At 37.3% G+C, this 144,179-nt stretch overlaps 9 protein-coding genes across 11 annotated transcripts; 3 read left to right on the top strand and 6 right to left on the bottom strand.

Annotated features, from left to right (window-relative positions):
• Positions 1–34,557: 34,557 nt before the first annotated feature.
• LOC146135574 (ankyrin repeat and SOCS box protein 11-like) lies at positions 34,558–41,658 on the bottom strand. 2 transcript variants are annotated; one of them, XM_083395215.1, is made up of 6 exons: positions 41,458–41,658; positions 40,905–41,015; positions 40,104–40,248; positions 38,814–38,957; positions 36,896–37,096; positions 34,558–35,447 (listed from the first exon to the last, which is right to left on the bottom strand). In XM_083395215.1, exons 1-6 carry the CDS (start codon positions 41,536–41,538, stop codon positions 35,311–35,313), a joined length of 819 nt encoding a protein of 272 aa, XP_083251341.1. In that variant the 5' UTR covers positions 41,539–41,658; the 3' UTR covers positions 34,558–35,310. The 2 variants fall into 2 exon arrangements, with proteins under 2 accessions (XP_083251341.1, XP_083251342.1); XM_083395216.1 differs by lacking the exon at positions 40,905–41,015.
• A 9-nt stretch (positions 41,659–41,667) lies between these two features.
• On the bottom strand, positions 41,668–44,460 carry LOC146135573 (uncharacterized). Its single transcript, XM_083395214.1, has one exon. The coding sequence runs from the start codon at positions 44,326–44,328 to the stop codon at positions 43,030–43,032; it is 1,299 nt and encodes a 432-aa protein (XP_083251340.1). The 5' UTR covers positions 44,329–44,460; the 3' UTR covers positions 41,668–43,029.
• Positions 44,461–47,564: 3,104 nt separating this feature from the next.
• LOC146135572 (putative ATP-dependent RNA helicase DDX5) lies at positions 47,565–50,810 on the bottom strand. Its single transcript, XM_083395288.1, has 2 exons — positions 50,418–50,810; positions 47,565–49,758 (listed from the first exon to the last, which is right to left on the bottom strand). Exon 2 carries the CDS (start codon positions 49,675–49,677, stop codon positions 47,938–47,940), a length of 1,740 nt encoding a protein of 579 aa, XP_083251414.1. The 5' UTR covers positions 49,678–49,758; positions 50,418–50,810; the 3' UTR covers positions 47,565–47,937.
• A 540-nt stretch (positions 50,811–51,350) lies between these two features.
• Positions 51,351–92,363, top strand: LOC146135571 (serine/threonine-protein kinase ATR-like). Its single transcript, XM_083396079.1, has 42 exons — positions 51,351–51,439; positions 51,510–51,642; positions 52,656–52,785; positions 54,087–54,257; positions 54,903–55,084; positions 55,207–55,362; positions 55,443–57,235; positions 57,703–57,939; positions 58,851–59,058; positions 59,212–59,363; positions 59,513–59,729; positions 60,465–60,577; positions 60,963–61,092; positions 61,944–62,117; positions 63,192–63,433; positions 64,560–64,783; positions 65,471–65,537; positions 66,157–66,277; positions 67,025–67,186; positions 68,307–68,426; positions 68,970–69,106; positions 69,998–70,114; positions 71,526–71,691; positions 72,447–72,599; positions 73,710–73,892; positions 75,498–75,565; positions 76,678–76,872; positions 77,742–77,904; positions 78,918–79,097; positions 80,010–80,119; positions 81,338–81,482; positions 81,963–82,081; positions 83,132–83,320; positions 83,900–84,017; positions 85,142–85,273; positions 85,572–85,769; positions 87,120–87,277; positions 88,217–88,361; positions 88,712–88,816; positions 89,578–89,729; positions 90,524–90,737; positions 92,228–92,363. The coding sequence occupies exons 1-42, from the start codon at positions 51,381–51,383 to the stop codon at positions 92,285–92,287; spliced, it is 7,998 nt and encodes a 2,665-aa protein (XP_083252205.1). The 5' UTR covers positions 51,351–51,380; the 3' UTR covers positions 92,288–92,363.
• A 1,481-nt stretch (positions 92,364–93,844) lies between these two features.
• Positions 93,845–101,644, top strand: LOC146135570 (protein disulfide-isomerase A6-like). Of its 2 annotated transcripts, none has more exons than XM_083395103.1 (10): positions 93,845–93,996; positions 94,539–94,735; positions 95,065–95,191; positions 95,392–95,474; positions 96,950–97,234; positions 97,636–97,773; positions 97,973–98,063; positions 99,194–99,339; positions 100,442–100,633; positions 101,342–101,644. In XM_083395103.1, exons 1-10 carry the CDS (start codon positions 93,978–93,980, stop codon positions 101,393–101,395), a joined length of 1,332 nt encoding a protein of 443 aa, XP_083251229.1. In that variant the 5' UTR covers positions 93,845–93,977; the 3' UTR covers positions 101,396–101,644. The 2 variants fall into 2 exon arrangements, with proteins under 2 accessions (XP_083251229.1, XP_083251230.1); XM_083395104.1 differs by having other exon boundaries at positions 95,392–95,480.
• A 2,109-nt stretch (positions 101,645–103,753) lies between these two features.
• On the bottom strand, positions 103,754–108,836 carry LOC146135568 (large ribosomal subunit protein eL30-like). Its single transcript, XM_083396010.1, has 5 exons — positions 108,806–108,836; positions 108,645–108,699; positions 107,356–107,501; positions 104,611–104,741; positions 103,754–103,845 (listed from the first exon to the last, which is right to left on the bottom strand). The coding sequence occupies exons 2-5, from the start codon at positions 108,660–108,662 to the stop codon at positions 103,781–103,783; spliced, it is 360 nt and encodes a 119-aa protein (XP_083252136.1). The 5' UTR covers positions 108,663–108,699; positions 108,806–108,836; the 3' UTR covers positions 103,754–103,780.
• On the bottom strand, positions 104,749–107,344 carry LOC146135569 (eukaryotic translation initiation factor 2 subunit 1-like). Its single transcript, XM_083396009.1, has one exon. The coding sequence runs from the start codon at positions 106,035–106,037 to the stop codon at positions 105,093–105,095; it is 945 nt and encodes a 314-aa protein (XP_083252135.1). The 5' UTR covers positions 106,038–107,344; the 3' UTR covers positions 104,749–105,092.
• A 1,657-nt stretch (positions 108,837–110,493) lies between the features above and the next one.
• Positions 110,494–136,789, top strand: LOC146135567 (chromatin-remodeling ATPase INO80-like). Its single transcript, XM_083395273.1, has 32 exons — positions 110,494–110,677; positions 111,064–111,154; positions 111,421–111,563; positions 111,627–111,691; positions 112,212–112,405; positions 112,614–112,667; positions 112,953–113,162; positions 113,630–113,723; positions 113,800–113,865; positions 113,971–114,060; positions 114,914–115,098; positions 115,903–116,058; positions 116,518–116,666; positions 117,053–117,137; positions 117,471–117,588; positions 118,473–118,650; positions 119,054–119,126; positions 120,244–120,425; positions 120,898–121,008; positions 122,069–122,477; positions 123,078–123,176; positions 123,932–124,052; positions 124,647–124,774; positions 125,954–126,121; positions 126,956–127,114; positions 127,923–128,025; positions 128,553–128,641; positions 130,046–130,228; positions 130,720–130,810; positions 131,714–131,830; positions 133,895–134,014; positions 136,365–136,789. Exons 1-32 carry the CDS (start codon positions 110,586–110,588, stop codon positions 136,382–136,384), a joined length of 4,143 nt encoding a protein of 1,380 aa, XP_083251399.1. The 5' UTR covers positions 110,494–110,585; the 3' UTR covers positions 136,385–136,789.
• Positions 136,790–138,863: 2,074 nt separating this feature from the next.
• LOC146135566 (glutathione-specific gamma-glutamylcyclotransferase 1-like) lies at positions 138,864–141,364 on the bottom strand. The gene is made up of 2 exons (XM_083395414.1): positions 140,747–141,364; positions 138,864–139,669 (listed from the first exon to the last, which is right to left on the bottom strand). Exons 1-2 carry the CDS (start codon positions 141,191–141,193, stop codon positions 139,070–139,072), a joined length of 1,047 nt encoding a protein of 348 aa, XP_083251540.1. The 5' UTR covers positions 141,194–141,364; the 3' UTR covers positions 138,864–139,069.
• Between the last annotated feature and the right edge of the window lie 2,815 nt (positions 141,365–144,179).

Here is a 144,179-nt window from a genome sequence, read left to right as displayed (position 1 = left end):
ACGACCGAACGCGTCTTTCAAGCGTTTGGAGTTGACGCCTCCAATCAGAGCATTCGGGAAAGCGGCCAATACGTCGCCACGGTTCTGCTGCTTCGAAAAGGCGTCCATCTGCGTCGCTGGTTTTCGATGGTCTGGAAAGTTCTGGAAGCAGACCCATGGATCATCACCGACAAATACAACGACGAGGCCCGTCGCCTCGATCCCGACTTTATAGACGCTCGCCACGATCAGAGCATTTCGAGCATTTCTCGCAAATTAGCCGGAAGTTTATTGCTCGGAGACGAAACCTATCCACCAGGACAGGAAAAATACCCCTTCTGGGCTTCAAGATTGCGCTAATTGTTGCAACTGCACGTAACTTATTATTAAGATTTTTAACCGTTGGGCATTGCATTTTTGACTAAGATATTTAAAATTATGGTATGATAAACTAGACAAGCTGTTAGAGCACAATACAGCAAAGCTAGTAATTCAGGTCAAACACTATAAAAAGGTATTAAAATATAGTGTCTGAATTGAATTCCTAGCTTTGCGAGAGTATTCTGCTGTTACTGATGAGGATTAATGTTGACATTTATCTTGCAAGGGTCTAAGTGACTTCCATTATCACATATTCACTGCAAAAAACCTGTTAGATTCTACAAATTGTACGATTATTATTTTTTGCAAATCAGAAGCATTATATTAAAACACTATTTATACTGAATTGTTGTTAGGATTATTTTAGGGGCAGAAAATTTATTATCGGGACTATCTTGTTTCTGCCGCTTTTTTGGTTTATTTGGTGTGTTTGGTAAGTTTTACCTGGTGTTTGTCCGAAGCTTTATGTAAAAAAAGTGTTCACCGTGGAACTTTTAAAATATAAGACATGACGTAGAGTGATATGTATGTGCATATAATAGGTTTGTGTGACTGCACCCCAAGTGGCCTTTAATAAGGGGACAAAAAAACAATCATGTGACGTCGTCGTTTTATTTGCTGTAGCTATTGACTTCAATCTAGCGGTTGAAAAACTTTAATACAGAATTCGTCCATATTCGCCTGCTTTGTTCAGCTCGCGAAGCAACGAAGCCACTTAGCACCATACTGCTTGTTTTGTTGTCGTTGGGTAATAGGCCAAGAGTGCGACCTGCTCAACATATTTTACCGCCTAAAATTTAAATGCTAAATCATGAGGCAGTGTACTGTACACCTCTCAGTTAACACCTGTTCTGCAAGTTGCTCCAACCAAGCATATCAACATCAGGCCTAAACAAATTAAAATTGTGCAAGGGCCGCAGCAAGCAAATTTAAAGTTGAATGTATTTTTATCTTAAGAACACTCCGTTTATTTGGTTTAAATTTGCAAAATTTTCGTTTTGAAACGTAGCGTATTAGGCACATAAAAGAGTTTTGTGTATTGCTCGAAACAATATATTTAAAGTCTGTTTTCACGGTGATTGCATGGGCCGAGGCAAGGTAAAAAAACTAACGAGTAAAAGTTTGCAAAAGTATAGCAAACCATAGGCGTTAGACCAATTTAAGAGAATGATCAAATTATATTATTTGCTTTTTAAATATGTTAGCTGGCCAAAATTCAATAGCATGGCCGTAAGCATTATGTAGGTTAATGCTATTTATCAAATATGTTTTTTTGATCATTCCCCAAATACCTCGCCTTATTTGAATTTATCTAAGCCATCAGCAAAGGCGGAACGTTTTCGGCCCATGTTTTTGCTTGCAGGAACAAGTTAAGGAAACTTATAGATCATGCAACGAATATATACCACGAACCAAAATGCCATTATTAATAATTTAAAATTACCCTGGTAAGTAACGCTATTTATATAACGGCCCACTACCAGAAAATATCCCCGACAAATATACAACAACCTTACGCCCCCTCTATTTTTTTGGTTTGCTTTGGTATGTTTCAGATCGTTTTTTTTCGGAACTTTTTAGAAAAAAGTATACATCGTAGAATTTTAACATTGTCAGACATGACGTAGAGTGGTATTTAAGTGCGATTCAGAGGTTTAAGAGTCAAAAACAAATGTAAAGAAAACCATGAGGCAAAAGTAAAGTAAACCATGAGCGTTAAACCATTTAAAAAAAAAAAATTTGCTTTTAAAACATGTTTGCTGAACAAAATTTATTACGATGGCCATAAGCATTATGCAAGTCTGTTAGTAAAATATATTTTTCGAATATTCCACAAATTCCTCGTCGAATTTTTATTTTTTGTTGCGGTAATATATCAAGAGACAAGGCCATGTAATAAAGTTTCACCCATTGTATGACGCAGGGAAGTATTGCGAGGAGCTTCATATATATGGCGTTCAAAAGGTGGAGGGTATTTATCTTTATGTGTGCACGTAAAACAATTAGATTGCTATATATATATATTTTTTTTTTTTGGTATAGATCATAATTGCACGATTTTATTAATTTTTTTTTACGATTTTACAAATTTTGGCAAAAATACATCCAACCTCAAACCTAATCCTAATAAGAAACAAGAAAAGTTGCCTTAACCCAATCGGCAAATCCGCTGGGCCAAATACTCCACCGCTGTCGAACCAATCGGTTTGATTTGATGTGGAACACTTTGACGTCTAAAAGCCAGGTACTTCTCATTGCCGTAAGTTCGTCAATGTATATCCGGATCGCGCTTTTAAAAAATGATAGAGAAGTTCGTGATGCTTGAGTTATCCCATTCCTGTATTGTTGTACTATGTTTGTTAGTTCTAAGATAAGCAAGTAGAACCACACTAAAAGAACAGTGCTAATACATGCGACAAACAATCGACATGCTAATAATAGTTCCACCCACCTGTTATAGTTTGCACTTAAACCGCAAGTATTCCAAATAGAAAAAAATTGTCACAACAAAACATGCAAGTATATCTCGACTTCGCAGCCCAGATGTATTGAAGAGAAGACGTAGCAAGCACCTTCGGAGTAATTTAAAAGTTGATTTTAAGTCTCAGGAGAGTTTAATGCAGTAGTGAAAGTATGCTGAACATGCCAGGAACGCGGTACCGCTAAATAACTTATGGTTCTTACAAAACAACATACATTTTTTTTGCCGCAAATTGAAATGCGAACTTTTGTGTCGGCGTAAACCTTTTTATATATTAGTAACTTTATGTGGACACTATAGAATCTTACACAGCCTGTTGGTAATGAAGCCTCAAAATTGCCATCAAAAACCATGGGTTCATAATTTCCAGCATAGTGGTCCGGTTCTAAATTTGAGTGACGTCATTTGTCAAATCACCATGACAAATTTATCCGTTCATTGACTTTGAGATTAGATGTGCGAAAGATATTTAATCTCTATCGCAATAGGTTTTGCGTAAAGTAACTAAAGACAAAGCTTAGGACGTATGCCGTGCAATTCAGTACAGTTTTTATGTTCATCGTCAAACAATTCATGCGTCATGTCTGAAAATTTTAAAATTCCACGACGTTTACTTTTTTTAAAAGCTCCGAACAAACATCGGTCTAAAACAGGGGTGGGCAACCTTTTTAACACAAGGGCCAGTTAGAAAATGTAATACTTACAGGAGGGTCGCACATCAAATAAACACTAATTCATATTTTCAGCTTTTACTAGAAAAAAACAATGAGCTACTAGGCTGCAGCTACGGCAGTTTTGCCAGTGCTGTCTACTTGGGCATTCGGAAATAAATTTTCCTACAATTCCAATGATGCCTTTCTCGTACGGATCGGCTCAGTACAATTTAATTAACAGCCTAAATTCAAAACCACCTGTTAAACATTACATCTTAGTCAATATGCGTGGCAAAAGTCTGTTACACCTTGACTGTACAAGACAAGTGTAATTGTTGCAAAACAATTCTTTATCGTAACAACGTGACACAAGTAAAACTTTATAAAAATAGTTTTTTGTCATAGATACTTCCCATTCGAGTTGAACTGCAGTAGTGTAGCGGTGTAGCCTATGGGTAACATTGCACTTCAAACAGGAAACTGATGGAGCAAAAGTCCCAGCAATGCACACTCATAGCCTTATTTTGGGAAAAATAGCTTGGAAGGAGGTTAAGGGCCATACAAAAAATGTAAAAGGGCCGCACGTTGCCCATCCTTGGTCTAAAACAAACCAAGCAAACCAAAAAGATGTCCCTAAAAAAATTTCAGCCTATGTAAATAATACGTGAGCAACAAAACAAGTGAAGTCATGCTTCATTCCATGACAGATAAGTTAGCAGCTCATTTGGCCGTTTCAAACGCTAAAGGTTTCCACTTTTTTTTTAGTAATAGGCTACCCGTGGGGTTTGAATTGGTTAGTTGATTTATATAGCACGTTGCGTGTCTAACTCGCGAGCCAACCACTATAGACGAGGTGGTTAAAAAAATAACGAACCGACTGTAAAACAAAAAATAACGAACCGACTGTAAACTAGCTTATGGAAGCATTCTAATTAACAAATTCCTTTAGACTTCGATAGCTTAGGTTGCGTGTCTAACTCGCGAGCCAACCACTATAGACGAGGTGGTTAAAACAGAACGATTCAAACTAGATAACAGCGGAGTAAATTAACATAAAAAAAAAACAGATGCTACTCACAAAACAACTCACCGCAGTTCAGCGGTAACATGTGAGTCGTTAAGGTTCTTTGTCCATTCAGATACGATAGTCTAGTGTAGTGGTTCTCAACTATTTATGCTTCCTGGCCCCCTTTGAAAGGCTCCTAACCCTCGTGGCCCCCTGCTTATAAACATACCAGCATTGTATTTAAATGTTTTTACTTGTTTTACTTCTCCACGTTAATAAAAAATACAGCAATTAATCAACGAATAAATGCACTTAGTTTCTCAAAAATTTAACATGTCAGTTATTTTAATTTAAATTAACTTATTTAGTCATTACAAAGCTTGATCTTGCCAAGGTGTTTTTTTATGTTTGGCCTCGTTAATTACCTTTACAGAGGCAGTAAAGTGTTGACGCAAAGCGTGAAAAAAAGCGTTTGTTAGGTTTAAAATTCGAGTTCACACGTCGTCATCCATACTACTAATAAAAGGTGTAATAAAACTACAAGGGAACGCAATAACATTAAAAGTTAATCCAGCTCAGAGTTTGTTAACCTTATGAAGTCAAGGCGCACCTGGCGAGCAAAGCGAGTGCGATTTTTTTTTTTGGTATACCGGTATTTCTTTTAAATTTCTTGCAAGGTTTTGTTACATTGCCGAAATATAAAAAATCCCAAATGTTAAAAAATATATGTCCAATATTTTTGAATACGTTTTCCGTTTTTGCGCGTCGCACTTGGAAGCCTTCCACGGCGCAACGGTAAAGAATCGCTGATCTACTTGAAAAGGCAGCATCAAAACGTAAACAAACTGGACGTAGAGAAATCGTTTGCGCGAAGCGCGAAATTTTTCGCAACTACGAAGTTGAAATAGGTAAAAAGTATGTGAAATGAACTCGTGTTTAATTTGTCACAGAGGCGGCGGGTCGGATGAATTACATCGGCGGGCCGGATCCGCCCGCGGGCCGTAGGTTGCCGATCCCTGCTCTAGACAACTTGATCGCTTTATCAGTATATTAACTGCCGTATCGAACACATATAAATATGCTAGCAAACCGTTTCGAGCAGCAACTGACTAAATTTTAACGCAGAACTTAAAACCATTCAAAATTGTTTTGAGTGAAAACAAAATGACTGAAAAGTAATAATACTACTTTAATAAGTACACCAAACATAAGATATCGTTATTGAAGTAATAGCGCATAACAATTGAAGGTGTTGCTTGCCTGTGATCGACAGTTGTGTACTGCTCATAAATGCTACAAACATATTATTAAGAGGACAATATTTATCAATTTGGGTGAAGATATGGCACCTGTGACCCCCTGGCTACGCCTAAAGCCCGATGACAATGTTGAATTAGGACGATGTAAACTGTGGGTTAGGTTAGAACACAAAAGTGAGAAAAGATACTAAATTTGCAATAGAATGAAACGTCGTAAAAATTACAAAAACACCATAGCACGTAAGAGTAAAAGCAATTTTGCTGGACCTTTTTTAAGCATGTCAATTATCGCTCAAAATAATACCGAAATACAGTAGGTAATTAGCAAACAATTGGGACCTGGTCACAAAATTGGCGTAAAATATCAGTTGAAGAGTAAACAACAAACGTCACATATATATGGTTTCTTTATCATACTTTCAGCACTGGGTGGTTTGCCAGAGTTAGAAAGAAGTTTTGTATATGTATAGAACTAGGCTGCACTCCTACATACACTGTGAAGTCGAGTTTTACTTACATCTTTTGTTATGAACATTTTTTTCTATTAAGAATACTCGCGGTTTCGGTAGCCTACCTACTATAACAGCTGGATGACACAACTAGTAGCATGTCGATTGTTGGGGTTTGTCGCATGTACCAGCACTGTTCTTTTAGTGTGGTTCTACATGCTGATCTTAGAACATGGCTACATTCATCCAAAGCGCGATGCGGAGATACACTTTCGCACTTACGCCGATGAGAAGTACGCTGGATCAAAACAACGCATTACGAAGGAAGCAAATCAAACCAACTGGTTCGCCAGCGTTCTAGCAACTGGCCCAGCGGATTTGCCGATTTGGTTTACGCAACGGTACGGCAAAATACTAAAACAACCCCGTGGCGCCGGATACTGGATCTGGAAATTTTGGTTAATCGAGTCGGCATTGGACGAAATGCAGACCGGAGACTTTCTACTTTATTCGGACGCCGGATGTAAAGTTAACGCGGCCGGCGAGCCACGATTTCGCGAGTACCTAGCCATGCTGTCCACATCACCGTTTGATATCCTGACATTCACTATGAACAATTTGGAACACACATACACGACCGAACGCGTCTTTCAAGCGTTTGGAGTTGACGCCTCCAATCAGAGCATTCGGGAAAGCGGCCAATACGTCGCAACGGTTCTGCTGCTTCGAAAAGGCGAACATCTGCGTCGCTGGTTGTCGATGGTCTGGAAAGTTCTGGAAGCAGACCCATGGATCATCACCGACAAATACAACGACGAGACCCGTCGCCTCGATCCCGACTTTATAGACGCTCGCCACGATCAGAGCATTTCGAGCGTTTCTCGCAAATTAGCCGGAAGTTTATTGCTCGGAGACGAAACCTATCCACCAGGACAGGAAAAATACCCCTTCTGGGCTTCAAGATTGTGCTAATTGTTGCAACTGCACGTAACTTATTATTAAGATTTTTAACCGTTGGGCATTGCATTTTTGACTAAGATATTGAAAATTATGGTATGATAAACTAGACAAGCTGTTAGAGCACAATACAGCAAAGCTAGTAATTCAGGTCAAACACTATAAAAATGTATTAAAATATAGTGTCTGAATTGAATTGCTAGCTTTGCGAGAGTATTCTGCTGTTACTGATGAGGATTAATGTTGACATTTATCTTGCAAGGGTCTAAGTGACTTCCATTATCACATATTCACTGCAAAAAACCTGTTAGATTCTACAAATTGTACGATTATCATTTTCTGCAAATCAGAAGCATTATATTAAAACACTATTTATACTGAATTGTTGTTAGGATTATTTTAGGGGCAGAAAATTTATTATCGGGACATATCTTGTTTTTGCCGCTTTTTTGGTTTATTTGGTGTGCTTGGTAAGTTTTACCTGGTGTTTGTCCGAAGCTTTATGTAAAAAAAGTGTTCACCGTGGAACTTTTAAAATATAAGACATGACGTAGAGTGATATGTATGTGCATATAATAGGTTTGTGTGACTGCACCCCAAGTGGCCTTTAATAAGGGGACAAAAAAACAATCATGTGACGTCGTCGTTTTAGTTTGCTGTAGCTATTGACTTCAATCTAGCGGTTGAAAAACTTTAATACAGAATTCGTCCATATTCGCCTGCTTTGTTCAGCTCGCGAAGCAACGAAGCGACTTAGCACCATACTGCGTGTTTTGTTGTCGTTGGGTAATAGGCCAAGAGTGCGACCTGCTCAACATATTTTACCGCCTAAAATTTAAATGCTAAATCATGAGGCTGTGTACTGTACACCTCTCTGTTAACACCTGTTCTGCATTTTGCTCCAACCAAACATACCAACACCAGACCTAAACAAATTAAAATTGTGCAAGGGCCGCAGCAAGCAAATTTAAAGTTGAATGTATTTCTATCTTAAGAACAGTCCGTTTATTTGGTTTAAATTTGCAAAATTTTTGTTTTAAAACGTAGCGTATTAGGCACATAAAAGAGTTTTGTGTATTGCTCGAAATAATATATTTAAAGTCTGTTTTAACGGTGATTACATGGACCGAGGCATGGCAAAAAAACTAACGAGTAAAAGGTTGCAAAAGTATAGCAAACCATAGGCGTTAGACCAATTTAAGAGAATGATCAAATTATATTATTTGCTTTTTAAATATGTTAGCTGGCCAAAATTCAATAGCATGGCCGTAAGCATTATGTAGGTTAATGCTATTTATCAAATATGTTTTTTTGATCATTCCCCAAATACCTCGCCTTATTTGAATTTATCTAAGCCATCAGCAAAGGCGGAACGTTTTCGGCCCATGTTTTTGCTTGCAGGAACAAGTTAAGGAAACTTATAGATCATGCAACGAATATATACCACGAACCAAAATGCCATTATTAATAATTTAAAATTACCCTGGTAAGTAACGCTATTTATATAACGGCCCACTACCAGAAAATATCCCCGACAAATATACAACAACCTTACGCCCCCTCTATTTTTTTGGTTTGCTTTGGTATGTTTCAGATCGTTTTTTTTCGGAACTTTTTAGAAAAAAGTATACATCGTAGAATTTTAACATTGTCAGACATGACGTAGAGTGGTATTTAAGCGCGATTCAGAGGTTTAAGAGTCAAAAACAAATGTAAAGAAAACCATGAGGCAAAAGTAAAGTAAACCATGAGCGTTGAACCATTTAAAAAAAAAATTTGCTTTTAAAACATGTTTGCTGAACAAAATTTATTACGATGGCCATAAGCATTATGTAAGTCTGTTAGTAAAATATATTTTTCGAATATTCCACAAATTCCTCGTCGAATTTTTATTTTTTGTTGCGGTAATACATCAAGAGACAAGGCCATGTAATAAAGTTTCACCCATTGTATGACGCAGGGAAGTATTGCGAGGAGCTTCATATATATGGCGTTCAAAAGGTGGAGGGTATTTATCTTTATGTGTGCACGTAAAACAATTAGATTGCTACATATATATATATATTTTTTTTTTGGTATAGATCATAATTGCACGATTTTATTAATTTTTTTTTACGATTTTACAAATTTTGGCAAAAATACATCCAACCTCAAACCTAATCCTAATAAGAAACAAGAAAAGTTGCCTTAACCCAATCGGCAAATCCGCTGGGCCAAATACTCCACCGCTGTCGAACCAATCGGTTTGATTTGATGTGGAACACTTTGACGTCTAAAAGCCAGGTACTTCTCATTGCCGTAAGTTCGTCAATGTATATCCGGATCGCGCTTTTAAAAAATAATAGAGAAGTTCGTGATGCTTGAGTTATCCCATTCCTGTATTGTTGTACTATGTTTGTTAGTTCTAAGATAAGCAAGTAGAACCACACTAAAAAGAACAGTGCTAATACATGCGACAAACAATCGACATGCTAATAATAGTTTCATCCACCTGTTATAGTTTGAACTTAAACCGCAAGCATTCCAAATAGAAAAAAATTGTCACAGGATCGAAATAAAACCTTAAGTTTTTTAAGGTTACTTATTTTCAGGAACCGAACCGGAACCCAACCGGAACTTTATGAACCGGTTTTGAGTCAATTTTTCCAAACCGTAACCGAACCTCAACCGTTTTTTTAACGATTTTAAGGAGCCGAACCGGAACTGAACCGACTAATTTGAAAGAACATGATCCTTAACCGAACCTTAATCTGTTAACAAAAGCGGTTCACTCCAGCATGACGTCACAACTTGTATTTTAAAGACTCAAGTTATGCCATGTTTAAAATTTAATAAACAAATTTGAATATTGATTAAAATATTCTATTCAAAGATTATTCTCTACATTTGTTGACCCACATTTTTGGATTTAATGCAACTTGTATTTTATCCGAATCGGAACTTTATGAACCTGTTTTGAAATAATGATGGTCGAACCGGAGCTGAACCGGAACTTTTAAAATGCTCGAAACCGAAACCGGAACTGAACCGGATTCCGAAAAAATCCTTGAACCCGAACCGAACCTGAACCGGTAAAGTCAAAAAAGTAGTGTGACAACATCGTTTGAGTTTTGTGCAACTATCTACTCCTATCAAGCAGTACTGATATCTCCAATACAAGATTCATTCATATTCCCTTGTTTCAAGCAACGAAGCGACTAGTGCTGTGCTGTGCCGTTTATTCTCACTGCGGGATATAAGCCGTGCGAGCGACTTGCCCTTTAGAAAGTGGCTTCTATGAATAAAATAACTTATGGTTCTTACAAAACCACATAGATTTTTTTTTGCCGCAAATTGAAATGCGAACTTTTGTGTCGGCGTAAACCTTTTTTCATATTAGTAACTTTATGTGGACACGATAGAAGGTATCTTACACAGCCAGTTGGTAATGAAGCCTCAAAATTGCCATCAAAAACCATGGGTTCATAATTTCCAGCATAGTGGTCCGGTTCTAAATTTGTGTGACGTCATTTGTTAAATCACCATGACAAATTTATCCGTTCATTGACTTTGAGATTAGATGTGCGAAAGATATTTAATCTCTATCGCAATAGGTTTTGCGTAAAGTAACCAAAGACAAAGCTTAGGACGTATGCCGTGCAATTCAGTACAGTTTTTATGTTCATCGTCAAACAATTCATGCGTCATGTCTGAAAATTTTAAAATTCCACGATGTTTACTTTTTTTAAAAGCTCCGGACAAACATCGGTCTAAAACTGGGGTGGGCAACCTTTTTAACACAAGGGCCAGTTAGAAAATGTAATACTTACAGGAGGGTCGCACATCAAATAAACACTACTTCATATTTTCAGCTTTTACTAGAAAAAACAATGAACTACTAGGCTGCAACTACGGCAGTTTTGTCAGTGCTGTCTACTTGTGCATTCGGAAATAAATTTTCCTACAATTCCAATGATGCCTTTCTCGTACGCATCAGCTCATTACAATTTAATTAACAGCCTAAATTCAAAACCACCTGTTAAACATTACATCTCAGTCAATATGCGTGACAAAAGTCTGTTACACCTTGACTGTACAAGACAAGTGTAATTGTTGCAAAACAATTCTTTATCGTAACAACGTGACCCAGGTAAAACTTTATGAAAAAAGATTGTTTTGTCATAGATACTTCCCATTCGAGATCAACTGCATTAGTGTAGCGGTGTAGCCTATGGGTTACATCGCACTTCAAACAGAAAACTGATACAGCAAAAGTCCCAGCAATGCACACTCAAAGCCTTATTTTGGGAAAAATAGCTTGGAAGGAGGTTAAGGGCCATACAAAAAAAGTAAAAGGGCCGCACGTTGCCCATCCTTGGTCTAAAACATACCAAGCAGACCAAAAAGATGTCCCTAAAAAAAATTTCAGCCTATATAAATAATACGTGAGCAACAAAACAAGTGAAGTCATGCTTCATTCCATGACAGATAAGGTAGCAGCTCATTTGGCCGTTTCAAACGCTAAAGGTTTCCACTTTTTGCCATACAAGTTGTTTTGAAATGCTAAAGTAATAGGCTACCCGTGGGGTTTGAATTGGTTAGTTGATTTATATAGCACGTTGCGTGTCTAACTCGCGAGCCAACCACTATAGACGAGGTGGTTAAAAAAATAACGAACCGACTGTAAACAGCGTATAAGGTAAACTTAAACCGGATACTACTCACAAAACACTTAGTTAGTTGATTTATATAGCTTATGAAAGCATCCTAATTAAAAAACTACTTTCGATAGCTTAGGTTGCGTGTCTAACTCGCGAGCCAACCACTATAGACGAGGTGGTTAAAAAAATAACGAACCGACTGTAAACAGCGTATTAGGTAAACTTAAACCGGATACTACTCACAAAACACTTAGTTAGTTGATTTATATAGCTTATGGAAGCATTCTAATTAACAAATTCCTTTAGACTTCGATAGCTTAGGTTGCGTGTCTAACTCGCGAGCCAACCACTATAGACGAGGTGGTTAAAACAGAACGATTCAAACTAGATAACAGCGGAGTTAATTAACATAAAAAAAAACAGATGCTACTCACAAAACATCTCAGCGCAGTTCAGCGGTAACATGTGAGTCGTTAAGGTTCTTTGTCCATTCAGATACGATAGTCTAGTGTAGTGGTTCTCAACTATTTATGCTTCCTGGCCCCCTTTGAAAGGCTTTTAACCCTCGTGGCCCCCTGCTTATAAAAATACCAGCATTGTATTTAAATGTTTTTACTTGTTTTACTTCTCCACGTTAATAAAAAAAATAAAGGCAATTAATCAACGAATAAATGCACTTGGTTTCTAGAAAATTTAACATGTCAGTTATTTTAATTTAAATTAACTTATTTAGTCATTACAAAGCTTGATCTTGCCAAGGTGTTTTTTTATGTTTGGCCTCGTTAATTACCTTTACAGAGGCAGTAAAGTGTTGACGCAAAGCGTGAAAAAAAGCGTCTGTTAGGTTTAAAATTCGAGTTCACACGTCGTCATCCATACTACTAATAAAAGGTGTAATAAAACTACAAGGGAACGCAATAACATTAAAAGTTAATCCAGCTCAGTGTTTGTTAACCTTATGAAGTCAAGGCGGACCTGGCGAGTAAAGCGAGTGCGATTTTTTTTTTTGGTATAGCGGTATTTCTTTTAAATTTCTTGCAAGTTTTTGTTACATTGCCGAAATATAAAAAATCCAAAATGTTAAAAAATATATGTCCAATATTTTTGAATACGTTTTCCGTTTTTGCGCGTCGCACTTGGAAGCCTTCCACGGCGCAACGGTAAAGAATCGCTGATCTACTTAAAAAGGCAGCATCCAAACGTAAAAAAAATGGACGTAGAAAAATCGTTTGCGCGAAGCGCGAAATTTTTCGCAACTACGAAGTTGAAATAGGTAAAAAGTATGTGAAATGAACTCGTGTTTAATTTGTCACAGAGGCGGCGGGTCGGATGAATTACATCGGCGGGCCGTAGGTTGCCGACCCCTGCTCTAGACAACTTGATCGCTTTATCAGTATATTAACTGCCGTATCCAACACATATAAATATGCTAGCAAACCGTTTCGAGCAGCAACTGACTAAATTTTAACGCAGAACTTAAAACCATTCAAAATTGTTTTGAGTGAAAACACAATGACTGAAAAGTAATAATACTACTTTAATAAGTACACCAAACATAAGATATCGTTATTGAAGTAATAGCGCATAACAATTGAAGGTGTTGCTTGCCTGTGATCGACAGTTGTGTACTGCTCATAAATGCTACAAACCTATTATTAAGAGGACAATATTTATCAATTTGGGTGAAGATATGACACCTGTGACCCCTGGCTACGCCTAAAGCCCGATGACAATGTGGAATTAGGACGATGTAAACTGTGGGTGAGGTTAGAACACAAAAGTGAGAAAAGATAATAAATTTGCAATAGAATGAAACGTCGTAAAAAATACAAAGATACCATAGCACGTAAGAGTAAAAGCAATTTTGCTGGACCTTTTTTAAGGAAGTCAATTATCGCTCAAAATAATACCGAAATACAGTAGGTAATTAGCAAACAATTGGGACCTGGTCACAAAATTGGCGTAAAATATCAGTTGAAGAGTAAACACAACAAACGTCACATATATATGGTTTCTTTATCACACTTTCAGCACTGGGTGGTTTGCCAGAGTTAGAAAGAAGTTTTGTATATGTATAGAACTAGCCTGCACTCCCTACATACACTGTGAAGTCGAGTTTTACTTACATCTTTTGTTATGAACATTTTTTTCTATTAAGAATACTCGCGGTTTCGGTAGCCTACCTACTATAACAGCTGGATGACACAACTAGTAGCATGTCGATTGTTGGGGTTTGTCGCATGTACCAGCACTGTTCTTTTAGTGTGGTTCTACATGCTGATCTTAGAACATGGCTACATTCATCCAAAGCGCGATGCGGAGATACACTTTCGCACTTACGGCGATGAGAAGTACGCTGGATCAAAACAACGCATTACGAAGGAAGCAAATCAAACCAACTGGTTCGCCAGCGTTCTAGCAACTGGCCCAGTGGATTTTCCGATTTGGTTTACGCAACGGTACGGCAAAATACTAAAACAACCCCGTGGCGCCGGATACTGGATCTGGAAGTTTTGGCTAATCGAGTCGGCATTGGACGAAATGCAGACCGGAGACTTTCTGCTTTATTCGGACGCCAGATGTACAATAAACGCGGCCGGCGAGCCACGATTTCGCGAGTACCTCGCCATGCTGTCCACGTCACCGTTTGATATCCTGACATTCACTATGAACAATTTGGAACACACATACACGACCGAACGCGTCTTTCAAGCGTTTGGAGTTGACGCCGCCAATCAGAGCATTCGGGAGAGCGGCCAATACGTCGGCGGTATCCTGCTGCTCCGAAAAGGCGACCATCTGCGTCGCTGGTTGTCGATGGTCTGGAAAGTTCTGGAAGCAGACCCATGGATCATCACCGACAAATACAACGACGAGGCCCGTCGCCTCGATCCCGCCTTTATAGACGCTCGCCACGATCAGAGCATTTCGAGCGTTTCTCGCAAATTAGCCGGAAGTTGGGTGCTCGGAGACGAAACCTATCCATCAGGACAGGAAAAATACCCCTTCTGGGCTTCAAGATTACGCTAATTGTTGTAACTGCACGTAACCTTTTTATTAAGATTTTTAACCGTTGGGCATTGCATTTTGGACTAAGGTGTTTAAAATTGTGGTATGATAAACTAGACAAGCTGTTAGAGCACAATACTCTAGCAAAGCTAGTAATTCAGGTCAGACACTATAAAAATGTATTAAAATATAATGTCTGAATTGAATTGCTAGCTTTGCGAGAGTATTCTGCTGTTACTGATAAGGATTAATGTTGACATTTATCTTGCAAGGGTCTAAGTGACTTCCATTATCACATATTTACTGCAACAAACCTGTTAGATTCTACAAATTGTACGATTATCATTTTCTGCAAATCAGAAGCATTATATTAAAACACTATTTATACTGAATTGTTGTTAGGATTATTTTAGGGGCAGAACATTTATTATCGGGACGTATCTTGTTTCTGTCGATTTTTTGGTTTATTTGGTGTGCTTGGTAAGTTTTACCTGGTGTTTGTCCGAAGCTTTATATAAAAAAAGTGTTCACCGTGGAACTTTTAAAATATAAGACATGACGTAGAGTGATATGTATGTGCATATAATAGGTTTGTGTGACTGCACCCCAAGTGGCCTTTAATAAGGGGACAAAAAAACAATCATGTGACGTCGTCGTTTTAGTTTGCTGTAGCTATTGACTTCAATCTAGCGGTTGAAAAACTTTAATACAGAATTCGTCCATATTCGCCTGCTTTGTTCAGCTCGCGAAGCAACGAAGCGACTTAGCACCATACTGCGTGTTGTGTTGTCGTTGGGTAATAGGCCAAGAGTGCGGCCTGCTCAACATATTTTACCGCCTAAAATTTAAATGCTAAATCATGAGGCAGTGTACTGTACACCTCTCAGTTAACACCTGTTCTGCAAGTTGCTCCAACCAAACATATCAACATCAGGCCTAAACAAATTAAAATTGTGCAAGGGCCGCAGCAAGCAAATTTAAAGTTGAATGTATTTCTATCTTAAGAACACTCCGTTTATTTGGTTTAAATTTGCAAAATTTTCGTTTTAAAACGTAGCGTATTAGGCACATAAAAGAGTTTTGTGTATTGCTCGAAACAATATATTTAAAGTCTGTTTTAACGGTGATTACATGGACCGAGGCAAGGTAAAAAAACTAACGAGTAAAAGTTTGCAAAAGTATAGCAAACCATAGGCGTTAGACCAATTTAAGAGAATGATCAAATTATATTATTTGCTTTTTAAATATGCTAGCCGGCCAAAAATTACTAACATGACCGTAACCATTATGTAGGTTAATGCTATTTATCAAATATGTTTTTTTGATCATTCCCCAAATACCTCGCCTTATTTGAATTTATCTAAGCCATCAGCAAAGGCGGAACGTTTTCGGCCCATGTTTTTGCTTGCAGGAACAAGTTAAGGAAACTTATAGATCATGCAACGAATATACTAAACCACGAACCAAAATGCCATTATTAATAATTTAAAATTACCATGGTAAGTAACGCTATTTATATAACGGCCCACTAACACAAAATAAAATAACCCCCGACAAATATACAACAACCTTACGCCCCCTCTAGTTTTTTGGTTTGCTTTGGTATGTTTCAGATCGATTTTATCGGAGCTTTACAGAAAAAAGTATACATCGTAGAATTTTAACATTGTCAGACATGACGTAGAGTGGTATTTAAGTGCGATTCAGAGGTTTAAGAGTCAAAAACAAATGTAAAGAAAACCATGAGGCAAAAGTAAAGTAAACCATGAGCGTTGAACCATTTTAAAAAAAAAATTTGCTTTTAAAACATGTTTGCTGAACAAAATTTATTACGATGGCCATAAGCATTATGTAAGTCTATTAATAAAATATATTTTTCCAATATTCCACGAATTCCTCGTCGAATTTTGATTTATTGTCGCGGTAATACATAAAGAGACAAGGCCAGCATGTAATAAATTTTCCATTATTGTAGATCGCAGGGAAGAATTGCGAGGAACTTCATTTGTTTGGCGTTCAAGAAGTGTGGTGCATTTATCTTTATGTGTGACGTAAAATGATTAGAATGCTACATATATTTTTTTTTTGGTATAGCTCATACTTGCACGATTTTACTAATTTTTTTTTCACGATTTTACAAATTTTGGCAATAATACATCCAACCTCAAACCTAATCCTAAAAAGAAATAAGAAAAGTTGCCTTAACCCAATCAGCAAATCCGCTGGGCCAAATACTCCACCGCTGTCGAACCAATCGGTTTGATTAGATGTGGAGCACTTTGACGTCCAAAAGCCAGGTACTTCTCATTGCCGTAAGTTCGTCAATGTATATCCGGATTTCGCTTTTCAAAAATGATAGAGAAGTTCGTGATGCTTGAGTTATCCCATTCCTGTATTGTTGTACTATGTTTGTTAGTTCTAAGATAAGCAAGTAGAACCACACTAAAAAGAACAGTGCTAATACATGCGACAAACAATCGACATGCTAATAATAGTTTCATCCACCTGTTATAGTTTGAACTTAAACCGCAAGCATTCCAAATAGAAAAAAATTGTCACAGGATCGAAATAAAACCTTAAGTTTTTTAAGGTTACTTATTTTCAGGAACCGAACCGGAACCCAACCGGAACCGAACGGGAACTTTATGAACCGGTTTTGAGTCAATTTTTTCCAAACCGTAACCGAACCTCAACCGTTTTTTTAACGATTTTAAGGAGCCGAACCGGAACTGAACCGACTAATTTGAAAGAACATGATCCTTAACCGAACCTGAATCTGTTAACAAAAGCGGTTCACTCCAGCATGACGTCACAACTTGTATTTTAAAGACTCAAGTTATGCCATGTTTAAAATTTAATAAACAAATTTGAATATTGATTAAAATATTCTATTCAAAGATTATTCTCTACATTTGTTGACCCACATTTTTGGATTTAATGCAACTTACATTTTATCCGAATCGGAACTTTATGAACCTGTTTTGAAATAATGATGGTCGAGCCGGAGCTGAACCGGAACTTTTAAAATGCTCGAAACCGAAACCGGAACTGAACCGGATTCCGAAAAAATCCTTGAACCCGAACCGAACCTGAACCGGTAAAGTCAAAAAAGTAGTGTGACAACATCGTTTAAGTTTTGTGCAGCTATCTACTCCTATCAAGCAGTACTGATATCTCCAATACAAGATTCATTCATATTCGCTTGTTTCAAGCAACGAAGCGACTAGAAGTGTGCTGTGCGCTTTATTCTCACTGCGGGATATAAGCCGTGCGTGCGACTTGCCCTTTAGAAAGTGGCTTCTATGAATAAAATAACTTATGGTTCTTCCAAAACAACATATATATTTTTTTGCCGCAAATTGAAATGCGAACTTTTGTGTCGGCGTAAACATTTCTTCATATTAGTAACTTTATGTGGACACTATAGAAGGTATCTTACACAGCCTGTTGGTAATGAAGCCTCAAAATTGCCATCAAAAACCATGGGTTCATAATTTCCAGCATAGTGGTCCGGTTCTAAATTTGTGTGACGCCATTTGTTAAATCACCATGACAAATTTATCCGTTCATTGACTTTGAGATTAGATGTGCGAAAGATATTTAATCTCTATCGCAATAGGTTTTGCATAAAGCAACTAAAGACAAAGCTTAGGACGTATGCCGTGCAATTCAGTACAGTTTTTATGTTCATCGTTAAACAATTCATGCGCCATGTCTGAAAATTTTAAAATTCCACGATGTTTACTTTTTTAAAAGCTCCGGACAAACATCGGTCTAAAACTGGGGTGGGCAACCTTTTTAACACAAGGGCCAGTTAGAAAATGTAATACTTACAGGAGGGTCGCACATCAAATAAACACTAATTCATATTTTCAGCTTTTACTAGAAAAAACAATGAGCTACTAGGCTGCAACTACGGCAGTTTTGTCAGTGCTGTCTACTTGTGCATTCGGAAATAAATTTTCCTACAATTCCAATGATGCCTTTCTCGTACGCATCAGCTCAGTACAATTTAATTAACAGCCTAAATTCAAAACCACCTGTTAAACATTACATCTCAGTCAATATGCGTGACAAAAGTCTGTTACACCTTGACTGTACAAGACAAGTGTAATTGTTGCAAAACAATTCTTTATCGTAACAACGTGACACAAGTAAAACTTTATGAAAAAAGATTTTTTGTCATAGATACTTCCCATTCGAGTTGAACTGCATTAGTGTAGCGGTGTAGCCTATGGGTTACATTGTACTTCAAACAGGAAACTGATAGAGCAAAAGTCCCAGCAATGCACACTCATAGCCTTATTTTGGGAAAAATAGCTTGGAAGGAGGTTAAGGGCCATACAAAAAATGTAAAAGGGCCGCACGTTGCCCATCCTTGGTCTAAAACAAACCAAGCAAACCAAAAAGATGTCCCTAAAAAAATTTCAGCCTATATAAATAATACGTGAGCAACAAAACAAGTGAAGTCATGACAGATAAGTTAGCAGCTCATTTGGCCGTTTCAAACGCTAAAGGTTTCCACTTTTTTTTTAGTAATAGGCTACCCGTGGGGTTTGAATTGGTTAGTTGATTTATATAGCACGTTGCGTGTCTAACTCGCGAGCCAACCACTATAGACGAGGTGGTTAAAAAAATAACGAACCGACTGTAAACAGCGTATTAGGTAAACTTAAACCGGATACTACTCACAAAACACTTATAGTTAGTTGATTTATATAGCTTATGGAAGCATTCTAATTAACAAATTCCTTTAGACTTCGATAGCTTAGGTTGCGTATCTAACTCGCGAGCCAACCACTATAGACGAGGTGGTTAAAAAAAGAACGACCCAACTGTAAACAGCGTATTAGGTAAACTTAAACCGGATACTACTCACAAAACACTTATAGTTAGTTGATTTATATAGCTTATGGAAGCATTCTAATTAACAAATTCCTTTAGACTTCGATAGCTTAGGTTGCGTGTCTAACTCGCGAGCCAACCACTATAGACGAGGTGGTTAAAACAGAACGATTCAAACTAGATAACAGCGGAGTAAATTAACATAAAAAAAAACAGATGCTACTCACAAAACAACTCAGCGCAGTTCAGCGGTAACATGTGAGTCGTTAAGGTTCTTTGTCCATTCAGATACGATAGTCTAGTGTAGTGGTTCTCAACTATTTATGCTTCCTGGCCCCCTTTGAAAGGCTCCTAACCCTCGTGGCCCCCTGCTAATAAACATACCAGCATTGTATTTAAATGTTTTTACTTGTTTTACTTCTCCACGTTAATAAAAAATACAGCAATTAATCAACGAATAAATGCACTTAGTTTCTCAAAAATATAACATGTCAGTTATTTTAATTTAAATTAACTTATTTAGTCATTACATAGCTTGATCTTGCCAAGGTGTTTTTTTATGTTTGGCCTTGTTAATTACCTTTACAGAGGCAGTAAAGTGTTGACGCAAAGCGTGAAAAAAAGCGTTTGTTAGGTTTAAAATTCGAGTTCACACGTCGTCATCCACACTACTAATAAAAGGTGTAATAAAACTACAAGGGAACGCAATAACATTAAAAGTTAATCCAGCTCAGAGTTTGTTAACCTTATGAAGTCAAGGTAGACCTGGCGAGCAAAGCGAGTGCGATTTTTTTTTTGGTATACCGGTATTTCTTTTAAATTTCTTGCAAGTTTTTGTTACATTGCCGAAATATAAAAAATCCAAAATGTTAAAAAATATATGTCCAATATTTTTGAATACGTTTTCCGTTTTTGCGCGTCGCACTTGGGAGCCTTCCACGGCGCAACGGTAAAGAATCGCTGATCTACTTGAAAAGGCATCATCAAAACGTAAACAAACTGGACGTAGAAAAATTGCGCGAAGCGCGTAATTTTTCGCAACTACGAAGTTGAAATAGGTAAAAAGTATGTGAAATGAACTCGTGTTTAATTTGTCACAGAGGCGGCGGGTCGGATGAATTACATCGGCGGGCCGGATCCGCCGGCGGGCCGTAGGTTGCCGATCCCTGCCCTAGACAACTTGATCGCTTTATCAGTATGTTGACTGCCGCATCCAACACATATAAATATGCTAGCAAACCGTTTCGAGCAGCAACTGACTAAATTTTAACGCAGAACTTAAAACCATTCAAAATTGTTTTGAGTGAAAACAAAATGACTGAAAAGTAGTAATACTACTTTAATAAGTACACCAAACATAAGATATCGTTATTGAAGTAATAGCGCATAACAATTGAAGGTGTTGTTGGCCTGTTATCGACAGTTGTGTACTGCTCATAAATGCTACAAACAAATTATTAAGAGGACAATATTTATCAATTTGGGTGAAGATATGGCACCTGTGACCCCCTGGCTACGCCTAAAGCCCGATGACAATGTGGAATTAGGACGATGTAAACTGTGGGTTAGGTTAGAACACAAAAGTGAGAAAAGATAATAAATTTGCAATAGAATGAAACGTCGTAAAAAATACAAAGACACCATGGCACGTAAGAGTAAAAGCAATTTTGCTGGAACTTTTTTAAGGAAGTCAAATATCGCTCAAAATAATACCGAAATACAGTAGGTAATTAGCAAACAACTGGGACCTGGTCACAAAATTGGCGTAAAATATCAGTTGAAGAGTAAACACAACAAACGTCACATATATATGGTTTCTTTATCACACTTTCAGCACTGGGTGGTTTGCCAGAGTTAGAAAGAAGTTTTGTATATGTATAGAACTAGCCTGCACTCCCTACATACACTGTGAAGTCGAGTTTTTCTTACATCTTTTGTTATGAACATTTTTTTCTATTTAGAATACTCGCGGTTTCGGTAGCCTACCAAGTATAACAGCTGGATGACACAACTAGTAGCATGTCGATTGTTGGGGTTTGTCGCATGTACCTGTACTGTTCTTTCAGTGTGGTTCTACATGCTGATCTTAGAACATGGCTACATTCATCCAAAGCGCGATGCGGAGATACACTTTCGCACTTACGGCGATGAGAAGTACGCTGGATCAAAACAACGCATTACGAAGGAAGCAAATCAAACCAACTGGTTCGCCAGCGTTCTAGCAACTGGCCCAGCGGATTTGCCGATTTGGTTTACGCAACGGTATGGCAAAATACTAAAGCAACCCCGTGGCGCCGGATACTGGATCTGGAAGTTTTGGTTAATCGAGTCGCCATTGGACGAAATGCAGACCGGAGACTTTCTACTTTATTCGGACGCCGGATGTAAAATAAACGCGGCCGGCGAGCCACGATTTCGCGAGTACCTCGCCATGCTGTCCACGTCACCGTTTGATATCCTGACATTCACTATGAACAATTTGGAACACACATACACGACCGAACGTGTCTTTCAAGCGTTTGGAGTTGACGCCTCCAATCAGAGCATTCGGGAGAGCGGCCAATACGTCGGCGGTATCCTGCTGCTCCGAAAAGGCGACCATCTGCGTCGCTGGTTGTCGATGGTCTGGAAAGTTCTGGAAGCAGACCCATGGATCATCACCGACAAATACAACGACGAGGCCCGTCGCCTCGATCCCGCCTTTATAGACGCTCGCCACGATCAGAGCATTTCGAGCGTTTCTCGCAAATTAGCCGGAAGTTGGGTGCTCGGAGACGAAACCTATCCATCAGGACAGGAAAAATACCCCTTCTGGGCTTCAAGATTACGCTAATTGTTGTAACTGCACGTAACCTTTTTATTAAGATTTTTAACCGTTGGGCATTGCATTTTGGACTAAGGTGTTTAAAATTGTGGTATGATAAACTAGACAAGCTGTTAGAGCACAATACTCTAGCAAAGCTAGTAATTCAGGTCAGACACTATAAAAATGTATTAAAATATAATGTCTGAATTGAATTGCTAGCTTTGCGAGAGTATTCTGCTGTTACTGATAAGGATTAATGTTGACATTTATCTTGCAAGGGTCTAAGTGACTTCCATTATCACATATTTACTGCAACAAACTTGTTAGATTCTACAAATTGTACGATTATCATTTTCTGCAAATCAGAAGCATTATATTAAAACACTATTTATACTGAATTGTTGTTAGGAATATTTTAGGGGCAGAAAATTTAATATCGGGACGTATCTTGTTTCTGTCGATTTTTTGGTTTATTTGGTGTGTTTGGTAAGTTTTAGCTGGTGTTTGTCCGAAGCTTTATGTAAAAAAAGTGTTCACTGTGGAACTTTTAAAATATAAGACATGACGTAGAGTGATATGTATGTGCATATAATAGGTTTGTGTGACTGCACCCCAAGTGGCCTTTAATAAGGGGACAAAAAAACAATCATGTGACGTCGTCGTTTTAGTTTGCTGTAGCTATTGACTTTCATCTAGCGGTTGAAAAACTTTAATACAGAATTCGTCCATATTCGCCTGCTTTGTTCAGCTCGCGAAGCAACAAAGCGACTTAGCACCATACTGCGTGTTTTATTGTTATTGGGTAGTAGGCCAAGAGTGCGACCTGCTCAACATATTTTACCGCCTAAAATTTAAATGCTAAATCATGAGGCTGTGTACTGTACACCTCTCTGTTAACACCTGTTCTGCATGTTGCTCCAACCAAACATATCAACACCAGGCCTAAACAAATTAAAATTGTGCAAGGGCCGCAGCAAGCAAATTTAAAGTTGAATGCATTTTTATCTTAAGAACACTGCGTTTATTTGGTTTAAATTTGCATAATTTTCGTTTTAAAACGTAGCGTATTAGGCACATAAAAGAGTTCTGTGTATTGCTCGAAATAATATATTTAAAGTCTGTTTTAACGGTGATTACATGGACCAAGGCATGGTAAAAAATTACCGAGTAAAAGTTTGCAAAAGTCTAGCAAACCATAGGCGTTAGACCATTTTAAGAGAATGATCAAATTATATTATTTGCTTTTTCAATATGTTGTTTACATTTATCTTTATGTGTGCACGTAAAACGATTAGATTGCTACATATATTTGTTTTTTTGGTATAGCTCATAATTGCACGATTTTACTAATTTTTTTTCACGATTTTACAAATTTTGGCAATAATACATCCAACCTCAAACCTAATCCTAATAAGAAACAAGAAAAGTTGCCTTAACCCAATCGGCTAATCCGCTGGGTCAAATACTCCACCGCTGTCGAACCAATCGGTTTGATTAGATGTGGAACACTTTGACGTCTAAAAGCCAGGTACTTCTCATTGCCGTAAGTTCGTCAATGTATATCCGGATCGCGCTTTTAAAAAATGATAGAGAAGTTCGTGATGCTTGAGTTATCCCATTCCTGTTTTGTTGTACTATGTTTGTAAGTTCTAACATAAGCAGGTAGAAGCACACTAAATGGATGATGCTATTACATGCGACAAACAATCGACATGCTAATAATAGTTTCATCCACCTGTTATAGTTTGCACTTAAACCGCAAGTATTCCAAATAGAAAAAAATTGTCACAACAAAACATGCGAGTATATCTCGACTTCGCAGCCCAGATGTATTGAAGAGAAGACGTAGCAAGCACCTTCGGAGTAATTTAAAAGTTGATATTAGGTCTCAGGAGAGTTGAATGCAGTAGTGAAAGTATGCCGAACAGGCCAGGAACGCGGTACCGCTAAACATTGTGTAAATTTTTGAAGAACTGTTCTTTTTACCGGGTCATTGCGGCAACTCCTTGTATGCATTTAAACAACGATTTTCGTCGCATATTTGTGCACAGCATCGAAATAAAACCTTAAATTTTTTAAGGTTACTTATTTTCAGGAACCGAACCGGAACTTTATGAACCGGTTTTGAGTCAATTTTTTCCAAACCGTAACCGACCTGAACCGTTTTTTCAACGATTTTAAGGAGCCGAACCGGAACTGAACCAACTAATTTGAAAGAACATGATCCTTAACCGAACCTGAACCTGTTAACAAAAGCGGTTCACTCCAGCATGACGTCACAACTTGTATTTTAAAGACTCAAGTTATGCCATGTTTAAAATTTAATAAACAAATTTGAATATTGATTAAAATATTCTGTTCAAAGATTATTCTCTACATTTGTTGACCCACATTTTTGGATTTAATGCAACTTACATTTTATCCGAATCGGAACTTTATGAACCGGTTTTGAAATAATGATGGTCGAACCGGAGCTGAACCGGAACTTTTAAAATGCTCGAAACCGAAACCGGAACTGAACCGGATTCCGAAAAAATCCTTTGATTGATGTCAAATCACCAATGTGTATGCAGCCTATTCGTATCCATTTACAAACCTTTTTTCTAACTCTGGCAAATCAACCAATGTGTGCTGAAAATAAGATAAATCTTGTGAATTCTGAATTTTGATAATTGAGTTTATTTTCAAGTTTTATTTTAATTTTTTTGTGTTACCTTTTTTAACAAAGTACTATTATAAATCTTTTAAGACTGGTTAAACTATTATTTGTACAAACTCGACTATACCAAAATAATAATAATTTATTAAACACGTATAGCCTATAACACGTATGACATCAAAGATACAGCAGCAAATTGTTCATTGAACGGAAGTTTTCATTCTTTGCTTTTAAGTTGCATACTTTTGTCATATTTGCATTTTGGGTTGATTTTGATTTTGAAGGTCCACCATTCCACTAAATTTGTTTTCAAATTTTACCGGTCCGTAAGCTAAAAAGGCTGAGAACAACTGGTTGAGAACCACTAGGTACAGTACACACTACAACAAAAGTTGTATATTATTTTTCACAGTTGACCGCATGAGAACCAAAAATGTCTATTTAAGGGACGGGTCAAATTAAGGATCTAAAAACATTATCATAAAGTACGATTGTTTCTAAACGAAAGCTGTAATTAGCAATGCTGTGGCAAATTAGAAACAGCAGCAAAATTAAGTTTATCTTATAAATATAGTTCTATCTGTAAATGTTCTAAAATTAAGGTAAAAGCCTGAGGCCTATTTTTTTTATTATAGGTAAATTAAAAGGCAGGCCGATTAGGTTGCTTGCTCTTTTACAGTGATTTGAATATTATAAAAAAATTGCCACGAACTTAATACGTTACTAAATTACTCTGTTACGTCACACTTGTCAGAAACAATGGGGTTTTTGGTAAGTGATATATTTTTTGACATTTTTCTACATTGCTTATTGATGATCTATTCTGGTATACACGTTATATTCGGAGGAGAATTATATCGCAACACGAAAATGAGATTTTATTGCACGCTTGGTACGGAAACGTACTCTCCGCTTGAAATTTTCGGTGTACAAGGTCCACCTGTACCGGAAATTGAAAACAAGTTCGTCCAATTGAAAAATTTTCTCGTCGGAACATCTCCGTCTTCATTGGAAGAATTCCGAAACGATTTAGCATTCAACGTTTTTATGATGTTGGTTGCCGTACTAATGCTGCTTGGCATTTTTACTACTGGACGCAGGTTGGCAAAGAAGTAAGCACAATTTATGTCTTTCTTTGCGTTTAAATTTAAAACTGTTTTCATGGATACTTTTAATTTAAAATTATTTGACGGCAACTGTTTGATTGTAGTGTTTATTGGCTGATTCGGATGACAGTTGGACTATTTAGATTTGGAAGCAACTTAAAGAAAAACATTGCGGTGAGTAAAAGACTTTCGCTTGAAAAAAAAATTACAATAAAATATATCACATAAGTATTAATACCAAATTAGATTAAATAGTTATATTAACGCACTTTCCAATGAATTTTTTAATGTCACTCAATAATGTTTGCTTATGTTTTTTTAACAGTTTAATGCGAACTACTTGGGGTGCGAGTTTCAAAAAGAAAGACTTGTTCGTTCAAAAGAAGTGGAAAACATAGTTCAAGATATGAATACCGCATATGAAGGTAACTTTTGTAACTTTGCCATGGGCAACTGCGTATTATGTTCTGCTTTTTACAAATGTTGACTTTTAGGTATTTCAACACAACTGTCAAGACTGGAACTGGTTGCAAGAAATATTTTAAAAAGGCGTAAGAGCAAAGTGTTGGTGAAATCATCAGTGATAGTAACCAGCTACCCTGGGTCAGATGAACTGGAGGACAACTTTCAACACAAGGATTGCCTGGAGTCGGAGTCTAAACTACAGCTGCCATTCGGAAAGTGTGGCGGGGTAAACTCCAACGAAGCAACTGCCTCTACAAATAAGGAAAGGAGCAATATTCCGACCGAGGAAGACTGTCTTCGTTATTATGAAGAGGAACTGGCAGAGCAGGAAAAATTACAAGCTGCTTTGCAAGAAACTTTCGCAGAAAACGATTCAGATTCAAACAACCTCAATGCGAAAAGTGCACAAGTATCTGATGTAGAAAGCGCTTTGCCAGGATTCGAAACGGCATCTCCTCGTAGTTTGCTCGAATCGGATCAGGAAATGCTGGAGATTCGCGGAGCGTTTAATAAGCTGGTGGCCGATATGGAACTAAGCATATTTGGTGAAAACCTTCAGCCTATTCTAGATGGTGTTGAAAAAAGCTGCTCCTCGTCCACAGTCTTCGGAACAATAAGAAAGAGGAAGACAAAAATGAGAAGAAGAATTGAGCGCAAAGTACACTTCATGGAGGCAATTAAAGAGGAGATTTCTGAGAAAACTAATATGACCCGGTTTGCTTCCGGTGATTTTTTGGACAATCGCAAAGAAAATGTAGGAAATTGCTTTTAAAATCTTTCCCGATAAGTAGTTTTTTTTCAAAAATCTAAACATGTCTCGTTTTTCAGACTGCTACGGAATTCGACAATTTCAAACTTCAGCTCAAGGTTTTGAATTTCACTGACGATTTTCAAGACGGTCTTTCTATTATAACGGGCCAAGATGTAGAAGATTTGTGTGGCCGAACTCAACTCCTGACTCCATTGACGCCAAACGAGTCGACTGAAGTCGAATTATGGCTGCGCAACTAAGATTCAACACATCACTTTTTGCGAGACAAGTCCTCAAACTTGTCGAAATGAGACAATAGGAGTGCGCCGAAAGACAATGCGAGTTTAAAGGGTCGTCTCCAATGCGCCGCTACAAGAACGCTAATAAAATATTTTATTACTTCTGTGTAATTTTAATAAATATATATTTTTTGACATTATATGCTGGTGGTGTTTGAAGAGCGAAGTGTTGAAATGAAACTGCAAAAAATGGTTAGTTCTATAGAAATGTAGACTTTTAAAATGTTTAACCATCATAAATGTGCAATATATAAACATTGCCATTAAAATCTCAAATAGTTCTTGAACGTCAGCAAAAAATTCTCCAGACTACAAAGGAACCAACAAATAATAAGAATATCGCATTCCTAAGCATTCCAAACATATACTTTGAATTTGAAACTAAAGGCATAATATTATTGACATAAAGGGTTAACTCCATTTCTATCTCTAAAAAAAAAAATTGTTGTATTTAGCAATAAGCTACAAAATCCAAAAAAAGAATTATTTAGGTTTGGATCAAATACCAAAATATTTTGAAATAAGGGCAATTCCATGTGTTACTCAGGAAAGAATCAATCTCGTGACCCCCAAACCGATTATTTTTGTCCTTTTAATTTAAAAAAAAATTTAGAAGATTATTTTTTTATATGGTCAAGCCGTGTTTTATCTATAAGAAATATTAGCAATTTGTGCTTAAACAAATTCTAAATAGAAAATGCCCCGAAATTAGTAAAACATCTTTTGGCGCAATTTTAACAGATTGGCAGGAAAATTTCACCCTGACAGCCGATTCCTGTGCCAGATATACTGAACAAAATCCATCCAACCTAATAGCTTTCAAACTAGTGTTGTGAAAAAAATATATATATAATCAAACGCAATCCTAAAAGGAAGCAAGGTAATCATTTTTCCATATTTTTCTCCTGGTTTGCAGAAAATGTCAGTCATACAAATCGCATAAAATAGAAATAACTTATAATTTCTCTTCAAGCTTGTCTATTTTATACCAAAATTTATAATATTTGAGTCGAAAGTGCTCGGCCCAACGGTTTTAAATTCGCTAAGAAAAGTGACGTGAAGCCCAGAAGGGTTATTGTTTTTGTCCTGGTGGTCAGTAAGAGATCAAGAGCCTAAGTTTCGCTTTAAACGAAGACTTATCTCCCCAGTGCGAATGAAGCGCATAGCATGATTCTAGACGCTTTGCTGCTTCAAACAAGTGAATTTGAACGAATCTTGTATTGGAGACATGGCTGCCGCTAGATCGGAAACAAGATCGGTCTGAAACTTATCAAAGCAGGCAAACAAGAATAGCGGTAAAAACGAAATATTCCCCGAAAATAAGCAAGCCGGTAAATACTGTTTCGCTATATTGCTTCCGCTTTGCACAGAATGCCAATAGTACTAAATCGCAGAAAATAATTTAATTTGTATGCTAACAGCTTATCTAGCAATATATTTTTGACTTGTTGTCTGCGTCAAAAATCAGTCATTTATAAGCTCTAGTTTTTAATAGAGAAATATATTTCGCCAATCCGGCATCATCAGTCTCTGAAAAAATAAATACAAAATAATGCAAACACGTAAACTAGGTGGTAGAAATGAGCTTATCTAGTTTAGAATATCGTAATTTTAAATACCCCGGTCAAAAGTGAACGGCCTAACGATTAAAATTCTTTAAAATAAGTTACGTGAAGTTGCAACAACTAGTCACGCAATCTTGAAGCCCAGAAGGGGTATTTTTCCTGTCCTGGTGGATAGGTTTCGTCTCCGAGCACTAAACTTCCGGCTAATTTGCGAGAAACGCTCGAAATGCTCTGATCGTGGCGAGCGTCTATAAAGTCGGGATCGAGGCGACGGGCCTCGTCGTTGTATTTGTCGGTGATGATCCATGGGTCTGCTTCCAGAACTTTCCAGACCATCGACAACCAGCGACGCAGATGGTCGCCTTTTCGGAGCAGCAGGATAGTGCCGACGTATTGGCCGCTCTCCCGAATTCTCTGATTTGCAGCGTCAACTCCAAACGCTTGAAAGACGCGCTCGGTCGTGTATTTGTGTTCGGAATGTTCAAGAGCGAATGCCAGGATGTCAAACGGTGACGTGGACAGCATGGCAAGGTACTCGCGAAATCGTGGCTCGCCGGCCGCGTTTAATTCACACCCAGCGTCCAAATAAAGTAGAAAGTCTCCGGTCTGCATTTCTTCCAATGCAGACTCGATTAGCGAAAACTTCCAGATCCAGTATCCGGCGCCACGGGGTTGCTTCAATATTTTGCCGTACCGTTGCGTGAACCCAATCGGCAAGTCCGCTGGGCCAAATACTCGACCGCTGGCGAACCAGCCGGTTTGGTTTGCTTCCTTCATGATGCGTCGCTCCGACCCGGCAAACCGGTACATGCCGTAAGTTCGAAAATGAATCTTCAGATCGGGCCTAGCAAGGATGTTAGAGAAGTCCTTTGAACTGGTGTTGTTCCATCCTTGAATGTTTGTGCGATCTTTGTATAGCTGATGGAAGTTAGGCAGGTGTAGCCACGCAAGAAGCACGGTTGTGGCGCATGCGGCAATCCCAGCAAAGTGGCACTTTGATAACTTTCTTTACGATGGACGGAAGGCCATTGTGTTTTCCATGCTCAATCTGCGATTGTCCTGAATTGTCATAAAATGTTTATGAAAACTAGTTATATAGTGAAACATGGTTGTATGGGCAAAATTTCCACTGTGGAAAGCAGGCATCCGTTTTTAAAAATTTAAAATGTTTAATTTTTTGTGTAGTTTAGCATTGTCAATATTTTGGCCTGTTGTTGCCAGCCCTAATGCAACAGCTATAAAAAACGAAAAATTGTCGTACATTTTCAACTAAATGCTACGCGGCTGGGGAAATGAAAGGTGTGTAATATCTATGAATAGCAAATTTATATTTATCAAATAAGGGGCCAAGCATATTCGTCGTATTATTTAGTGATGAATGGGTTAAACTTAGGTTACTTAACAAAAGTTTAATCACAAATTGTTTTCAACAAATAAAATTCAACGGCTAGTCAAACATTAAGCATAGGCGTAGCTAGGGGGGCACAGCCCCCTCCCCCCCCCCCCAAAAAAAAAAAAACTATAAATATTTTACTCTTAATAATTTGTTTTGTTGCATTAATGAGGAGTAACACAACAGTCGATCACAAGCATGCCACACCTTCAATTGTTATGCACTGTTACGTCACAAACGATGTAGTTAATATTACGTTTGCTACACGTTAATGTAGTTTTACTACTTTTGGACAGTTTTTGCTCTTTGAATGGTTTTTGAGTATTGTGTTAACACGCAGTCAGTCTGCTCGAAACGGTTTGCTAGCATTGTTATTTGTGTTCGTGACGGTAGTTAATACAATAGTAAATGCTAAATAAAAAAGTTTAAACTTTTTAGTCCCCCAAAAAATTTTCGTCTGCTCTGGCCACGCCACTGAGACTACGTGCATTTTTTGTTAGTGGGCCTTTATAAATGGCGTAACTTACCAGGGTTAATTTTAAATATTATTAATTTCTTTTTGGTTCGTGGTTTAGTATATTTTCGTCTAGAACAGTGGTTCTCAACCTTTTTTCGTTCGTGGCCCATTTTCGGTGCACAAAAATTCTGTGGTCCAATAAATTTTTATGAAAGAGCAAACTATAAAAAAGGTTTAGGACAAAAAATCAGAGCAGAGCATATGTTAATACAGATTATTTATTCAACCGTGCATTAGTGAGGTACTTGCTTCTGAACAATAAATTTACGTCCATTTACATTCCTTCTTAATTCCTTCCCAAGCCATTATTCCTGTAAAATTAGATAAAGTGACACAAATGAAACCAAATCTAGCTTTTTTTAAATTGATCTGTGGCCCACCTCAAATGTTCTTGTGGCCCACCAGTGAGCCATGGCCCGCTGGTTGAGAACCGCTGGTCTAGAATCTGATAGCTTAGGTTGCGTGTCAACTCAGTGCTTTTTAACCGGTTGTATCGTATACCCCAGGGTGTACCATACACCCCAGGGTGTACCATATATTTTAAAGGGTGTACCACTTTAATGGGGTGTCCATGGGTGTACCAGACATCAACGCATGACAACAGGCAGATGACTAGCTATCTGGTAGCAGTTGCGTTACTTTGTCGCCCCATTGTGAGGTAACTTTCCTATTATATTAAATAATCGTGGGACCAGTTTGACCTGTAGTAACCTGTTGATTTGACTTGACTTTTTGGATATTCGACATAAACCAGGGGTCGGCAACCTTTTTGTAGTCGCGGGCTAAAACCAACCTCAGAAAGGTCTCTGCGGGCCGCACAAAATGTTAACTAAGAATTATGTTATTAAAATGTTAAAACTACCGTGAATCAGGCGGACCTCGGATCTTTTTTGCGCCTCAAAACGTGTTTAATTACATTTAAGGAGGCCGTAATAAAGTATTGGCGCCAAGCGCGAATAAAATGCGTTTGTTTGGTTTAAAATCCGAGTCACTTCGTCATCCATACTACTAATGAACAGTGTAATAAAACTACTTTGAGGAAACCCAATAACATTAGTTAATCTAGTTGAGTGGCGGTCAACCTTTTAAAGTCAGGGCACATTTTATTTTGGTATAACGCCATTCCTTGCAAGTTTTCATTAGCCTACATTGCCGACAATAAAAAATAAAAAAAGCTAAAAAATGTATGTCCAATATATGTGAATACGTTTTCCGTTTGTCCGCGACGCACTTGGCAGCCTTCCACGGCACAACGGTAAAGAAGCGCTGATCTATATTTCAAAAGACAGCGTCAAAACGTAAACAAACCGAATGGAGAAGGATCAATCGCGCGAAGCGCGAAAATATTTCGCACTTACGTATAGTTAAAATAGTTAAACAGTATTTGAAATGGAATCGTGCCCAGTTTGTCAAAGAGGCGGCGGGCCGGATGAATTTAATCGGCGGGCCGTAGGTTGCCGACCCCTGACATAAACGATGTTGAAGTAAGCATCTGCAGTGTTTGCTGTATACGCTTAAGGTTTGCCAGCTCAAAATGTTAACTTAAGGATATATGAATTAAAAGTTTGTGACACACTAGTTAAAAAAAAATATATATATGGTTGCAACGATGCCCTGAAGCAATTTCCAAAGCTTGCAACGGAAAGTTTGTAGTGCGCGTCAAAAACCAAAGCAAACTGCAGAACACATGCTTCGGTTCCGCGGGTCGCATTTGGAAGAGTAACTTGGGCTACTTAACCAGTGAATTTATTGAACTACGATTATGTTTGGTTCAAATAGCAGAGTTATACGTTTAAAAACTATACTGAATTTTCACCCGATCCGTTCGAAATTAGTGTTTATACGCTTATGATAGGAGCACTCCAAACAAGGCTACTGCCTCGGTTCGCACAACTGACTGTAAACATTTAACAGCAACGCTCGCATTAACCGACTGATGAAAATTTGTATTTGTACAAATATATGCTACGGATTTCCTGTACTTGCAGCCCTGCTTATCCTTATTTCGATTAGGATTACTACAGATTCGGTGTAATGCGTGGACCGGGGTGATAAGTTTTGAGTAAACGTAAAAAGGTGTACCATTTCGAAAAAGGTTGACAGGCACTGCCACTGGTCCGACTCACATGCCAACCACAATAGACGAGGTGGTTAAAAAAAGAACGACATGATTTCAAAACAGCCGAGTAAGTTATCATAAACCAGACGCTACTCACAAAACATCGCAGAGCAGTTCAGCAGTAATATGTGATTCGATAAGCTTCTATTGTGAACCGATTTAAGATGTCTAGTCTAGTCACTGGTGAGTCCTATACGAGGAACTCTTGAGAGCCAAATGTAATAACTCCAATATAACTGCTTACTGTAATTGTGACTTGTTTTACCGATTTTAGAACCGTTGGACTGTGCAAGTTTAAATTATTTCTATTTTATGCGATTTTGTATGAGTGACATTTTCTGCAAATCATGAGAAATATATGGAAAAAAGATTTACTTGTTTCTTTTTTTTGTTATGATAACTTTGTACCTCAGTGCAGTCCTTCTCAAACTCTGCGTCGTGACGCCCTGCTGCGTCGCTATAATGTTTCAGGGAAGTCGCATAATGATTCAACTTTCTATCTAAATTCAATTGTGACAAAAAAGTGCTTACCGGTTATCTAATCCACTACAAATACCATCCTAAACATTAATATAAGAAAGCTGTGCCAATTGATCATAATGTTCAGAAACAACATATAAATATGGGTACACTATGCACGGATCTGTAATGTAACTTGAAAATAAATTGCAAAGTTAAAAAGGTCGAGTAGATCGACATCATCTTGATTAGGACGTTTCGATACGAGTTTGTATCATCTGTAGTTAATGGACTGAGAAGCAATTGAAGCATTACTTATAAGAGATGGGATGCAATTGTTTTGCAGGCATTTTCTGCAACATTCCGAACATAAGGTTGATTTTTACAAACCCGAAGTTCTCGGATGGGGGCTTCAGACGTTTTTAAATTGCGGCTATTCAAGTCGCTATCTATCCAAGACTGCAGCCCCGAACTAAACGTTGACACATCAACACCGCTGTACCTGTTCAACACCTGAAGATGCTAAATTATGCTCCTACTTTTAAAACTCAGACTGATAACAATTGCGTCCCATCTCTTGTAAAGTTTGAATTGCTTCTCAGTCAATTAACTGAAGATGATACAAGCTCGTATCGAAACGTCTTAATAAAGAAGATGTCGATCTCTTCGACCTTTTTGGCTTTGCCATTTATTATGAAGCAACATATAAATAAATCAAAAATAAATGTAGAAATCCTATGGCTGGATAAGCCGCAAGCTGAACAAGCTTTACCAAAAGCGTCGCGAGAAAAAAAGTTTAGAGAACCACTGCCTTAGTGTGCCCCTAGGAGAAGTTCCAGTAAAGATTCCGCCAGGTAAAAGTTGAATAGAAGGTAAATAAATGTTGAGAAGCCCTTGTTCCGTTTATTTAAACCCATACATTACCAAACCAATGATTACTTGTTAAGAGTAGACAGGCCAAGAATGTCACCTTTATTGTATTTTATCGTATTTTGGACAAAATATTGAAATTTTTTTTTACAGGTGCTACCTGCGAAGAAAATTGAGCAACAGGAATCCGCTATTTTTAGTTTTTTTTTTATTATGCCTAGATTCTTGGACAATAAAAAACGACCAGTCGACTACTAATAATAAAGTATAGGCTACATTGTATTGCAATTAATTAAGACTACGATTGTTTGGTTAAATATTCCACTAAAAGGATTTGCAATGCAAAAATCGTTTTACAGCTATATGCAACAAAATGTACTTAAATGAACAAATAGCTTAAAATCTATTAAAGGAAATTGCTAAAAAACGAGGTAGAGTAACAAAAACCGAAGTAAAAAGGAAATAAAGTGCAGTTAAGTGGAACAGCTTTTGCTTGTGGGACGCCAAGCTCCATTGAAATGCGTGCCCAAAACGAAATTTGCAACTGTAGCACCAAAATTTGCTGTTCGACAACAGTTTGCTTACGTCAACAGAAATACGAATAATACGTTCACAAGCAACTAAACAGGTGAGGTCATGCTTCAGACACAGTCATTCCACGACAGATAAGTTATCAGCTCATTTGGCAGTTTTAAGCGGCGAACGTTGTTCACCTTTTTGTCACACAAGTTGTTAAAAATGCTTATTCTACAGGCTTGCTTCAATGTAAGCGGTTCACCTGCAAAAGAAAATATCAAGTAGACGATTGTAAAATAACTAGAACTTATTTCAGCTGTTTTGAATTAGATTAGAATTAGAAATCAGTTACCTCAAATTTAATTGGAATTTAAACTCGAAAAATTTTTTTTTAATCAATTGTTTTAATAAAAATCACATTTTTTTAAGTATTTGGATGTCAATTTTAGAACACCAAGTATGGTATTTTCAGGCTGTTCAATTCACCACTACTTGGTTAAATAAAATTGGCGACTGAGAAACTGAAAAACACCGTTGAAAAATTAGATTAGAACTAAAATGCGAACAGAAAAGTAATTCACAGATTAGATTAATATTAGCATATCGATTTAATTCGTCGAACTAAAATAAAACACTAAAATGTTCTAGTTGTCCAATTCTGGCATAGACAGTTGGGATGATCATATTTTAAACGTTAGTAAATTTTTACCATGCTTTGAACCTTAAAAACAGTAATGGCAAACAAAGTATCGAAAACATTAAAAAAAACACTATTTTTTTTTAACTATTTCGCTGTTGTTCACTATTTGTAAAAATATATTAGTTCAAAATACAATTCATTGCATTGGATCAAAAAAACAAGGCTAAACGGCGAAATTTAAAACATGTAATTTTACTGCAAAACTTTTCGCTCGACTAGCATTACGAAATAGTGCTATATTTTACACTACTATTTTGCTGTTGTTCGCTATGTGTAAAAATATATTAGTTCAAAATAATACATTGCATTGAACCACAAAACAAAGCTGAAACGGGCGAAATTATTTCAGTATTGGCACACAAAACCATCCGAGAATCGGACAAGTGATAAAACTAAACCATTGGTTTCCATCCGATATTACCAAGCATGGACAGGGAGACGGGGATGCGAACATTTTTTGCGCAACGTGCGCAAAGATGTACAATATGCCAAAATGTGCGCACATTTTAAAATGCCTACAAAAATGTGCGCACTTTTTTGTGGATGTGCGCACATTTTTTAATGTCTTCAAAAATGTGCACACTTTTTTCAGAATGCGCGCACATTTTAAGAAAGGTATAGGTAATGCCACTCTTAATTCTTAACTCTAACCCCAACCCTAACCCCAACCCTAACTCTAACCCTAACCCTAACTCTAACTCTAACCCTAACTCTAACCCTAACTCTAACCCTAACTCTAACCCTAACTCTAACCCTAACTCTAACCCTAACTCTAACCCTAACCCTAACCCTAACTCTAACCCTAACTCTAACCCTAACTCTAACCCTAACTCTAACCCTAACTCTAACCCTAACTCTAACCCTAACTCTAACCCTAACTCTAACCCTATCTCTAACCCTAACTCTAACCCTAACCCTAACCCCTAACTCTAACTCTAACATTTTGGCGTGCACATTTTTGCGCACATTGTATAAAACAACGCCACGTTAATGTTGTGGGCAGGGCTTACGTTCAGCACGCTCCAGTGCGCGGTAGGTAGCCGAGTCGAACTGGGCGACGGACTTTGGAGTGAGCTTCTTGGCGTCTCTGCAGCATGGCGGACACCCGGCCAAGACCAGGGCCTTAACGAATCGAGCCCGGTCGTTCCTGGCGGCGGCGTGCAGGGCGCTGGTGCCGGCCCCGAACTCGTCCGTGTACCGACAGTGGGCTCCTTTTAAGGGTAAGTGGCAATGTTATGCGAAATGCTCAAACAGTTGTGGAAATAACGAAGATATTTTAGATTTGATTGGAGTACGATGCACGAGCGCAAAGGGCAAATTTTACTGCGCAAATTGTCTGGTGTAGCTGCACAACCTTAGAGGGAACAAGTTAAATTAGGTGCAGCAGTGTTTCAGTTTGCTCCACTTGTAGTTTGAAGGCTGGCATTTCGGTGCCTGCAAAAAGTATTCTTAATAAAATAAAAGCATCACATTAAGCGGGAAGTGCCTGCGTTTAGAGAAATAATTAATTCGTATTAGACTTTCGGAATATGTAGCAAATGATTTCCAAACATTTACAAAAAACAGTTTCAAATTGTACAATTTGTTTAAAGTCAAGCATGTTTTAAATTTTTAAAAGTTAAAATATAAGTATTTTAAATATGAAAATAAAACACACTAATGCAGTGGCCCCCAACCTGTGGGTCGCGACCCCAAGTGGGGTCGCCTCAATTTCTTCTGGGGTCGCCATAACTCACCACATTTCTGCTGTTTTAGGACGATTTATGTATTTTGTTTTCTTTACAATTAAGTCATACTAATTAACGTGACTATGTTCATAGAAAAGATAATCTTATAAAATAGGTGTTTTTAGCTCTTAAGAGCTGCTATAGGTTACAAAGATTTCAGCAAATAAATATTTACTTTTGGACCGATGCAATTAATTTATCCGACTTTGTCCAATTTTGTGAGTCAGCTACTCTTTCTGTTTTCAACTACCTGGCTTTGTTTAATAAAATCCAGCATATCAAAACTGAAACATCGTAAATCGCTTGTAGAGCATTACACGGAAGTAGAGCATTACACGGAAGTAGAGCATTACACGGAAGTAGAGCATTACAATACGCAAAGTGAAGCCGCATTTTCCAAAACTGGTGGACACTATATGTAGGCGCAACCATCACACTCATAGGCGCCGAACGTGGGTGTGCAGAGCGTTTTGAGACGCCCTGGATTTCTGGCAGGGCGTCAAAACGCCCTGGAATTTGGCCAAGTCGCACTTCTAAATAGAGTTAAACTGCTTTTTCTTATTTTAATTAGACCCATTTTAAATTGACAGTTAAAATTTAATACGGCCCGCCGAGACATTTTAGGCTTGACACGAGTCTAAAGAAAGGTTGCCGAATTTTACACACTGCATCGTGTGACGTAACGATTCCATTTTACACACTGCATCGTGTGACGAAACAATTCCTAAGTCTTAAACACGCTGCGACGCTCGGTCGATCAATGCCAAAGCATAAGCTTCAAATGCCAAAGCATATAAGCACCAACATAAAACAAATTTGTCGTTCAGTACTTTAAAGATACCGCTACGATGAAGCCTATGTAAAAAATCTTGAAGGCAATTAAAATAAACACGGGACAAAAATTTCGCGCTTTACGCCTATTCGCTCGTGTTACTGCGTTCCAGCAGTATAAAAACAAAAATGGGGTCGCAATTTTAATTCTGATTTCAATTTATTTAAATTGGGGTCGCTTATTTAAAAGGTTGGAGACCACTGCACTGATGGATACATTTTAGCGACAAACTGTAAATTATCCGCATTATTTTTGGTTTTAAAATTTAATCTATTGAAATTACCGCGGGTTGTTTTTCAGCGCAACATTCGTTACAGAAAAACAGCGACCGCATAAACTTAGGTTTGATGACGTCAGTGGGGCAATTACCGTGCTGAAGAAGAAGCAGGACAATTTCTTGACTGTCCCCAGCACAGGCCAGATGCAGGGGTGGAGGTTCAGCGGTGTGCGCATGGGGAAGAGAGTTAGGATTGAATCCGTGTTGCAACAGTTCGCGCACGCAGTCAACGTGCCCTGTCGAAATAAAAGTCTGGTGACCGATTTGGAGTTAAACGACTATGTACACCGCACGCACAAGCTGGGGATCCTATACTTGACATTCTAATCCAATGCCTTATCATATTAGTTCATTACCCTGCTAAATAGTTTCCAAAATGTCCCACCAAATAAAACTTTTTATAGGGGTGTTTCTAGGCGAAAAGAAAGCAGCGTTCTATTTATTACATCGCGGAGCAAAATGGTTGGTGTTTGTAGTAAGAATGTCGAGGATTGAATCCAAGTTGCAAAAGTTCGCGCACACAGTCAACGTGTCCTGCCGAAATGAAACCTTTCTGATAACTTAATGACTGATTTGGAGTTAAACAACTGCGTACACTGTACCCACAAACTAGCTAGGGATCTGATATTTGACTTTTTAATCCGTTACCCAATACCCAATAGTTTGGACAGAAAGTATCGCGATTCAATCTGATAGCAAATGACGTCATTAATATACTCAAACGAGCTAAAAAGATAAAATTAAACCGTTTAAATATCATGTTTTCCATGCTAATATGTCCAAATTTTCTTTAGTGTTAAAAAGGTTAGTTACTTCTAGTTGTTATCCTAATATTATTTGATAAATTTGAATTCAAGATAAAAATCGCTGGTTTAATCGCATATCAAGGTTGATATTTGTATGTTAATTTGGTATCGGATCTGCACCTACCTATACCACCCTAGTAACGGACGAGTACCGATACTACCACTTGGTATCGGCTGCGATCTGATATTTTCGGACATCCCTATTCACAGCCGCTAAACCGTCTGAAGAATCGGAAGAAAGTAGAACACTATTTCTACTAAATGCTGCATTGCTTGACAAAACATTTATTAATATAGTTACCTGGTTTGGGTAGCATCACACATTTGTAACGTACGTTAAATTTGGTGTTTATGTTGGTTGAAAGTTAACCAAGTAAAATGTTTTATGTGCAGGGTTCTTTAACCAAGAATACTTAAAAGTCGCAACTTTTCATTACCCTGCTAAATAGTTTCTAAATAATGTTTCCATCTAAACCTAACTGCAACACTATCACTAAAAAACAAAGAATAAAAATTTACAACTTAAAATATATTTCTATTATTTTTTATTTTTTCGTTTTCTTGTATGCCACATACCTTTTTCAATAGATACAACCAAGCATGATAGATTGGAAGCGTACATGTCGGCACCATTAATAAGTAGTTCTCTACAAATTGGCCCACTACCAGACCAACACGAGTTGTACAGTGGAGTTCTGCCCCAGATGTTCACAGTGTTAACCTTTAAAAAAGTTAAAAAAAGTATTATAACCACACACTTCACATTTACAGAATAAACTTTTGTATACATGCATTTTAATTGTTTTTATTTATACGTTGACCTGACGAAGCACAGTTGTGCAAAGGCTTGTCAAGATTTCCATAGAATTTGTTTTTATATATTGTGGTGCCACCTGATTCACCTTTTGTATAAACATACATGCATTTACTGATAAACAGCCTGGTACTTCCTGTGTTGTATCATTTTTTAGAAAAGCATTTTTCTAAGGAAGTCGAATATCATCTTAAATAATACCGAAATACAGTAAGTAAGTGATTAGCAAACAATTGACATCTGGTCGCAAAAATGGCTGAAATTAGTAACAAAGAAGTAAACACAATAAATGTCACAGGATGGTTTAACTTGGAACCACCAACACATGTTGAACTAAAAAAGGAAAAATAGTTAATTAAGTTACGATTTTAATCAGAATAAAATAATATTACGGCAAAAAAATGTTATTTTAAAACAAATCAAGGAATAATTAAAATGATTTATCTCATTTTGAGCAGTGTGGGTAGATTTTCCAGAGTTGGAAAACGTTTGAAAAGAATGTAAGCAGCATTAACCTGGGTCTAGCATACACAATGCAAAATTAATTGATAACACTTTTTTACCTTAGCACCACGATTGATGAGTAATTTTACACAAGCGAGACTTCCTGACAGACAGGCATCATGCAATGGAATGTCATCGTCCTCCGACAAGAGATTGATATTTCTTCCTCTCTGGCAGAAACAGCAGAACACATCATTGCAATGTGGATGTGAGTTTATGATTTATTGTGGACTAACAATAAAATCCTGATTAGAAAGCTAATGCACATGCACACTCAACGATAACAACCAGCCATGAGATGCACAAAGGATTAAACTACTCTATGAAAGGGGTAAATCAATGCCCTTTCAAACAATTAGAAAGTTATTTTTAATGCAATTATAGATTTTTTTTATGTTTTGAAATTTCACTCAATTAGTATGTTTCACCAAACCCTGGGATTAGCTGTATTTTTGCAATAGTACTATTAGAAATAAAGATACCTATTTTTTTCAGTAAAAAATATAAGTTTTCAGTTGAAGTCGATTTTGGACTCCTAAGAAAATGCACATCCTGTTTCATAATTTTTTTTATTTGATTTCAGGTAATATATGTTGTATATAAATTATATACTTGTATAAGCTTTTCAAGTTGTAGTCTTTTTCCTTGCAATGCTGTCTCATGCAAGTCACTTCTGCTTGTGCTTGACAGCATTGTACAACTTTTTTGACAGAAGTCGCCTTCGAATGTTGCATTATACTGCAAACAGTTTTTCTACAACAATTTAACCTTTGTGTGATCAGCAATTAGAAATATTATAACAGGGAAAATTTCCAATCTGTAATAAACAAGATAAAATTGCATTGTGTAAACAATATTTACATAACAAAATATAAAAGTATAAAGTAAGAATCTGGTGGTCGTTTTTTTGTTTTTCAAAATCAATTAAGTGAGTTAACATAAGGTGAAACAGATATATACAGTTCAAAGTTTAACTGTGCTTTTCCAATCTTGTTTATTTATTAAAGCAGTGCTTCCCAACCAGTGGTTTGCCACCGATTGGTGCGTCGCGAAGCTTTTCTAAATGTTAGTTTTCTATCAGATCCGGAAATTATTGCATTATCATTATGTAACATTCATGCAACACTGTAACAAGTAACAATCCAATATACAAGCTCAAGTTTTGCATTGTTAGTAAAGTTCAGGCATAGGCCTATACATTGTTTCTTTTCTCATTAATTTGGTTTTCATTCGTTTGGTCATATCTAATTGTGGGTCGCACAATAAAACTTGAAATACAAGTGGGTCGAGAACTGAAAAAGTTTGGGAAGCACTGATTTAAAGTACAACAGACAAATAAGTATATCTAGCACTTTTTCAAGGTAGACCAAACTAAATAACAAAAGTAAGAAATTTATCCATGCTAATTAAAACAAAACATGAAAAAGTGAAAAAAAAAATTCTTAAAGACTTTTTGCGTATTTATATATAAACAACAATGTTAATGGAATGTACTAACAACAATCGGTATATAAACTTGGATGTATTTAACATAATTGAGATAAATATTTATACAAAAAAATGAAGAAAAATACCCAAGGGTAAAGTGCAAGTTAATTTACCAGCAAAACAAAATATAACATTTAATTCCACAAAATGGCTTGAGTTAACTTAGTTGTGTTACAAGGTAAGCCTGGTAAGTTTATTTTCATACTTTATGTGACAAATATTTACATAAACTTTGGCTAGACTGCATGAAGAGTTTTTGTAACCATAGTCAGGCATGTGCTATAATATAACCTTTATTAACACATTGACATAATTGGTCAGTAGGGTATTGTATGATTTTTAGTTTAGATATAATTGGTCAAGGTTTAGGTACACACAAAAAAAATTAAATACAATAAAAATACATAAATTAACAATATTCTTACTGTATATCTATATAAATGTATATTATATATAAGTGTATATTTATATAAATATACATAATTACATATATATATTGTGTACCACCAAACACAATTTTTCTGAACAGAACTCTGAAGCAAGTTACAACACAAATGGCGTTTGCATAATTGACAAACGGTTCATTAGAACTAAACACCTAGGATGTTGTATTGTCATCATGATAGGCAAAATATTGTTGATGAATTGTGTTTTTTAAACAAAATAGGTGTATTTTATGGAAACTTGTGATGAATACTAAAAATCACCTAAAAGAGGCTGGGAATCATCACTTAAAATGGCATCATGGCCATTGACAGCAGTTTTTGCCGATGTAGCATTGGGATAAGAAGAAGAAACTGATTGTCTTGCTGCTCTTGCTCTGATCACTTTAATTTGGGTTTGCATCTTAATCGGAACGTCAGTTTCGTCTATGATCTCCTCTTGGATTAATTCTTCGATCACGTCTTCAAGGGTTACGATTCCAACGATTGCATCAGTTGGGGAGAGCACCGTAGGAACAACCGGCACCGCACTATCGCCGTCGCGCTTTTTAACGACAACAAACATGTGGCTTTTGCCCATTTGGAACAGGTTCAATGCGTCAAAGAGTTGAGTTTGCTCTGGTACCTTGAGTAGCGGCCGCATGTTCCTTTCAAAGACTTCATGAATTGGCAAATTGTCATCCGGGTCGATTTTTATAAGACTTTTTACCAAAATGAGGCCGACAAACCTGTTTTCGTTGCTGTCGAATATGGGAACCCTGGATCTACCTTTGGCCAGAAGAAGATCCATTGTGGCACGATCCATAACGCCATTGATATCCAGCGAAAAGACTTCCTCAATTGGAGTGCATATCTGCCTGACAGTTTTATCTCTCATCGAGAGCGCGCCTTTGATGATCAGCACTTCGTCATCGGTCAAGGGCTCCTCATTGCTATGGTCGTGATCTTTATGTAAATCCACAAGGGCACTTAGTTCAGCGCGACGAAAGAATGTTGCATGGTCTGTGCCAAGCAGGCAGTCCAGAAGCTTGGAAAGGGGCCAAGAAATGGGAAAGGTGATAAACATAAGGCAGTAAACCAATGGCGACATTGTGGCTCCAATAGCCAGGCCATATCTTGTGCACAGGGCTTGCGGTGCAACTTCACCAAATATCAAAACAGCAGTAACTGAGACCACAATGGCGATTACTGGGCTGGATATTTTGTCTAAAAAGAGTGGCATGCTTTCAACTGCAGCTGCATTAGTCAATAGCAGTGTAACTAAGAGCAGGTGATGCCTTTTCACAATCGGCAAGATTCGTTTAGCATACTTCTGTTCCTGTGGCTTACCATCCGTTGACAGTATAGTTAAACTCATGACATCCAGCGAGAGAAGTCCCATTGTTAAGCCGCTCATTAGGCCAGCGACCATTACCAGGCCAACATAAATCGCAAGGTATATCCAAAACCATTTATTGGTGTAACTTATGATTTCCACAGGATCATATTCCTGGCCATTACAGATCACTGTAGTGCCATGAATGAGGCAAGTTATATTCTGTGCTCCTAGCATGTTGCCTAAGAAATTAAACAAAAGAGGTTAAGTTCTTATAGACATGAGGATGTAATAGTCATTAGTTAATAAACATATCTATTATATATTAATATTTATAAATCAAAATAGGTTTAGCGTACGTAGTGATAACATTTTCTATTTATTCTTACAAATATTCACTCTGAAAACCATGGAAGTCAAATATTATGTTTATAAGTTTAATTTGTAAATCATTGTGAAGCAATCTGCTCTGAGAATTTAAAGTATTTGTCTCAACAAAAGAGCGATTATTATAAATGTCAGGCGCTGGTCTAGAATCCTAAAATTTTTTACAGAACAAAATGAGTTGTCAAATTTGAAATTGCAAGGAAGAAACAAATATGACAGAATAATAATACTTGACCCAACCAAACCCAAACTCGAACCCCAACCCAAATAATATTAGCAATATAAACACCTGGAAAATTTTGTCTGGGATTCTAAAACAGCTCAAGCCCCAAATATATCCTCGCAACTAATTAGATAATCAGTTTACTGTTTAATATTGTCAGAAGATATCCGGTGAAAATTTTTACACATAGTAATATAGCCAATACAGAAATGAGTAATCACACTTTTATAAAAAAAATTATCGGTTTTATCAGGTTTAAGTTGTTTTACAGACATCCTGACACAACTTTCACAAGGTATGAAATTTCGTGATACAAAAATATGCAATTTCGTTTTACGAAATGTACCATTTGAAACACAAATTTTCTGTTTGCAACTCTTTAATCAAGCTGCCTTTGCTTAACAAAAAACTGATTCGTTGACAAAAAATTGGGCGCTTGTATAGAATCCTACCACAACGAAACACCATTTGGGTTTACTTGACCCACCCACACCCAAACGCTAACCCGCACCCTAACTCAAATTTTGTGCGTTGATTTTAGAACTGTGGTAGGATTCTAGACCAGCGCCAAAAATTGTGTATTGACGGATTACTAAACCGCACGCAAAAACCTGCACCGGCAATCTGCAATGCCGCCAGGGCCGAAAGCTTCATCAATCAGCCCTTGTTTTTAGCGAGGTGAGTATATAGAGATTTTGTCTCCTCTCCTTAGTCGTGAGTTGCTGTTGATATTATTATCGCTAGTCGCTACGAGCAGCTAAGAAAAGTGAGAAGGTAATACCACAGAGTTCCCAGTTCCCATCCATGGCCATAAGACCGAAATTTGAACAACATCAACGTCGGAATAAAACCCCGTTCGCATTAAAACCATAATGTGACTAATACATAATTGTCCTAATAACGCCTAAATCGGAATAATAACTCCAACCCAACTAACTCCCCTACAAATTTTAACCATAGCCCAATTTCTAACCCCACCCATTACCCACCACTAACCCCAAAGACGGGCAAACAAACCGGTGCCGAAACAGCGGCACCCACCGGCGCCATTCAAACTAGGGCACCCAACGTCGACATTGAAACGGCCGATGCCAGGCCGACGGCCCCTGATCGTCACAACCCCCCTCCCTACAGTTTCAGGCGTTATTTTGACCGTTTAGGCCTCATTATGAAAAATTTAGGACTTCCGACAGTTTTGTGTCTTAGCGGACTTCACGACAAATTTGTAACTTATTAAGAAGACTTTTGGAATAATTTAATATATAATACCATAGGCATTTGGACCACCGATAAAACAAAATGCGAGTAAGACATAACTCTGTCTTAAAAGGACCTATACCGGCCGAAATCCGTTCTAATCCCTACAGAACAAGAGCTAAATCGCCTAAAATTGATCTAAAACGGGATAGCGACAGGCTTGAGACAATCTTACAGCAATAAGGGCGTCGTTTTGGTAGCGACGGGTATTGTCGTTAGGGGGTCGCTTTTCGGCAGCGAGTTATTTGATCTTGATTAGGGTTATATAGATTGAGTCAGAAGTAGGGTTAAGGATGGCGGTATGATTGGTGGAGTTGGTAATAAAGTTCGAGTTGAATAAGAAGTAGGCTATATAGTTTGTTCTTCTATTGGCTGTTTACGTCGAATTCCGATGCAGGCGTTATTTCAATTTCGGTTTATGGGTGAACAACCAAATTTCAAATTGGAATTATTCGCACATTTTCTATGTGACCATAAGCTAGCACCTCGTGAAAAAAACTTTTGCGTGTTTGTTAAAGTCACCTTATGACAGGCGTCGGCAACCTACGGCCCGCGGGCCCGCCGATGTAATTCATCCGACCCGCCGCCTCTTTGACAAATTAGACACGAGTCCATTTCATATAGGCTACTTTTCGACTATTTTAACAACGTAACTGCAAAAAATTTTCGCGCTTCGCACGAATCATCGTTCTACCTCCAGTTTGTTTAGTTTTGATGCGGTGTTTTTAGCCAAGTGCGTCACGGAAAACGTTTTTAAATTATTGGACATATATTTTTTAACATTTTTTTTTCGGCAATGTAATAAAAACTTGCAAGAAATTTATAAGAAATACCGGTATACCCAAAAATATCGCGCTCGCTTCGATCGCCAGGCGTGTCTTCACTTTAAAGGTTAACAAACACTGAGCTAGATCAACTTTAAATGCTATCGCGTTCCCTCAAAGTACTTTAATTACACTTTTCATTAGTAGTATGGATGACGACGTGTGAACTCGAATTTTAAACCAAAAAACGCCTGTTTTCGCGCTTTGCGCCAACACTTTACTGCCTTCTTGAAGGTATTTAAATACGTTTTTAAGTGCAAAAACGATCCGAGGCCTGGCTGATTTACAGTTGTTCTAACATGAAAATAACACAATTCTTAGTTATCATTTTGTGCAACCCGTAGAGATCTTTCCGAGTTTGGTTTTGGCCCGCTACTAGAAAAAGGTTGCCGACCTCTGCCTTATGACGTTATACCGTAATGCCACAAAAATGCTTATTTGCTGACTATTTAGAAGCGTACCGATTTTAAGCCCATTCCACTTTATGCTATTCACAGCGCGTCTCTTTGCTGCTGCGTATGACGGATTCTGGTTGTCCTACTAAAAGAGTCCACTACATCTCAAGTAAGGCCGCGAAGCCACTCTAAAAAGTTTGAATCCAGCGACAGGTCGGTAATGAAGTTTTTCCTGTTGCCATATGAATTTTATTACGTTGTGCCACTCTAGATTCAGTTTTATGCAAGTTAAGTAACTATTTTTTGAAGGTCTTGATGTAAATGTAAACTAAATAACTCTTATGTGGTTGTTTAAAGAGACTACAACACACTGCATTGATAGAAATCTAAATATTTATGTATAACCAAGTTCTTAACAGAAGAATGAATTTATTAAATGGAGAAATTTACAATTTCACGTGTCAGTAAATCAGGCAATTGAAAAAAAATAGATCGTTCATAAATAAAATCGCAAAACTTACACTTTTACAATTACCTATCTAGAGATGGTAGTTGTAAATGTAAAAGCACTTCATACAAAGAGCAAGAAAAGCAAACAGTGTGCTCCCTACAATTGAACTTGCCTAAAAAAGTTTTTTTATTTAGCGCAGTGGAATAAACGAAGTGGACTAAAGAATTCCATAAAATGCGTATTTACATAAGACTAAGCAAGTCTGTTATAATACGTATATGATTGCCATTGAAAATGCGACTGTAGCATTTACATTCTCACAGGGCCACCAGGCATCATCATGTATTGCCCTCCACCCATTGAATTCCCATTACTGCTGTTATATTGTCCACCGTTGTTGTAACCACCATTTGACTGTCCACCACCATAGCTGCTGGAGCCATTGCGATTGTATGCATTGGCACCAGTACGAGGTGGTCCACCACGACCGCCGCCATAGCCACCACTTCGGTAACCACCATAGCCACCCTTCTTGCCGAAACCTCGGCTTTGTGAAAGCTCTAGAAGTCTAGGGTTGATGTGCTGCTTTGCTTCGCGGAGGATCTCTACCAGGTCTTTCGCTTGTTTGGAGTTACCCTCAGTGAAAAAGGTGTAAGCAGTGCCAGTCTGTTCAGCACGAGCTGTACGGCCGATCCTGTGAACATAGTCTTCCACCTGATTGGGAAAATCGTAGTTGATGACAAATTTGACATCGCTAACATCCAATCCACGAGAAGCAACATCTGTGGCAACTAGGATGGGTGATTTGCCAGTGCGGAATTCATTGAGAACCCAATCACGCTCTGGTTGTGACTTGTCACCGTGTATGCACATTGCTGGCCAGCCATCACGGCGCATGTTCCTGGTGAGCTGATCACATTTCCTCTTGGTTTCTGTGAAGATGATGGTCTTGTTAGAGTCTTCCCCCATAATCTCCTCCATCAAACGCATGAGCTTGTTTCCCTTTTCATCCTCCGTACAAACATCAATAATTTGTAAGATGTTGTGGTTTGCAGAGATAGTGAGGGATCCCACCTGGACATGAACGTGGTTGCTGATAAAGTCCTCTGCAAGTTTGCGCACTTCTTTTGGCCAAGTTGCACTCCACATAAGGGTCTGTCTGTCTGGTCGAATTTGGTCGATGATCTTTCGAATTTGTGGTTCGAAGCCCATGTCTAACATCCTGTCAGCTTCATCCAAGACCAGGTAGGTACATCTTTTCAGATTCATCTTTCTTGCCTCGAGAAAGTCAATCAAGCGACCTGGAGTGGCAATAACAATTTCACAGCCTCGCTCAATGTCTCGTAACTGTGGACCCTTTGATGCTCCACCATACACACAGGTGTTACGAATGTGACAAAGCTGTCCGTACTCATTGGCAACAACTTGAACCTGCTGCGCAAGCTCCCGAGTTGGGCACAAGACAAGAGCAATTGGGCCTTCTCCTCTTTCCAGGTAGGGCTGTGCATTGATGTGGACAAGGGCAGGCAAAACAAAGGCTAGGGTCTTTCCAGAACCGGTTTGTGCGATACCAACAACATCTTGTCCGCTTAAAGCGTGCGGCCATCCAATGGATTGAATTACAGTAGGGTCCTTGAAACCACTAGCAATAAGTTGATTTGTGATGTAATCTGGAAAGCCAGGTTCACAGAAGCTAAGAACCGGTTTCTTGCAGTTGTTTCCATGAACGGTGACTCCTTTGGCGCCATAGTACTCTTGAACGATGTGTTGTGGTCGGTTTTTGACGTCTGGGTGTTCCGTGTAGAATTCCTTTTGGAAGGGCGAGAGCTTTTCATTTTCCCATCTGGGCTTGCGAAGGCTGCCACCTGGTGAGTCGTATTTTCCACCACGGTCATTGCCAAATCTGCCACCACCGCGACCACCTCCACCACGATCACCACCAAATCTTCCACCACCGCCGCCACTTCCCCAGCGATCGTTGCTGCGTCCTCCACCGCCACCTCGACTTCCACGGAACCCATCATTTCGGTCTCGTCCATAACCAGGCATAATTAATGGTTTAGTATTAAAAGGTTTAAAATTAAAAAGTTGCCGATCAAATCTGATTTGAATGCTTCGAGTTTTGGTGGCCTGTAAATAGAAAGTAGTTTTAATATAAAGAATTTGATCAACATACACTTTTTAAGACTTTGTGAAAATAAATGCAGTGTTAAGGCTATAGAAGTGATTCCATTGCTATTTTGTTAAGCATTTTAGCACAAAATGAGGGTTTGGTCTAAAATTTTCCTGCGAGTTTAAATAGTTATTAAATCAGCACAGTTGGGAAGTGTTTTTGGTGGGTAAATATTGTTATATCCATTTTCCAGTTTTAATTTAAATTTTGACTGGTTTCGTTATTGTACCTAAAAAGAGGCATGATTCTAGATCAGCAACAAAATATATTAGTCACTGTTTAAATTTAAAAAATGTAAAAAATAAACCACTTTTCACGATAAAAGAAATTACAGAAAACGATGACGGCCACAGCAAGGAAAAATCTCGGCGCTGGTCTAGAATCCTACCACAACGAAACACCATTTGGGTTAGGGTGCGGGTTAGCGTTTGGGTTAAGGTGGGTCAAGTATTATTATTAAACAAAGAATATAATAATACTTGACCCACCCACACCCAAACGCTAACCCGCACCCTAACTAAAATTTTGTGCGTTGATTTTAGAACTGTGGTAGGATTCTAGACCAGCGCCAAAATCGCTTTAACCAGTTAACCATAATCAAGGAAAAATGACTTACGGTTGTCTGGTTTTAATGGCATAACTCCTCCATCTGTCGACCCGGTGGCGTCCCAGGTACTCCAGATGAAAGATGTCTATTCTAACGTAATGCAGATCTGTCCCTTGACGCAGCAGCCCACCAGCCAACGCCCCTCCGTAAGCGTCAGTTTGTTGGGTGGGTAAGCATGGCCGTCAAAAAACCTGGAACGGCGTTGAACATTGAGCGGCACAGATCGTCCACGCGAACGCGACCTGTGGCTGCTTGAATAACACCGACATGTGCTCGAAATTTCGAACGAGACACGCCGGACGCTCCAGGTTATCGCCAGATCATAGCATATTAGGTAAAATAGCCTTAAAAATACCAAAAACCAACCGTCATTCAGCACTACCAAACACAGCTTCTTGTCTGACAAAGCTAGCAGTAATGGCGGACAAAGTGCTGCTTTGTCCAATAACGCGTGATTCTAACGTCACGTGATCCAACGTCAATGGGCAAACGGAGGTGACGTCAAATGACTAATATCACAAGTGTGACATACTTTTTTAAACTGGGGTGTAACGCTACTGAGTAAATTTGCCATACGGGTATAAATGAGTTGTTACTTTTATTCATATAGACTATTTAAAATTCTAAAACCTAATTAAGGAAGTACAGAACTAAAAAAATAGCTTGAATATGGACAATCAATATTAATACATATAAATTTGAATTTCTCGTTATAAATAGACCTCAAAGGAAAAAACATTCGCGCAAAAGCAATTATGTGTAATGCATTCTATTATTTGTCCGACTACGTATTCGCTTAAGTTTTTATGAAGTTTTCATTGTATGTTCCATCCTAATTTGAAATTATGCTAAAACGTTTCCTAAATTGGGGAATTTCCCTTTTCCGCGGGAACGTGAAAACAAAAAATTGTAAACAACAATAATTCCACCAAAAATTGTGTCGTGCATTAGTGCAAAACTTGTTTTTTAGAGATGGACAACACCGGCGATATCCTTAACTCCATCGTGAACGATTACGAAAACATTTTGAGGTATTTTTTGAAGTTTACTTGTACAAATTTGTTTAAAACTGTTTAACCAGTGTTTTAATATTATATGCAGTCTTGCCCCTGAACAATTTCAAGAAAAGATTGTAAAGATTCGTGAAAGTTTATTGGTTATCGTGAAACAACATTTGACAGATACAGATAAAATATTAGTAGAGCTCAACAAGGTTACTCTGCAGTCTTCCCAGGTTGGTAATTGTTTTCCCGTTTTTGCATTTCTACAACTTTTTTATAAGATTTTTGAGATTTTATGTTGAACTAAAACCAAAATGATTTGCTGGAGAGGCGCTGGTCTAGAATCCTACCACATTTTTCTGGAGGCTTGTACTGCCCAGATTAGAAACTTAGAATTTTGGATGGGGAAGACGATTTTGCAGCTTGAAATTGCGTGGCTGTAATAGCATTTTCGTCCAAATTTGCGCGGCTGTAATCACTTTATTTGTAAAATTTTCACGGCTGAAAATGGAGTACTATAGTGAAAACCGTTAGCACGACGAAAGTTTTGTGCGTTTGAGAGATTTTTCGCGGCTGACCGCATTTTACGTTGATTTTACACGAAATGCGCGGCTATGACCGCGGCTGAGCGCTAAAATGGCCTTACTTTCCAACCTGGTGTACTGCTAACAATATTTGGGCTAGGGTGAGAGTTATTGTTTGGGTTTAAGTGAGTCATGTAATATTATTATTTTTATTCTTACATATTTATGCCTTCCTTGCAATTTCAACTTTAACAACTCGTTTCGTCAGTGTTAAAAAATTTACTAGGATTCTAGATTAGCGCCCATGGAGTTAAACATGTTTATAGTATAAAATCGTGGGAGAATGATACACTTATTGACATTTATTCCTAACAAATCTGTCAACTGATTAGTTTGGGATGGCATAACCCATATTTGAGACTTTATATATTGCTCTGGAAAAATGTTTATGCAATTTTAAAGTTGCTTGTAAAATTTACACAGATAACACATTTAACTAGATAAAATGTGTGTGGCAGTAAATGAGTTACCTCAGATAATCAATCTCAACTGAATTTTTGCGTTTCATTGTTTTTCGCTCTTAAACATTTTGCAGCAATGTTTTATGAAATGTGTGGCAATGGCCTTGGCTGATACAGCAACTGCACGCCAAGCTTTTAAACTTGGGGCCCGACAAGGCAGGATGCTATGTTGCATAGTTTTAGTGTACTATTTTTCTTTAGACCCACATGGTGATAAGCTTCCTGAACCACTTGATTAGCCATTTTCCCCATCCAGTTTTTGTTTCATCAGCATCGCAACATAATGCTTCAGCTCCAGACAAGAAAGAAACACAGTTGAACAGCTGTATTGGTAACTTTGTGACGTTTTTTGTTTTTATAAATTTGTACTAAAACCCTGTTTTGCATATGTAAGTCCAAAGGATTTTTCTAAAGCGAGCTTTGTCAATTTATATCAGAGTTTTTCCTAAAATCATAGTTGACATTTAACTTTTCTGTCCTAAAGCAGAAAATATGAGTAGATTGCGGTACCCTTCATGGCATTTTTGCCAAGTTGTTAACTGGAATGTCACAACTCATGAAATTGAACAATGTTCATGATCAGTGCAAAATCTGGGAAAATATATTTTGATGTTTTGCCCTTTGTTGTACATGTACAATTGTTTGAATAGGTCTAGCACAGTTACTAGTATAGAAAATATTACAATTTTTAAGAATATATACATTTTTTTATTAAATAACACCCTGTTGTGCCATAACCTTTTTAGCCAAGGGAGCCATAAAAGCCAAATATTCTTGATTGTATTTCCATGAGAACCATATTATACTTTTTTTAACATTTAGTTATAGGTTGTCACAAAATAGCAAATTAAGAAGGGTTGTTTGTTTTGTTCTTGCTTAAAGTACAGAATATGCTATGCACCAAAAATGAATTAGCTAAGTTTGCACACCTTTGATTACAGAGTTCCGTTGAAAGAATAGAACCTTTTGGATACCAAGAGATTCCTTTAAGTGGGATAGCAGTCTCGAAAAACAAATAGGATTCTTGTGTAACGCTAAAATTTGCTACTGTGTGTAACAAAAAAGGAGATAAGTTAGGAAAGCAGCCGTGGCCGAGTGCAGTTTTATTTGAGATCATGCTGAGAAATAATCGCTTGGATTTTTCTGCAAGCAATTTAAATTCTTTCATCAAAAGGGCCATATGGTGTCACAAAAATGGCCATATATAGCTCACAGGCCACAGGTTCCCGACCCCTGCCATATAGCCTACCATAGACAAGAGAATCAAATTTGATGTGAACACTCTAAGTTAATTTTGTGTTAAAATTATTTAAATGTTTACTCCTAGACTAGTTAAAAAACACTGTAATAGGCCATTTTGTTAACCAAAGTTTTACTGTGCAACAAAAATTAAAGCAATTCTAATTTCAAATGATTATGGAATTGAAATGTGTGAGCCAATAAGTATATTTAATATTTTATTTTAACTGGCACAATACAAATGTAATATTACAATTCAAATGTAATATAAATAAATGATACCTATATGTCAGGCTAAAGCTGAACTTTCTCATTTAATTAAATAGTTTTCAACCATTTTGATTTACATGCTTTATTATAGCACACATTTTAAACCACTTTCTTATTTTTCAGACTTTTTGTACCATCTTGCCACCACCCTACTCCGCCTACTTTCTAGCGAAAACATTTCCATGATTCATGAAGATGTTGAGAGGCTTTACATTGTGTTACATGAACTAATTAAAACCAAGAACATCACCATCTACAGTCGCATGATAACCCAACTTGTAAACCTCAATATGGGTAAAATTTGTTTTATTACATTTTTTTTCCATTGCAATCTTAAGACTAAACCTCTTTGTGCATCGTACCGATACTTTCTACTTTGTATAACATATGTATTTTTTGCATCACATAGATATAGGTCGTTACATTCTAAGATGGCAATACATTTTACATATATATGTATAATGCATATAGATATTACAACAGTTTAGACATCTTGGCATATCTTACCCCTGTTTTGTCTAGGCACTATTTAAAAAAAATGTGTTTATTTTTTGTTTTTACAAACTATTGACTAACCACTACCAGTCTGAAACTGTTGTGCTATGTAGCCCAGTGGTTTCCAGCTGCCATAACTGTTTGTGTCACTTGTTCCAATTGCGTTTATTGTAGCAATACAGTAAACCACTTAACGAAAATTATAGACAATAAATGTTTCACAATCTGTTAACTATTTTTTGAAGGGTGCCGTAAGCCGTAAGATGTTTAAAACACTGATGTAGTATGTTTTTCCCTTTAGCTTAAGATATTAATTCACTGTTGGCTGTTGCCCTTTTCTACTATTTATTGTTGTTTCCAATATGTAAGTTAAAGAAGTGTTGTTTTGTACAAAGAACGTGTCAGTTATAAAAATTTCATCCTAAAAATATTATTTTTTTCAAGAACTTTGCACCTTCAGTGAGAACTATTTTGATGTCAACGAAAATGTAAATTCTGTTGAAACCATCTTGCTGAATAGTTTTAATTCGGATCAACACCGAACAACCGACAAAAGTCGAAACTTGGTGCTGACAACATTTGAACAAATAGAGGCAATGCAAGCAGCATCTACAAGACTTTTGAATGTAGGAAATACAAAATTGTTTATCTATGTTTTAACAGAGCTAGTTGTACTATGTATTTGAACGTAACTCTGTGTAGTCTCTAACCCTTGCAAGTAGATTTTTTTAACTTATTTATTTTTTAGGTTTTATTATGCGATGTGTGCCAGTTTGTACATTTAAAAGTTTCAAAACTTATATCTAGTGTGCTAAAACAAATTGAACTTGGATTCCTGCCATTGAAATCAAAAAGTTTGGATTTCATGACCAAATTTATCGATTTTAATTCTATCGATTATGAGGTAAGTTTAATACTTGAAAATTTTAGTCAGTATATTGCTTATGCATTTGCTGGTGATAAACAATTTAAATTATTTTTTAGACTATTGACAATTTCATCCCAGTCCTCTTTTCTTTAATTGATATTGCTTTAAATGGATTGTCTAGCAATCAGTATACAGAAGCTGGATTTACTGCGGAAGAAATAAACAAATTCAGTTCTTCCGTTGAAAACTACTTTTCCAAACTCTTTGAAGTTAAGCATTGCCAAAGCGCATTTGGTGCCAAAACACAAAATGCATTATCACAGAATATTACAAAGATGCTTCTTGGACACTTTTCCAGTTCTTTAGTTTCCATTGTACCCAACAATTGCCTGATTGGATCTACGCTTAAAATATGCAAGCACTTGTTGGTGTTTGTGTTAGAAAGTATGGTAAGAGACGGTGGTGTATCGTCAGTCGTACTTGGTCAATGCAATCAAATTGCTTGTTGGGTCGCCAGACAGGACTTTTCTTCCTTGGTAGCTGCTGATGCACGTGAAATGCATTTGTGCCTGGTGTATTCTCTTGTTCTGTCTTTTTCTACGGAGAAGCAACAAGGCATGACCGACTTCACTGCTTTGTTTACGTCTGGGTGTGAAAACATGTTGAAGGAGTCGCAAACAATCACACTTCAGAAAAATAGCAAGTCAGGACTGCTTTCTGTTCTTCAACTCTCTTCCCAACTACTAGTGGCAGTTGAGGCATTTTTACATACCTTTACTATTGTTTCCAAAGTCAATAATGGCGAACAGGTCGCCAAGTGTTGCCAGGATTTTGGGCGTCATTTACAGTTTAGTAAAATTTTTATCAATTTATTTGGTGAATTTGTAGCTCTTGGCAGTCAACAGAAGGCATCGGAAAATAATTTAAACCCTCTTTTGAAAATTTATAACAGTTTGATCCATTGCGCCAATGTTGTGGTGTTGTGGTTGAGTGGAACTTCACTTCAAATACAGAAAGAACACACAGCATTGCTTGAATGCTCTTTAATGCTGTTTTCACTGCTTTGGATAGAAGAGCACAATTGGTTAGACCTTAAATCTCCTGGAAACTTAAAAAAGACGTCTGTTGTGTCACTAAGTCAGGCTTTAAACTCGAGTGGTGTTACAGTTAACAGTACAACGACCAAGCAACAAACTATTCTTTCCCTGTGCTTTACTGGGATATCTTTGCTACCTTCACGCATTTCACCATTTTGGCGGATTTTTGTTTTGACAAAATGGGGTCTGAATCAGACCGACACAAGCATAACTGTAGCGGCACTCCAAAGACTATCTTTTATTTGCACCAATGTTGATGCCGAAAAGAGTTCACCCTACATACTCCCAGTTACATCTGCTTTGAACACATTCCTAAACTCGGCCAAAAAAGTTCCCTTATCTGAAATGATAGCTGAAGGCCTTGCATCTCTCTTAACCCCATTTGCTCAAGCTTTATCTAGTAACAGTTTGATAAATTCAGTGTTTTATGCAAACTTGCAAGACCACTGTTTGCCATGTGGAATATACATGAAAGCCGTGATCTTTGCACAACCTGGCAATGGCATTCTAAATGAAAACCATTTGACACTTTTCAATTCGGTCACTAAACTTCTGACTATCTTTTCAAACAAAAACGATAAAAGTTCTAGTGAAACAGTTTGCAAAGCCACCATTTCTGGAATTTGTGCTGTTCTTGAACATAGCTGCAAATCGAATAAACCAAGTTCAAATGTTTTATCTTTGCTGGACCAGCTCTTTGCTTTTCTTAGATTGCAGGCCAAAGTGGCAGATTGTTCTTTGGCAAAAATAGCGGCCGCAGAAAACGAAAACTGGAATCTTGCTGTTGTTGAATGTCTGCAAGCTTTGTTTAAGTAAGAAAATTACGATACAAATTGTGCTATAGTATTATATATTTATACCTGTTAAATGATGTTGAATAATATTGGATTAGAGACCCTAACAAATTTTGTGTGACAGTATCGGTACTCATTTGACAATGTGCTTTTGGTGACGATTCAAAAATTAAATTAATATAATCCTAAAGCAATTTGTAGCTAAATTACTTTTGAAAACACATTTAAACGATTAAAGTTTATCAAATCGTTCCTTTGATCTGAGACTTATGAATTGGATCTTAATGCCATAAGTGATACTTAAAATAGTTATTAAAATACATTTTAAGAATCGAACATACCCTGAGCTGATTGTAATTTAAAAAAAATATTCAAAAAAATGAGATTTTGTGATAAAGGAACTTGCTCTAAATCATCATTGCTTTGTATGAAACTGTGTTCATATTAAATTATTATACTTGAATTTAAATATATTTTTGTTTCAGGTTTTCTATCGATAAAAAAGAGTTGGATCTCCAGAGCAACATCATTAAGTTGGCGGGGAGCTTTTTGTTGCATTTTAATCGAACAAAAAGTTGGGCTGATCCTCTTTTTTCCTCGTCCCTTGTGCAAATTTGCAAGTTAATGTGCGTTGAGTCATCGCAAGTTAGCTCAACTGCTTACCTTGAAATTGAAACGGCTTTGAAGGAGAGTGCTGAACAGAATTTCATGAAAGTGCAAAGGTATGTTTGTATGGCTGTCTGTCCATGTGAACCAGCAACAGATTGCTCTAATGTTTCTGTTATAACAAAATGTAAAAATATTTGTCCCACCAAGATGGTAATTGTGAAACGTTTTTCCTTTTACAATTATTGAAAAACTTGCGCCAAGCTTTTCACAAATCATAACTTGTCTATCACCCCTAATACAAGAAAAAGCATTCGTTATTTATTTCTATCAGTTTTAAAATGGATGTGTAAGTCTTGCATGCTTGTTCACATGTTTGTTTGTATTACAAATAGACTGCCTTACAAAATTACAAAAATATTCTGGACAAGGTTAGAATATCTCACACAGTTTGACAATCCCTGCTCAAAAGGTTTGTTTTGATATGCACATATTATCATCTATTAATGTAGCACTGGATATGTGATAATGGAAATCACCTTGACCCTTGCAAGATAAATGTCGAACTAATTCCTGATCGGTTATCGCAAAATACTCAAATAAAGCTAGCAATTTGGGTCAGACAGTATTAAAATATCTTAAAAGTGCCTGACCTGAATTGCTAGCTTTGCTAGTGCATTCTACTGTCATCAGTTAATGTGACTATAACGCTTGCATCACTACTGCTAGTTGGATTGCTTTGAGTAATGCTGTATCATAAAAATGAATGATTCAAACTTTTCTACCTGTTTTAGCAAATTAAACACTAATAACAGCACTACACTGTTGGTCAATTTTAGTTGTGGTTCTAAAGTCTAAATAAACACACAATTAATAAATTGCCTCCCCCAAATACCCTGACCTAAATTATATGGATATTACGGCAAAATCATTAGTATTTTTTATATGGTTTACGTACTGATGCTTGAGTAATTAGGGTAAAACTTAATAAAACTAAAAAACCTTAGAATACCATATTGTCTTGCAGAAGTCTGATTTGTGAATGTGCGATTCAAGCCATCTTAAACCCACTGCAAAATAGTCGCTCAACTCTTGCCATATTGGACGACTTGTCACAGTTAAGTGATTCAAGTATTGAGCAGTTTGTCAGCATTAACTTACCCTTTCTAATTCCTCCTATTTTTGTAACAATCAACTCTGTGGCTTCAACTACAAAAAATCAACTGCTATCAGTGGTAAGAAGACTATAGATCGGCATAATACAATTGTTTGTTGGTATTTTAATAATTACAGATAAACTTGAATACAGAATTTCATAAAAGCTGAAATTTATTGGAAAAATACATTTTAATATTTTTGAGTTACATAGGTATCAAATTATTTTTTAGCTATCTCAAACTATTGATAAGAAGACAACTGACATCATCATACAGAATTTCAAGCATATATTCTGCTATGCAGTTATGAAGCAATCTGATTTGAATGGCCTTTTTGAGAGCCTTGAAAAAGAAACAAGAATTAAAAAGGAGTCTATGATATTGTATGACCTTGTTCCACCCAAAACAATACTTGTCCAATTAATTTGTACTATATAAAATTAAAAAAATAATATTTGTTTTTTAAAATAGTAATAAAAACATACTCCTTTATTTCCTGATCGGCTTTTCGAAAAATACATACATCTTGCAGATTAAACTACGGAAGCTTGATTCAACACTTGCTGGCAGCAGTGAGTACAGACATTGATCGTGTCTGTTCGGCGCTACATTTTATCCATCAGATTAAGTCGCCAGACGAAAAGGATGTTTCAATATCACAGCTTCTCAATCCACACCTTTTGAGTGTGCTAACATTTTTTAATGGCCAGTTTCGACTTTCGAATATACCCCTGTCAGAAAAGAAGCAGGTATGCAAAGCATTTTTTTAAAATCTCATGGCGAGTAATGAGTTTAAATTTCTACAAAAAATCTAGGATATTCTATTCGATTTTCATTTTAAATTTTGATTTAATTTGCACTAATACTCCATTGCATTTTTTGTATTGATTAATTAACACAAGTTGCGGTTGTAAATAATTTTATCATGAAGCCTAAAAAGTAACTTGAATAAACTATACTTATTTAATTCATTAAACAATTAATCAGACACAGCTCTTAATTATTTAATAATAATTATTAAGGATAGATAATTTAAAATATTTAAAAAATATTGTCAGTTATACTAAAAATCACTGTATCTCAAGCCCTCACTGTATTTTATGCATAATCATTGGCCAATTTACATTAATTGATTCCAAGTAACCATTGATCGTAGTTTTATTGGAAAAGGCTTATAATAAATGTACACTAATGTTTTCAACTAAAGTTATATACAGCATAATAAAAAAAACACAAATGTTTATAACTAAAGTTGTACGAAAACATAAAAAAAATGTTTGTTGAACATTCACTAATGACCCTGTCCTTTTAAATAACTAATAACCCTGTTGTTATAAAACTTTACATTACATCATGTTTTCACTTTAACTAAGCCAGTCACAAGTTGTATAGATTTTCTTGTTTAAATATTAAGTTATTCGTAGAAAACTAATTAAAATCGCCACTGTGGCATTATATTGAAATGTTTTGCATTTGTGCTAAAGATTTGCAGCAGCATAATTTGCCTGCTCAAGATGATGGATCGAAATGACGTCACAAGTGCTTGTGTGAAAACAATCAACACCCTCTGTCTGGCTCAGCAAGTTCTGATTGACAGGTACCTCACCTATATTGGTCAAATGACAACATTATTCCTGAACAAATTGTACAGCAGTCTGCCGCACGTTAAGACAACTGGCAATTTAAAACACAAATATTATCGTAGGTAATTGACATGCGTTTAAATAGCTAAAAGCTTGCCAGATATATAGATATAAAAAAATAAATGAAAAACAAAAACAATTTCAGAATTGTCAAAATTCACACTAACAAATTTACACGACTACCTAAAACGTCGCCAGTTCTCTAACTCTATTTTCGGGTCATTTGAGAATAAAAACTGTGTTTTGAGGGCCAATGGGTGGACTACCATTGGCAAGCGGGCGAGTGCAAAATACCAACCCTGAACTAAATTTATCGTGTGTCGTTTCCTTTTGTTGCAGCCCTGAAGCACTGGTCTGTTGTCAGGCCTGGGATCAGCTCGTACGCTCGGTTGACCCCTCGACCTTGGGAAGTATTCTGAGCCAGGTGGTGGTCATGCTGCTGCCCTTTCTCGATAAACACGCTGACCAGGTGGGTAGATCTTCCTGGCTTGTCCCTGTTCAGTTGCTAAGAGACGATAACGAGGCTAGCACGCGTACCGTTTGCTTTATGTAACTTTAGTATTTTTTGTACTTATCTGATTACATTAAAAACAAATATACAGCATATAATAATTAGCTTTTGAAATTACAATTGCATTTTTGCGATATAAAATTTTGACGCTTCTCGTACTGGCTTTATCTGCACCCTTGGGCGAGAAAAACATGCATAATATGTACACGGACGTTAAAAAACAATGAACCGTCAGGAATGTTCGTTGACTTGTGCCTAGATATTTTGTGACAGCTCGACCCATTAATCCAGAGGTGTCCAACTCAAACATGCCGGCGTGCCAATTTTTATTCTGTAACTTCTTCCCGTGCCAAAGTTTAGTAATATAATTATTTCTAATCATAAAAGCGTTTTTCACAAATAATAAAAACGTGTAGTAGCAGTGCGCATTACTGCATCTAAATGTCCGTCGGTGAGCTGACTTTTGCTTTCTGTTTCTTCACACCAAACTTTATATTTATGTGAATGCTAGCCTCCACTACAATATAATGTTATAGAAGTAATTGTTAGTTGTAGTTGTCGTGATTGCAGCGATTGTTTTATATTGTGAATAAACAATGGCAATTATACTGTATAAAAAATATATAGGTGTTTTTTACAATTGGCTGAATAGCAAATTAAATAATTTAGGGGGGCTTGCGTGCCATTTTTTATTTGGTCGCGTGCCACATTTGGCACGCGTGCCACTTGTTGGACACCCCTGCATTAATCCGTTCACGAACGTTCAAAAGGGAGCCGCTCTCTCCTAATCGGCGAATATTTTGTACCAGGTCGCCGCCACGATGGAGTTCCTGGTGATTGGCAACAGCAAGCACACTCGGTCCAACCTTGGAGAGCTCTACTTCGTTCCAGAGCACGAAGCGCTGGCCAAGGTGCACGCCCACGTCAAGCGCCAGCTCAAGAGGCAGCAGAACGAGCAGAACTTTCTCGAAAAACTCGAGCAGGTCAATTTTTTTCTTATTTACCGCAAGCTAAAAAAAATTCAAGAACCACTGGTTTAGACGCACAAAATGACTTGGTAGTTGAGTTTGTTTCTAAATTGTTTCCAATTTACGACTTTTTGCGATTAAAAGTAACAAATTTAAAAAAAAGTTTTAAATATAAGGAAAGTAAATTTACCATTTTTATTGCTTACAATTAAATAGCCTGTCTACATTGTACGTTTTTGGTATACATACTAAATCTTTGGAAAAAGGCGCAGGAAAAAAATATTTTTAAAACGCGGCACACCTAGCATAATCTCGCGTTAATACTTTTTTTTTTTGGTGGGCCGAGAAACGGAGAAGAATGCGAAGCGGATTTTTGTTTCCATTTGTTGTTTTGTGATTTTTTGTTTCTAGGGAATTTAAAATTAGGTGTCACTCTTGTTGGCGGGGGATTTCACTATCTTTTGTATCAACGGAAAGGGCTTAAAAATAATAAAAATACAAATATTTTAGAGCAACATTCAACACTTCGACCGATTTTAGTCAGAAATAATTATTTCGGGATTGTTTAGAAAGTTTTTTGTTAATTTGCTTGTGTTACTTTCAAAAGGCAAATATATTTGGTTGGTTTCCTTTATCAAGAGTTATGGTTTGAGGCGAGCAATGTAGGGATTTTTCATCCTACTGACTCTGCACTCTGTAGCTATACGCCATACTGCAATCACCTCCGTGCAATGCCATACAAACAATTGCAAAACATGGAGGTATTAAAGTCACCTGTAGCTGACTTATATTTTTCGCCCCAAATTTAGACACATATTTGTTGGCCTAAACTTTTTACGCAAAAAATAAGCAAAAAAAGGCAAATTGAAACTAAAAAGGCAAATTAAATGAGGGGCGCTTTGAGAACCTATTCCTGTCAACGGCACTACACGAAATAGATTGCAAGTTTTTATGGTCAATTTGTAATTACTCCAAAGCAGCATCGAAAACTTGGAAAACATGAACATTTTAAAGTTTTATTCAAATTAAACCCTTACTAAAAAAAGTAAAATAAAAATATTGTGATTTTAAATACATAGCTATTTTTAGACGTCCAAGCAAATCACTCACGAGAACAGCGTGGTTCGCGAGCACGCCCTCCAGCGGCTTCGCGAGGTTCTGCAGCAAAACCAGTCCGCTCTCCAGCGCCACCACACGACCACGAGCGGCTCGGGCGACCTGATGCGACACCTGGTGTCCATGTTGTTCTCCAGCTGCAGGGATTCGAACCCGAGCGTGCGCCTCCTAGCGGTAAAATGCCTCGGCGAGATCGGAGCCGTTGCGCCTGACCGGTGAGTAGGATAAAAAAACAGTTTTAAATGAAAAAAAGAGTTTCAGTCGCCAAACGAGTTTTCGTTGCATAAAGGTCCAGTTGGATTTAAGTAGTAGGACTCGAGAGTTGCATCAATTACATTAATTCAGTTCAATTGCAGTTTCAGTTACTCCCTTAAATGTTACAATTGCATTAAAAACTGTAATTAATTGCATCAATAACAATTACAAAATTGCAATTTAGTAAGTTTTCTATTGCTTTGTGGAAAACAGTTTATGTCTCATTGCTTCCCAAATAAAATAAACAACGTGGAACACTAGAAACTATTGGAATTTTTTTTTATTATTAATGTATTGAGCCAAAATTTTAGCAAATTTCAATTACACTTAGAATAACACAAAATGAAAATGCCTTAAATTACATTACAATTTCAATTACATTAAAAACTATAATTAATTACATCAATTACAATACAAATTACAATTGATCCAACTCTGTTTTGACTCGTCATTAATCTAGTTTTACCATTTTTATTGTTCGGTTAGGTTGAAACGTTTGGAAAATTTGTCCCAGTGTCGGATACGAGTTGAACGGAGTATTTTGATTCGTCGTTAGTTTTGTTTTACCTTTTTTTTTCTTTAGCTAGATTGAAGAATTTGCGAAATTTTTTCCGGTGAGTGAGGCACGAGTTGAACTCGAGTGCTTGGACTCGCCATAGTGTAGTTTTACCGTACTTATACTTCGGCTAGGTTAAAGCATTTGTGAAATTTATCCCGTTGATTTGGATACGAGTTGAACTCGAGCGCTGGTATTCCGAGCTCCTTTTTGTGTGTGATTGAAAGCTTGGCCAGGAAAGCGGCGGTCGCGTATTCCAACGGGCTTGAGTTGGAATCTTACTAACACATCAATTGTTTTACGATTACTTCCTTTACCTTTAGACGTGCTTTTAAAGGTTAACAAAGTGTAAGAAAGATAGAAAGAAAGTATTTAAATATTTTTTAGTACATGAAACATTATTTAAGTACTAAAAACACTATACGTGCAGTCGTGCTCACATAGATTTAAACAGTCACCCCAACATTTTGACTAAAAAAAAGCCTTCACGACCCGGCCTGACATTTCACACTCGCCCCATTTTCGAGCAGCCTCTCCACGGCCCCCGAACCCAAGGGGGAATCCCCAAGCTCGTCGGGAGGGGGCACCGTCGCGCGTTTTTCCTTCGACGACCCGGAGTTCGCGTACGAGCTGATCAGAAGCGTGGCCCAGGCCTTCTTGGCCGCCAAACCAAAGCACCAGGATATCTCAGCCTTCGCGGTCCAGGAACTGCTTAAGGTCTACGACTGCTCCGAAGCCGGAAGGGACTCCCCCGGTATAAAAAATATTGAATTTGTGTAGCTCAGTTGGTAGAGCGACTTTTTGTAATAATGAGCATTTCGTTTTCTGATAATTTCTTGATTAGATCACTTAAGGATATAATCGGTTCGTGACACGTCAAACTGCGATGTGGGCATTTTGCTTCGTCGCAATGTTGTACTTTCGTTGTTTTTGTGCCGTGATGTAATCATATCGTGATGCAGTCGAGAAAGATATTCTACTAAGTTCAAAAAATCTTTTTTTCACTTTGTGAAATGTTTTTATCAACTTACGAAACCATCAGATGTTTGGTTTCTGTCTGTGTCGGACTGTTTTCAGATTTATAACAAAAATAAAATACAGTTAACACATTAAAATGACAAACCCTTCGATTATTGCTTTAAGCTTATTGTAATTACCAGACAAAAACGATAGAATTAAAATATCTCCTCCATATTCTCCATTTTTCTAGCTGCTTTTTTCTTTTGATACTAATTAGGTCTTAGCTATGTATCTATTTGCTCGGAGGTTTATCGAATTATTACCCGAATATCGAAACGTTTGACAGTGTCTCGAGAATGCTAAGTAACGGATCTCGACAAAAATACCCGAAATCCATTTTTTAATTTTTTTTTGATATCAAATCGACCATAAAAACTTTGCAATTTATTTGGTCCTTTTAACTTTTATTTCTTGTTGCAAGGTCGTCGTTTATGGAGACGCTTTTCCGAACAGCTTCAAGCAGTGTTGGAACCTCACCTTTCGTCACGGTGAGTGATCTAAACCGCACATTGCAATGAAATTCAACAAGCGAACAAAATAAACATACGGAATTGTACATCAGCCGTGTAGTGACGTTGACAGGAATAAGTTCTTAAAGCGCCCCGTATATTAATTTGCCTTTTTCACCTAAACGTTATCCCCCTAAATAATTATTTTGTGGCTTTTTGCAGGACTATAAACCCAATATGTGACTGTACTAAAAGTAATGCAATTTTTATCTCTGTTTTTATAAAAAAAACCTTGACAAAACGTTCCGGACGGAATTTCCATTTCTTGCCAGTCAAATAATAGCCATAACTAGACGCTTTCCGGCAATATTAATTACTCCATTGTAAAAGAAACTGTTTGAACAGCCCTGTCGATACTGTTTCTATCATTTCTCGTAGTTTCATCCAAGTTTCATGGCGACCATACGGCCTTCTATAGCCTGGTCTTTGGTATGTTTGCCCCACCCCTATCCGCTAAACACGCCTTAAAACTATAAGAGAAAATATTCTTAAAAGTGCTTTACGGAATTTGATCACACGATGCCCTTCGAAACGCATAACGATTATTCTTTTTTTTTTTATGGCACCTATTCTTAAACGCGAAACTTCTGTTTTTTAGCTACATGCTCAAGATATCCGACCTCAACCTGTCTGCGATGAAGAGGCCTATCTTGCATCGGAAGCAGAATATGGGCTTTCAGGAGTGGATTGGGACGATGTGCGCAGTTCTCATGCAAATGGTAAGTTATAGTACGGTATACGTGTATAGGGATGTCCGACAATTTTGAATTTAAGCTGACATCCGATGCCAACTGGTAGTATCGGTACTCGTCCGATACCGATCAGATACCAAGCCAATATAGGCATTTAAGGCCTGATTTTGCACGTAATGCAACAATTTTGACCTTAAATATTTTCTAATTTATAAAAAATAGTAGGTTAACAACTGAGGGTAATTAAACTTATCGGTCGATCCCTGCTACCTTATATATGTTTTGTTTCTATATTCCTGCTGGCCAACTTACACGATCGGCTGATAAACGTTGAAGTAAGCAATAGGGATTTAAACGTTCAAAATGCAACCTACTTCTGTATGGGCTTTGATATTCTTACTTCGTCTTACTACAACCTTCAAACGTCATGGTCTATAGTTGCATGGTTTTGTAAAAAAGTTAAAGTTGTTTTTTTAAGGTAGCGCATACCAAAACAGTTTTCAGTTCCACTAAAATATTGAGGTTTATAGAGAACGTGAATTATTACTAAGGTGTAACCAAGCTTAAGTTTTGGAGCATGTAAGCCATAATAAAAATCTTAAAGCTCATTCAGAAGTAGGCTCATTTTGAACGTTCAAATACATCTTTATTCGTTTTCAACTTATGTTAAAAATAAATAAAGGGTTATTCGAAACGTTCAAAATGCTGCCCATTCTTCTGCATGGGCTTTCATATCCATATTAAGCGTACGTTTATTTTTGTATTTCTCTCTAGGCCACTTCGGCCGCCGACGAAGCGTCAAAGGTACGTCGAGTGGCCCAGGCTTGCTCCGCAGTGGTGCGAAACGACATCAACGTGGCCTTGTTTCTCTTGCCCCACCTAGTGTTGGAAGTTCTGCGATGCGACGACCAACACACTGCTTTCATCATAGAAGAGGTAAACGGCTTGTTGCTTTTTTGTGGGTGAATGTGCAGTTTTATTTCTTACGTGCCACTCCATTAGAAGTGTGGTAAACGTGTTTTTCTAAAAATATATTTTATTCTTTGTTTTGGTGCACTTTGTTTTTAAAAAATTGTGTTTTCAAATCAGATTTTCTCGTCTTGTTTTTATCTTTAAATATATAAGGCATTTAAAAATCAAATTAGAATTGTAAAGTTTTAAAACCGTCGAACTTTAGGATCTAATTTGCACAGAAATGTTGTGCGTTTTACTACATTTTTCACATTGTGTTATCGTAAGTAAATCATTGAAATATTGTATTCCACTTTAATGATTAATTACACCTTTAAAAACAAAACCTTGCTGATGTATATGAAATAGTGAATCATTGAAGACAATAGTATATCACCGAAAACATCACTATCAAGCTAGGCAACTAACTTATAAAAATTATTCAGCAAATAAAAAAATCAGACCCTATTGGGTATGCGTGGACTAGTTTTAGGAGGTCCATGAAGGCCAAATTAAAACATTGGTGTATAACTTGGGAATAAATATTTCAAAAGAATACAGTTAAAAATGGAATAAATATTTCAAAAGAATACAGTTGAAAACGCTTTGAAGCATTCTCCTTGAATTTATTGAGACTTTTTCAGCTTAACACTTTTAGATGAAATACACCAGGTTTCTCAAGTCTGCCCGTTTTATAAAGTCAGCTCTAAAAATTTTATGTCGATACAAATCAATGAATTATTATTTTAGGACTCCTTTGCTAATGTCTTTGAAAATATTTTTTCTTGGCAAGTTTCCTCTTTTTGCATTAGGTGATCGCGTTTTTTGTTCATGTTAGCATAACAAAATTGTTTGCAGTATTCAATTCAACTTTCAGGATGTAGTAAACAAAAAACTTCATAAAAAGGATACATATATTATTAAGACAGGCTTAATGCTTATGTATATGTAATAGTAAATCGTTAGAGACAAGGATATATCACCGAAATTATCAGTATCAAGCTAGGCAACAAGCCTGGCCACATTAAATTAAGCTATACCATTAAGTTCTGGTAATGCTCACAAAATATTTTCTTCTGCAAAATTTCCCCTTCTTTACATCCAGGTGATGGCGGTCTTGGAGAGCACTGATCAGATGCAGGATCGCAAGGAGCACTCCAATCCTCCATCCGCATCTGCATCCGCAACTTCAACTTCCGGAACCAGCTCCCAAGAGGACTCCAAGGTGAGGATGCGGATCAAAACGAAAATAAGTTTCGTCTTTTGGTCAATCTTTTGTTGTCAACTTGTCATCCTCAGTTTACGTTTTTTGAAAAGGCTTTTAAAACCTCATGTTTTTTCAAAAATCTTTGAATAGTCTTGGAATTTATTTTACGCTCATTTTCTTTTTAAAGATAGGACTGATGTGCAAGTTTCTTCCAACAAACCAAGACAATTTTTTAACTAAAATAAATGATTTTTGTTTTATTTTTCCTGGAGACTTCTTAAAAGCGAAACTGGTTAGGCTTAAATGCGGTTTACAGCACCTTATTGTCCTCAAAAGGCCCCTGTTTGCAAAAAGAATACAGCCAATTACAAGTTTGATTTTTTAAAGTTGTTTTCTTAAAATCGTAATGAGATTTTAAACAAGAATTTGTCTTTTTTTTAAGTTTTTTTTTGTTTGAATATATACACTTTTATATAATAGGTCAACACCAGATGACGTAACAAATCGAACTTCTTGATAAAAATATACCTAATTTGTGAATATTTTTCTGATGCGATACAGGTGACGTCACTTCACGGTTCACCGCTCTCGCAGTTATGCGCTCAGGCCATTTTCACCGTACTTGATCACGTGACCCGTTGGCTGCGACAACCAGCGCCCACTAGTGGAGGAACGCTGGCAAAGACTCGACACAATAGGTGGAAACGAAAGCTAAGCCAGTGGTTCTTAAATATTTTAAGCCTGCGGCATACTAAACAAATATAAACAAAATTGCATCACAATTTGTAAAAACTAGGGCACTTACCTGACGGGGGTCTTTAACCGGATCACTGTGGAGTTTGTGTCCTACATGCCATTTTTTCCCATCCCCTGGGTAACACCGGGTTTTTTTGGGACAGTAAAATACTAAAATTATAACCTTATTGATACTTATATTATTACCTGCACCATAACCAAAGAGGCGAAAATGTTGACCTTCTGCCGATGCGCAGTTCAACTCGGGCCCTACCTCCAAGTGGCGGCACCATCTCCCTTTGGGAGAATAGTTGTCCTGAGGACTGGGTTTGAACCTATTACTGACACTTCAGGCATTCCCGGCCTCCTTTTGGCCAATGGGAAGAAGAAGAAAAAAACTATTAGGGCGTCCCAATGTCGACAAAACAAACGGTTGCCAGACCCATGCTCTCCGATCGTCTCATACCACATACCTACAGTTTTATTTTGGCTATTTAGGCCTTATTCCGATGAATTTAGAACGTATTTCGTCAGATTTAGGTCTTATTCAGGCGATTTCGATCTTATTCTGTGCTGGATGTAACTGCGTATTTGGATTTATTATGTCGTTGGTCTTAATACTATGGTTTTATAGATTTTTTTTTGCTTTATGTATTGTTGCTTTTTAGGCTTGTTGTGTGTTTCCAATTAAACAATTAGAAAGTGAAAATCTATCTGCAAATAATCGGTAATTACAATAATAGTATCAGTTGTTTTACCGATATCGATATGCCTAATAGCGTTTTAACTTCCATAATAAAAGACACCCCTACTGCCAATATTACTGATTACCCCCTTACTGCTTAACTTTACAGGGAGCGGCAGCTTGCCAAAGCCTTTCTCGCCAAAGTACCCCAGAAGAGTCTGGCTATGACGTCACTGCGTTGTCGGGCCCACTCCAGGGCGCTAATGCACTACGAGGCCTACCTGAGGTTAGCTAAAATGAAACTTGGTCCGCGATACCAATGTTTTTTATGTATGTTTTTCCTTTTTAAACGGATTATATGTTGGCCCTGCTATAAATGACATGTTTTAAAATGTTATGCAAAATTAAAATTTTGGCGTAGGCTACATGAAATGAATAACTCAAAAATTTCCAAACCTTATGCCCTTTCTGTAGATGCTTCAATATAAAAGTAACACCTATATCCAACCTAAAACTTTGAAAAATAAACGAACTGTGTAGTGTTCTAAAAATTACTTTTTTATGACGCCACGTTTAGTGTAACTCTGTGACGAAACGTTTTGACGTAAATTTGTGAGGCCATCTCTAAAAACATTCCATGCCCCCCCAAAACAAAATCCTAGATCCGCGCCTGGAAATCGAAGCGTGTACAGAATTGCAGCCAACGTGTAGCTCCCTTTTAATATAATTAATTGCAATTCCGGAGTAGTGCATGGCTACATAAAATAAATCATCTAAATTTTAAACTCCAAATTTCCAAATTATGCCCTTTTATGGCTTATCAAAATTAAACCGTTGAATACACAAATGCAGCCAACGTGTGACTCTCTTTAAATATAATTAATTGCCATTTCGGCGTAGTGCAGGTCCACATGAAATGAATCACCTAACATTTTTAACTCTAAATTTCCTAACCTTATGCCCTTTTATGGCTTATAAAAATTAAAGCGTCTACAGAAATACAGTTAACGTGTAGCTCTCTTTCAATATAGTTAATTGCAATTTTGGCGTAGTGCATGGCTACACAAAATATATCATCTAAAATCCTAAACTCCTAATTTTCAAACCTTATACCTTATACCAGGGGTTCCAACCTTTTTACAAACTCGTACCACTTGGACGCTATGTACGGTCACGAGTACCACATCTTACAGAACAACTAGTTTGGTCGAATCATATTTTTTATCTTTTTTTTTAGCTTGCAACTAGCATTATTCAACGCTATTTGTAGTTTTAGCTATAAAACAGTAGATTATATCTATCAAGATCAATCATTTGACATAATTTTAACGCCCACTGTCCCACAGCGTTTTACGTCGATTTTAAGCAACTTTGCTCCTTGTTGACAATAAACGACCTGCATTTTAAAGATCGCATTGTTTCGAAACAACGGGAATAGTTACGTAACAATAAGAATAGGCTTAGGAGAATTTTTTTATGTAAACGAAATCAGATAAACAAATTAACAAAATATGAAATTGTGAATCCAGGGTTTGTGAAAAAAAATGGAAGATACTCGCGTACCACTAGTGGTACCACAGGTTGGGAACCCCTGCCTTACACCCTTTGGCTTATCAAGTTCAAAGCGCCTACAGAAATACAGCCAACGTGCGACTCTCTATCGATGCACTTTATACATTTTCCAAACCACTTTCAAGGGAATCGTGCGATGGTAGGTGCGATTCAGAGGCGGCCAGCTTCCTTCAGCGCGTTTTCGTCGAAATGGACGAGACGGACGGTGTGGCCGGGGTGGTGGCGGTCCGGGGGGTCGAACCCACCCCCGAGACCCAACTCAAGCTACTGGAAAGCACCGGCGCCCTACAGGCAAGTTTGGACGACATTTTTGTTCTCGCTTTAGTGTTTTAAACGCTTACGCAGTGGTTCTTTTTAAGCAGGCGAGTTTGGACGCCATTTTTGTTCCCTCTTAAGTGTTTTGAACGCTTACGCAGTGGTTCTTTTTAAGCAGGCTAGTTTGGGCGCCATTTTTGTTCTCGCTTTAGTGTTTTGAACGCTTACGCAGTGGTTCTTTTGAAGCAGGCGAGTTCAGGCGCCATTTTTGTTCTAGCTTCAGTTTTTTAAAAGCTTGAGCAGTGGTTCTTTTTAGGCAGGGTAGTTCGGGCTCCATTTTTGTTCTATAGACACCGTTTATTTCGACTTCTTAAAAACGAACCGAATCGAGGCGAGAAGAACGTTGATATGAATCATCGAAATTTGGTGGTTTTGTTTTAAAATGTTTATCGGACATTCGTTTACTTTACATATTGACTGTTATTGTGTGTTGTTAGTTGCGTTTTGTATGGTACTCGCCACCTTTCAGTCTGAAGAACGCAATTTCCAATATATTTTATTGTTCACATTTTATTTTTGATTAGTTTCTAATAAGTAATTCGGCTGATATGTCGACAAACTAAGTTTTTTTTTTAAATCGTGTTTTACGTTGTTTTTGTCTGGTTAGGGTTCCAAGTATAATTCGCCACCATGGATAAAATCGTACTTGTTATTTTTGATTCATTACGATTCTACAAAAACTAAAGGGTTTTAAATCTTCTCACTCTCAACGTCGCGCATGTTTTTTAAAGGACGCTGCGGCCTGTTATGAGCAAATAATCAGCAGCGACCCGGACGACCTGTTACATCACAAAGGCTTCGTGAAATGCTTGATCGACCTCGGCCAATCAGCGACCGCCATCAGCGTGATCTCGGGCTTCCAAAGCGCACACAAGGAGTGGGAGGTTTGCTTTCTTCTACAACATGAACTCTTTAAGGCAGTGATTCTCAACCTTTTATGCCTTTATGGCACCCCTTAAAAATGATAAATAGATTTTGAACCCTCCGACTGGAATTTTCGAGTATTTTCCTGAAACGTCACTATAAATGTATCTGACAACACAATTAACTTAAAACGTGTAGGAAAATGTCTTTTGATGTAAAGGTATCTAATCGTAAGAAGCTTTCCAATTGAGCAAAAATCACTTTCTTAGAAATTGTCAATACTTTTTGGCACCCTTGAACATAAAAACGGCCGGTTGAGAACCACTGCTTTAAGGAGCCGAATCGAAACTGAACAGTATTTTAAAAGAACCTGAACCTGAACCTGAACCTGAACTCGAACATATCAAAAAGCGGTTCACTCCAGCATGACGTAACAACTAATGGCGCTGGTCTAGAATCCTACCACAACGCAAAATATTTAGTAAATGGAGTTAGGATGCGGGCTAGCGCTTGGGTTTGGATGGGTAAAGCATATTATTAGTAATGTCGATAGGCTGTACGCTGTGTAGCAAGCTCCAGTAATGGTAAACTCTACATCAGCGGTTACCAAACAAGGTTCCGTGCTGCAGTGGTAGAGGGCCGGTTATGAGAATTAGTCTTTAAGTTGTTAAACATTAGGCTTTAGACATCGAGCGAATGTTTTTAATTATTAGTTTATGTTTTAACAATATTAGTCTTTATATATGCTTTAATATTCAATAATATATCGTGTTTTACGATGTCTATTGTGTCATCATTAAGCATCTCTACTATACCTATCAACGAATTCTTTGCATGAGTTAGAAAGTTGTTATATTAGAAGAATTGTGACTTCAATTGTGTACTACAAGAAACATGAGTCAACCGACCCTTGAATTTGTATAGGGCCGCGAAATATCAAAATAATTGCAAAGCGTCCACCAGGCAAGTTTTTTGAAAAGTTAAAAGTTTAAGAACACAACACAGTTCGTTTATTGTGGTAAACTTTTAGGTTGGTGGGGTGTTAGTTTCAATGCAAAAGGAACATCACATAAAATGTTTTACGCCCTTAAATCTACTTTCCTAAACTACTTTCACGCTCTTCCTTCCAGAAAGACTTCCTCCCCCTGCACAGCGAGGCTTGTTGGAGACTAGGCCAGTGGGACCAGCTGGAGTCCCGACTTGGTCCTGACCCTGTTGCCAGGACAACTGCAGAGGACTGGGGCACCGCGGTGGGCCGGACTTTGCTGGCAGTCAAAAACCGGGACTGGGACAAGTGCCGTAACCTGGTTGACGTAAGTGGTCGTGACGTCATTCGTCTGGCTTCTGTTGTGCGTGACTTGCCTGTGAAAAATGTGTTTTTTCCATATGCATTGAACTTAAAAGTTACAAGAATCACATTAGTTTTGTTTTAAAAGCTAATTACAATTGATCGTTTCATCCGCGTTGCTTTATATGTAACGTTTTATTGACATCAATTGAAAAGCAGAAATTAAAAAATGTTAACCTGTTATAAATTACCAAGAATGACTAGTGGTTACATACAACTCACATGTAACAAGTCGTAATCGCATATATGAGATCAGGGTGACCAAAGCCCAACAAATTGGTTACAACCAACGTTACAAGGGGATTCTGAACAGTTTCACAACAATACCTACCCTACATGGTGGCCACGAAATTTTATGAAAAAAGTTTAAAGATAAACACCTAAAGTTAAATCGCTTGACGTTTTTTAATATAATCCGAAAAACGTTAAAAATGATACCTACTTCTGTATGGGCTTTGATATTCTTATTACGTCTTTGAATTAATTTGCGTTTTGAGTCAATCTGTTTTTTTTTTTTTAAAGTCAATCTGTTTTTTTTTTTCAAAAGTCCGTCGATAGTATTTGATTTTATTTTTTGTGCAGCCTATAAGTGAAATGTTAAAAAAAGTGCCAATGTAAAACCAATTATTTATTATTCGTTGTTGTGTTGAAAGTGGTAATTGTACGGATTATATTAAACATTTCACTTATAAGCTGCACAAAAAATAAAATCAAATACTATCGACGGACTTTTGAAAAATAAACAGTTTGACTTTTTCAGACTTTTCAAAACGCAAACTAATTCAAAGACGTAATAAGAATATCAAAGCCCATACAGAAGTAGGTATCATTTTTAACGTTTTTCGGATTATATTAAAAAACGTCAAGCGATTTAACTTTAGGTGTTTATCTTTAAACTTTTTTTTATAAAATTTCGTGGCCACCATGTAGGGTAGGTATTGTTGTGAAACTGTTCAGAATCCCCTTGTAACGTTGGTTTTAGGGACAACAGATACCAAGTAACCAATTGTTGGGCTTTGGTCACCCTGGTCTCATATATGCGATTACGACTTGTTACATGTGAGTTGTATGTAACCACTAGTGACTAGTCATTCTTGCTCATTTATAACAGGTTAACATTTTTAAATTTCTGATTTTCAATTGATGTCAATAAAACGTCACATATAAAGCAACGCGGATGAAACGATCGATTGTAATTAGCTTTTAAAGCAAAACTATTGTGATTCTTGTAACTTTTAAGTTCAATGCATATGGAAAAAACACATTTTTCACAGGTATATTATTCACTGTTTCTCACTAAATCAGGTGACAATTCCTATATCGATTTGCGTTTTAAACTATTTGTAAATGTCTCAATATTATTAATATGTAATGGATAGTGTATAATCAAGTCTAAAATGCTTGCGTGTATGGTATATAGAGGTAAGTATATAGTAGGTAATACAATTAACTTTTTTTCCAAAATAACAAAGTTTCGCGGTACACTTGATAATTTCTAAAGGCTTACTATAGTCAATCGCGGTACACAGTTTGTGAATCAACTTTTTTAATATCTGCCTGCTCTTTCCAGAACCTCTACCTCGGCCAAACCGAAGCCCTCTCAGCGGCCAGCATGGAAAGCGCGTCCTACCAGAGAGGGTGAGAACGACCTGCGCAGATTTGGCAAATTTCAAACTTTTTTTACACCTCCCGCAGACGCATATTACGATTCATATTCGTTTTATCGGCAACTTGTTATACAATTTTCCTTGGTTGTAAGTTCACGCCGTACGTGGATAGTGCTAAGTAGTTTGAAGTTTCAGTGTAAGAACAAGGTTGGGCAATTATTTTGACGTGGAACTGCGTGACAAAACCAAAAAAAATAAATTGGGGACTTCTTGGTGAATATAGATTAAAAAATAGACATGATGATATGGCAGGTGATTCAGAAAAGAAAATATAATGGTTGTCTTTTAAAATATGTTACTGACATTACATTGATATGTTGCCTCGTGTGTATTTATTCAATAACATATTTTAAAATCTGGGTAATTTTAAAATCTATATTTCAATAACTTATTTTTTAAATCCTAAAATTGCTAAGGGTTATTTTATGCAAAAAAGTTTATAAAAAATGGTCTGCGGGCCGCTTTAACTTGTTTGGCGGGCCAGGCCAGATCATTGGTCGTATTTTACCCAGGTCTAGCGTATACTGTTAATAGGGTTAAAATCGCCAATCCACAACGATTCAGTGTGCTATTCAAACCTCAAAATCGTTAAATTACTAATAGCCTAATCTGGTACTCTAACGTAAAAATATGAATATCTGCTAATTAGGAATGGTTTCAATTCAGTGCCAAATCGGCGCCAAGTACCAATACCACCAAAAATATTTTTTCGTATTATGCTCTAGTTTTAGCAATGCAGTTGATATTTTTAAAAGGTGCGGATTCTGTGTTAGACTGAAGTCGCAGTCCAATGTTTTCCGACAAGCAGTAAGTGATGGACCAGTCAAAAAGGCCGAAATGACTAAAGGCCTATGTTCCGGCAGTCAGAATTCAAAATTCAACAATAAACCCCATTTTAGTTACACTATATGTACGGATCTGTAATGCAGCTTGATAGTTATAAATTACAAAGCCAAAAAGGTCAAACAGATCGACTTAATCTTGATTAAACATTATCTCGTATCGAAACGTCTTAATCAAGATGTTGTCGACTCGACATTTTTGGTCTTGCAATTTATTATTTTTTTTTTAATTTATTCGCAGGTACGACTCTATTCTTCGTCTCCACGCCGTCTCCGACCTCGAGCGCGCCATTTTCGACCAATCACAGGGCCGCAATGTGGACGACGTCATGTCGCTGTGGCAACTACGCTTCCGATTGGTGCAGCCGTCGTTCCGCGCCAAGGAACCGCTCTTGTCGCTACAGCGAAGTCTCCTCGGGCTTCTAACAGATAAAGAGTAAAAGTTTTTAAAGGATATTTTCTTTAGTTATAAACTTTTTTAATTTTCGGTCCAGATTTACCAGTGTTTTACTCCAAAGCCTCTTCTACCTATATTTTTGCATAACGGTCTATTATTATGCAAAATAATAATCAGTGTTTTTTAACCTTTGGTAACCGGTCGAACCCCCATGTTATTCTGCCAGCTTTCGTCGAACCCCAAATTTTCGCTCAGTATTCATTTCTTCCTCCTAGCAGATAAAACTGGGCATAATCAAATTATAAACTGGCATTTATATAGGTTAAATTGGCCAAACTTTCAGTTTATAACGTTACATGACACCTTTCGGAGCATAAAATAAATTCGAATTTAGCTTGAAATAACAGCATTTATGTTTCAGAGGAAGTTCATGTCTAACCCTTGAAACAGCTGCGTCAAACTCCCAATAGTTCGATCGAACCCTGGTTAAGAACCAATAGTACATTTTACAAATAAATACACCTTTACAACAAACTATGTATGCAGAAATAGGCGTAAAATTGATACCGAGTCACTTAAAATAAACTTTTTGGGTGGAAATAATTGGAGCGTTTATTTGCCTAAACCTAAACTAAATTAACTTAGTAGCTACTTTATGGCCAACCTGTATAAATTTTACAGTTTGAAGAGTACATTTACCATGTTGATTGTGGAATCTAACTGTATATCGCCTATAAAGGAATTTTATGCAGCAATCCTTTACCTCAAAACTCATTTAAACATTTTGTATGAAAAACATTAATAAGCCTTTAACTAATAAGTCTCGATATAGTTAAAGATAAATTCTCATTTCAGTTTACGATTATCATTTCGTGCCCTGTATTGCGTAACTACCTATTGTTTAACAGCTCGCCGAACCTAAAGCGTCACCTAGGCAAGCTGTGGCTGCAGAGCTCGAAATTAGCGCGCAAGTCGTCGCACCTGCAGACGGCCTTCGGAGCCCTGCTTTCTGCTCAGAAGTTCGGCTTGCCCGAGCACTGCATCGAACACGCAAAGTGGCTTTGGCAGAAGGTAAACTATTCAGCCGGCTTGCGTATGTTGGGCTGTAGACCGTTGTATATAGGTATCAGTGTTGTAAACAAGTCATTTTGAAATGAATTTAAAAGTCCAAACAAGTATTTTCGAATAAAAAACAAGTCAAGTGGTTTTGGCGGAGGATAAAAACGATAAACTATTCGTCCGGCTTGCGAACATGTAAGCTTTAGTGCAGGCCATTGTGTATAGGTATCATCCGTGTTGTAAAGCAGTCATTTTGAAATGACTTAAGTCCCAGTCAAGTCATTCGTAAAATAACTTAAGTCCAAGTCAAGTCTTTTCGAATAAATACCAAGTCAATTCCCAGCCAAGTCAAATTCAAGTCAAGTCGTTGTCAAAATAACATAACTTTAAACTATTTAAATTGGCAAACTCGTCCTATATTATGAGAAATTACTCGCGTAAAAATAACATAAACGTAACATATAGCAAGAAAATTGTTTTACGTGAAAAAATTAGAATGGATAACCCAACTGTGGACTTAAGTCAAGTCAAGTCATTTGTTTAAAATAATTAAGTCGAAATCGCGATATAGTGTTCCCAAAATTGCTGGAGTATAGATCATTACCTATACTCTTTTGCTCGCAAGGTACTCCACGGTAGTAGCAAAAAGTACATCAACGAGCATTAATAAAAGCCAGGTTTACGCGCATTCGCCTGCAGATAAAAAAGTCCTCAAATTTCTAGTCGCCCAAAACCAGTGGTTCTTAACCCCCTTTCAAATCACCAACCAATTCTCACACCCTTTCTAGAATTGCTTAAATAACAAAACAATTTTAATTTTATTTTTATACAAGGAACAGATAACGCGGCAACATAATATCAAATGTGAGTTAGTTTTACATTTAACTCAGCAGAGAAATAAATTACAGTAATTAATTTTCTGTGTCTGCTTCGGCATTCCCGCACCCCTTGGAACCAGTTGTCGCATCCCCCAAGGGGTACGAGCACCTCAGGTTAAGAAACCTAAGGCCTTCTTTTTTACTCAGGGAGAAAGTCACCAGGCGCTGCTTTCGCTACAGCGAGGAGTAAGCGAGCACTTTGCCGCCGCAGCGCCCACTAGTGGAGAGCAGCGCAAGACGAGGGCAAAGGTCATGCTGCTTGTGGCAAAACTGATGGAGGGCTCGTCCAGCTTCGACAGCAACACGGTGCTAAAACAATACAAGGAGGTAAATGGAACAACGCTATTTTCAAATTTTATAGTAACCTGGGGGGTCTTTAACCGAGTCCCTTAAGGGTATTATCCTGCCTTTTTTTTTCCTGGGTAACACCGGTTTTTTGGGAGGTTTACACTAATATTCAACATTTATACTTACATTTACACTGATATCAACACTTACACCATTAACAAAAAGTAAAAATGTTAACCTTGTGCCGATGCGCAGTTAAACTCTCGCCCAACCTCCAATAGGCGGCACCATAATTATTGACATATAGCATTTCCGGCCTTCTTTTTGGCCAATGCGAAGAAAAAGCCACTTCAGTGACTACACATTCACTATTTATTTTACATTACTTTCTTTAATATCGTAAAAAAATAAAAAAATAAAATATATTTTCAAATTGATTTGCTGCAGGCCTTTACGCAACCTCTATTTTTTCCTAATGGGTAAACTATGTTGCCTATAAGCCGTTGTCTTATTATTTTTTTTTTCGTCCACCTCAAATAAAAATGGCAAATCACATAGAATAAACTTATTGGTCGAAAAGATTATAAGGTTTATTTCTCCCAACCTAAATTAAATTAACTTAGTAGCTACTGTATGGCCAACCTATATAAATTTTGTAGTTTGAAGAGTACATTTACCTTGTATGAGATTGTGTGAGATACAAGCTCATATCGAAACGTTTTAATCAAGATGATGTCGATCTACTCGACCTTTTTGGCTTTGCAGCTCTTTATCCAGCTACGTTACAGACTCGTGCATAGTGTACCCAAATTTGGAATTTGTTCAGGACTGTTCAACCCAGCTTTGAAATCTTCCCGCTGCTCACTAACACAAAATTTCGCCTGTATAAAAGTTTACTAGAGGGAACACTTATCTCAGCCAAACTTGTAACAAGCCTACCTTTACACACAGGTGGTGGCCTACATGGGCGATTGGGAAGATTCCCACTTCCACTGCGCCAAGTATTACGACAAGCTCATGACCGCCTTGCTCGGAGAGAATAGAGGAGTCGGCAAAGCACAGTGAGTTAAAAAAAAACCGTTTTTGCTTATAACCTTTTGATACAGGTCCATAAAATGGATCATAAAAAGTAATAGACTGTGGAATTTCAGTACTACGTATAACTAAAACTTCGAACCATTATGGTCCAAAATTATATTTCTGGTTTTCGATTCGTCACATTGGCGAAGTTATTACAATTCGGAAAAAAGCAAAATCAAAATATTTGTTTACAGTATTGCAACCAGCGAAAAACGCTCTTAAAATCGTCTTGCAATGAATCCATAATTAAGGCTTGTGGCTTCCCAATAAAGGCTTAATTTGAGAAAGTATGTTCGACTTTAGTAGATTACCTTGAATGATCCCCTTGGCAGCAAACCACTTGAACGTTCTGTGCTCCTGAACCAACTTCATAACAAAATTTATTTATCGCGGTGCATTGTTTCTTTTGCTGGCAAATAAGGCAATAACTAGTGTCTCTGACCGCGGTGACAAAATATAACTCCTTGACAAATTTATGACCAATTTGCTCGCTTCCAGTTGTCATTTTTCTATTTTTTTTTTCAATCAACTAATATGTTTTAAGCCAGGCGTTATAAAATTAAATTAACGTAATATCAAGAGTCTGACCCACTTTTGTCACTTGCTTACTTAAGATAAATAAAGGTGCAGGTTGTTATTGTAAACTGATTTTACCGTGATTTGCTGGCCACTAAAAGGGCTTGACTGGCTGCCTGAGGCTGCAGACTGGGCACTGTTTGTTTTTTTACATTAGAGTCTGTTTAATAAGAAGAATTGAACCAGTTGGGAAATTTATGATGTAAGTTTTATACGGCGAAAATCCGTTAAATAATAATCTGGTATGTCTGTTTTTAACACATGGTAGTAATTCTTAGTTTCCCATTTACTTACTCTAACGACTCGTCCAATTCCAACCAAGACATGTTATTGTCTGAGTGATACTCACAAAAACTAAAAGTGTAAGTTAATAGTTGGCGTTATTCGCGTCTACTATTGTAAATAGTATGGAGTCTAGGCCATAAACGCATTTACTCTAAAACAAGCATCCTTTGCCTGAGTACTATCATGTGCGTTTTGCTGTAATTCGTTCACATGTTCACCAGCACTACACCAAGTTTCCGTTTGCCAAAAACAGACCGTGCGTTTAGCTGTTTATCCACCTAATGACATAATCTATCAGTAACAAGTTAAAGTTTTAACCGTGTCTCCGGTTTACGCAGCCACCTGTACTACATCATGCACCACTACGGCTTGTCGCTGTGCTACGGTAACTCGCACATTTACGAGTCGCTCACCAAGCTGCTCACTGTGTGGTTCGACTACGGTGCAAATGCCGCCAAACTGGAAAAGGCTGGAAAACCCCAGGTAAAACATTTACTGATATATTTTTCTAGCGCAAAACAAAACCTGGTGAAAAAACGTAATTGTATGTTTCGTTTAGGGAAGTTCTGACTTTTTTGTAGAGTAATGTGCGCAAATTTTGCCATAACAAACTTTATGATAAACTGTGCACATTTTATAAAACAATTTGAGGCGCTTGTATGGTAGAGATTTTCACGCTCATTGGAGGGTTGTCTATGAGTCCTTAGAAGTCCTAATGTCTTTTAATTGGTTTGTAAATTGAAAAATGTGTTTGAAAACAATCCATGTTTTTCCGAAAAGTCTTTAAATAATCTTTGAATTTATTTGATATGCAGCTTTAAGTTATGTGCTAATCATTTTTACAATTACTACCTTCATCATTTACAATTACTACCTTCTGTCCCTCTGTAATTTATACAAGAACCAGCGTACAAAGCGATAAAGTCGTACCTGTATATTTTAAATACACTTGTTTTTTGGCAGAGTCGCGAAGATATACAGCGGGTGTTAGATGTGATTGCCGATCTTCGCAAACGACTTCCGGCTTACGTTTTCTTTGTCGCCTTCTCACAGCTTACGTCACGGATATGTCATCAGCACGGGTAATGTGACGTCACACTCTCGTACCGTGCTCTTAGTTTTGTGTTTAAGACAGCGAGTTTTATTCTTAAAAGCCACATATATTTTAACTACGATTTTGGTAGGTAGTTGTAAATTGCATTTCAATTAAAGACACTCCTAGATTAAAACCTTTTAAATACACAAGGTATTTGGATCTTTTATATGTCGTTTTTCTGTGTTAAGAAAGTGCGTTGACAAAAAAACTGTCCAAATATTTTTTATTGTGTTGACCGTACCATTTATACTCTTTTGTTTTCAAATTATATTGGAAAAAAACGTTAAGCGATTCAAGGCTCTAAATTATTTTTAAAAAGTTTTTAAATGTCTTGATTTTTAATAGAACTGTGTGCCAACCCTGTGTGGATTGTTTAACGATTTAGGCCAGTGGTCGGCAAACTGTGGGCCGCGGCCCAAATGTGGGCCTCAGAGCCATTTTTAGTGGGCCGCGAGTTACTTTTGGATAGTTTAGTGTTTTTATGTAGTTGTGGGCCGCGTGAAAGCCGTAAATTTATTGCATTTTATTTAAAAGTTGGTGTGGCATAGAATTTTTAAATTCACTCAGCTTGGAAAGGCCCACGTGCCAAATATGGTCCTGAGGAGCTATCGGACTATATTTTTTGCCAACTATACGTAAACAAAAATTTTTTTTTTTCGTTTTATATTATGTTTCACATTATGACATGGCAGTGTGTTGGGCATCAGGGCGCCGTGTAATATTTTACCCCAAATTGAAATATCCTAAATCCGCCACTGTTTTCGTAGTGGTTTTACGTCGTGGGCCTCCAATATCTCTGAAAAAAGAGCAAATTTGGCCGCGACAAAAAAAGTTTGCCGACCACTGATTAGGCAAACGGTGCTCTTTAAACATAAAAATAAAATGTTGTGTAAAACATAAAAATCCTTTATGAAAAAAGTTGAAAATCGTGACAAGCATATCCGCTACAACCCGTTACTCAATGTACCTCGGCCGAGTCCAAATCCGTTAAAAATAACTCATCGACCACAAACGATAAAAGCTCTTTCAATTCCAGCCCGACCTACGTCGAACTGAAAGAGATCTTGGTTAAAGTGATCCAGGCATTCCCGCAACGATCTTTGTGGTCGATGTTGGCCATTAGTAAGTCGACTTTCAAGCAACGTGCCGCCCGCTGCCAAGAAATATTCCAACGAGTCTCCTTTAAGACGCTCCAGGTCTCCAAGCTCATTAACGACGCCACCAGGTACCAAGAAAAAGCTGTTTGAAAAGTGGACGCTTTACTTAGCAGTATTGTAATGACTTTATTTTCTTTTTACTTGAAAAAAAAATTGAACAAAAGTGAATTACTTGACCTGAGTGCACTTAAGTTACTGTTTTTAAATGACTTGACTTTAGTCGTTTCGGAAAAATAACTCGACTTGAGCGTTCTGCATAATGGCTTGATTTGAACCCAAGGCATTTGAGTCCAATTAGGTATTTTTATTTAAATATTTTTTTATAAAATTAGGCTATTTATCTCATTTTTCTAACATGGAACAATTAGCCTGCTACATGCCGGGCTTTCCCCTTTTTTTAGTTGAGTTATTATGATAATAAGACAATTAACCAATTTTAATATTTTAAGTTTGATTTAAAAACCATTGACGTGACTTAAAGTTGATTTGCTCTAATAATGACTTGACTTGGACCTGATTTGGACAACTGATTACTTTGACTAGGACTTGACTTGTTGTTTTTTCAATGACTGGCCGTGACTTAGCTATTTCAAAATGACTTAATTGCAACAATGTAACTTAGTTTTAACTGAGTGTTGCGTTGTTAGACTGACTAACCAGCTTTTGGAGTTATGCAACAAACCGGTAACCAGTGTTCAGCCACTCAGCATCAATCAGCACTTCAAGGGACTTAAGCGCACTGTAGAAGATCCTTCGTTTAGCCAGGTACCCAGGGTTTGAATCGACGTTGTAAAACAATACATTAGTGCTATTTTATTGTTTTTGTCCCTTCGACACTATATGTACTGTGTAGAGAATAACTATCAAACTATATAAGGAAAACTCATACGTGCATTAGGGTTGTTCAAAAAAACACTTTTTTGTCAAATTTCAGTGGGAACCCCCTGGAATTGTTAGGTTGCGTCTAAAAACCCTACAAACCAACTCTGAGCGCGTTTGGTTCAGTATTGACCGTGCCACCTCAATTTGAAAATTCAGATTTGGGCTAAATTTAAAAAAAAATTCGCCTCCCCCGTGAAAAAAAAATTTTTCGTCTTTTTTTGCATTGATTTGCAATTAAATAGCTATAAATAAACCTGTTTTGCAGTAAAAAAGTGAGTGGTCATGGTATAAATGTCACATTTCAACAACATTTGTTTCCCCACTGAAATTTGACAAAAAAGTGTTTTTTTTTGAACAACCCTAATGTGCATGTGTGTATTTCAACCTATATAAAACAACTTGATATTTATCGATTGAAACGTCGTATAATGCAAATTGAGTCCCATTCATGCGATATTGGATTACCTCAATAAACATTACAATTTTTTTTTTTTTTTTTTTGTTAAAATTAAACTTTTTTTACGCTCATGAAGTTAGATTTATTGGAGGTTATGTTGGACCATTGGTTTTTTTTTTTTTTTCATATTCCTCCCTTTCCTTCCCAGTAAAAAACACGAATTATTTTATTTATTATTTCGATGTACCCTACAAACCTGTAGGAAAAGAGTCGCCATTTAAAAATATATGTAAAACTGCAACAGACACACCTGTAAATGTTAAGAAACATATGTAACTGTAAAGAAATAATATAATTAGATTAGGGGCCTAATAGACTCGTTACAACATCAATCACCAGAGTTAAATAAGCTTTTTGCTTTTTACATATAACCGATAAAATAACTTCTTTTTTTTGTCCATTTTTCCTTTCCTATTCCTCCCGGGAAAAATCCTCCTAAAATTAAAAAAATCCTCTTTAAGGTAGCCAAGTGGCTCTCATTAATAACCACTGTGCTAAAATGCATTTATTCCCAAACTAGTAAGTTTGTCTGCGATACCTTTGTGTACAGATAATGTTGCCCCTGCAGCAGTTCATGGCCGTCACTTTGCCCCAGAAGAAGGGTAACAGCGACCCAGCGTCTCAATCCCAGCACGACCCATTTCCTGAACCGGTCGTGCACATTGTCGGCTTTAACGATGTTGTAAGTTTGCGTTTTTATCGTTTTTGTTTTCTTTAATTTCTTCATTTTGTAGTTTTTCTGCAAAGCCGTTTTTCTAACTGAGTGCATGTATAGTTGACCAGCGCTTTTAATTTAATTAATCCCCTCATCAGGTCGAGGTCTTAACAAAGTTTCTTCTTAAAACAGAAGGTTTAAGTAAAAACTGATGCTTATGGTGTCTGACTGGCCGGCGACCTCTATTGTCAAGACTCACTATTTCGCAAAACAGACAGATTCACCAAACAAATCGACCGCCATTTTTTGTCACTTCCTCCCCCAGGTCGAGGTCTTGCCCTCCCTCCAGCGGCCAAAGAAGGTTTCTATGCGAGCGAGCGACGGCAGTTCCCGCCTGTTCCTGTGCAAGCCCAAGGACGACTTGCGTAAGGACGCGAGGCTCGCTGAGTTCGCAGCCATCGTCAACAAATGCCTCAAGCGCGACCCCGAGTCGGGACGGCGGGAACTACGCATCCGTACCTACGTGAGTCGAGGAGTTGGTTTTTTCATTTGTTTTTCGTTTTTTTTGCGAACGCCCGACGCGTCTAAAATAAGGTTAGAAAGGCATTTAGAAATGTAAATTAAAATTGCAAAAAACAGCTTTTTTCGTTTTTTTTATATTGTTTTCTACAAAGTATGGCGCCCAAAAAGTTTTGGGAGTTTTTAAATAAGGTAAAAAGACGTTTGGAAAATGTAAATTAGAATTGTAAAAAAAGCAAGTCTAATATTAAGGATTTTTTTTCATTTGTTTCGCCAATTGTGGCGTAAACTAGTTTTACATGGTTTTAAGAGAAGATTAAAGAACGTATAAAAAGTAAATTGAAATTGTGAAAAACACAAGTATATATATAATATTGAAAAATTTTTTTGGACTCTTTTCTGTTTTTTTAATATTTTTTCGTAGACTGTGGCGTCAACTAGTTTTAGGTGGTTCTAAAATATGGTTAAAAATACATTTCAAAAACTTTTTTTTTCTGTACCAGAGTTAACGGTACTATAGAAGGTAGAACTATTCCTTAACAACAAAAAAAATCTCTGGAAAAGATCATTGCGGGTGTTTTTTATCGTAAAACAACAACCACAACAACCTACGGACAGGCGGTGATTCCCCTGAATGAGGAGTGCGGTCTAATCGAGTGGGTGAATGGGTGCCGGCCCCTTCGCGCCATCTTGCTTGCGCTCTTTCGACGTCATCAGACCCTCGTCACCAACCGAGAGCTGCTCGGATGGGCCACGCCCAAACACGCCCCCTTGCAGTTAGGTCGTCACGCGTTCCCCTGGCGCTGTGACGTCACATTGGCCTCTGACGTGGCACCGCGTGTTCGTCACATGATTTAAGCGTTTCACCTGTGTGCTGTTTTTGGAAGTTTTTCTTTTGTTTTGCGACGGGATAGATTTTATGACGTCGGCTACTTAATTACGTCACTCGTTTGACACCTGTGTTCTTGTGCTGTTATAAACACTTTTTTTATGTTTTTAGAATTTGATTACTTGGTGTGTCTACATAATGTCACAATTTTATGAGGCACCTTGAGACTCCTTTTCTCTTGTTTTACCTTCCGCGATTTTTAACCTTATTTTTTATCGTCCCATTGCGCTTCAAATAACAGACAATTAGTGAACCGTAATAAGAATATCAAAACCCATACAGAAGTAGGTATCATTTTGAACGTTTCGAATAACCCTTTATTCATTTTCAGCATCAGGATTCGCATCGTTCAAGACGATAGCTACTTCTGTATGGGCTTTGATATTCTTACTACGTCTTACTACAACCTCCAACCATTAGGCTCTAAAATAGTGAACCCCTATATAAAACCAAGTACGAACGCAGGCGGTTGTTCCTCTGAACGAGGAATGCGGTTTGATCGAGTGGGTGAACAACATGAAAGGCTTGCGACACATTCTGCTTCCCATCTACAAGGCCAGGGACCTCTACACAAGCGGGAAACAACTGAAGGCCTGTCAGCTACCCAACTCGGCGTCACTGCAGTATGTTTCGACTATAGTTCCAGTAGCTTTTCGGGAAAAAGCAATTTAATTTTTTTTGTCTAGCCTTTAGTCGGGCGAAATAAACCAATAGTGCTCTTAGAAGATTAAAAAGTTTAAATTTTATGCCTATCTTTACTTTAGGGTTTTAGTTACTGGTTTAATTTTCAGGTTTTGCGACGTTGTCTTATTCAGCAATATTGTTTTCAAAGTTTTCTGCTGTAACTCTCGACTGGAAGTACTAGTGATCGAAAATAATATAATGACATTAAACATAAGCTTTGCATTGTTTATCTGGCAGGAGTTTTTTTGCTGTGAAGCGTGCTATGTATTAATTTTATTTTGCTGTTTTTGTTTGTATCTCCACAGCACTGCACCATTGCACACTGTTTTGTGTTACAATCATTTTTCGACAGCAAAACGTCTGCGACCTTTGAAACTTTCCTCTTATCAGTTGATAAAATCATAATAATATTAATATTATTTTTATTGTTTATATTGGGATCTAAGCCTGTTCCAACACTGTGAGTTGTTGATCTTTCATCCATAACGTAAGATGCAAACAGAACCACAGTGGTTAAAAATGTCTAATAAACAACGTTATTCAATAAAGAGTGGAATACTATAGTTACGCAAAATGCATCGTCAGTTCTGCTTGAAATCTTAATTCGAATTAAGATCTTTTTTTTCCATGACGTCATCGACATTGCAAGATTTCCTTTAAGTGATTAAAAGAGGGTTGCTTGCGCTCGACGCAAAATGCGACAGGAACAACAGGTGTACTTCCGTGTTAAAAAAGGATCCTAAAGAACAGGGATCCTAAAGAATTTTGCGTAACTATAGTATTCCGCTCTTTATTAAATAAAAAAAAAGTTGTTTTAGATAGTTTTTATAACCTTTGTGGTTCTGTTTGTATCTTTCCTATTATGACTGTTCCTCCAGGAAAAAGCTGGACGTCTTCCGGAACAAGCTGCTCCCGCGACACCCGCCCGTCTTCCACGAGTGGTTCCTTTCCAGCTTCCCGGACGCGAGCGCTTGGTACAACGCGAGGCTGGCCTACGCTCGATCTGTGGCTGTCATGTCCATGGTAAGGCGAGCTGTGCTTTATGTGGACCAGCCCTTTGTTGTATTTTGAAAAGCGATTTTTTTTTATTTCTGTTACAAGCACATGCTAGGCTTTAACAAATAACTATTAAGTTTTTAATCTGTAATCGTTGCTTAATAGATCAAGTTCGTAACAAAACATGTTCCATTTTTCGTAAAGATTTAAATTGTTTTTAATAAAACTTTACTTTGTTTGTGAGTTAGTTAGTTGGCCTGCAGTTTTGTTACCTATGTCCAGTTAATCAATTGTAAAATTCGTCTTTTTGAGCTAGGCCAATAGCCCAACAGCAACTCCCTATTTATGCAGATCAATGCAATTTATTATTTCGGCAGGTGGGTTATATCCTTGGACTTGGCGATCGACACGGTGAGAACATTCTCTTTGACGCCAACAGCGGAGAGGCAATGCACGTCGATTTCAACTGTCTCTTCAACAAGGTAATTTGACTTTCCAATCCCTCATTAAACCCGCAATATTCTATAATATATGAAAGGCTTTGTAATACGAAAGTTTGCTTCTAGAAGCGTACTTGTTACTATGATGTTTTAATTATAGCTAAAATACCACACAAGATACCGAAATCAGTGAGACGGATCAGGATTGTAGTGAAAGCAAGGCCAGGCTAGAAAAAACAACTAGCCTGCGGTGAGGTTCGAACTCACGACCCCTGGTCATACCGGGACCGTCGGTATCAACAGCCCGTATTTCAGCAACTGAAACATACATATGTATACAGTTATACACATTGTGTATATTTATGTTTCAGAAGTTAGCTCAAAGTTTGAACAGAAATTTCACACCAATTGCCACATTTTACCTTTAGTGCTAATCTTGTCTCATTAAAAATAAATGTGGTGATTCACATGTAACCAAAACGTGATTTTACGGTTAGCGTCTCTCTCTCTCTCTTGCTGGAGTACGTATGCCGGGCTACAAACCAAGCCGAATGTATTTAGACATGATTGCCGGTTGCCGCCAAACAAAGCAGTTAGCCTAGGTCTCTTCAACGAAACTCAAGATATTTACCAGATATACTCAAGATAGAAAAGAGGGTGCCGAGTATTTGAAACACTAGTTCAATATCTCAAATACAGGAGTACATTCGGTTTGATTTTATCTAATAAACAAGGATACGTATTTTTGTTACCGCCTGTTGCTTATGGTCACCACAACATTATCGTCCCCGTTTTGTGTTCAGGGTCTCACCCTCGAGGTCCCCGAAATCGTCCCTTTCCGCCTCACCCACAACATGGTGGACGCGATGGGACCCACCAAGTACGAGGGTTTCTTCCGACGCGCCAGTGAGGTCACAATGAACGTGCTCCGCGAACAAAGGGAGCCGCTTATGAGGTAACAGACCCCACGCTGTTTGTGAAGATTAACATTGAGTTTGCTAAAGCGCATTTTGAATTAAGTGCTTTATGACCTATCTAATTGTGTAAGTATTCTATTACTTGCGGTCAAACGGTCAAAGAGCATATGGTGCCTTGACATTGTAGTTGTCTTCACGGTAATTGGTGTTACTACCTTGTCGCGATAAGAGCTCACCTTGTTAGTTATTTGTAAGTGTTTGGTTATGATGCTTTACATACGCTGATGCTGTTTCTGTTTTAATAACATTGTTTTGATTATTTTTAAATTAGATATGATGACCCCCATTCATTAGTTATCACGCCAATTTAAAAACAAAGTTTGGCGACTTCTTGCCTAATATGAGTGCGGTTAAAAATTGGACAAAATGTGCGACAACATATAAAAGAGTGTATTTTGAATGGAAATTGAAATCTGCGTTATTAAACTCCGAGAAAAAATTAAAGATAAAATTGGCGAACTTTTGAATGCTTAATTACATACCCCCCCCCCCCCCCCCCCCCCCAAAAAAAAAAATGTAAAAATTTAGTGGGGAGATGCAAATGATATTTTTTCATAATGACGATTAAAATCCGAATGGTAAAAAACGAATGATTTTGGTTGCTCATCAATTGATAAAAGACAAGTACAAAATTTGGCAAACCTGAATCAGCTTACGATAAATATATTTCGCTCATGCGAGCATCATCAGTATCTAAAAACACAACCAAATATAATGCAAAAATTACGCAGATAGATCGACGACGCAACCTTCATCAAGTTTTTTTTCGCAGCGTTCTCAAGACCTTCATTCACGACCCTCTAGTAGAATGGAGCAAAAAGTCGAGAAGCGGTGGTTCAAGTTCGCTGGACGAGAACTCGGGTGAGGTCGTCAACGAAAAGGCGCTGTCGCACATGAACGACATCGACAAACGATTGCGGGGAATTGTAGCCAAGAGTAAAGGCCTACCTCTCTCCATCGAGGGCCACGTGCATTTCCTTATACAGGTTCGCGTCCAGTTATTATGAGGGTAGAAAATTATTTTCGGGACATATCGTGTTTTTGCCGTAAAATGATTCAGACCGATTTTTGTCCGAAGCTTTATAGAAAAAGTTTACATTGTAGAACTTTCTAACTTTAAGACATGACGTAGAGTTGTATGTAGGTGTGCATAAGAGTTATGTAGGTGTGCATAAGGCTTATGCGTCTACACCTCTGGGGCCTTAAATTGGGGGTGTGGTAAAAAACTAAAATATTGTGACGTCATCGTTTTAGCTCGCCGTAGTTATCGACTCCTATGTAGTTTTTGTGCGTTTTTGTTTCTTGTTCGTCTCACCTACTTAACTGGTGGCAGTGCTGCAAGCATAGCTGGTTTAACCGTTTAGCCGTATAAGCACGTGCTTAGGGCATCCAGGCAAAGGTACACCATAAAACAATTATTGTTGGATTTACGTATAATTGTCCTACCTTTTTGCATAACGGATTGAAGGCAAAATAAGCGCAAATTTAAAATGTTTGTTTTTTTTTGAAAAATAATATTTATAGTTCTTATATAGTTCAGCTTTGTTTTTATTTTTAATACTTTAATAGATTTGAAATAACAGATTATTTATCGGATGTACTACTACAATCTTGTAAGTGACCTAATAGGGTTAATCCCCACCCTGGTGTCAAGCATGGACTTTGGAAATGTAATAACAAAATAATTGCAGGTTAAATGAAAATATAGGTTCAAGTTCAAACACTTTTTATCAAATGACGATTTAAGTCCAGGTCAAGTCATTGCCACAGCAGGGCAGAACCAAGTAATATCACAAAATTGATATTCGTTTTTAGTTAGATCTTCGAGTAAGAATAATTCGCAAAGCCAACAAAACGGTCAGTAAATCCAATGCGATTCATTTTCTTAAATAATTTAGTTCGCGTCCTTAAAAATCAGTTGCTTAACTGGAATCAGTGATTTAAGACAGCAATTGCCACCAGGGTTAGTGGTCAACAAATCTTTATGGTTCGTGGCCTTACACCTATAGGAATTTTCGTGATTCGTTTTTTGGTTTTATATTACGCTTGTGTAAGTTGCACCATGGTGTAAGTTCGTTAAGCTTTGTTACATTAAATCGATAATGCCTTTCTGTGTGTTTAAGAGTAAAGTGTGCATAACTAATCGTGGCGCATTTGTCTCGGCAATCTTAAATAACAAAGCAATCAACGGTAAAAAAAAATTTCTGTTGAACCAATCATTCCGCGCAAAATATTGGTTTGATACAAGGCTTTACACAAACAGTTTTGTTTTTTATTTACTTATGTTCAAATTGGTATAGATTTGCACAGCTCACATGACTTGATTTTGAATTATATAGAGTTTATAGACCCGCCCATGAAATTTACCGCGTTATCGTGATTTTTTTGGTTTAAGTATATGGGTTTCTAGTTGTTTCACAACGATGGCCAACCACAATCTAATGCCATGTTTTAATTGCAATTCTTTATCTTTCAGGAAGCTACTGATCAAGAGAAGCTTTGTCAGATGTACATCGGGTGGGCGCCATTTATGTAAAGCGCCACATCTGCAAGCAGACCATGCTTTTTCGTGTATTTTCGTAATTTAATTTAGGATTTGTGTATTTTTTTACAGGGTCTGATAACTGCTTTTTGTTTCATTTTCTTCTAATTTGCCACTCTTGTTGCAATTTTGTTTCCTAATAAAAACTACTTCACAAAAAATGTCATTCAAATAAAAAAATTTGAGTCTTGTTTTAGTTTTTACACAGGTATTTTATATGATCGAAAGCGTACGTTGAGAAAAATCTGTTACCTATGGGTAAAGGACATAAATGTTAAAATTCGATTGGAACGTACAACACGATTTGCCTCACCGAGTGTCAATGAAACAAACGAACGCCGCACAGTTAACACACATATTTAGGACACGTAATGTGCCTCTTGGCAAATTACCGTTATTACGACGTGTCCTTATAATATTTCAGATACTTTTGATTTAGTTGTTATTTGTCTACGTTTTGCATTCTTTTGACGATAAGCGTTTGTCCGAATCCAGAAACGTTTAAACAGACTGCGCTGCCAAAAAATACATGAAGTGTGCGACCCAAATGCAGTAAGTCAAACCGGTGCCCCCTAAAATTTATAAAGGTTTCGTCTCTTTGCGCCAGATAGCGGCCGAAATGAACCAATCAGAAAAAGCCACACATGGCTTACACGAAATACGATAAAGGTTTGTTGTTGTTGGTATTCGTTCAACCGGTTGCTTCCCTTATTGAGTGGCTTCGTTCTTCTACGTTACACGTTTTATTTTCGGCAAGAAGTACAGGGTTAATTTCAGGAGTGCTGTTTCATAAAGTTGTGTACACACTCGACAAAAAAAAATTATTGTCGTTGTATAGAGACAACAAATGCACCGAGTAGCTCAGTAAATTTTGCGATGTTATTGTTGTAACAGTTGTTTTTTAAATAGAGTCTTGTTTTCAATTTTTTTTTTATAATATAGTTATATTTAAAGGTAGGGCGCTGGTTTAGAATCCTATCACAACGCACATTTGGGTTAGGGTGCGGGTTAGTGTTTTGGGTTAGGGTGGGTCAAGTATTATTATTAAATAATGAGTATACTTGACCTACCCACGACCAACCGCTAACTCGCACCCTGGCCCAAATGTTGTGCGTTGATTTAATAATTGTGGTAGGATTCTATCATTGACAACCCACGGCATGTTTTGAAGCTGGTGTACATATTGTTACCATTATTTGGGTTAGGGTTTGGATGGGTGGTTCAATTATTATTATGTAATTCTCCCATTTGCAATTTTAATTTGACACCTTTTTTGTTGGTGTATTAAACAAAGTGGTAGGATTTTAGACCAGCGCCAAAATTGTAACTAAAATAAGCTGCATTCAGTTTTTAGACACTTGCCCCATGATTTTTCTCAGTCTTTGTATTCTGCAAAAAACATAATTAACTTATTATTCTAAAAAAAAATAATTAACTTATTATTCAAAATATCTCTAAACATTTTTTTCAATGAAATTTTTAAAATACTAAAGTATACTCCGTTTTGCATGTTTTTTAGAAAAGCAAGAACGTTAATATAAACATGGAAAAAACGTTTATATAGTTTATAACTGAAAAGGCATATTTATTGTAAAATTACTGAAGTAAAACCATCATTTTTAAGCGGGTTTTGTTTTGCAGGGATCATAAACTAATTACGTAAATTAAAAACAAGAAATTAAAGATGTTATTAAAAGTCGCAGGTAAGTCCTTGTTTTTAATATCTATACCTTATTGCTTAATAGCTGTAAAAAAGCGTGGCAGGATTATTAGGTCTATATCAGTTTTTACTAATTATATTGGCCAATATTTCTAAAGACATATCGATATTGTTTTTTTTTTGGGCTTATAATTTTACCATGCTATATGTGACTAAAAAAATATGTTGCATGTACTAGGAAACATATCACTGTGGAAATTATGCGATTTTTTTCAACAAGTAAAACCTGAAACCCTAAAAATGAAATATGCCTGCTGGTTTTCTATATTTACTCGAGTAGAGTGCAACCGCAATATCTTGTCAATAACTTAAACTTACAAATTTCTAAACTGTAAAAATAAAAGAGTTTAAATTTTACATAGGTAGATTAACTAATTATGTAATTTATTTCTAAATAATTGAAATTATTACCATATACCAAGAATAAAAAAATATCGGTTGGCAGAAACCCATGAAAAACAGTTTTCATTACTGGTTAATTAAAAGAAAAATAGGATAAAAATAATTTTTGCTAAATTTTTTCAGGGTTGTTTCTGTTTCAACTCACTTTAAGTTCCGGGTTCTATTCTTCAAGTGATGATGTTATCGAGTTGACCCCAGACAACTTTGATAGTTTGGTCACTAAGGGTGCTGAGCTTTGGCTTGTCGAATTTTATGCCCCATGGTGTGGACACTGTCAGAGTTTGACCCCAGAGTGGAAAAAATTAGCAGAAAGCTTGAAGGTAAAAAAAATAATAGAAAATAATGCAGTACCAGTAGTAACTCTCAAAAGCTTCTTACCCTCTACATTTAAAACAAGCTTTTATTTAAAAAAAATGAATGCATTTTTACTATTTGTGAATGCCCTTTATGTTGATGTTGAACATTTTTAAGCCAAAAGACTTTTTGCTTCTAAAAATAGATGAAATTTGGTCCTAGTATGAAGTACTTTTAAACTAAGTAAGAGTGGCAATATGTTTCAGATCCAAACTATTTGTTACAATTGTTATGTTATTTAATATATCTTTGATCATTGGATTGTTATCTAATTAAGTTGTAATTGGTTTGATAGGGTATTGCCAAAGTTGGCGCTGTTAATGCAGATGAGCACAAATCTCTTGGTGGGCGATTTCAAGTATCTGGATTTCCTACCATAAAGATTTTCGGTTATAATAAGAACAGTCCAAAAGATTACCAAGGTATGTATATTTATTTTCCAATGCATAAATTTCAAACTAGTTTACATAATAAAACTTGTGTTTATATAATATATATATATATATAGATATATATATATATATATATATAAAAATGGCATAACCACATGGACAAGCCTTACTTCATGTAAAATATGTTTTTTTTTACTAACTACAATAACAATATAATTGTTGCTGGCCAGGTGCGAGAAATGCTGACGCTATGATGGGACATGCAATGGAACAACTGCAACAAATGGTCAGGGACAAAGCTAGTGGTGGAAAGGTTGGTGTTTAACAGTATATATATTTTTTTCTGACTTACCTGCAGACATGGTGTTTCAGTTTACAGGTTTTATACAAATGGGTCCCACAATGTAGCCCGCATTACTATTTTTTGTTTTTGGGTTTTAAAAAGTGACCAGTGTCACAAGAATGTGTAGTGTGCAAAGACTTATCAAAACTTAACTATATAAAAAAAAAACTTTTCGGATGCATAAATAAGATTAGCGCAAAGCTTGAAAACTGCATTTACGTAGTTAAAATACCCAGAACATGTGGGGTACGGCCTCATGCCCAGTTTGTAAAAAGGCTGCATGCGCCGGATAATTAACATTGGTGGGCTGTATTTTGTACATTTAATCGTTGATATCTTAAAGGGCACTTTTTCCAGGCTGTAAGTTTTGTACATTACTTCAGTTTATCTAAACTCAGGTCTATATTCATTATATTTTTGTGTTGGATTTTGCACACCAATTGCGACACTCTGCGCACCCATGTTCAGCGCATATGAATATGTGCATTGTTATTTTTCAAAATATAACAGTAGGTATGTGTGATAACACATTTCACCAGCAAGTCAGACTTTTGTAAAATTAAAGTATTAAGTAAAAAAATGTGTCACTTTGGGCTGCTGCACTGTGCAGCATTAAAGGTTTTTACAGGCGGCTTGTTCTGCAGGCCTGCCATAGTGTTTTGTATTGTCTTCAACAAGTATGAAACTCTTGTGGCATGTTCTGATGTGGCAAAAATTCCACTCAATGCAACCCAATATTAAACTACCAGATTTGAAATATGAAATAAGTTTTTCAATCCCATAACACTGCAGATAGACCAATATATATTGCCTTTATCTGTTTACCGATAATGTTGGCCGATATTTGGTTCTACTGATATATCGGTATCAGTAAATGTAGGATTTAATAAATAAAGGCATATAAACTTAAACGTTATTTAGACTATATTTTCAATTAATTCCAGTTTTAAACATTTCTAAGTATATAAAAAAAATCGGCATCGGGTATCAGGTATCGGTTGACAAAATTGTATAAAATCCGGCTGGTATTGGTATTGGTACAAAAAATGATAATGCTCAAGGGTGCCGATAGCCGATAGGTCAGTGCTTTTCAATCTGTGGGATGGTATGCACTTGTGCAGATGAAAAAAATTGTAATGCGGATGAAAATTTTAAAGGATGAAAAACACTGCGATAGGTATTCAAGAACTTTTAAGGGTCAAGATGTTTGCTCTATTGATAGGCTTCTTAATACAACTATTTGTATACGATTAGATACCATTATATCAAATGACATTTTCCTATAGTTTATAGTTGATTGTGTTGTTCTAGCTTCTACTCACTAAAAAAATACTCAATGAAAATTCAAGTCTGGTTGCCAAAATTCTATTTATAACTTTTGAGGATTGCCATAAGCCATAAAAGGTTGAAAATCACTGCCTTAAACTTTCACTGTTTCTCAAAAGAGCGGAGGCGGCAGTTCTGGTGGACGAGGAGGCGGTGGTGGCAGCAGGGGTAGTGGAGGACAAAACGATGTTGTCACGCTCACAGACTCCAACTTCAAGGAGATGGTTATTGACAGCGGCGAGACCTGGTTGGTCGAGTTTTACGCCCCCTGGTGTGGACACTGCAAAAATCTTGAACCACACTGGAAAGCAGCCGCAACAGAGGTCAAGGAAAAATCTGAAGGCCAGGTTCGATTGGGAGCCTTAGACGCAACAGTTCACCAAGGCACAGCTTCAAAATATGGAGTAAGTAACTTGATTAGTGTTTTGAAATTTTCACATGGATAGTCCCTTTTAAATCTTGATAGAAATAATTTTTTTACCGACAAGATTAAAAACAACCCTATTGGCCTTTTGGATTACTATTTAAATTTTTTCACATCGATTTTTCCTTTTAAATCTTGCTAAATAATATAATAGTTTTACCTATGAGAGTTAAAAACAACCCTGTTTGGCTTTTTAAGCCATATATCCTTTGTTGAATTCCAATAAAAAACCTACTTAAGTAATTTCTCTAGGTAAACAGGTAAGTATGTATTGAAAAGTCCTACACATCATAAGGTTGCTTAACTTATTATTAGACTTTTTAGGTTGTTGTAAAATAATAAGCAATGCAATTTACAAATAATCGTCATTTAATGGTTAAGATTCGAGGCTACCCCACAATCAAAATTTTCAAGTCTGGCGCAAAGGAAACACCTTTGGATTATGATGGTGGAAGGGATACTTCGGGAATTGTCAACAAAGCAATGGAATTCTACGATGAAAAGATTGAACCTCCCTCTGTAGGACATTGATTAATTTTGTATAACTTTTGATTAAATGTTAAAAGTACTAAATTTTAGCAGTAAACCTAAAAAGTTTTATTATCATCTGGCAATACTTTAGGCTTAGATAAATTTAGTTTGTTTTGTCATTTTTAATTTCCTTTTTTTATTTTTTCTGTTCGTTTTGTTTCAAGTTTTGTTTGACTTGGTTTACCAGGTAGATGAGCTCGTTAGTCCAGAAGTTTTTGAGGAAAAATGCGCGACGCACCTTTGTATCATTGCCTTTCTCCCCGACATTCGTGATACAGGTAAAAACACCGTACAACTAACTATAATAATATAATTGACTTCGTTAAACTTTAAGATTATATACACTTTTTCTTAAAAACTGCCAAATATTTACTTAATCACACGAGTATTTTCTAGATCTTAAGACTGTTTATTTATTAAAACAGATAAAACATAAAATAATTTCTTAAAATCTTACAGAAATATATATATTAAGCCTATAAGAATACATATATTTCTGCGAGATTTTAAGAAATGATTTTATGTTTTATCTGTTTTAATAAATAAACAGTCTTAAGATCTTTGGATACGAATACAAGAATCTTTCTTGTACATTTTATTGTCCGCGGGAGATCCTTACTTTCTAAAGTGTTTCAGCTTAGCATTTTCTTGTCAACATTTTTGACCACTTTTAATCGAGGCTATTTGTGTTTAGTACATGGGTCAATTGAGCAAGCACAATTGCACATAGTTTTAAACAGAGTTGATTGCGAATGACAGTAGGTACCATTGTATTCGGTATGGTTGTCTAAACGTCGAGTCAAATTTAACTGTTAAAAAAATTATTATGCGCACACATAACGCCTTAAACTAGACGAGTGGTCGGCAAACTGTAAGCCGCGGCCAAATGTGAGCCTTTAACCAATTTTTGTGGGCCACGTGATACCCGCCAATTATTTAATATTTGGTATGGCTAACAATATTTTTTTGCTCTTTTGTAGCGGTTTTACATTGTGCAGCGTAAATGGCTCTTAAAAAGAGTATTCTTGTCCGCGAAAATCAGGTTACCGACCACTTCCCTAAACCAACCAAATTCATATCCTGTTTAAAAAATTGTAGTTTGCCAACATGGCAAAACAAGTTACTCGTACAAAACAACCAACCAACCAGGTGTTTAAACTTACAATATAAATTATAAAACATACATTTCCCCAATGAAAATGCCATCTTCAGTTGTTGAAAAACCTACTCAATTAAATAAAAATTAAAGGCACAGTTTAGGGTTTTTCGTTACAAGCGTTCAACAGTTTATAAACAGCAAGGTGTAGCACTTTCCTGTTCGACAGGGAATCTTATTCTCCAAATCTGTTGATTTCTGCTCTAAATATACCAAGTTTTCGTGACAAAAAAATTCTTTGTTTCCATTTAGGCAAGGACGGTCGCAACGAGTACATCGAGCTGATCACCAGGCTGGGCGAAAAGTACAAGAAGCAGAAGTGGGGATGGTCTTGGTTGGAAGCGCTCGCCCTGCCTGACCTGGAGCGTGTACTTAACGTCGGAGGGGCTGGTTACCCTGTAAGTGTGAACCTCTGTTTCCTGCATTTTTTTCCCCTTGTACTGATAGCAGTCGTTCAAGTTAGAGTAGCGGAAAGTGTTTCAACGTTATACAGCCCAGAGTAGTACACTTGGATTCGTTTTTGTGGCTTCTAGCTTTTTACCCTAATTTAGCTGTATGTATTTCTCAGCAGTTTTGTTTCTATTATCTAAAAATCTATCGCGAAGCGTACGGCAATTATCCCTTTTTTTACTCTTCTAACTCCTAAAATACACTATGGACTTTGATCTATGATTAACTTTAAACTGGCAGAATTCTGTATCCTCTTTAAAACATGAAAATTTATGTTCAATTTTTTTTATTCTCGCTACGTCAAAAAAGCAATAAAGAACATGAAAGCGGATTATATCACCTGGATAGCGAAATGACCGTGCGCCCAAAAATGTCTGATCGTTTCTTTGCTATCTAGCCGTTTGTGAAAAATACGGCTCCCAATTGACTTATTTTTGTTCGTTGAATTTTTCGTATTCGGTGATTACAAAAAGAAAATTTAACTAACAACCGACAGATTTTGAATTACGAACTTATTTTCGCGATCAAGTAAATGTTTTATTTCCTAACAATGTAGATCCCCTTACACCCGTTTAGCAAAGACTTTACATTTTTCTGCCATTTTGGGCGAAATATCATGAACCTCTTTTTCGTTGAAGCGAAGGGAAAACTAACTGGCAGAAAGACAAACGCTGAAGAACATATATCATGTATTCAATGAATGACTAATGGTATTTTCTTTAATGGTTATCGTGAGAAAGCTAGCCAAGATTTATACAGTGGCACCTGATTTCCAAAATAGGGAAAAAATAATATTTCAGGGAATTCCGCTTCATGGTCCAATTTCGTTTCAACAAATAACGGCCTTAGTGAAATATCTGCAAACGTTTGTGTTATTTAATATGCTAGGCAAGCATTTACTGAATTGCTAGTTATGGAAAATAGTGCTTTATAGTTATTGGACTAAATATCAGAATTTATGCAGAAGTCCCAGCGCGCATCAAACAAAATGCAGGGATTTTCTCACGCCCAAGTTCAGAACTAATCTCAAAAACGCTTGTTTTTCTGAAGGTTGTAGTGGCTATGAACAAGCGCAAGGAGCTGTACGCCCTACACACTGGATCCTTCAGCGAGGAGGGCCTTTCTTCGTTCCTGGGCGTCCTGACCTACGGCCGCGGCACCAAGAACACCTACACGCTTCCGGCCGATAAAATCCCCGAAGTCAAGACCAGGGACCCCTGGGATGGCGAGGACGCACCCCCGGTAAGTAAATGGCACAAAAAGCGCAATTTGTTTGGATTTTGGATTGTCGTTTTTTAAATATATATTTTGTAGGGAATGGAGTACTATTTACTTGTGAGTTTCGTGGAACTAGCAGCTATTTTTTGGTCGAAAGCCGTAAACATTGTTTGTTTTGCGAGTCCTTTTAGCCTGGGTTGCCAGATTGGCTTTTTTACGGCAAACTAAAACAATTTGGCCTGTTTATGCGAAAATTTGGCCGTTTTCAATATTTGCATCTGGTTTCTTGTTCAAGCCCGTTAATTGTTTGCATGTTTAAAACTTTAAAAGGGTTCAGTTAGCGAATTTTATATTCAAACGGGTTCTATCCCAACGTTTTTTTTAACAAAGTCACTGATTTAAGGCGATTCATTTACGATAACCGGAACACTTAAAAAGTCACGACCAGTTTCCTTAGGTTAATGCAACGCTTCTGTAGATCCTCTTCAATGTGAAGTTGCTGGTACTATTAATGTAGCAAGCATTGACGTATGGTTGTTACTCAATTTGCTCCTCTCTGAACCTGTGTGCCGTAGCTCAGTTGGCAGAGCGACGGTCCCGGCTTGACCGGAGGTCGTGAGTTCGAACCTCACTGCAGACTGCCTTGCTTGCACCATGATGGACAGATTCGGCAAGCCTGTGACGACTTTTCGGTGTACTGTAACTTTAAATGTCTTGTTTTCATTTATCCAGATCGAAGAAGAGGATATTGATCTTAGCGATTTTAAATGGGACGATGAATTGTGATGTCATAATATCAAAGCAATTAGCCAATGAAGCAACGACCGGCCAACGAAAAACATTGCAGTCTTTAATGTTCGGCTGGCCTATTTGGGCGTCTATATCCTTGTCTACATCTTTACTACTATTTAACGAGTGCGCGTGCTTTCAAAAAACCTCTTCTATGCGCGTTATGCAGTGCTTCGATGAATTTTGTCGTTCCACAATCCTATTCGTCACGACTTGCAGAAGTAATAAAGATGCATTTCAAGTGCCCGCCGATTTCTCTTTTAATGTAGTACAGGTCTTCATTGGCAACCAATAAAACGTCGAATAACAAATAAAAATGTTAAAACTGTTTTATTTTTTTTTTCGTAAAAAAACCTAAAAGCCTATTTTTCATAGGAAATACCTTGAACATGGCATGGAGATTTAATTTCGGTTGGTTTATTAGGGCTAAGTTGTTACATATTGCGTGGTATTGTTGGTCACAGGGCGGCGGAGTCGGTTAAAAATAATCCGGAGTCTGACTCCCGAGTCGGGTCAAGACTCTAACAGTACAGTTGGAAAATATCACGTCGGACTCGGAAATCTGGTATATTTTTACGTAGTCTTACTCGAGTCCGACTCCGACTTCGCAGCCGTTGTTGGCCATATATGCATGTAAACTGTCTGGTCCCAGTTACAAACCTAGATGTGTGATTTACAGGTCAAGGTTAATTAAATAGAGGTTCGCTATTTACCATATCAAGTCATAATTGAAAAGCTACGTCGTCTTGTATACCAGGCATGCCAAACATGCGGCCCATGAGGAATATTCGTTAGCAAGGGCTCAACTTTATTGCACGTTTTGTAGGTACCAATGTAGCCCCCTCGGTTTTAGTTTGGTTCAGCTAAAATTCGCAATTTCTTAACACATCAATGTTCGCATTTGCGTTTTTAACGTTATTGCCGATAAACAGCCGAGAAATTTAACCTCGACATCTATTATAAACGCGTAAGGACAGTTTACCTGCCAAAATTGAGAAACCCGTGTCTATCGAAAAATGCATGCGGTCTGTGGGATAAGATAAAAAAAGAAATAAAATAATGGTGAGTGTTTAAAGAAAAGTATAGAGATTTAAGTTGCTTGTCAAACTGCCTAAAATGACCGATTTTGTATTTTTGCCTCGGATATTTGCTGATGTTATCTATTGTCGATCGACGTAGCCTATAATTCGTGTAGGTGTGCCGCCAAATTGTTTTAGCTCTGTTGGTGTGCCGCAACTTACGGAGCACTGCGGGACTATTAATAGTGTATAGCGAAATTTGTTAGACGCCTTAATAACATTTGTTGTATTGACTATACGTAGACTAACTTATTTGGTCCAATTTTAAATTTTTCGGCGTTTTGAATTTTGTAGCCCATACCGAACATGACTTCTTAGACAAGATATTTTTCCAGTGACTTTTTGGGAGTTCCTAACAGGGCTGCGAATCGGACTCGAGTAAGACTACGTAAGACTATACCAGATTTCCGAGTCCGACGTGATATTTTCCAACCATGTATTGTGAATAGATGAATTTATACAACACCCTCATAAGTGGATTGTTGAATATTTACCGCCATGAGTTGCGTAGATTGGCGGAATATAGAATGTGGACTAGAGTCAGAGCCGGACTCGGGACTCGACAAATCGCACATTTTGGTCAGACCCTTCATGAAACAACAGTATTTTTTCGGTTATTTACAGGCCTATAAACACGCACCTAAATATTTCACTTACAAGGTTTAAGACACCTCCACATTTTTCAAGTAAGTTACTGACTAGAAAATAAATACAATTTATTTTCTATACGACCGGGCTTTTTAATCTGTTTAGCAATTACAACGTATGCGTTTTGTTAAATTTTCTGCAAATTTGCGTACCGACAGTCAGAAAACCTACAATAATATATGTAACTGTAACACATGCTTAGAAATTATCTAGGTTTTTGAAACAGAATTAGTCCTGCTCCCAATCTTCAAGTAACGTGACTTAATCGGACAATGTAAAATTCACACCAAAATATTTTTTATCTTTATCGAACTAAACGCCCTAAAGTGCACTTTTCAAAAGAACTGGTTGAACTACTGTAGAAGCTTACGCACATAACAAATTTTCCAAAACAACTGTTCAGACATTTTCCTCTACAGACGGACAACATGCATCTCTTTACGACTGGATTTTTTATAAAACATTGTTAGTCTGCAATTTCGTTTCATACAGGCTCTTATAGGCCTACTCAGATATTAGTAAGTTCTCCTCGGCAGTATAACGACATTAGCCAATTCTTGGGATTTTATTTTACAAGACAATCTGTCTGCCAAAACTCTGATCTGAGAAATAAAACCAAAGATCCGTGTGTGTTTTTAATAGTTTATTTGCAAGTTTAATCTCCGGCAGTTTGTCCACCTCCTGACGGGGCGGGCATGCTACGGATGATGTCACTGTCACCTGAACAAAAAATAACAATATTTAAACTATTTTATTCAAAAGAAAATTTTAACAGTAATTATATTACTAAACGCACTATTAAAAGCATATTGACGTTATTTTGGGGTAAGTGAAGTTATGCCTTACTTAGTTTTTTTTTGTCTAATAAACATTGTGACCACAAATTAAATCTGACCAACACAATAGTTAGTCGGTAGTTATATCATGGCTCGTTATAATTTTGCTCCGAAAAAGTAACTCGCTATGCAAGAGTGCATACAAGCGTTGCAAGGAGCACTCAGCGGTCAACACACATAAACAATAGAATTGAACTGCAGGGCTGAAAAGCTGCCACTAAAGACCACGAATTCTATAATCTATAGAAATTTAAGCTTATAACCGTAATCAAAAGTAATGTCGAACAACTTAAACTCATGGACGCAATCTCAGCAGTTAAAAAGTAAAATGGAAAATAACAGTAGGGTTTATATGGAGTTAAAATGGGCTACCAATCAGCACTCGTCGGGAGAAAATTACACTCGGCGAAATGTTGGCACGCCGTCTGAATTTTCGTGCCGCAAAATTGTTTTTTTCAATATAATTAATTCAACATGACTTTATATTGCGGTGCGTACAAATAGTTCTCGCCCGACTTTGGAATACTGGCGAGTGCGAATTTTAATTCAATATCAACCCTACAATCAGTAATCGCCCGGATTGAAATGGCGAGTGCAAACTTCCAATCCTCCATTGCAAAAATTTATGTCTCTCCAAAGTTGTACTTACCTGGGTCGGTAATCGTTAACGTGCAAACACGGAAGTACTTTCCGCAGGCTGTTCCGAGCTCTATGTTGTTTCCAGTGTAGTGGTGGACGCCCGTCTTTGCTAGCATGGCGTAGTACTCGATCTCCGATTTCCTTTACAAATAGAAAAATAGCGCATTGTTAGATATTTTTGATTTGTGCTAGTAAACGGCTTTGATGCTGGCAGTAACTGCAAGCCTTGCGTATGAAAGCTGTGGGCTAATGGAGATTTTGTTATATTTAAACATCCTGTTGTAATCAAAACTTGTTAAACAGCATTGAAACGTTTGGGAAATGAATTATAAAATGAAGATACACAAAAACCCTTCCAATTTCACACCACTCATTTTATAGCATCACAGAATGTTAACATACTACACATAAACTGAAAATAATTCTTAAAGTTTCTGAATTCCTGCCCAGATAAAAGAAAAAAACAAGATAAATATATTTATTTGAACATTTTTAATCATCATATTCATCAGCATCATCGTCTCCGTCAACTTCCTCATTTTGAAGTGCGAGTTTTTCCAACTCTTTTTGCAGTTCCATGTCCTCAAGATCTGTAACCACCTTCGGTGCCATTTTAACATTAAAGTTGCCATCGGCAGATTTTATTGTTTCTTCAATACAGGTCAATGCTTTTTGCAAGGCAGCCGTGCCCATGTTTCGATCAAGGGATTGAGTGGTTAGGACGTAAAGTGGTGGAGCGATAAGGTTGATCTTGATTTTGTGCTCCTCTGTCGAACATTCAACTCCTGTTTTGAGTGCCCTTTTAACAGCGTCCACTCCCTCGTAGGCATAACACGAAACTTCTACATCAGCTCTTACTTTCATGGCTTGTGGTGTCAGCCTTCTTTGGATGTTTTTCAACAGGACTTGCTTCTCTTTGTCGGTGATGTCAAGTTCGTCCAGCACCGAGTTATCATCAATGGTTTTCTTAAACATGTCATAGGATGCGTTGTACTTTTCGTTTGGCTGCTTGTATTTCTTATCAAAAGCCCAGGCTGTGCGATGGAAGAAGTTTTCAAAATCAACCTCATGACCATCAAGATTAAGCAACTCAACAGCATGGCGCAGGATGCTATGGACACACTTAGCCTTCGAGTAGCGATTTTCACATTTCTTAGCCTCTTCTGGGGACACTCGTCTCTTAGAGAGATCAATGTAGCCCTTTTCTTTGTCAACTCGTATCACGACGACGCACTCGTCCCGACCAACTCTGATCAGTTTGTTGATGGACCTGATTCTTCGCCTTGAAAGTTCACTGAGCAGGATCATTCCCTCTATGTTGTTGTATTCAAGGAGACGAACGTAAGCGCCCATCTCCGCAATTGACTGCACATTAACCATCACCACATCTTCAACTTCTGGAAAGTTCTCCTCGTAGAAACGACAGGAATTGGACATTTTTAACACTTTAACAAGACCTGAATATGACTGTACACCTCAAGTCAAAAAAAACCTGTACAAATAATATTAGTTTTATTTGCTAAACCAAACAATCACTTTCAGAATTTCGTTTTATTGGTATCTTTAACTTACCAGAACCAGATTGCACTGATATTTATAATAGTTGTGTACTAGTGACTACAAAGTAAAAATAGTTACAAAAATTGCTAATGTCTCACAAGATCAACGACAGAATTCATGAAAAGAATAATGTCTTGCAGATCACTGTGAATTGTTTTCCCTCCTACTTTTACCAAACTGGAACATGAATCCAGGCCAGCCTTATTCCCAGAGGTTCAACTACTTATACAATATTACTGATTGTAAGCCTTGCAACTGGTGCAGAATTAAAATGTATGGCCCTTTACAGAAACTTTATATATTAACCGATAGAAAATTTTTCTGTAAACCTGATTTCAAAATTTGCACACCTGCCAACTGTTATTGCCAAGATGTATATATGCTGTACAGCAGTGGTCAGCAAACTTTTTTGGTCGCGGCCCAAAAGCACGCTTTTCAGAGCTATGGAAGGCCCACTACAAAAACAGTGGCGAATTCAGGATATTTTATTTTAAGATGAATTATTAAGGCGTCGCGAAAAATTTTGCGTTTACAAATAATTAAAGTTGGCAAATATATAGCTCGACAGGCTCTCAGGACCATAATTGGCAGGTGGGTCTAAAGCAAGCTGAGACAATACAAAAATTCTTAGCCGCACAAACTTATAAAGTGCAATGACTGTACAGCCATCACGCGGCCCATAACTACATGCTATTTAAAAGTAAATCGCGGCCCACTAAAAATGGCTCTGCGGACCACAGTTTGCCGACCACTGCTGTACAGGCTGACTTTAGTTGTTTTACAAGTGTGCTCAAAATCATCCGTTAAATACCCATGACTTTATACTTGGAGTAACATTTATTTAACTTTCGGTATTTAAATCTTTCACTGCACAAATTGTGATTGCATTTCAGAGAATGCCTCTAGTAGTCCAAAAAGTTTTGCTTAAACGAACAACGGTCTTTATGATCTAACTATAAAAGTTTGTACTAATAACCAAACTTATTTTATTTGCTATGAAGGTATTTTGCTAAATTAATAATCTTTGACTTCCAAATGACATGCATCAAATGAAATATGCAGTATTTTACAGGAAAATTTATCATTATTTATGTGGGAATGAGCAACCCCAGTTTCTGGTAGGGGTGCACAGAGCACCCTAAAACCCCAAACATGACCTCCATGATACATGCTTAACCGAAAGTTGTCAGTTTACCTCAATGCTGGGCAGTTTGAGGCCAAAATGACGAGCTTGGCTTTGCCTTGTCTCAGATTCCTGAGCGTTTGACGATATCCAAGGTGGTACTTTCCACTTTTCATAACCAGCCTCAGCCTGGCATTGATATTTTCAATCGCCTTTTTCTGTGTGAAGCAAATAATCGTAGTTAAAATATTTTCTAAAACCTTCAATTAAACAAAAGCATTACTAAGGACCATTCAAACAAAAAATGTATAGGATTTTAAAGATCTAAAATTTAATCAGTCCTGCAGGCTTTAAACATTGACTGAATAGTTAAAGGCAAAAAGCCATAGTCAGCACAGTAACAAATTGTTTAAATTGAATTTACTAAGCTGGATATCAAAAACACTCAGAAGACTTTTGGAAAAGCACAAGGTTTTAAGCGTCTTGTAAGGTTTACAGGCAAATCAATTTTGGTCTGTTAAAAGTGAAGTTGCCCAATATGAAAAGCATGGCAGATATTGCAGGTGCACAACCCCCTAAAAAACTAGATTGAACTTAACGTCTAAAGTGCACTGGCTGGTGTTAATGTAGGGAAAAATCAGGATCCATATTCGATTTAAAGAGTGCAAGTTGGGTCTGTTTTAAAAAAATTGCAAGAACTTGCCATACTTTCCATATTGAAAGATCAGAATTTTATAATATTATTTGTAACCATAATTTAAATCTTACCAACAATAAGTTTGTTGAAAGTAGTTATATTATGGAATTTTACTTTTGCTCCGAAAAAGTAACTCGTCATGCAAGGGTGCATACAAGCGTTGCATGAAGCATAATTTACAAAAATATCTTGTTTATATGTACAAAAAAGCACAGATATTGTGTAAAATCACAAGACACATAAATGAAAAAAATGCTTTTATTAATAGCGTTTAAACTCTAAACTCAGGCAAAAGTGATTAACTCCATAAAAACATTACAAGGTAACATCCACTGACAAAGATACGAATCTTTTAGAGCCGGAATTGTAATTTTTTTAGTGTTCACACATAAAACTCGGCGCTGGTCTAGAATCCTGCCACATTTTCGTTAAGGGGATATATTGCTAATATTAATTCAATTAGGGTTCGAGTGTTGGTCAAGTATTATTGTTATATTTATTTCCTCCTTAAAATTTCAATTTGACAACTCGTTTCAACACAGTAAAAAAGTAGAAGACTTCTAGACCAGCGCCCAAAAAATGTGTTTAATCCAAACGCTTATATCATTTTGTGCAAATAAGTCTGGTTCGATTAACATTTTTGTTTGAATATACTGTGGCTTACCGTCTTTTTCACGGCCATTTTGTCCGTTGATTACAACCTTTGAGAAAATGCAGAGCTAGGAAACAAAAAAGATCGTTTAAATCACAAAGGTTTGGCAAAATAGGTCTCCCAAACAACAAAATATGAGATTAATTTACAATAATTTTTAACGGAAAATTTACCTCCTTCACCCACGATGGCTCCACGCAAAAAGAAGGGTCGAAGGTTACGTTAAGATTTCTATGAAATTTATTAGAATTTTAGGGGAACGATTCGTTTTACTTCTTAAATAAATTTATGACAAGGGACTGCAAAATTAATATTTTTACTAAATAGCTGCGTAAATCGCATACGTTTCTGTTTACTCGCCATATATAAATAAGAAACGGTCGACCTAATTTGTAAAAATACCTTAATTACAAAATATATTTTTACTACTGTATAGTGCAGTTTTGTGATCCGTAATTTTTATCTTAATTTTTTTCCGAGGTATAAGTGTATAAAAAAAATCTAAACAAATTTATAATGCCCTCAAAGCGCACGTTATGAAATCACAATGTTTTGAAGTTACCCAAGCACATCGAACACATGTTGTTCTAACAACTTGACGTTCTGTGTTCTGTCGTTTTGTTAATTGTATAAGCAGGAAAAAAACGTTATTTTGGATTATTTCAGTCAGAGTTTACCCTTTAACTACTCCTTTACTTTTCATATTAACGACGGTTTTGTTAACTATGTTTATTGTTGTTTTTAAATAGAATTATTTTGATCTCTGGTTTAAAATTGATTCGACGTAATGTGCACTCCTTGGAATTATTGAACCGGGTAATACTAATTTACGGAATGATGAATGGTCGGAACGCTCACTAATTTACGGAATGGTCGGAATGGAATGAATAGGGCCTAAACTAAAATTTATTTACGGAATTAACTGTCGGAATGAAGAACGAAGCTGTAGGAAAATAATGAACTGTCGGAATGAGATGAACGAAGCTGTTAGGGTTGGGGTTAGGTTAGGGTTAGGAATGAACTTTCAGAATGAAATGAACGAAGCTGTATGAACAGAATGAACTTTCGGAAAGCTTCGTTCATCTCATTCCGACAGTTCTTTCTATTCCAACAGTTCATTCTGTTCCTACAGCTTCGTTCATTCCATACCGTCAGTTCATTCTATTCCGACAGTTCATTCTGTTCCTACAGCTTCGTTCATTTCATTCCGACAGTTCATTCTGCTCCTACAGCGTCATTCATTCCATTCCGACAGTTCATTCTATTCCGACAGTTCATTCCGTTCCGACCATTCATCAAATTAGTTTCGGCCCTATTCAATCCATTCCGACAATTCCGTAAATTAGTGAGCGTTCTGACTATTCCGACCATTCATCATTCCGTAAATTAGTGTTACCCAATAAACCTTCATACTTAAACTTGTTAGGGACCACCTGAAACAGTAGCTGAATATAAAATTAAAAAAAACATCTGTATTAAGTTTAATATCACCAAAGTCCCCAACACAATGCAAACCCACTGTTTGCTGGTTTAGCAGCATTGCATTCCTGCAGTACCTTGGAATTTTAGCAAACAAATATATTTTTGCGAATCTTTGGTGGCTCCAAATTATGGAATGCAGTGGAGGCTGGTAGTACAACCAATAAGCGCCCTAACCCATAAAGGTTTAATGCCTTAAAGAATACCGTCGCTGGAGTTTACCAGTTGTAAAAAATATACAAAAGTTATGTTTCAAACAGTGTACGAACTCAAGGGAAGGACTATATCATATCAAATGACTATTATAATATTATAAATAGATGTTTTTGTTTAAATGATGTGTAACTTGTATTTTTGTCAAATTGTTTTCAGAAATGTAGGCCATGTAATAAAAAGTTAACAAATGTAGTATAAGGTCCTTGTTAATACTTCTATCTAAACATCATATACTGTCAGACAAAAACAAACAAAATTATGGAAATCCAAAATATAATGGAGGCTTTGGATCTTGGAGTTCTATTTAATGAGATGGACAAACTCGTCAATAATTTTGAAAGCAGTTCAAGGTAATTGTTTATTTTTTTTTCATTTGTCTTAAAAAATATACAAATGTTTAAAAATGCTTTATGTACTGGGCATTTGCAATACTTGAAGACACATACCTTTTGCTGCTGCTTGTAAATAATAAAAACTGTGCTAAATTCTTGTAAAATATAAAATTGTTGTCCTGTGCCAATAAATGTTTAGGCTGATCTTCGAGTATTAAAGCTATTAACACTAGCCTAAACTAGACCCTAGCCACAAAAGTATGAGCTACTTTAAGGATTCTGTTTTCCAAAAACTCTGGTATTTTCCAAAAACTCTGGCAAATTGTTTATAGCTTGACATGTTTTAGATTTTTAGTTTTCACTAAAAAAAATATAGTACAGTATAAGTCCTATTCTATTAACAGTGATGAAGATAACCTGGATGAATCACCAATGAGGCAAACATATTGTTCATTAGACCCTAATAAACCCAGCAAGTCACGCGACTGGATTAAGGTATGTTTATAGTTTACTGCAATTGGTATGATGTGTAGCAATAAATGTGTAATCTGTTGTTCACTTTTTTATTCGCTGAATACTTCAATAAAAATTATTTAGTCTCGAAATATTATATACTTCTTTCTATTTACAACATCATGTTATTTTTAATACTATGGCAAGCATAACCAACAGGAGAAAATTATGCCTAACAAATTTAGTTCAGATTCACTGTATTTATTGGTTTAATTTGATTTAAATTCATTATGGTTATTTTTATATAGGAAATAATAGCAAATGACCAAACTGATTCTGAGGATTCGGATTTTGAGGACATTCAATTTTACCTTCGTTTTCACCAAACATGCAATAAATATGCGGATGAAACAAAAATTGACCCAGATTTGTTTAAATACATGCATTACAGGTAGTTTTCATTGGTTTGTAGTCTTTTTAACAATTTATTGATTTGCTGCTTGATTTTGTTTAGCACTGATATTGTTACTGGAGAGAGCAAGTACAAAAATAATCAAACTGAGCTGCGAAAACCAAAAGGTGTGTAATAATCTTAAACCTGGTGATAACTTATGCACAAGTATTGAATAAAACTAAAATTTAACTGCAATATTAAGAAGTAATCCTTTAGCATTATTGTAACTTAAAATTATAAAGGCAAGTATAAAAAAGCTTGTATAGAAAACATACAAATTATTATTCTTGAAACATAACATTTATTTTTTAATTTAAGCTAATTCAAGGAAAAGTACTTCTGCTATCAAAAAACATGCAAATTTATTTTTTGAAACATGACATTTATTTTTTAATTTAACCTAAACAAGAAAAGATTCTTCTGCAATCAAAAAAACGTACAAATTTAGGTTTTAAACATACCATTTATTTTTTCAATGTATGCTAAATCAAGAAAAGGTCCTTTTGCTATCAAAAAACATACAATTTTATTTTTTAAAGCATACAATTTATTTTTCATTAAACCTAAACAAGAAAGGATTCTTTTACTATCAAAAACACACAAAAAAAGCGTTTTTGAAACATACTATTTATTTTTTAATTTAAGCTAAATCAAAAAAAGGTTTTTCTGCTATCAAAGAAGAGCCAGGAGTTGACGAGGATTTGTTGGACGGTGACAGAAGATCGTTTTACAAGTCTGGCATTTCCGACAAGAGAAAACTAGGATCATCGAAAAAGGCAAATGTGGATACCATTCGCAAAAGGTTATGGAAGTCCATTGCAAAGAAGGACATTCCAAAGGTGATGTCTAAAAATTGACAATTGAATACATGAGTCTTTTTTTTATCAACAATCCCAAACTGGATTGGTAGAAAAAAGCTTAATTGTATTGTACACAAACCTACATTGTTTTAATATTCACAAAAAGTTTATAATTTTATATTTGACAAACAATTAGTATTTTGCATTGGTTTCAATTTTTAACTTTTTTTGAATGTTTTCTATTAAGGCTTATCGACAGAAAAGTCAAAACCGAGCAATCAAAGGAATGCTTTTGAAAAAAGTAAGCAACCTGATTAAAGCATTAATTTTGAATAATTAACCTTATAGAATGGCATTCAATACATAGTAAAAAATAAAAAATATATACTGTACATAAAATTGGACCGCCATCCAAGTCTTTGTAGTAATTTTCCAGTGGATTCTTGTGAGTTTGGAAAATATAAGAAAGTTTGCAAACCCCATGTTGGTAACCATTGACCTAAAGAAAAAAAAAATTTTTTTTTACAAACCTACGTAATTCTAAATGAAACAAAGCAATAGGCATATATTATGTGTATCTTTTTAGCTGATAAAAGAGGCATGCAAACGGTTGAGGGTAAAAGCGATAGAATCTCGTCAGAAGTGTCGCAGCGAAGCAATTGTAAGCCGGGCACGGCGAATGACCAGAGAGGCACAAGTTTTCTGGAAAAAATACAGCAAAGTAGAGAAATCGCAGCGGAAACGCGCCGAAAAGCAAGCCCTTGTACAACGGAAATTAGACGAAGAAATAAGAGAGGTTAGTGTCAACAGATCAATGTAATTTTGCGTTTCAAATGAAACATGAAGTGTGAAAAATATGAAATTTGTAAACTGCCTTAAAAATGATTATATATATAATGTAATATTTTTTTCTTGCTATTATGATGAATAGTTTTGACAGAATTTTTAGCAATTACATACACCTATAATCTTTCATGCTATGTTACACTTTTATAAGAAAAATGTTTTATCTTATTTTGATCAATAATAATTCTTAATTATCAGTTCTACTTGCTAGTGCAAAAAAAATTGTGGCTTTTTTACATTTTTTTCTTTGCCATTCTGGCATTTAATTTAAGTGTTTCTGACCAACATACTGTGAGTGAAGTAGGTTGTGCAATAAGTAGTTATCAGGATTATTAAAGCTTTACTAATTTAAACCCTTTTTAATAACATTTCTTCAGTAAAAGAGTTGTCAAAATTGGTTTTGCATATTGTTTACAGGCTCAACGACAGCGACGTAAATTAAACTACCTAATCACACAAACAGAATTGTATGCTCATTTTATGTGTGGAAAATTGAAGAAAACTCTGACAGGTTTGTATTAATTCAGTATTGTATTCTTGAAAAAGTAAACATTAGTTCGTTTTAACTGGACTCACATTTTTTTCAGATGAAGCAACAAAAGATGAAAGCGATATATTAAATCAACTAGACGAGCCACAATTTGGAAGCAATGGTTTGTTGAACATGTTATGTTCTGATAAATCGCATTTTTTCCTTTTGCAATATTTATAACTGTTTTATTGGTTGTTGTATATCACAAATTTAGTATGTTTTTTAGACGAATATACCAAAGAAAGTGCGCTGGAAAATGCACAGGCAGCCTATGAAGTTCACCAGCAGAGCACAAATGAATTTATTGCTGACAAAGGTTTTTCCATAACTGTTATTTTTATATACAAATCAAGATTTCTTAAATGTTGACGACGCAGTGGACACTGGACAGAATATTTGATTTTTTTTAACAAGAAATTTTCTTTAGTAGGATAATAACTGATCTTATATGGGTCATTCTGCTCATTGTGTATCTGGAAACCCACAATAACACGTACAGCGCAACAATATCTAAAACAGAATAACCTATAATATTATCGTATTAAGACTAATCACAAAATAAAGCCTTGTGTAACCCCATATTTATGCAGTAATATCGACAAAATAAGATCTTAAATCGTCTAAACCTTAACCTGTCAAAAAATTCTGATCTTCATCAGGATAATAAGGCCTTATTGGACGAAAAAACGCCTGAAATTGTAGAGAGAGGGTATGGGACGATGAGGAGCATCGGTCTGGCATTGTCCGTTAGGGTGTCGACAGTTGAACACACTAGTTTTAACGACCCCGTCAGGGCGCCGCTGTTTTAAAACCGGATTGTTTGCCTCTGTTTGAGGTTAGTGATGGGCAATGGGTGGGGTTAGAAGTGGAGTTATGGTTAAAATTATTAGGGGAGTTCGGGAATGGGGGTGTAAGGGTAAGGTAAAGGCTTGTATAGTCCGTATTCTGACCTTTAGGTCTTATTCCAACTGGTTTATAACATTCCGATTTATACGTTATTACTACTAAAGATATCATTCCTATGTTGGTCTTATTTGGAACTTTGTTTTATTTCGACGTTAGTGTTGTTCTACTCTTTGTTCGCAATAAAACATCTGGTTTTGAAACTTCAAAATTAAAACGGCTTAACTTCAAGTTTAACTTCTCACGCCGATCCCTTTCTTTTCCAGACCTCACCGACTTCACAAACTTCCAGCAGCCGACCAAGCTGGTCGGCAAGCTGACAGGTTACCAACTCACTGGTGTAAACTGGTTGGCTGGTCTCTATGCGCACGGGCTGAACGGTATTCTGGCAGACGACATGGGCCTCGGTAAAACCATTCAGACCATAGCTTTTCTGGCTCATCTCAGTGAGGTATTTCGCACTTTATTGGTATCTTCCAATTATAGTTTGGGAAAATGTGATGCTAGTACACCGAGAGGTTTTGTCGAATTAACCGAACTTCTATAGTTGATCTATCAAGGATTTATTTTTAAACAATTTAAGACTAGAAAAGTTTAGCCTGTGGTGAGGATTCTATTTGTGACCACGCACCTACTGGCCCTGTCGCTCTTTATGACTGAGCTGCGCAGGCTCTGTGGGGAGTAGGTTGAGAAAATACACTACTATTTAAGCTAAATACACAACCAGTAATGATATTAAGTTTACTGAAACTTGTATATATACCCAATGTTTAGCCAGGCTAGAAAAACAACTAGCCTGCTATGAGGTTCTGACTCACGACCTCTGGCCATACCGGGACTGGCGCTCTACCAACTGAACTACACAGTCTCAGAGGGGAGCACGTCGCGAAACAACCATAGCACCATTGACTGATGCCTCTTGTTCGTAAATACAACATCAATTGAAGGATAAACAGCCCGTATTTTCAGCAACAGAAACGTACATATTGTGTGCTATGGAGGTTGTGCGATTTTTGCCCTCTTAGCCTGCCAAGCTTAGTGTAGGACGACGGCCCTAGGGTGGCTGAAAATTTTCTAGCCTTGCCTTACAAGCACGAAAATCCTTAATATATCGACTTATGTTGATTAGTCCACGGGATCTTGGTGTCGAAAAATATTCATACACTGTTTAGAAAAAAATTTGTGGCAGTGAAAAATAATAATAATTTGTCTTTTGTATAAATTGAATTATGCAAGTCGTATTGTATTATTTTAGCGCATTGGCATCTGGGGACCTTTCTTGGTTGTAGCCCCTGCTTCTACCCTTAACAACTGGCATCAAGAGTTTGCGAGATTTCTGCCCTCGTTTAAAGTTTTGCCCTATTGGGGAAACGTAAATGAGAGAAAGATTTTGCGTCTCTTCTGGAATCAGGTTGGTTTGATTTTGGCTTGCACTTTACAAGCAATATCTATTTAGTAAAACGTCTTCTTTCGACACCGATAATATAATTTGGTTGATTGCCTAAGGTTTTATTTCTTTATCAAAGTAATTCATAAAACTTTAGTCAAGTAATTTTGCCCCCAAGGTTTGATTTGTCAAGTCGTTTAAAAATTGACTTTGGTGTACTTGGCTTAAGTATATTAAGTTCACTGTTTTTCTCCTATTACAGCAAAGCACGAGCGTAAATTTTCGGTTTAAAACATTTTATAAACATAACACACAAGATTTTATAAACAAAACTTTTATAAACAAAAAAGGAAACAAATATATATATATATATAGTTGATTTGTCGAAAATCAATACAGTTTATGCATAGCGACCTCATCGAGTTTGTACAACAACAGCGTCTTAATCTATCAAACTTATTCGAACATTGTCTTAATTTGTAGAAAGAAAGCAGCAGTGGAACAACTTCGGCCCCTTTCCACGTTCTGGTCACCAGCTACCAGCTGGTAATCTCCGACGTTCGCTATTTTCAGCGCATCAAGTGGCAATATATGGTGCTGGACGAGGCACACGCTCTTAAAAGCACCAGCAGGTATTCTAACCTAAGGACTTGATAATAAAAACAACCGGAGATTTGATTTTACTGTTTTTTAAAACTTATAAAGTATCATGGGCATGGCATATATAAATCATAAATAAGTAGGTATGTAAGGTCACTGGGACGTTTTTTAGAGTCTTTGCTTAAAAGCGATGGTTTAAGTTAGCGGTTCCTTTATGGCGGCTATTTTGGTCAGCAAGAAGTTTTAAACCTGTTTTTATTGTACGAAAAAAAATTAAATTTGAATTTAATTTTTATTAGTCATGGCCTCAATAAATCTATCGACTGCATTCGGCGACCCAACAATGTCAAACAGCGAATCAATTTTGGGTGGAGGAACATTGTATTTTGTGTGTATTTTTTTTGCCTTGTTTTGTCAGCATACGATGGAAGACGCTGCTGGACTTTAACTGCAGAAATCGGCTTCTTCTGACGGGAACTCCAATACAAAACACAATGGCAGAGGTAAATGAGCTGATAAACTAATTTTTTTTCTAGTCACTTGTTTTTTAATTATTGCAGTTTCCCAAAATTATGTTTTTATTACGTTTTTGGACTGATATAAACTTTGTAAAGGGCCGTATTTGTCTAATCTAAATAGGGTAATTAGGCGGCACTATATAAATACAATTTGTCTTTATATAATACCACCTGATACACACTTGTTGCCCTTATGTTACCGTTGTTGGCGTATTTTAATTGAACGTTTTTTTTCGTTTGATTTAATTGTTATCCGCTTGACCTTTATGTAGTTATTGTCATACGACATATACACCACTTAAAGTCTGTGTTTTTCAGTTGTGGGCTCTCCTGCACTTTATTATGCCAACCTTATTCGACAACCACGGCGAGTTCAACGAGTGGTTTTCCAAGGACATTGAGTACCACGCCGAAAACAAATCAAACATCGACGAAAGTAAGATTGATAATATCTTATTAGTCATAAAATAGTACAATATTTTGCACATTAGTGTAAAATTGCTGAGTTTTTATTTCGAGGTGCCGTGACACATTGATTACATGGCAAACAAGTTGTAAGCAATTTACCCAGCAGATGTGAACGCAAAAGATCCTATAATGTCTATATATTCCCATAAACTTTCGGTTGTAGAGATGCTAATGACGATACAATACACAGAATCTCGCAAAAGCAAAAAAATGCATTTACTTAGTTAAAACAGACAAACAATATAGTTTGGGGGAATGGCCTTTTACCTTCTTGGATTCGCCTGTAGCGAAATCTGTATACCCTTTGTATATGATTTGTTATACACTTGGGCATACAGCACGGTTGTCGGTTGGGCATACAGCACGGCTGCGAAGTCGGATTTGAAAGTCGACGAAGTTGTTTTTTTGTTGTTGCTGGAGTCGGACTCGGAACTCTGGACTCGACTATAAGCCACGTAAAACCACCCAAGTCCGAAGTTATAGGCCGCAAACTGTAAATTGTAAAAGTGTAATAACAAATGGTGGAAACTACTTGAACAGATTTATAAAATAAGTTAACAAGGGTCTTGTTAAGTAAGCGACATTACCGTAGTAGATCCTTGACAAAATGTCCCTTGTATTGTTAAAGTAGATCTTGTTCAGTGTGTTCCGATAATCTGGCAAAAAAAACTTTGTTTTAAAAGTATTTGAATGTACTGAGTTGCTTTACCAACTGAGCTACGGAGGCTGGCGTGGATGAATCAAATGATACCTCTATGTGTGGATTACTTAACATCAGCTTTACTTTATTTACGTAAATGGGTAAAATACAGGCGCGGCAACGTCTTTTCCTATCCCTGTTTACACGCTCAGAGCACCTCTCGAGACTTCACATGATCCTCAAGCCCTTCATGTTGCGGCGTCTCAAGTCCGAAGTCGAGCACGAGCTCACAGATAAGATCGAGGTACGCGTTATGTGCCAGCTTGCGCCGAGACAGCGACGCCTCTACGACTCGCTGCAAAAGAACATTACCCTGCAAGAACTGCTTAAGTAAGAGCCTGGACCACTAATATGTTTTTTTGCGTTTTTTCGGTCGGCTTTTGGCAAGCTTCTTTTGTATACGAATTAGTCGCCTTCAGCTTTTTATTTAAAGACCCTTTTATACCAATCTTATACCCGAAAACACTCTTTTTAAACTAATCTATTGTTTTAAACTCCTGTTTAAGGTAACCTAGTGTGCATATACAGTACAATACTCGTATTAAGAAGACATATTAGCCTCTTGCATTTTCAAACAAAATTCGGACCCTTGTTACACCAAACCTTTAGGTAATTTAACCCCTTATCGTAATTATATGACAACGTATATAAACAATACGTGTTTTGCTTGCAGTGTTAAAAAAGTTGGCGACTAGGTACGTTAAAAACATGCTTTTTTGTCGTTTCCGTTCAGAAAAACGACATCTGTTGTCCCAAGCAATGCAAGCGGGAATGTGCTGATGAACCTCGTCATGCAATTCCGTAAAGTAAGATTATTCTTTTTGCTTTCAAAATCTTATTTCCAGGCATTAAATGTGCTTGTGAAAGCCACTACAACAGCGGTCCTTAACCTATGGGTAATTACCCACATGGGCAATTTCAGGATAGCAGGTGGGTAATCAGCTGAACGAGAATATTTAGAATTATGGTTGTAACAAACAAAGTCACAGCTGTAGAAGTGGTAAGTTTCTTTATTACTTACATTTTTTTTGATGTTTTGAGTCCTTTTAAAACAACCAAACAAGCACAAGGATATTTTATCATTTTTAGAATTGTTCCGTCACAGTGATCATTTTTGTGGCCGGTTTTACATATTTCATTTTTATGTGACATAATAGTAATATTTTTCTTGTATCCGCTAACTGCTAGCCTATCTATTTTCATAATCAGTTTGCTGTTGGTGTTTAGTTTTGAAGGTATTCTTAGTGGAGTTGTTCAGAGTAGTATACAGTAGCTTAAAGTGTGCATTTAGAGTTAGTGTTTAGACAAGAAATCTATAATTTGTTGAATAACGGAGTTTTATATTTTTAGTACAGTAAATTAGCAATATTGATAAAATGAGATTTTGGGTAATGGGGCTTTGATCTGGAGAGAAATGGGTAATAAGGGAAAAAAGGTTAAGAACCCCTGCACTACAATTATGTTGAAAAACATGTTTGGGCTTTTAACCCACACTCGAAATACAATTTGGCAATATTTCAAACGTGTAGTAAAAATAGCCGCGTTTCCAAACACATGCTTTCTTTAAAACTGTTCCTAAACAACTACAAAATATCAGCATTAGAGTGAAATGCTACTAATTCTGATTTGTTTCTACATTTTTTATGTTCTAATTATTCTAAGTTTAAGTCCAATTTTAGTTTTTAATCATGCTACTTTTTCTTACGACATATTTATGTTTTTAAGTCGGAACAAGTCCTAAGCTATGTGGGTAAAAACATACTTGACATTATTGATTAAAGGTATTTTAATACTTTTAATTTTAGTTAAATTTCTAGTTTTTAGCCTTTCGCAAATTCTAGTTCCAGTTAAAAAAAATAAATCTAAATCTAAAAAAAAAATGAAAAAAGTCAAGACCCCTCACAAACCCCTCATTTGTCGCAGATGTGCAACCACCCTGACCTATTCGACTCACACGACGTACATTCTTCCTTTCTGCTCTCGGCTGCCACCTACCGCTTGCCTGCGCTTCTCTACCATGAGATTTTCACCGATCTTCTTTCCCCATCCAGACGCAAAATCCTCTATTCCGATTTCAGCGTCCACTCGCCCAGTCACGTACACAGGTCGTTGCTGGCATTTTAGATTTACACATTCGTGTTTGTTATTATATATAACATATTTTTTTATATTACATATTCTTTTTTTTATATTACATATTCTTTTTTTTTATATTACATGTTCTTTTCTTTTTTGCTTTGTCTTGATTTTTTGTAGATTTTTAACCCGTTTTCTTTGTGCGTGTTAAGCAAGTGTCTCAAATCACAATATGAATAAGAGTTTTTTTATTGTGTCACATGATGCTTTAAGTTTGTCAATCTAGTTTTGGTCTTGAAAAAACTTAAAAAAGTCGGCGTCATCAAATCTCAATCCAGAAAAATGTGTGACACAAACCGCCTCTGTTGAGAAAGTTTGGAATTTCTTTCTCGCCATACGAACCGATCAAAACAAGTTAATAAGATGTCCAATAACGGGCAACTACCTAATAGGCAGGCAATTCTAATTCCACCGAAAAGCATTACGTTTTGTTATGTTTAGATCTCTCACTTCAATCGACGGCGAAGAACAATCTTGCTTTTCGTTTATGAGGTTGATGAATTTGAGCGTCGCAGAGTACGCAATGAACTTCACGAAATCGGCCACGACGAGGTACTCGTTTCGCTAAGTGTATTTTCCTTTTGCTTAGATACCATCAGTGTAGAAACATTTTCGCCATGCAGTAACTAACAAGGTTCGATCATACTACTACATGCTAGCAATATTAAATAAATTGGGCAATTACAACGTCAGGGCACCATGTGCTTAGTGACTTATAACAGCAAACATACAATGCCTACCTACACCGGTGTTTCTCAATTGTGGGTCGCGGTTTGATTTTTCTTGATTTGGTCGCCGACGGCATGGTGCACCTGGTTAGCTTTGTTGGGATACGTTTTGAGCCAGATTTTTCTAAATTTCAGAAAATTTAAAGAAGCAGTATGAAGACATGGCTCGCATTAATTAAATTCGAATTTATTTATGCTATTCGTCACATATTTTGTTCACTTACCAAAATGTAAGTAAGAATTACGAGACTCCAAAAACTTTGCCATTCTACCTACGCTTAGTATTTGTTTTGCCGCAATGAAAGGTTGACAAACACTGGTCTACACTAATAAATCAATTACTCAAGGTTAACAGTTAGTAAAACAAAAAATAGTCAAGCTTATAAACTCAATGTTATATTCATTGAAAATATGCTGTTTCTTCAACCATCACCACGGTATCTCTTAAGCAGTTATGATCGCACTAACGAGGTATCAGGGAAAATGGATTAACTTAGTTCAGTGGTTTCCAACCTTTTATGGCTTGCGGTACCCCTTACAAATAATATATAGATTGCGGCACCGCTATAAGATTTTTCCGTAGGTAGTTCACTAGCATGTCACAATAAACGGAAGTGGGACAACACTCATCAACTCTATACAACGTAGGAAGTTATAATTGCATTTATTCAACTCTAGTCTTACACAAAAAGTTGTAAGAGTTAAGCAAAAATCAGATTCCTAAAGATTCTCACATATCTCCGTCACCCTTGAGCAACCCGGTAGAGAACCACCGCCTTAGTTATATTATATCATTGGTCGTTTGTACCACAGATATTCTTTGATTCCCTATCTTAGCGCTGCGCTATATTTTAAACCTTAAACCGACAAAACGCAATTTTCAGGTTCGACCACTGCCGAGAAACTCGCCGAAAGACAAAGGCTCGCTTACGGGCGCACTTCTGGGGCCTCGACGCTCCCGAAAAATTCACCGACACTTTCCCACATTTCGTGAGCAACCAGCTTTCAAGCAACAAAAAGCAACCTTTGTGCGAGGCGAATCGAGAACCAACCATCAACGGCGGCTTAACGTTGTTGCTTCCCACCTTCGTCGACCGTTTTAAGGCCGCTTCGAGCCGCAGCGTTTTCTCGAGTTTTGTTTTCTGTCGTCGACGTTACGAGCCTTTCTTTTTCGCCCACGTCAACTGTGACGTCACCAGCCTTTCGCAATCCGACCGGAGCGGCGGCCCACCTGCAACTGGAAAGCGGAGGAATACTGGTGCGCAGGAGCTGGTCATCAACTTGAAAAACCAGGTTTTGCCTGTTCGTTTGCCTGTTTTAAAAATAATAGCTTTGAAAAGTTAAAAGAGATATTGATTTTAAATATCTGTAGAAAATTTACGATTAAAAACACCGTTTTGAAAACAAGTAACTTTGAATTCGGTAAAGTTAAAAGAGATATATTTTTTTTAAATATAAGTGAAAAATTTACGATTCAAAGGCTGATTCAGCAGTTTAGGTTCGTTAAGAGGGATATCATATTTTGTGCACCACTACCTAAATTACCCAATACCCACACAAAATACCCTAAAAGGAACATTTTTCCCGATTTATTTTCGCCGCTATATAATGATTGTTCGTATGTTCATCGAATAATCCGGTGTTTTCTAAGTATTCTTAACGCGCAAAACTGCAAGCTTATAATATGTCTGACATTACGCTAAAACAGTCAAGTAATAAAAAAACATTTTGCTTTTATTCTTATGCTACTGTTGCCCTAAGCCCTAACGAATATAATGAGTAGTTTGGGCCCAAAGCTGTATAAAGTTACAATACCTCGTAGGTTTTTTTTATTTAACCCACTTAAAATAACTTTACTAATCGTTACAAAGGTATATCGTTTGTGTTTTGTAGAGTCTTGACGACATGTTCCAGCAAAGAGTTGTGGCCGACCAGTTGACTTGCCAACCTCTTTCGGCTCCCAAACTGATCAAAGACGTGGCGAAGGCAAAGGTGGGCGTTTAAGTTTGTCTTTTTTAGCCAAATGTGAAAACTAGTCGAATTGACTCTGCAAGTTTATCTGCATTAGATGTGTGAAATGTTACTTGACCCGTTTAAGTTTGCTTTACTAACCTTACTTGTGGTGGCTTAATGTTTGCCCGTAAAAAATAAAAATACCATTTTTTATCCAATAAACTGATATACGTAGAAAACATTTGCAGAAAAATCCTTGTCTGATGTACAGAAACACTGCACGCTTTCCGAAAACGATACTGTACAACTGCAATTTATGTCATCGTTACAATTTATGGCGATTATTGTGATTTGTCGAGCGCCAATAAAACCAGGTCTTGGAGCCGGTAAAAAATAACCTGACTCCGATTCGACTATGCCTCCGGCTAAATGTGCAATTTCGTCAGTCCCGAGTCTGGCTCCGACTCTACGTAATGTATTTCACTATTTACGTAACTAAAATAAGGCAGAAATTCATCAATCCACTTAAGGCGGTGTCATAATTGATCCACTCACAATACATGTTTGGAAAATATTCCACCATATAAGCCTACTATCCCACCTTACAACTCACAGTTGGCGGTCATATCAGTTCTAAAACATGGTACTGCGCACGTCGGACTCTGGCCTCGGGTAGCCTTACGTTGTCTTACTCGAGTCCCGAGTCCGACTCCAGCAAAACAAACCGATTCCGTCGAGTTCCGAGTCCGACTCCGACTCCACAGCCCTGACTAAAACTGTCGTTAATTGCCCAGGTCTACTGTTACGTGCCCGAAATTTACTGCAACGAGAGGAGCGCGGCTCACAAGCTGCAGCAAGCCAATTCCCTCATGAGGGGAAACTGCTTCGAAAACTTCAATCCGATTTCCATTCCAGGTTTGTTTGACTGGGACGCTTACTTAAATTATAAGGCCACTACAATCATTACTGCCGGAAGAAAATATGTGCCTAGGTAGATTTGAAAAATGTTTTCCAACTACAACCTAAACTTGTAGTCTGACTGTTAGTAAAATCTTACGTTTAAAAGTCTTAACTTTTTTGAGGTATATTTTATCGGTCTTTCGTATTTCTTTAGAATCTTGTTTAATTTATACTTAAATCACAACCTGAAAGGATTTTCAAAGGTGTATTTCTCGGAATACACTTTCGAAAGTTTTTTCTATTTTTTATTTTAATCGGTTTTTAACCACATGGTACGCGATAATCTTAGTGTCGTATTGTAATGGCGAGTATGGCTTTTTAAAGGTAAAGTGTATCCCTGTGTAGAGTATGCACTGATATGTAATGTAGCTTGATAGTGAATTGCGAAGTCAAGAATGTCAGGTAGGTCGATATCATCTTGATTAAGACGTTTCGATACGAGCTTGTATCATCGTTCAATTAATGTTGTCATCTTAAGTAAATGTGTTCTAACGTCTTAATCAAAATGATGTTTGCAAATTCATTTAAAAGTGTATCCCCTTTTAACAGACCGGGAGCGGCTGGTTAGCGACAGCGGGAAGCTTCTAGCTCTCGATATGCTCCTCCGGAGGTTGAAAGATGGAGGACATCGGGTCCTCATCTACTCCCAGATGACAAAGATGATCGACCTCCTCGAGGTACCCAAGCCCTGGTCTCTTATTGGCATTATTTTTTACTTGCAGGAGTTCTTAAAGTGGGGTCTCTGGACCCCTTGGGGGTCCGTGAAATATTTTTAGGAGGTCCGTGACAGCCTACTTAACGTATTAGTGTATATTTAAGAAGTACTTAATTCGAAGAAACAGTTTAACTCAAAATAAAACAGTTTTGTACTGAATGTGGGACTATTTAGACTCTATTTCACTTTACACTGTTGGCCCGAAATCAGCAAATTTATGAAGTCTATTTATATTGTGACGTCCATTTATGACGCCCTTTTTTGAAATTTCTTGCCTACCGTGGTGCACGCGAAGCAAAACAAAACTTTAGGGATCCCCGTCAAAAAAAGTTTAAGAACCCTTGCTTTAAAGCTTCCCCGATCAGTGTTGCGAAAAGGGAATTACTTCTGTACTAAAAAGCTTATTGCTTGCAAATGGCTGAATCCGATTTGGTTGTTTTGCCGTGTTATTGATTTTTGACTAAAAACAGTGATAAACTGGACTTTGTATAGACATGCTGTTGCTACCAGGCATAGTATACCAAACATAAGTTATTATCGCGTCATTCCCTGATGAAGGCTTTTTGAATAGTTAGCCGAAACGTTGGACAAACAAATATATACCGGAAGAACTTTTTTAAGTGGACTTTGTATGTTTGGAAAATGCTTTTACTTTGGCTTGAGTTATACTACAATCAGAGTTGGATCAATTACAATTATATTAATACCTGTAATTATTTACATCAATTCCAGTTTTTGGCATTGAAACTTCAATTTTCTCAATATCAATGTATTGAGCCAAAATTTTAGCAAATTACAATTACAAGTAGAATTACACAGAATGAAATGCCTCAATTACATTACAAATCAATTACATTAAAACCTTTAATTAATTAGATAAATTACAAATTACAATAGATCCAAATCTGCTTCAAATGACTTTTTTGTTCGAATTTCCTGTTTGCAGTTATGAACAAGTCGTCGTTTTTCCGATGTATTTGACAAATGTCTTTAAGGCAGACTTCAAAGCTAAACAGTGATTATTTTATTCAAATTGACGCCAAAACTATAGTGTGTGCGCCACTCCTATCTACATTTAAACACCTGAAAAACGTTGAACCCATGACCTTTGAAAAGTTGACCCCCGACCTTTGAACCGCAGGAGTACATGGTGCTGCGACGTCACACCTACGTCAGACTGGACGGCTCGTCGCGCATTTCGTCACGGAGGGACACTGTGGCCGGTTTCCAAGCGCGAAACGACATCTTCGTCTTCCTGTTAAGCACCAGGGCAGGTGGTCTGGGTATCAACTTGACAGCGGCCGACACTGTGAGTTAAAAATTGCGACTCGTTCCTGTTTTTATTCTTTTAATTTGGCCCAGAGTTCAGAGATTGAGAGAGAAAACTAAAGAAAATGCTATTCGACATGTATTTGTACACCGATAATGGCATGAGGTATGGCCGAAACTTTGGTAAACAGCAAAATTTCGATTTTATCGAATATAAATAATGGCTTTAGTGTTTTTGGTAAAATCGCCATTATTGTTCTTCAAAAGGCCCAAAGCACATATCGGATAGGTGTCAGTACCTACCCCACTCAAGAAAGACTTTTGATGATTATTAAGGGCTTCTGTTATGTTCTTTAATTTTTTTAAATAAAAAAAGCTAAAAATGGTTCTAAAAAGTTCGTTTTTTCAGCATCAGTTTTTTGATCACTGTCTTCTATTATTAAGCGGAATGATGCCCTACAAACTACGTTAGCAAAAGCTGTAGAAAATGAACTGTTTTCATCATGCGACAATAGTGTTGCGTTGATAGCTTTATTCAGTCGGTGATTTTAAATTACTTCCTTTAAGTTAAAAGGATAAACAAATTGACTTTCGGGCATTTTTGTCATCTTTTAGTACATTCCGTTTTGTTGGTATCGTATTTTTACTCAATTTTTCGGAGCTTAAAACGTGTAGCTTTTGTTACGTTAAATTTTTAGAGAATTCGTTTTTATTTTTATCAAGATTTCGAAAGTGACAACTGGCTTTGTACAAAAGTTCAACCGTTTTAAAGTCTTGTCTAAACAATGTTAACACTCCTATAGCCCGTTGCATGTTCCACCTGATACGAATATAAAGCAAAACATAACCACGACAACATATTCACAATTTCCAGGTGATTTTCTTCGACAGCGACTGGAACCCGACCGTGGACCAGCAGGCCATGGACAGGGCGCACCGACTGGGTCAGACCAAGCAGGTCACTGTATACCGCCTGGTGTGCCAGGGCACCGTCGACGAACGGGTGTTACAGCGTGCAGAGGAAAAGAGCGCGGTAAGGATTTTTTGTTTTTCGAATCGCTGTTGTTTTATTGATTTTTTAATGACTATGCTCCCAAGTCATTGGTTCCCAGACTTTTTTGGCTTATGGCACCTCTCAAATAATAACTAGATTTTAAGCACCCTGTCTGGAATTTTCGTTATGTTACCATAAGTGGAATCTATTTAGGGAACAACACAAGCAACTTAAAACATGTATGAAAATGTCATTTGATATAATGGTCTCGAATCGTAGAGAAGCCTACAAATTGAGCACAATTCAAATTCTCAAAATACCTATCGGCACCCTTGAGCATTAAAAATGGCACACAAGGGCGCCGCGGCACCCCGGTTAAGAACCATTGGTCCAAGGCGTGCATTTTTCACAAAACAGTCTCGGTTCGAGGCTTTCCGCTACTTAAGTCAGATCCCGGTCAAAGACACTTTTGTCACAGCCCATCGGCCTTTGTATCAGTACCTGTTTTTTTATGTCTTATAAATTGTAGTTAAACACCTCAAGCAAACTGTAATTTTTGCCAAAAGACACCTAAAGTTCAGATTATTTTGTTCTCGCATTTAGTCTTTTTTATTTATGCCTAGTTCAGTTGAAAACACCAACACATAAAGTTTGCCTTGTCATTTAAATACTGCATAAAAGTTTTTCTTAAGGGGACATTGAGAAAAAACTCGCTTTATTAGATAAAAAGCGACTTTGAAATAGCGCCAATTTTTTTAACTTCATTAAACTACTCAAATTGATTGCTTTATCTGTATGATTAGAAAAGGATTACCGCAATGTGTTCAACATTGCAAATTGTCCCCAGATTCAAAACATGGTGATATCAGGAGGCAGCTTCAAGGCAGACAGCTTGAAACCGAAAGAGGTCGTCTCGTTGCTGCTAGACGACCAGCAGATGGCGCGAGAGTGTAAGTATCGACCCTAGCATAGTTACAGGCTTCTCATGAAATAAGCTATTGCTGCCAGGCATAATGTATAACCGAGTGTTGCTCATCCAGCAGTTTTATTATAAACAATCGACGTTTCGACGTCCTATACAAGACGTCTTTTTGATTATAATAAAACTGCTGTATGAGCAACACTCGGTTTTACTGGCTTTTGGTAGGTTAATCGTTTTATGCGAATGAACAGTAAAACGGCTTAAAACAACCGAAAATAGCTCGACCTTACAACTAATAACTTGAGGCTTGGGGCGCTGCTTTCGTGAATTGGTCTTTCAAAGATCAAAGTTTCACTGTTTTTCTTTCAAAACGTTTTTTATTCAGTGCACCAAAACCGAGTTGGATTCGGGCAAAAATCAAGATAAAACGCTAAAATGGACATATGTGCCAAAAATTTCACGTCTACCTATCTTCTGCATGCCAGAAGGTTTTGTGACACACAGCTCCCATAATATAAATACAAAATGTTCACTTTTTGTTTGTGCGTTTAACAGTCAACGAGATGGGCGATACCCCGGGCCGCAAGTTTGTGATTGGAGGGCGAAGAGGAAAGAAAAGAGGAAGAAAAAGCAACCGGGAGAAGGTGACTTACACTCATTACTCGATTCATTGTTTGTACCTACCGTAATTTTTTGGTAAAATTGCCCAAAAAACGATTTTTTAGCTTATAATTTTATGCTCAATTGACCTTAAGTTTTTAAATACGCTTTTTTTAAGAATTTTATTTATTTATATTTATCCCTAAAAGGTAATTGGGCGGCCTTGTGGTAAAAATTAGTTTACTTAGAAAACTTAGTTTTATTTCGCATTTGGCAAAACGTTTCGGACGCTTAGGCCAAAATAATAAAAAAGAAAGTTTCCTTGAAAACGGCTCCAAAAACGTGACTTACACTTATTACGTCAGTTGTTCTTAACCTTTTTATTGTCGTGGCCGACTTTTGTTTTGAAGATATTTCGTGGCTCACTTCTTAAACTTCTTCTTAAATTGGTTATAATCAAATGAAATGTGTAAGAAATCAAGAATAACTTCAAAATGTGGAAAGAAGAAAAACATTTTATAATAACCCATATATAACGCAACTGTTAATGCGACGCATGAGAATGTACTGTAAAATAAACTAAAGATTTAAACATACAAAACTAAAATTTTCACCGACTTTCCTCTATGGTCCATCCCGCAGGTTAAGAACCTATGTATTACTCGATAAATTGCTTGTTCCTAATTTTAAATTATAGGTTATTTTGCTTTTTAACTTGCAAAGCTTTTATGCATGACCCTTAATTTTTGTAAACTTTTTTTAAGAATTTTACTTCTTGTTATTTTTATTTTAACATATTTAACACTAAAATCTGAGCGGGCTGCCTTGTGGTAAAAGTTAGTTTACCTTTAAAACTTAGTTTTCTTCGCATTTGGCAAAACGCTTTGAACGCTTTTTAATAGGGTAAAAATAAAAATAAAGCTACCTTGACAAAAAAACGGCTCCAAAACGTCCGAGACTTTTGTATTGGCAATTTTTTTTGATTTGGTCAAAGCACCGTCAATTTAAGTTATTTTAAGAGTAGAAGCTTTACCCTCGGCCTTTTTGAGTTTTTTTGCAAACATAAGTGTTATTCTTACAAATGTACAAAATCTAACCCATAAGCTGAAGAGTCCGGCACTTACAACAAACCGACTGTTCAGTGGTTCCGCAAACTGTTTCTCATGACGATAAGTGTGAAACAAATGAAAATGATGTTACTCAAATGTCGCCTAATTTTACCAAATGGCTTTGGGTCCCATAAATTATGGTAAAGCTAAATTGAGAACCTTGTAATGCAAAGTTTAAATCTAATATGAATGCAAACAGTATTATGGATTTAAAGAATTACAAAAAGTATTATAATGATCTTTTTTAATGTCAATATGTAGGTTTAAATGAAAGTTATTATTACACACACCCCGGTATAGTGAGAACTAATTAATACAAAAATCAATTGTCTACCAAAGGAAATGGAACGCGCCAAGCGCCTGAGGGAGCTAGATGGCGGCTCCACGTCCCCGGCGCCGGAACCCTCGGCCTTCCTGGGGCCCACCGCATCGACCGTTATGCGGATAAGCGGGTCTGGCCAGCCGTCGCGCGAAGCAAGTCCGGCTCCGAGCAGCTTCGCCGATTCGAACACACCGAGCGAGGTAAGGTTTGAGCAAAGTGACAAAAGCCCGCCTTCTGATATGCGACAAGCCCGACCTTTACGACTTTCCCAACTTAATAACCCAGTTCAAACTTGACTAGTCGAACACCACAGGTCCATCCCATCTCTTAAAGTACCATTCTTTTGTGTCTAGCTTGAGAACTCGGAGATCTAGAGTCAAACCCGAAAACTCGTTCGCAATCACTTTCATTTTTACTACTCGGATAAACCAGTTTGATCCGATTACTTGGATGAGACGAGTCCAGCTTGAGTACTTTGTTTTTTAGATTTTGTTGTCTGTTTTTTAGCCATTTTTTTCCAAAACCAGTAGTTGTACAAATTTAACACTCAACAGCCATTTTTTGACCTGCAATTTAGACAAAATATTTTGTACTGATAATGAAACGCGAAGGTCTACAGATTTTCCATTGCGATCGCATTACACTTCAAAAACACTAACGAAAAACACTTTTAACAAGAATTTATTTTCAGCTGTCCTGCGATGGCGACAGTCGTGGTGCGGAGGACGAACCCTTGATCGTTGTTGACGAGTTGCCTCCGTTCGACTCACCCCCAGCCCCAGGTAAAATCACATAATAAAAAATGGTCTGACAAATGGACAGTATGTTGGACAAAATGCACCAGGTGTTAACTTAAACCTTTAAGAGCCGTTAAACCAGTGTTCTTAACCGAGGCCATTTTTAATGCTCAAGGGTGCCCCGACATATTTGGGAATCTTTCAGAGTCCCCTACAACTTTTTTGTAAGATTAGAGTGGAATAAATCCAATTATAACTTCTTACGTTGTATAGAGTTGATGTGTGTTGTTCCAGTTCCGTTTATTGCGACATTCTAGTGAATTACCTACGGAAAAATCTTATAGGGGTGCCGCAATCTATTTACTACGAAGGGTGCCGCTAGCCATGAAAGGCTGAGAAATTCTGCGTTAAACCACGGTTTCTTAAACAGGGCTCCATGAACCCCTTGGGTGTAGGTAAACTAGTTTTAGCAGGGTCCATGAAGGCCTAATTGAACTATTAGTTTATATTTAAGCAACAAATTTTCCAAGAAAAGATTAGGCTGTAATTATTAATAAAACGTTTTTGCATTGAATATATTAAGACTTCATTTCATTTCACATTTGTGGAAAATTTGAACTATAATATATTGGAAAGAACAATATATATTTGGAGTTAAAAGTCTTTCCTAAAACAATATATATATAATACATGATATAATATGTGATATTAAAGGGCGCAACTTTATGGAATCCAAAACCAGCAAGTTTCTGGACACTGTTCCGCTGACACGTATATTAACAAGTTAAAAAACACTAGCAAAACCAGTATCAGACATTTTGTTAAAGAAAAATATATATTTTTTTTCCTAAAACAACAAATTCATGCCCGACACATCTTTTTAACTAAACTTAAATTCTCTGCAAAGTTTGTTATTATATGACGTAAAGAAATGCTTTTTCGTCGCAGATGTACGGCGCGGGCGCCGCGGTAGGGGGCGACCCCGGATCCGGCCCCTGGTGCCCCGGAAGTCCCACTTTATGACACGCACCACTACCTCGCGGTCACGTGCTTCACGCAGCAGAGGTGAGGGAGAAATCTTGTTTTTACAAAATAATCGTTAAAAAGTTATGACAGTTTAAACTTTAAAGCAGGGCTTCCTAACCTTTTTTACACCGTGGCTCGCTTTAAAAGTTTTGAGAAATCCGTAAGCTCCTACTTTTTTTTTTTAACCTTTTGTTGAACATAAAACACATTGCGGCTTGCGCACTCCTTTGTCATGTAGATACAGGGAAGCCGGAGCGATTTCAGGGCAAGGGGGGATTTTTTTTTTGCATTTTTCCGTAGCTTAAGCCCTACTCCTTCTTTTGTTCTATTGTTCTCTTTTTTCTAAACAATAGAAAATTTAAGAAACTTTTAGTACTCGGCTTGAGCCAAGTTTCTTATAAAAAAATGCGTGTCCAACACTGCTTTATGATTTCCGTCGCATAATATTTAACGTTGTGAAAGTAATATATCATTTTATTATCATCCCCCCACCCCCTTGCCCCCCTTAGCAGAGGGCAGGAGGGGCGCTTGCCCCCCCCCCCCCCCCCTAATAGCAATATATATTTCCCAATTGCGTAAAAACAATGCTATTTCAAATTTAAACGTTACGTTGAGTACTGGGCGCACAATTGTAAATTCAGTTTACTTGTAGAACCCTAAATTAGAATACTGTATATTCTTTACTTGTTTATCAGCCGCCTTTATTTTCAACACAAACCCTTTTCCTCATGGATAGGTTAGTTACTAGGTTTGTTGGACAATTCAAACCCAGTTGCGTTGTCTCGAAATTCGTGGAAAATTTAGCACTTAAACCTTGCTTAGTTCAAATCGCGCTTTTCTCCCGAAATTTGTGGAAAATTCAGCACTTGAGCGTTGCTTATAACAGGACGGGCTGTTTGTTTGTCAATTCAAACCCAGTCGCGTCGTTGAAATGCGAAATCCCTAGAAGGCACTTGAGCGTTGCTTATTTTAAATCGTACGCTTTTTCGTCGCGCTATAGCTCGCTCTGTTAACCGCAACAGAAGTGGGATGTTTAGCTTGGAGCGATTCCATTGTAAACGTTTTGGGGGCGTGGCGCCACCTCCAGTGGGCGTTCCCGCTTAAATTCACTCCGAAGCGCTCGATTTGGCAACTCCCCTAAATAACTGAACCATGTTTTTATGCGGCTTCATTTCGCATCTCTAGGCTGATAAATTTTAATGAACTGTCCCTACTCGGTGTTTTCGCGAGGCCTAGAGTTGGCGTCGTGTAAGGTATACGCCCACTTGCTAGCAGACCCGTTTTCGTTCCTGTTAAGGCTATTGCGACATGTGTCTGGGTTTCGCCGCTTCAGGAACTATCAAAGCTGTTGTGTCAACATCAGTTGAAAGTTATTACGCAATCTGTTATTTTGAACGGCGGGTACAACCCCTAGGTAGCAATCCCCGTGCGATTTCATCGAAGGGAACCCAATACTACTGTTTATTTGTACTATTCGCTTCGCTGAGTTTAAACAAGTATGGCGCAGTTTAACGACTGTTTTCGTCACAGTTAAGTGTTAACTTATCGTTGGGTATTGTTGACCATTGCTTGATACATCATCAGGCCTACAATGGAACGACCGGCCTTGAAATTCATGTCGTGAAAATTTTGCAACTTAAGTTAAAGTATATATATTTGAGTTAGGTATATATACCGACATTTATTATACCTTGGGTCCTTTTTTAAATTATGGCCTATTTTGCTTCAGGTGTAGAATTAATGTAGTCTTAACTGTAACGCGCAACTTTAAACCTAGTTCTTTTTGCTATGTGCTGTATAATTAACCGACAACTTAAACGCGAAAAAACGTTGTTTGGTAATGAAAAAATATATAATATACTAAAAAAGTTTTAAACACATCAACGAATTTCTTTAAAATAAAATCTAAACGTTGCGAAACCTTTTCAATGTCAAAGTGAAAAAAATCTTCCACCGAGATGAGTTTACCAATTATGTCATGTCAAGTAACCTAATGGTTTAACTTAGCTTTTGCCTTATAAAGTAGTACACGCTACTGAAAGACAAATGGTCTCAGCAAAAGTCCTATATACTGTTCGACATAACAACTCGTTAATTTTTCAGGTGGCCGTCGTGCCGGTCGAAAGGCGTTCAGTGGCAGAGCGGCAGCTATGGCAGGTGCCAGGGCTGGAATGGCAGCCGCCTCTGCCGCGGCATTTGCTGCTTACGGATACAACTTACCAAGTAAGATTTACGCACACTCTTCATAAAATAACTAACGGTACTACAGTATGTAGCTGTGTATTGGAGTGTGGAACTATGTCGTTTTTTACTGCGTCAAATTCTTAAAAAGTCAAGAACCACTGCTTTGGACAATTGATTTTGAGAATCTTACCAGTTTGCTGATTAACATCGCTACCGCCGATTTGTACAAAATCAACAAAAATTATTAAACTTGAATTTTCATTCGCCAATCCCAGTCCAACTCTTTTTATACTTTAAATACTTCACGGAACATCACAATGGATGTATCTAAAACCATATTTAAAACCCACTATTTGAGTTTAACTCACTAATAATTAAAATAATAATATATCCTGGACTTGCTCGTGTTCTCGAAAACTGCAACGTTCCCTTCTTCCCATGTTGTTTGAGTACCGTGGTTGATAAACCCGGCTCTAAATAAACAATGTGAACTCCTACAACCCACTACTGAGTTCACAGCAACACAAAAGCAACAATATTTTGCAAACGTTTTTTAGCCGCGTCATCATTTACTCACATCTCGGCATGCTGTGTCATTGTCGATCCACTCGTGACGTCACTGAGCCTAAAAACAACCCCTCTCCCCCTCTGAACACACAAACACAGTCTTATATTGCTAACTGTCGGACATTCCAATGATAACGCGTGTGTACTTAAAAGTTCGACCGTGGTAACTCGAACCTTACAGAGGGTCAACAAGTTTGTTTGGGTGCCCAGTGTTTATGCGGGCTTGTTTGCGGCTTCTGTTAACCGGCTATTGCTGGCTAACCCCAGTCTGGTCATTTCTCCTTGCCTTTTGTGTGAATGTCGACTCGCTGAAACGCTATACGGTAAAGTCACTTGGCCTTCCCGCAAACGAAATTTGCACCAATTTTGGTTGCAAACCAATCGCTGGTGTCTTTACATGAAATGGGCGCTTAGTCGCAAATCTGATGCAGGTTACCAATCAAAACCTACTTAATTGATCTTTATACCGCCTGAATTAAACGTTGCGATTGTAATAATGTGTTTTCTGATGCGAAAGAACTCCATTTAGTTAAAAATGGGTAAACACATGTTATTCTTTTCAGAATGTAAATTGCAAATATTCGTATGCTATTTTTATTTAGATTGCAAAAATTTACCCATAAGCCGTTACGACCAAAAGTTTGAATGCAAACTCTTTAGTTTCGTCTGAGAGACTAAAAATGCCGTTGGACAAAATACAATTTTTGGTGAAATCCGAATTAGATTAGAACTAGAATTAAAGCATACAAAGAAATCACAAATTCGATTATAATTAGAATTAGTCGCGTTTTGCTATAATTCATTGAAGTAGAAAACTATTCCGGTTGTGTACATTATTGGCCGGCGGTCGTTTCACTGAGCAGTGCTAGTCAAATAGCGCCGAAACACGTGCAGGGTCATAATATTGACGCGCCGTCGCGACAAACCATTTCTCAACACTGCTTATGTTCGGCGGTGGCTGCTTTTAGGGGGAAGGTGTACTCGCTAATAGCCAGTCTGCCAGCCGATCCTATTCATACCTCTGTCGCAATTGTGTAGCTCCGGGAGGCGCTGCTACTCTTGTTGTTTTGTAGTGGTGTGGTGACGCAAGTAACCGCTGAAAACGCGCGGCTCGGGCCTATCAACAAAAACTGCCCACTAGCAAGCCAACGTCTGCGCGTTAGTAATCCGCTGTTCGTCTTGGATTCGTCATATATGTCCGCTGTATAATTTTGTCTTTGAATAAGCCCACGCGCCCGAAAGACACGTGTTGATTTTGCTGCAATGCTGGTTCAGTGAAATAAACGACACTTGTGCAATCTCAACCTATCTCGATTTGAGTTTCCCACATAAAACTCGCTTTCTTATATCACCACTTATTTATAGAAAAAAGTCACTGTCACCCGGTTTTACAAAATCAATACTAACAAAAAAATCGTAACGGCTTTTTGCTATGTTGTGTCTTAAAATAGCTTCAATGTCATTATATTTTCCCTAGTGTTTTGACAGCATTATAGGAGGTATACAACAATTATTTTAACGAATAATAATTGGTCTTCGATCCACTGTGTGGCTCAAAAAGAGGTCAATAAGTCCAATGACTAGTAGTGCTTTAAGTTGCGATATCAAACGCCTCTAAAAAGTAGGTTTATAGGGGTAAGCCTTTTTTGTACAACACCTCTAAGTTGATCGTCATTTCCTTTGCGTGCAGTTTGTTACCTCCATTACCTGCCAGTTTTGTCAAAAAATTAAAGCAAACACGATGAAGCTTTACGGATTTAATAACTTTGTCGTTCAATCGACTTTCGTATTCGGTGAAAACCACGTCTGTTTTTGTAATCAGATTCGAGCGGCGGTTCGTGACGAACTGAAAACGACCTTCAACTTCTTCGAGGTAATCCTGGAACCGCGAACGCCGCTTCCTTGGGGATAAAGCAAACACGACAGTTGCGCTGCGGGGTGTACATTCAGCGACCGACACTGCAACCCGGATGCGGCACATTACCTGTCGAGGCACGCTGTAGTTCCGCGTGAATTGGCCGCGATTGAACCACGACGGGATGTTTGATTGCGCTTCGCTGTGGTATAGTTTCTATAACCTGGATCTACTTGTTGCTTTGTCTGCTTTCGTTTCCGGAGAAAGGGAGGATTTGTTTCATTACCAGGAGGAAAAATTACTGAACTGTTCCAGTTTTGCTATTTCAGTAAAATCGCCCTTGAAATTGTGTTTTCCCGTATGTGACAATAAATACATTGCTGCGTTGAAAAACATGCTTGCTTTATGTTGAATAACAGTGATTTTTTTTTTTTTATATCCGTAATATAATCTTTGTTTTAATAAAATAACCTGATGATTTATTTTTTTACAACAAATACACATAAGTCAGATTCATAACAAAGTAGGTTAAAAAACGTGTGCTTAGATAAACATGACTGTTATTGTCAGGGAATCCTCGAAAACTAACGATAACAGAAAACTAACTATATAGTGCATGTTTCGCTTGCAGGTCCACAGGAAAGCAGTATCTGGTCATATGCCCGAGAAACATATTGCTTCCTAACAACCCGATTAACCTCGTCACCAGCGGTCAAACAAACCACAAGCGAAGCGTGGCATATATCTGTTGTTTTTATACTTAGCTCCACTGTAGACATACAGTATACACTATACAGTATACACACATCTATTCGCTTACGTACAGCGTACTTACACATCCCGTAAAAGTAGTTGTCGCCGCCACAAAATAATTCGAAAACTCTACTTTTGGAAGCGCCTATTAAGTTATCAGTTTTATCACCTTTTATTCTCGCGGCGCTGGTATTAAAAGGGCGGCACAGTTTGTAGTCCACTTGCTTAATCCATGATTGGATTGACGAAGGTCAACTACAGAGGGCTGCGTATTTCGGCACCGTGCAGTTGGCGACGATCTACTATTAAGATTTAATCCTACATTTGTAAGGAGGGGTTGACTGACACTGCGCGGTTCGCACGAGTTACTACACATAAATTTGTTTAGTAGGGACCAGTTGATCACTTTGCCATAACGCTCAGGACGCTTGGACAACACATAGTTTGTCGACATTTTGTCGCTTTTTCATTTTACGAACCAACTATAAGTAATGAATTGCAATTTTCACAGGCCGACAAAATATGATTGGTTGATATGGCAGCTCCCTTTTGTCACTTAGGTGCTACTTCTACGTCGGTGACAACTGAACAGCCCCAGAGGATTTACCACGCGGATAAGCCCATGCTATAAGCACCAAAACATTTCGTTAATCTAGGAACGTCAGGTAGTCTACCTGGTAGGATATAACTATTTGCACGTTGGCTCTTCGGCGCTATGTTTAGACGTGATGAAAACAGAAGTACAACGCACTGCTTGTTAAGGTTGTTTCACATTATAGACGCGTTTTGCTTCTGGCGCAAAACACTAGTGTCGTCCAGTTCACACATAACGCGTTGCCAGGGTTAACGTCAAATTTCCTCGCTTCTAACCAAAAGCCTCAAACTTAAAATATTGCATTTTTCCGCAATCAAAAGCGTTTTTAAAAAACATTTTATACGTTAACGCCAGACGCGTCTATAGTGTGAACCAACATTTAAGGCTGCATTGAATTTGCTCGCAGTGGGATGAAAATGAGTTCGCTGCGAATTGAAATAGATCTTACCCTTGAAAATGCATTCAAGGTGAAGCGTAAGCCCTCAACAGCGAAACGCCATCCGTGTTTGAGGGACCTTGCCTTTACAGGGCAGGCGCGCTTTGTCAGAAGGACATCCGGGTTTGTGAAACGCTTGAACAAAACCAACAGAGCCCCAAAAACAATTTTTCTTCCACGAAAAACAGCCTTCTTTCGCCCACAGTCAAGATAAAACGACTTAAATTGGTCAAACGCGTTTGGTAGCTGGCTGGTTCGTTGCTTATGCATTGTGTTGTTAATTTAACAAGAAATAACGCTTGTGTATCGCTTTGTCTTTGCTGCATTTGGCCAACGTGGCGTATTTTTTCTGACAATAGAGCTAAATCACACGGCTGATTGTTGAACAAGGGACACGGCCAAGTCAAAACACCCCCTTTTGCACAAGGTTAAAAATGTTCTATTGTGTCAAACTGGATTTCGAAATGACCATGTAGGTTTGGACCCTTTTTGAATGTGATTCTGATTTGGGGGAGTTTGAGAGAACAAATAGATTTGGACTGGGAACCACTGGTCAGAAATCACAATTTAATTGTTAATGGGCTTTATAATATGATATCAAGGTTCATTCTCCATTGAGATATAATTCTAGCCGTCGCCATTTAACAACCGGTAAAGCTGCTACATTTTGGACTGCTTTGACAATCGCGGCCACAGCCGGTAAATCTTTTATTTCATAAAAAAATACAAAAAAGAAACGAAAAAATAACGAAACGAGGACGTGGCAAGCTCGCCGACAGCTTAAAGCAAAAACAGCGAGACAAAAATAAATATTATTTTAATCATGTACCGTCGCAAAGAGTCAAAACAAGAAAGCAAACATCAGCAGCAGCAGGTAGGCAAGGCAGGTTACTGTGGCGCTGAAGTAGCGGTCGCCTTAAAATCGTCCAAGTGTTCTCTGATCTTGCAGAGGCGGGACTCCAGGCAGTACACGACGTAGCTGTCGTCGTCGCCTGGCGCTGACTCAAGGCAGGCGCAGCAATTGCTGGCGAAGGCGTGGCGCCTACAGCAAAGGGCGTGGTGCCTTTGAGCCAGCACACAGCCCAGATAGCGGTGGCAGGCAGCTTCCAGTGAGCCAAGGTAACTGTCAACGCCGTGCGGTGCCTCGTTGCGCAGAGCGTCCACCAGCTTAAATACATACTCTAGGTTGTGGCCGCTAGCACCGCGCGCTGTACCAATAGTCCGGGCTTCACTTTCGAGCGGCGCTGGGCCAAGGTAATGGCGGTTGTCGGGGGTCGCCACAAAAGTGATAACTTTGGTTGCTTCGCCAGAACTCGGCTCCCCCTGCGATCGAAAGTCGAGGAGCTCGATAGCGTAGCCTCCGAGCGCGATCTCGCGCGTGAAAAGGTGCCGGATGGCGCGCTTGATCTGCCCCTCCCCCTTTAGGTGATATGCCACGCCCCACGTTTCGCCGTTCTCTTCTTCGATCAGAGTCGCCACCCTTCCCGGCTGCAACGAAAAACAGCTTTATTATAATTACATTTAACAAATGCAATCCTTGGAAATAACAAACCTATGTGAGAATAATAAACAAAAGAGTTAGCTTTGTAGCATTGGCATTCAGCCTCGTTACCCAAAATATTTCTTTTCATTTTAACTTTGCATGCCGAAAGTTTGCCTGAAAATTAAGGGTTTGATTTTGCAAGAAAACAAATAATAATATAGACCTGTAATCCTGGCATGGCTGGAGAGCGTGAATTGCGAACATCAAAAAAGGCAATATATAATTTGACCTTTGGTTCAAGGCTGCGGGCTCAATTTGTCAATATTGCTAGTGTGTCACGCACTTTGACCGAATTATGATTTTCATAACCATTTCCATAGTCCATTACGAGTACATCGCACGAAAAGTGACGTGTCGAAATTACACGACGCGAGAAGATACGCCCCCTTTACAGTTCCTGTGTATTTTGAACTGAACGCAATCGTGTATTACAGGAGACAAAGATACTGCTGTTTTGTCTCGTTTTTCTCCGATATTTTTGGGACAAAACTACTTGTGATAATACGTGTGCCGAGTAACCAAACGTTGTTAATAAAGTTTAGCGAAACGCCTATTCGTTTTTGTTTTTTAAGTTTTTGTCAGTTTTACAACCATAAGTCATAGAGTCGACTATTTACGTGGAAATCGATTTTTAATATTTGTAAGTTACTAAACAATATTGCTTTAAAGAATCCTTGCAGAAAGTCGAAATGTACTTTTACTCTTTCGTCAAATTTCGTCAAACTAGTGATGTAGCTTAAAATCCCTGGCTGAACTTTATTGAGCTCTGATTTCACGAACGAAATACTTCAACCCGACGCATCTGGTTATAAAACATAATCGCATACTGTGGCCATAAGTAAAATAATTAACATTTCGTGTCACAAAATCAATTTTGATCGCATGACGTGTCTTGGAATCAAATTTGGTCACATGTCGTGTCTGGAAGTCTCTATTTCGCGCGGACATAAATAGCAGCACAGCAAAGGCTTACATATAGAATTTCGATTGCGCCAAAAAAACAAAACAAGACTCCAACTTACCGATCCAGGCTTTCCCCGGTGTGTGACGTTGCCCTGCCAGAAGCGTCTGACGTAACCAGCCACGCAACCGACGTCGCGACGTTCGAACTCGAAGCTGGGATTCCAGATGAGCGACCCGTAGCCGAACACAGCAAGTTGCGGGGAATCACCGTCGTCCGTACTGGCTATGGCCTTCCCTATAACGCGATTCCAGATCTCTTTGTCCGTAAACAGCCAGTTCATGGAGCCCACTCGCTGGCAGTTCGTTGTCTGCTGCTCGGACTGCTTCTGTTGTTGTTGTTGCGCTTTTTCTGGGCCGTTGCGCTCATTGTCGTTGACAGCCGGCGCCATTGTTGCTAGTGCTGTATCGACCTTGTAGAATCGATCCAGATACGGACTTGCGATGTTCTGTTTCGGCGCCGTCGTGCTTTTTGCTGGTCTTCCGAATATAGAGTTTTCGCTTCTCATCTATAGACTTTACTTTCCGTACCAAAATAATCACAATTGAGTGATTTCAGTGAACCTATGCGTTAAGCTCAGCAACTGTATTGTTTTCGTTTTCTGTAGCAGCAGCTAAACCGTTTTTAAGCCTCCTTTCTTTCCAGTTATACTTTTCTATTGAGTGCTCTCAGCTGCGCGCTTGGCGTAATGAATGAGCCTATGTAGCCGATCGATCGCTTATAGCCTGCGCGTCGCAGCCAGCTGACTCAATCCGAAATCAGCTGATCACAAAAGCTGGTTGGGCTGGTCTCATGCGGGCGTGTCACAAATTTTTTATTGTATTTTGGTAAACGTTTGGCTGCCACTATCTATCATAAAAAATTGTTTAAATGTGTTATTTATGACGTTACTCTCATTATCAAATGGAAATGCAAGTTTATAAAGCAGTATGCTTAATAAAAATAAATATTATGTTTTAACTTTGATACGCCATATTTTACGGTCTGAGCTTAAGTTGCGTCATTTTTATACGCTTTGGAACCAACCAAATGTTGTGTTTTTATTGAAGCACATCAATTGCCAGTTTCTTTGTGTGTCAAGCTTACAAAATAAAATTGATAAAATAAAAAATATATTAATAAACAAAAGAAAGATGCCCCAAATTGCTTGAAAATGTGTTTTGAAAATAGAGTGACCTACTTACAGACTTTCATGACATTATTGAAGTAGCATGTTCTAAATATCATTGTGTCGCAATAATAAAACACGTGCGTAAACGGTATTCAGACATGACGTTAATCACCGCGACCTACCACTACAGCGCAACATAAATACATTATCACACATCAATGGCGTTGTCTGATTACATTTAGGATGAAATGAACTGAACTAGTGCACAACGCACAGCTACATACATGACTCATAAGCAGGTCATTATCTTTTTTTTTGCTGAGATTCTTGAGACAAAATACTTATGCAAAGATTTGTGACCTCTAGCAAAATGTAGTAAAGAAAAATCTGTAAAATTGTATTCGACTAAAGAAAAAAAAAAAACTTTTACGCCCGGTTTACCATTATTGGCACAAGAAGACTAATTATGTGAATATTCATGGTCTAAACTCTAAATATTTTTGTGTTGTGAACTAGTGCAACAAGATAACTTCATACATGACACATATGCAGGTCATGACCTTTACATAGGCTGAACCGTAAATAGGCCGTTTGGAAAACACGGTACTGTAAAAGAAACATCTTATTACTAGTGTGGAAGGTTTTTGTTTTTTATAAACTTTGTTTTAGCTCATTAACCAAAAGCAGAATTGTAAGGCAGTACTATATAACTACGACATCACACAAAAAAACACCTTTAATACTCGAGAGTGTCATTTTCAAAACCAAAGTGATAAACAAAAAGAGTGTAATCAAACTATTTGTATTAGAATTGAATAATAATACAGGGTTTTACTACAAAGGATACAAAGGCACGTACTTTGAAATCAAGCACAGTTATATTTCGAGAACTTCAAGACTATTCTGTTGTTCAAACATGTCCTAATATTAAAATCAGCACAATTTTGTAGGACCTTTCGTTTTATATCGAAAGTTTTTGTGCCAACTTTGTTCAGTGGATGATTGACAAGCGGCCAAGGATTCATATCCGGAGAGGGGACGAACTTAAATAGCAACAATTCCGATGAATCGACAGCTGGAAATGGCTTGTACGTCTAGGTCACTGGGTGCCCAAAAAAAGTTCACAAGTTCCCGGAAATTCAAATCAGTCGAGATTTAAAACTTTAACTGAATTCTGATTGGATGAATATACTTTAACCTTTCAACCATTCTTCCAGGAAGGCTAATACACAAATTTGAAAATTCAAATTTCCTTTAATTGTAATTCAATCAACAGAGATTTGTAAAGAAGGTTTAAATATTTTGTAACTTTTTCCAACTTATTAGTATCACTATTATAATGCTAAAAAGGGCCAATTTAGAAAAAAAATAGAAAAAGTGTTCCTTAAATTTTGTCATTTTAAGTCTATGTTTATTATTAAAAGAAGGTCCAGCTTACTTCGCATTTTTTCCATTATTTTTAACATTGTTTAAAAAGCTTATAATGTACATGTATAGGCGCTCGCTTAAAAGTTTCCAAACGGTGACAGCAAAACCAAAGGCATAACACTTAAAAGGGGTTGCTTAAAGCGGCAACAGGCCTCAATAGTCCACCGTTTAAAAGAGCTGGCAATAAACTATCGCCCCCACGAATGGAGTCACGTTTAAATGACGGGATATGAGAGCCCATAATCGGCCTGTCGAAACCGCCTAATTTCCCGTGCACGGGAGTACCGTGTCGTCTTGGCAGCGCAAAAATTTCTGACGCAACATTGCACATTTGGCGGGAACGGCGAACGCAGACAAAACGACGATTTGACAAGCCGAACCGCTCGTTCAAGTAGGGACGTGTACAATTACAGGGTAATTTGCCTCCCACTTATGTGATACTTTAGCGTTGGGGTCGTTTAAGTTTGTGGGCATTTTTAAAAATTGTGTTTAGGTTTTACGTCTTAAATGGCCTTGAAAACGTCTTTGGGCGCACTAAATGTTTAAGTAGCTTTTTTTCTAAGAGAACTGCAAAAGATTTTGCTTCTTTATTATAACATCAGGTAAAATTGTTACAGCATTTTTTCATGCAAAAAGTGTAAAATGTTGCAAAGCGCATCATCGTGGTTTATGGAGGAAAACTTGTTTTAATTTTAAGAAGTTGTTCGGACAAATTTGTATGGCTTCAAGCCATCTTATTATATTCTGTTATATTCTGATGCTGATACGCGATATTTTTAACAAAAGTTATCGCGATCCGATTGCGATACCAGTTGATCTCATTGCCAAGGTTAATCATGCAAAAAAAAAATGTGCAGTGATAATGTTCAAGAACCCATACGCTGGAGCAGTGTTTCTCAACCGCCGGTCCGCGTCAACTTTTCTGCCGGTCCGCCAAATATATTACAATTTTATA

Source organism: Ascidiella aspersa, chromosome 8 (genome assembly GCF_963924565.1).
Source record: "Ascidiella aspersa chromosome 8, kaAscAspe10.2, whole genome shotgun sequence".
In the NCBI taxonomy this organism is placed as follows: Eukaryota; Metazoa; Chordata; class Ascidiacea; order Phlebobranchia; family Ascidiidae; genus Ascidiella; species Ascidiella aspersa.
This window is presented reverse-complemented; position numbering and strand designations above follow the sequence as displayed.

Excerpts from the sequence above, each read along its gene's own strand:
- LOC146135572 (XM_083395288.1), bottom strand. The coding sequence starts at position 49,677 with ATGCCTGGTTATGGACGAGACCGAAATGATGGGTTCCGTGGAAGTCGA.
- LOC146135574 (XM_083395215.1), bottom strand. The coding sequence starts at position 41,538 with ATGCTGTCAAGCACAAGCAGAAGTGACTTGCATGAGACAGCATTGCAA. Across the intron at positions 38,958-40,103 it reads GGTTGTATCTATTGAAAAAG|GGCACGTTGACTGCGTGCGC; the intron begins GTATGTGGCATA and ends TTATTTCGACAG. Across the intron at positions 35,448-36,895 it reads CGCACTGGAGCGTGCTGAAC|GTGAACCGCTTACATTGAAG; the intron begins GTAAGCCCTGCC and ends TTTCTTTTGCAG.
- LOC146135569 (XM_083396009.1), bottom strand. The coding sequence starts at position 106,037 with ATGTCCAATTCCTGTCGTTTCTACGAGGAGAACTTTCCAGAAGTTGAA.
- LOC146135571 (XM_083396079.1), top strand. The coding sequence starts at position 51,381 with ATGGACAACACCGGCGATATCCTTAACTCCATCGTGAACGATTACGAA. Across the intron at positions 67,187-68,306 it reads CTGCTTTCATCATAGAAGAG|GTGATGGCGGTCTTGGAGAG; the intron begins GTAAACGGCTTG and ends CTTTACATCCAG. Across the intron at positions 75,566-76,677 it reads AGCGCGTCCTACCAGAGAGG|GTACGACTCTATTCTTCGTC; the intron begins GTGAGAACGACC and ends ATTTATTCGCAG.
- LOC146135568 (XM_083396010.1), bottom strand. Across the intron at positions 104,742-107,355 it reads TCAAACTGCCCAGCATTGAG|GAAATCGGAGATCGAGTACT; the intron begins GTAAACTGACAA and ends CTATTTGTAAAG. Across the intron at positions 103,846-104,610 it reads GTTAACGATTACCGACCCAG|GTGACAGTGACATCATCCGT; the intron begins GTAAGTACAACT and ends TTTTTTGTTCAG.
- LOC146135570 (XM_083395104.1), top strand. Across the intron at positions 95,192-95,391 it reads CAGTCCAAAAGATTACCAAG|GTGCGAGAAATGCTGACGCT; the intron begins GTATGTATATTT and ends GTTGCTGGCCAG. Across the intron at positions 98,064-99,193 it reads CCCCGACATTCGTGATACAG|GCAAGGACGGTCGCAACGAG; the intron begins GTAAAAACACCG and ends GTTTCCATTTAG.
- LOC146135573 (XM_083395214.1), bottom strand. The coding sequence starts at position 44,328 with ATGCTAGGAGCACAGAATATAACTTGCCTCATTCATGGCACTACAGTG.
- LOC146135566 (XM_083395414.1), bottom strand. The coding sequence starts at position 141,193 with ATGAGAAGCGAAAACTCTATATTCGGAAGACCAGCAAAAAGCACGACG. Across the intron at positions 139,670-140,746 it reads ACCGGGGAAAGCCTGGATCG|CCGGGAAGGGTGGCGACTCT; the intron begins GTAAGTTGGAGT and ends TTTTCGTTGCAG.
- LOC146135567 (XM_083395273.1), top strand. The coding sequence starts at position 110,586 with ATGGAAATCCAAAATATAATGGAGGCTTTGGATCTTGGAGTTCTATTT. Across the intron at positions 115,099-115,902 it reads TTCTGGCTCATCTCAGTGAG|CGCATTGGCATCTGGGGACC; the intron begins GTATTTCGCACT and ends GTATTATTTTAG. Across the intron at positions 130,811-131,713 it reads CGACTCACCCCCAGCCCCAG|ATGTACGGCGCGGGCGCCGC; the intron begins GTAAAATCACAT and ends TTTTCGTCGCAG.